We start from the raw sequence: 144,179 nt of genomic DNA, 5'->3' as shown, positions 1-144,179 counted from the left end.
AAGTATTCATGTCAACTTGAGAACTAATTTCATTATTTACAAATAGCCAGTGAACTGTTGAAAAATTTCCTGAAATAAATGCCCATTTAAACAAATGCACACATACACCACCTCCATATATCTCCCAGTTCTTGGGCCCCTGTTTAGTTCCTTCCCCTTGAATCTCAGTATCTTTATGACTTGCTTTTGACCAACAGTATACAGTTGAAATGGCACTGAATGTCTTTCAATACTAAGTAATAAGTAGCCTTGCATCTACCACCTGGGTGCCTTAGAAGGCTTACTTTGGTGTAACCCAGCAGCCATGTAAGAATTTAGCTTTGGTAGCTGTGACCCAAATACCTGACAATGAGAAAGAATTCTTTTGGCTCATGGATTCAGAGGTTTCATCTCCACTGCTTTTGGCTGCAGGCAAGGCAGAAAATCATGGTGGAAGGGTATGGCAGAGGAAAGCTTCTCAGCTCATGGTAGCCAGGAAGCAGGGGTTGGGGGAAGAGGCCCAGAACAAGATAGAGTCCCCAAGGATAACCTCCCTGAACCTGTGATCTGCTTTTCAACAATGACCCACCTGCCTACAGTTTCTACCACTGCCTAGTAATCCATTCAGCTGTCAATGAATTATTTCATTGATGATGTCAGAGCCCTAATGAATGAATCACTTTCCAAAAGATCCACTTCTGGACTATGCTGCATTCGATACCGAGACTTGAACACCTGGGCTTTTTGAGGATATTCTAAATCTTTACTATAAAAACTCCAACTACATTGAGACCACAATACTGTTAGGAAGCCCAACCTAGGCACATGGAAGAAAATATCTAGGATAGAGAAATATTCAAATAGCCCCCAGAAATTCTAGCTATCCCACCTAAAGTTCTAAACATGTGAACAAAGTAGTCACATTAAATCCAGTCTTAGCACTGATCAGATGGCAATCACAAGAAATTCCAAGTGAGAACTTCCCAGCTGAATGAACAAGTCCCCCAAAATTTTTTATATATTGAGACATTGCTCTCAAGAAAACATACTAAGTTTCTTTCCAGTATAAGTTGTTATTTACCCCATTGTTACTATTGTTGGGTAACAGTCATTTAATTGAGTAAAAATGGGTTAGATCAAAACATACTAGGGAGAGTATAAGTTAGTGTAATATTTTCTGAGTAATTCTGCAATGTATATAAAAATCCTTGAAATTTACATAGCCTTATAAAGAAATATTCAGACTTGCAAATGAAGATTATTGTTAAAGGTGTTACTGTCAGCATTATTCATAAAATAAAAAGAAATCAAGTTAATTGCTTAAGAAAAAATAACTGAAATTTGAGAACCACTGTTCTAGATCCTTGCTTCCCAAAGTATGGTCTGTGGACCAGCACAAAGGGGATCACTAGGGATATTGTTAGAAATGCAGAATTTTAGGCCCCTCCCTAGACTTAATGAATCAGAACTAATATAACAAGATTCTCAACTGATTCAGATGCACATGAAAACTGAGCAGCACTGGCTCAGATGACATTAATCCCTAATTCAGTGTCTTCCCTCCTACAACAAACTTTTTGCTTCCTCAAAAATTTCCAATTAATTACTTCATGGTGTTAAGGTGGTAAACCAATAAAATAATGCAATATGAATCTAGCCTATTACACTGTTACTGAATTATCACAAACCACAGGTTTTCAAATCTATTACATTTAAATTCTTTTTGATTATAGAAAATCACCTTAACCAATTTGGACCCTCTCCTTCCTTTGTATTACAGAAATGAATAAATATTAGGAGAGTGGGTATTATAAAACATTAAATATCCACAAAACAGAGTGTTGGATTTGTCCACATTCATGTTTATTTTCCTCCCAATTCTTATTAAAGAATTATTTTGTCTAGGAATCCAAAATTTACCATACTCATTTGTCTGCCTAATAATTATTTCTTCTTGACTCCTAATAAGGTTTTCAGCAGTCTTCTTTCAAGTATTTTCTTATTTATTTTACCTCTTTCAACCAAAGTATTCATTTATGTTGCATTTATGTCTATATCTCTGCCATAATTAACATTTTAACTGTTCATGGTTCCTATATTACCTAGTAAAGTGCTTTATTGGGACTCCAGATCAACACAACCATAATCTCATGAATGGGCTGACATCATTTTTTGTTAGAGTTCTCCCAGTGATTAATTCTTAAATATGTAGAAAAAAGTTAGAGGTCAATGAAGGTAATTGATATTTTTTGGCACTTAATAAGCATACCACTTAAATAGATGATATTTTCAATGGTTACTAACAAGTTGTAGGGTTGGATGTGCATATTAAAACAATTTAAGACAATTTAAGTTTAAAACTGAGTATGTGTAAGAACAAGAAAACCCATTTGCCGGTGCCCTCTACCCTCTTCTGGAAGACAAAGGACTTTGAACTTCTCAAAGCAAGAAGTTTACAGCAAACAATACTATCAAATTTTATACCTTATTCAAGGACAAGAAATGTCAGAAAAATGCCTGAATATTTTTTAATAGAAAAAGTAATGTTGAAGATTGGAGGGAGGTATTCCTGGAAGGAGTTGTTAGCAGGGAATTCTAGCTCATTTGCCTTTTAGACGTATCAGAAACAACCACTCTACATTTTCTAATCCCTTTGTGCTTTCTAATATAGGTTGTTCTGTTACTCATCCTCCCTGCTTCACCAGATTGTTTCCCTCTCCTGAAAAACAGAAAAACTAATGAAATGAAAATATTGTCTGTGGTTTTCATAGACAATAGAAAAGGAAAAAAAGGGACATGTGCAATGCATTTTGTAGCCAACAGAGGGAAAGAGAAACCCTCATAAATGTGAGGTGGGAGATGTTAAGTCAACAGGCAGAATTTTATCAGGTTTGGTCACTATCAAGCTCTCATATTACCTAACATGAGATAAAATGTTGCATGCCCCCATCTGCAGGGAGGGTTTCAAGTATTAATGGACAAGGAGATTTATCTGATACCTACACAGTCCTCCAAAGTCATCAGTCCTTTTAAAGCAAACAATTCCAAGTCTTCATACAGGCAGCACTTGACAGAAGAGAGTCCACAGGATTCACTCCCAATCATAGCAATTCTTTTCTTGGTCATGGCCTCCACAGATCTTCACCTGGCTATGGCAATGCCACTTGTCCTAAAGAGAGAATGACAAGAGACAGAAAGCACTAATCTGTCAACAGTTTTTAATAAAGACAGTTGTCATGACACTCAAATAATTGCTGTAACAAAAGGTAACTTTCAGAAAGGCAGATTTGATTGTCCTCTTCAGAAGGAATCTCCTGCACAGGGTAGGGCAGCCCTGTTGCCTGCAGGACCCAGAGCTGAGTAGGCCCATAGTGCTATATTACTGTTTCCAGAAGCATCTGGGGGATTCTTCAGCTGCAATCTGGAAGTTAATCTGACTTTCTACTGCAATAAAAGAAATATAAACTACAGAAGTAACAACAGCAGCAACAATTGATGGGGAGGAGCTGTTCTGTCCCACCTCCTTTCAGCCAACACCCCACTCACTCATTGGTAGCAATTCTCCCTCTCTTAATGGGAAGAAAACGTGGAGTGAAATTGCTTTGAGCAGAAAACAAAAACAAAAAAATCATCTACAACTTCTGTAGTTTTCAGCTGCTGTTATAGGCAGTGCCATTTTACTCCCTCTGGAGACAGAATGGTCCTCTAATCTCTTTTGCTCCCCTCCTCTCCTCATTCACTTTTAACTTCCTGCTTTTCCCTTAAAGTGACAAACTCTTACTAAAACAAAACTTTCAACAACTCCCAAGCAAGCTTGATAGAAATGCCAAAATACAGAACACCCGCCTTGCAGGAAATCTGTCCAAACAGGTAATCCTACCCCTTTTTCTCCCTCCTCTTCACCTCATGGACTGGATCTTCAGATCTACACTACTGGTAGAATTTACTGTAAAATCCCCATGCTTGTTTTAAACTACTTTTAGATGAACTATAGCTGTTTTCATTTCAACAACTTTTAAATATGGTTACAAATAGATCTTTGGCTTGGAGAATTATTTTATTCCATCAGGAAGATGCTTGTCTTAGACTGATATATGGTCTGAATTATGTAAAAATAAAGGAAGCACACAATGGGAAACACATAATGTCCACATCACCTAATGGGAGAATGAAAGAAAAGAGGATCAAAGGTGGAGTTGTGTGTTTGTGCATAAATATGTGTATATATATATATATATATATATGTGTGTGTGTGTGTGTGTGTGTGTGTGAGTAATAAAAAGGAATATTTTCACTTTGGTTGGAGTATGAGAGATTGAAACTGGAACACTTACCTACTGAGCCACAATCCTTTATTTTTCATTTTGAGACAGGATCTCACTAAGTTTCTTAGGGCCTCAGCAATTTTATGAAGCTGACTTTGAACTTGTAATCCTCCTGCTTCAACACCCTGAGCCACTGGGATTACAGGTGTATGCCACAGCACTGGGCAGAATGTTTTAACTTTTTGATATGGTTCTGTCAAAAGTTATTCATCAATATATACTAATCTTTCAATGGACACATCAAGATGACCTAGTCAAGTAGTTCCTATTTTAAAAGAGCTGCTATTTAATTTTGCTGTGAATCCTTGTCTCACTTTGCTCCTGCACCACTTCCACTAAAACTTTTATTTAACTAGTGTCTGTCCTCACAGATTACCACCAAAAACAGTGCCTTTTGTCATCAAGGAACTTTTCTTCTGTCGAATGCTGCTTTCTCCTAGGAAGGTAAAGCAATGTTCTTTTTTTTTTTTTTTTCAGTTACCTAAATATCCTTTGAGACTTCAGAATAATTAGTTTTCCAATCCATCCTTCCCAAGACCTATGGTAGTGGAAGTGCCAAGGGATACTTAAGAACAGGACATTTCATCTACAACCACCCAGTTTGTATTAAACCATGGTTTGTCAGGTGTTGGAGAACACAGATGGTATTCTTCTGTTAATAAATCACTGGACCACATGGAGCTACATGTGAATGAGAGAGACAACTGCATGTCACCCAGATATACAATTCAAGTTGGGTGCAATAGCCAGATGGGTTTGGGGTTGTCATCTTTGGGGTAGGAATGAGCATATCAAGAGTAGAATTAACATTGAATTTTAGTGGCTAGACAAGAAGCAGACACTGCTAGATACTCAGTAAAATGTTTTCTCCTCCTCTTACAATATAATATATCTCTTTGAAATGGGGCTGCCCAAAGAATAACTGTATTTTCCTGGTTATCCTTTAAGCTATGTGTAAATTTATGATCAAGTTATCACCAAGAAACATAATAAGAGCAAATGTGAGCAACTTCTGCCTAACCTGTGAGGATTGTACTATTTTGAAAATATTAATAGAACACAACAAACATAAAAAAATGTTCAACATCTCTAGTCATTAGAGAAATACAAATTAAAATGGTATTGAGAGTTCATCTTATTCCTGCCAGAATAATAATTATCAAGAATACAAGTAAGAATAAATGTTGGCAAGGATATGGTGAAAAATGTTCACTCATACATTGCTGGGGTGACTGCAAACTGGTGCAACCACTCTGGAAAGCAATATGGAGATTCCTCAGAAAACTTTGAATAGAACCACCATTTGACCTAGTTATCCTACTCCTAGGTTTATACCCAAAGGACTTAAAATCAATATACTACAATGACATAGCCACATCAATGTTTATAGCAGCTCAATTTACAATAGCTAAACTATGGAACCAATGTAGATGTCCTTCAACAGATGAATGGATAAAGAAATGTGGTATATATATACAATGGAATATTACTGAGCCATAGAGAAAAATGAAATTATGGCATTTGCAAATAAATGGACAGAAATGGAGACTATCATACTAAGTGAAATAAGCCAATCCCAAAAAACCAAAGGCTGAATATCTTCTCTGATATGCAGATGCTAATGCACAATAAGGTGGGGTAATAGAAGTACATTAGATAAAGGAGAATGAAGGAAAGGGGGGGAATGAGAATAGAAAGACAGTAAAATGAATTGAACATAACTTTCCTATGTTCACATATGAATTCATGACTAGTGTAACTCCATATCATTCACAAGCACAAGGATGGAAAGTTATACTCCATGTATGTATAATATGCCAAAATACATTCTAGTGTCATGTAAAATTAAACAGGACAAATAAAATATTAAATTAAAAGAATAAAGAAAATATTAATAGGAGATAGTTTCCCAGATGATAAGTGCAACTCTAGGTGGTGAGGGCCAAACACATGTGCAGGATAGCCATTGAATTAAACAACAGTTACCTTTACCTAATTAGCAGAAGACCTAAGGTGAAGAATTAACATGTAAAGGAGATATGGGACTCATAAAGAGGCATGATGAAGGAGAACGTAGGCACAACTCTGGTTCCACCTCTACAAGTGATGATATGAAGACATACACATAATATATACACATACACTTTTTGAAATGATATGAATGAATGTTTACATGGAGGTTTAGGAAAAATTTTAATCACCATGGAACTTATTTGATTTATATAGCTTTCATAGCAGGCAGTAGGAACAATCTAAGCAGGCACATTTAAAACTTCAACTCATACATCATGTTCATAAACATTCCAAAACAAAGCACATGGGTTTTGTCCATTGAGAGACACAGAAAGTCACATGACTAAGGGTCTGGATGCACAGTATTCCTATAGTGGAGAATACGGAGAGTTGGGACTAGGAATACAATCTACCAAACTTGGCTATTCATGAACTATAATTGAGTAGATAAAGCACACTCTGTGATTCTCTTTGCTTTCAGAGACCACATCTATGGGTCATGAAAATGAGGAAAACACTATGCCTGTGGACTTCACAAGCTAATGAGATTACCATGGAACCTCAACCCTGAAGGATAACTCCTGATCACTTGAGTCTTTACTGGTGAGATGCAGACAGTTGGGTGATCTCCAGATTTATTTCCAGCTACAGTATTTTGGTCTTTTACAATATCCTGGAAATTCAAATTTGGGCTTTGTTTCTTATTAAAAAAAAAAAAGGTGGGACTGGGGTTATGGCTCCCTGGTAGAGCACTTGCCTAGCATGTGTGAGGCACTGGGTTCATTTCTCAGTACTGCATAAATAAATGAATAAAATAAATGTCTATGAATATCTAAAAAATATTTTTTTAAAATGTGGTCTATTTACTGTTGTCAACAGTGATACAGGACAACTACTATTGTCCTCACTATAAATTACTATGCATCATGGGCCTTTTGGAAACACTCTCAGATTATTTAAATCCTCTGAGGTTGAAGATTATTTTACATACCATTTTTGAGCATTTTTGGGTATCAAAATGGAAAACTTCCTTGGCTAAATGTTACAACTGTACCTCAGGAATACAGATATATGTGCAACAGGTATGTTCATTTTTCAAACCTAAGACCAAGGCTTTGTGAAGTTAGGGTATAAGATGGCTTTGGGTTCTTATCAACCCAGAGGAAGAAAAGGTCACAGAGTGTTCTTAGGATTTCAGTGTAGGCTAAATCAGGAGGAACATTTGTCTTTATGCAATTTTACTGCTGAGATAATCTGCTTGTTACATAAAATCTGTCAGAAAAGTTAAACTGCAGCAGTAGTATACTCAAAGACTTCAGGGACTAGCTAGGTAGATTGCATAAATGTTTTCCTGCTGGACCAAAAAGAGTGAAATTGCTTGTAACCAATTTGAAAAAAGTATTAAATTAGAACAACAACAACAAAATAAAGCTGGGCACAATGGCACAAACTTGTCATCATAACTACTAAGGAGTCTAATACAGGAAGATCACACTTTGAGGCCAGCCTTGGCAACTTAGCCAGAATACCCATGCCCCCAATAAAAAATAAAATAAAAAGGAATGGGGATGTGGCTCAGTAGGATAGTGCTTGCCTAACATACATAAAACCTTGGGTTCAATTCCAGTAGTTTAAACAAATGAAATAGGACAACAAGAACTGCTCTGTCAAACAAAAGACACACAGACAAGTTTCAGTGCAAAGCTATCTCCAATCTCTGACCTGTGTTCTCAATAAATTTTTGATAATATTTTAGTGTGTGCCCTACCTTTGGTATTGAAAGGGAGTGACAATTCTCAGAGGTGACTGGGCAAGAGTTCTGTAAAGCACTTCCTGCTATACTTACATGCACAGTCTTGTTGGTATATCTTCTCAGGCTCTTGGGCTCTCTGGGTTTTATATTTATTATATAAATCTGATGCCCAAGATATATAGTTACATCAAAGTCAAGTGCAGTTTTTCCTTGCTTGGGAGAAAGAAACCCAAATTGCTTTCAACTCAGTGTAGGGCACTGATCTAATCCTAACCTTAGCCCAAAAGTCCAAGTTCGTGAATGCAAGAAGAGGTCTGAAACATTTTCCTCTGTGGTCACATCTTTTACTGAAGTTCAATATCTGACTCACTAGATACTGCCAAATAGTATCCTATTTTAACCCAGTAGACCAAGGACATAGTGGACAGCAAATATAACCTGTTCACTAACCTGTGCTTTAATCATTCTTGTTTTGGTTGGGGTTGATGTTAAGATCTATCAAAGGCATAATTTGGTTACTATTAATGTTACTGGGTTGTTGTTGTCAGAGGACATTCCCTTCTGTGGAGGAATAAAACAGAATTAAAACAAGCATTATTTTTATATAACCTGAGCAATGAATGAAAAAGAAATTGAGCTAGACTTCATTCTGGCAGTTAATACTGACTCACTAGAAAATAGTGAACAGGTTTCCTAAACTTTCTATGCCTTAGTTTGCCCATTTGTTAAATATTCTTTTTTCTTCAAGATTATAAAAATTATAGGTCCTATATTTTTGAACAGCTCCAAAGGCCCCTCACTCAAGCATCTAACAATACTTTCTCAGTGTTACCTATGGGCCAGACACTGTTCTAGGTACAAATCCGATACATCCTAAAGGTGAATTTATTATCTTCCCTCACTCAAACCAGGTTTTTATGTCTTATAATCCCTCAGTGGTGGGACAAACATCCATATCCCAGGGTAGACACCTGTGGGAGACTCCCTGGAATCTGTTTCTGTCACCTTTAACCTTGTGTTTATTAATGGCCAAATTCTTTCATGTGCATATTCACTAATTATTTTTTCTTTCAGTAGAGATTGAACACAGGGCCCCACATATGCTATGTAATTGTTCTACCATTGAGCTACATAGCTTTTTAATTTATATACCTTTTATTTTATTTTATAGTCATTTTTATTTTGAGACAGTGTCACTAAATTGCCCAGGGTTACCCTGAACTTTCCATCCTCCTATTTCAGCCTCTGAAGTGGCTGAGATTACAGGTATGCTCCATTGCACCCTGCTCTGTCACCAGTTTTTGAATATATTTATTATCCCTTACAGATCTTGTCTCAATGACTTTGTCTTTGTGATCCCTTTGACCTATACTTTCTTCCTCTTTTTTTGCAATGCTGGCTTCCCATCATGAAGACCTTAATTTGAATGTCATCTTTCTAGTGTTATCATCTTCAACCCACTCTACTCAGCTGCTACCAAGCCCTATTCTCAATATCATTACCTTCTTAGCACTATTCTACCTGATAATTTATTTGCACTTTCTTTTCTTTTTATATTTATTCATCACTACAACCTGAACTTCACAAGTACTGGGATCTTATCTATTGTGTTCACCTGTGTTCTAGACACTGGGGATATGACCAACTTTATTATCACTCTATTGTATTTATCTGGCAAATATCCAACCCTGGTAAGTCTCAATTCTCTAACTCTTCCCCACCTGCAGCCAACACACACCATGCTGCCTGGTCTCCTGACCATCAACTTTAAGTGGCCCTCACTTCTGCTTGGTAATAGTACCATATTCCTCTTGTCCATTCACTCTCCACTTCCTTAGACAACTATTTCACAACTTTCTGTCCTCAAACCTCCAACATTTCTCCCACACAACCTCACCACATGACATTCTTATTTCATTTAGACAGTAGAGTCAGGAGAGATCAGGTGCTGTCATCACCAAATTTGTTTTCATACTGTGCCTTCTATTGTCTAGGTCAACCTCTCTATTTGTGCATTAGATCCCACCTCCTCTCACTCAAGAACACTACCCTGCTATTATTAGATTTTATCTCCACTGGATCATTCCCATCAACATTCAATATGCTCTAACATCACCATCTTAAAACCAAATAAACTGCCCTTGACCTGGTAGTTACTGCTGCCAATTTTCTGCTTCCTTTTACACCAAAACTCTTCTAAAGGGGTGAGATGGTCTGTCTCCACCTTCTTTCCTCTCATTCTCTTTATTTAATCACTCCAGTAAGGCACTGGACCTTTTGCCAAGACGACTGAAAACAATAATGTTGTTCAATTTAGGTTTTATTGTCTATCCTACATTTACTCCACATCTTAACTGCATTCAATACAGACCATCACTCTTGTAAACCTTATTCATTTGGCCTTAGGGATATTATATGCTTAGTTCTCATACTATTTCACTGGCTGTTCCTAGTCTCTTCTGATGCCTCCTCTTCTCAATTTCTAAATATTAGTTAACCAAGGATTAAACCTTTTTTATAGTTCCAGACATTGTCTTGGGGATATTAAAACTTAAGCTCCATCCTAAAATTATGATTTCCTTATTTATGCTCAGTTCTAACTCTTTCCCTTGAACTCTAGAATAGTCTATCCAGTTAACTACTCAAAACCTGTCCTTGGATCTGTATTACTGTCTCATTATACTCTGTCCAAAATTGATTTTTTTTTCTCAACATGAATTCCTCTTGAAGAAAGCTTTTGATACACATATTTTACAAATTTTAATGGACATAATAATTCTACATATTTATGGGATACAGTAACATTTTGCTATGTGTATACAAGGTGAAATAATCAGATCAGGGTAATTGATTTATTGATCACCTCAAAAATTTATCATTACATTGGTTAGAAACATTCACTATCCTCTATACTATTTTAAAATATTCAATTAATTATCATCAACCATAAGAACCCCATTGTGCTAGGGAGCAATAGAAGTTATTACTCCTATCCAGCTGTATCTCTGTGCCCATTAACCATTCTTTTTCCATTTCCTTCTTCTTCTCATTCTTCCTAGACTCTGGTAATCATTATTCTACTCTCCACTTCTATGACATCAACTTTTTCAGTTTCCACATTTAAGTGGAAATATGCAGTGTTGTTTTTTGTGTATAATTTGTTTTACTTAATGTCACACAGGCTCATCCATGTTGCTCTAAATAATAGAATTTCATCCCTTTTTGGGCTGAAAAATATTCCACTGTATATATATGCCACATTTTCTTTATTCATTTATCCACAAAGGGGCACCTAGGTTGATTCCACATCTTGGCTATTATGAATAGTGCTGTAATAAACATGGAAGTGATATCTCTTTGACATACTGATTTCATTTCCTTTGGATATACACTCAGTAATGTAGTTGGTGGATCATATGGTAGCTCTACTTTTAGTTTTTTTTTTGTTTGTTTGTTTGTTTTCTGAGGAGCCCCATAGTGTTTTTCATAATGGCTGTACTAATTTACAGTCCCACCGTGAATGTATGAGAGTTCGCCTATGTATTCATACCTGCCCAGCACAAAAATGAACTCGTGGACCTCGCCAAACTCTTTGTTCTGTCCTTCTCCTTCTATATGGCAACACCATTCTACCACATGCTAATGCCAAATCCTTGAAATCATCTTTTATAATCCTATTTCTCCACAATTCTCAATTTGTGAATCTTCTAGGCATGATCAACTCAATATGTCTACTCACCACACCCCTATTACCATGGCCCCCAAATTATCATCTTTTGCCTAGACTATTGCAATAGTCCTCGACCTGAAGTCTCTGCTTCTCCCCTATAGGCTCATTTCATACAGCATTCAGAGTAAAACTTCTAAATGTTTTACATAACTTGCACACCTGGAGTCTCTCAGCTAGACTTTGTCAATTATATTTTAAATGCCAGGTTTATTATATCAATGGTCTACTTAATTGATAGCTAGGACACCATCTCTGAAATGTTAAAGTTAAAAATAATCAGCATCCTTTTGTTTAAGTGGCAGGTGGTTGATATCATTACTTTAGCAGATAAATTTAGTGCATGAGAATCTGGATGGGAGGAAATAAGTCAGAGAAAAGGAAGCAAAAACACTCAATAGCAGTATCATAGAACAGGATCTTCCACAGAAGACACCAAAGGATATAAATTATAAGGTTTTCAGAAAACACCCAAATAGGGGAGTAAAACAGGGACTTAGGATGCCTTTGCTAAAAAGCCCTGTCTCTACACTTGGACTTGGTGATGCCCAATGGGTAACTAAAAGCAGGATAAAGTTTGGCATCTCTGACTTCATTTAGTATTTCTCTCTTTTTTACCTTATTAAATTTTGGGTTGGATTCCTGCTCAACTCTGCATCATATGACAGTTCTACTTCTAGTTGTTGTTTTGTGGAGTCCCATAGCATTTTCATAATGGCTATACTAGTTTATATAAGCATAAGCATATTAATTATTTAAGAATTGTTCATCTAAATTTGATAATGTGCTTCATTGAAAGCTGAAGACATCAAGGTCAGAACGACTGAGGCATTTTCCACAAACTGCCTGCTTTTACTGTGTCCTGTTCCAGAGCCCTGTAGTAGTGCCTAGAAGTCTTCAGTCATTACCCTGCATTTTCCACACTGAGACTTGCAGGCAGATCAACCATGAAGAGATTGCCCTTCCTCAGCAGGAGCAGTATAGTGCCATGGGAACTATATTCTCCCCCATTCCAGGATTATAGATCTAATGGATAAATAATCCATGAAGCAAGAGGAAATTACCCCTGGAACTGCTGCAATTTCCTCAATACCAGTAGGACTTGGTATGATCATCACTATAGAAAATGATAAACCACAACACAGTTTGACCACACCTACTTATTACACATACCTCTTGTCTCTGGCCCCAGTTCTTTCTCTATTTAAGCCAAAGCTCATATCAAACCTGAAAGACAGGACTGAGACATTTGACATCACTTGTCTTTCCAATACAGCTACACTGATTAAAGTTTATTTCTTTCTTTTCTCCATTATTTTTTCCATTTGGTTTTTGGGGCATTTCAGATTCCTTAGGATGCCCAGAGTTAGGCCTCTGGTGTATAACTTGGGTAACAGGAAAGGTGCTGAACAAAATCAATGTGGCCCTATGCTGTGACAAAATTTTTCTGTCTCAGCATTGATCTTAGCCTTGATTACCACCAGATTTTTATTTATTATCTGTTTTTTTTTTTCTTTTCAAATATATGCTCCATGAGATTAGCAGCCTCTATCTCTAGTATCATAAGGAATGCTTGGCACATAAACAAGGTGTCTCGATTAGTATTCATGAAGACTCAAGACACAAAATTAGCTTCATAAAATTGTACTTGTTGGAGTTTTTATGAAAAAACCTAAATTGAACTCCTTTGTATTTAACAATATATTTATTGAAGGGGGTGCACTTCTAAAATGGAAGCACCAAGATTAATTTACATGAAAATAATATTCTTATTGTGATAGTTAGAAAATAATACAGCTTTTGAAAGTAGGTCCAAATCTTCATCATGTGAGCTTGGGACCAGACTTCCTTAACAATACTCCCAAAGTACAAGAAATAAAAACAAAAATCAGTAAATGGGATGAATTCAAACTAAAAAGCTTTTTCTCAGCAAACAATCAATAATGTGGAGTCGACAGAGTGACAGAAAATCTTTACCATACACACTTAAGATAGATCACTAATCTCCAGAATTTATAAGAAACTCAAAAAACTTAACACCAAAAAAATAAATAAATAAACAAATAACCCAATCAATAAATGGGCTAAGGAACTGAGCAGACACTTTACAGAAGAAGATGAACAATTAATCAACAAATACATGAAAGAATGTTCAAAATCTCTAGCAATTGGAGAAATGCAAACCAAAACTACTTAAAGATTCATCTCACTCTAATCAGAATGACAATTATCAAGAATACATGCAAGAACATATGTTGGTGAGAATGTGAGGAAAAAGGTACATTCATACCTTGATGGTGGGTTTGAAAACTGGTGTAGTCACTCTGGAAAGCAGTATAGAGATTCCTTTGAAAACTTGGAATGGAACTACCATTTGACCCAGTTATCCCACTCCTTGTCTATACCAAAGGTCATAAAATCAGCATGCTACAGTGACACAGCCATGACAATGTTTATAGCAGTTCAATTCACAATAGATAGATTGTGGAACCAACCTAGATGCCCTTCAATAGATAAATGAATAAAGAAATTGTGGTATATATAAACAATGGAATATTACTCAGTTATAAAGATGAATAAAATTATGGCATTTGTAGGTAAATGGATGAAGTTGGAGAATATCATGCTAACTGAGATAAGTCAATACCAAAAAACCAAAGGCCAAATGTTTGATAAGTGGATGCTGATACATGGGGGGGTAGGAAAATGGAGAAACTTTGGATTATGTAGAGGGAACTGGGGGTATGGAGGGTGCAGGAGGAAGGAAAGGTGATGGAATGAGACAAATCATTATCCTATGTACATGTATGATTATATGAAAGGTGTGAATCTACATGGTATAGAAACAGAGCAATGAAAAGTTGTACTCCATTAAGTACACAGAATCAAAATGCAGTCTGCTGTCATGTAAAACTAAATAGAACAAACAATAAAACAAGAAAATAATACAGTTTGTGGTCCCTGTTTTGCCAATTACCATTAAAAGTCATAATAAATAGGACCTATTTATAGGTTGTTGTATTAAATGAGAAAATATGTGAAAACTTCTTAGGGTAGCACCTAGAACTACATAAATAAATGCAGCCATTTTGTTATTATCATAATATTTGTATTAGTTTTATGCTTCATCATAAAATCACTCAAAACTGACCTTGAGTCACCGTTAAATTAACACTTTGGTTAAGCCTGGAGACTGCACAATGGTTTTCTTGAAATATCCTTGGTGGCATAACATATTTGGTGATTTCAATTCACTACATTCATAGGCTTTCACCTGGCCTCCAGCTAACAGGGAACAGGTCAGGAGATTTCAGAGTCTAAACTAATTTATCACTAGAGTCAACAGAATTGAGCACGCTCCTGAGACCAGAGTAGCCATTCCAACACTCTACCCAAGAAATCCCATACTGAACTTGAGGCTGACTTGCAGCTTCAGCTCCAAGGCATCCTCAGCGTGCACCTCCTGGTGGCTGCGCGGCTGGGTCCTCCCTGGCACACCAGAAAGGCCAATTTCGCAGGGCCCGTGGGCGGAGCCTCTCGCGGCCAGACGGAGGGGGACGTGCCTAGCTTCTTACTAGCCCTACAGGTGAAGGGAGAGGATAAGATAGAATGAGTAAAAGCACAAGTATATAGGAAAATTAGTGGGATATTTATCAATGGGTGTTTATAAACTGATAGTGTAGGGAAAGAAACACAAAATAAAAGTAGCTCAAGGCATAATTATTCAATGTTGTAACTTGTAATTTCTATTTGCAAAAATAAATTAATATATTTGGAAATTATTCTTTTTTTATTAAAAATCTTAAATTTACATAGTTCAATGTTGTTTGATCCATTCTGTCATTTTTCCCTCCCCCCCACCACTCCCACCCCTCTTTTCCCTCTATACAGTCCTTCTTTCTGCCATTCTTACCACCCTCCATATCCCTAACCCTAACCCTAATGCTAACCCCTCCTACACCCCATTATATGTCCTCATCCGCTTATCAGCAAGATCATTCGTCCTTTAGTTTCTTGAGATTGGCTTATCTCACTTAGCATGATATTCTCCAATTTCATCCATTTGCCTACTAATGCCATAATTTTATCATTCTTCATGGCAGAGTAATATTCCATTGTATATATATGCTACAGTTTCTTTATCCATTCATCAACTGAATGGCATATAGGTTGGTTCCACAATCTGGCTATGGTGAATTGAGCAGCTATGAACATTGATGTGGCTGTATCTCTATAGTATGCTGATTTTAAGTCCTTTGGGTATAGGCCAAGGAGTGGGATAGCTGGGTCAAATGGTGGTTCCATTCCAAGCTTTCTGAGGAATCTCCATACGGCTTTCAAGAGTAGCTGCACTAATTGGCAAACCAACCAGCAATTTATGAATGTACTTTTTTCCACACATCCTTGCCAACACCTATTGTTGCTTGTGTTCTTGATAATCACCATTCTAATTGGGGTGAGATGAAATCTTAGGGTAGTTTTGATTTGCATTTCTCTTATTACCAGAGATGTTGAACATTTTTTCATATATCTGTTGATTGCTTGTACATCTTCTTCTGTGAAGTGTCTGTTAATTTCCTTAGCCCATTTGTTGATTGGGTTATTTGTATTCTTGGTGTAGAGTTTTTTGAGTTCTTTATAGATTCTGGAAATTAGTGCTCTATCTGAAGTATGAGTGGCAAAGATATTCTCCCACTCTGTAGGCTCTCTCTTCACATTACTGAGAGTTTCTTTCACTGAGAGAAAGCTTTTTAGTTTGAATCTATCCTAGTTGTTGATTTTTGCATTTATTACTTGTGCTATGGGAGTCATGTTAAGGATGTCTGACCCTAAGCCAACAAGTTGAAGGTTTGGACCTACTTTTTCTTCTATAAGATGCAGGGTTTCTGGTCTGATTCTGAGGTCCTTGATCCATTTTAGTTGAGTTTTATGCAGGGTGAGAGATAGGGGTTTAATTTCATTCTGTTGCATATGGTTTTCCAGTTCTCCCAGCACCATTTGTTGAAGAGGCTATCTTTTCTCCATTGCATATTTTTGGCCCCTTTGTCTAATATGAGAAAATTGTATTTATTTGGGTTTGTGTCCATGCCCTCTATTCTGTACCATTGATCTACCTGTCTATTTTGATACCAATACCATGCTGTTTTTGTTACTATTGATTTGTAATAGAGTTGAAGATCTGGTATTGCGATACCCCCTGCTTCACTCTTTCTACTGAGGATTGTTTTAGCTATTCTGGGTTTCTTATTCTTCCAGATGAAATTCATAATTGTTTGCTCTATTTCTATAAGGTACATCATTGGGATTTTAATTGGAATTGCATTGAATCTGTATAGCACTTTTGGTAATATGGCCATTTTGAGAATATTAATTCTGCCTATCCAAGAACATGGGAGATTTTCCATCTTCTAAGATTTTCTTTAATTTCTTTCCTTAGTGTTCTGTAGTTTTCATTGTAGAGGTCTTTCACCTCTTTTGTGAGATTGATTCCAAAGTATTTTATTTTTTTTGATGCTGTTGTAAATGGGGTAGTTTTCCTAATTTCTCTTTCTGACGATTGATCACTTATGTATAAAAATGTGTTGGATTTGTGAGCATTGATCTTGTATCCTGCTACTTTACTGAATTCACTTATGAGTTCTAAGAGTTTTCTGGTGGAATTTGCAGGTTCCTCTAAATATATAATCATGTTATCAGCGAACAGGGATACTTTGAGTTCTTCTTTTCCAATTCATATCCCTTTAATTTCTTGGGTTTGTCTAATTGCTCTGTCTAGAGTCTCAAGGATGATGTTGAATAGAAATGGTGAAAGAGGGCATCCCTGCCCTGTTCCAGGTTTAGGGGGAATGCTTTCAGTTTTTCACCATTTAGAATGATATTGGCCAAGGGTTTAGTGTAGATGGCCTTTACCATGTTAAGGAATGATCCCACTACCTTGATTTATTCTAGTGTTTTGAGCATGAAGGGATCGTGTATTTTATCGAATACCTTTTCTGCATCTATTGAAATAATCATGTGATTCTTAACTTTTAGTCTGTTGATATGGTGAAAGACATTTTCTGATTTCTGGATGTTTGTCCAACCTTGCATCACTGGGATAAAACCCACTTGATCATGGTGCACTATCTTTTTAATATATTTTTGTATGCGATTTGCTAAAATTTTGTTGAGAATTTTTGGGTCGATGTTCATTAAGGATATTGGTCTGAAATTTTCTTTCCTCGATGTGTCTCTATCTGCTTTAGATATCAGTGTGATATTGGCTTCATAGAATGAGTTTGGGAGGGTTCCCTCCTCTTCTATTTTATGGAATACTTTGAGAAGTATTGGAATGAGCTCTTCTTTAAAGGTTTTGTAGAACTCAGCTGAGAACCCATCTATTCCCGGACTTTTCTTTGTTTGTAGGCTTTTGATGACCTCTTCTATTTCATTGCTTGAAATTGATTTTTTTAAGTTGTGTATGTCCTCCTCGTTCAGTATTGTAATTCATATGTCTCTAGAAACTTGATGTCTTCGAGGTTTTCTGTTTTGTTGGAGTATAAATTTTCAATATAGCTTCTAATTATGTTTTGTATTTCACTCGTGTCTGTTGTGATATTTCCTTGTTCATTCCGAATTTTAGTAATTTGAGTTTTCTCTCTCTTCTCTTTGTTAGTGTTCTAAGGGTTTATCAATTTTGTTTATTTTTTCAAAGTAAAAAGTATTTTTTTTTTATTTTTCCAATTATTTCTTTTGTTTCAATTTCATTGATTTCGGCTCTGATTTTAACTATTTCCTGTCTTCTACTACTTTTGGTGTTGGTCTTCTCTTCTTTTTCTAGGGCTTTGTGCTGTAATGTTAAGTCGTTTATTGATTTCTACTTCTTTTGTTGAATGCGCCCCATGAAATGAATCTTCCTCTAAGTACTGCTTTCATAGTGTCCCAGAGATTTTGATATGATGTGTTTTTGTTCTCATTTGCTTCTAAGAATTTTTTATTTCCCTCCCGATGTCTTCTGTTATCCATTCATCATATAATATTGTATTATTTAATCTCCAAGTATTGGAGAAGTTTCTGTTTTTTATTCTGTCATTTATTTCTAATTTCAATCCATTATGGTCTGATAGAGTACAAGGTAGTATCACTATCTTCTTGTATTTGCTAACAGAATCTTTTTGGCATAAAACATGGTCTATTTTAGAGAAGGATCCATGTGCTGCTGAGAAGAAAGTGTATTCGTTCTTTGTTGGATGTATATTCTATATAAGTTGGTTAAGTCTAAATTGTTGATTGTGTTATTGAGATCTATGGTTTCTTTATTCAATTTTGTTTGTATGATCTATCCAGCAGTGAGAGAGGTGTGTTGAAGTTGCCTAGTATTATTGTGCTGTGGTCTATTTGATTTCTGGAATTGAGAAGGATTTGTTTGCTGTACATGGATGAGCCAATATTCGGGGCATAGATATTTATGATTGTTATGTCTTGCTGATTTATGCTTCCCGTAAGCAGTATGTAATGTCCTTCTTTATCCCTTCTGACTAGTTTTGGCTTGAAGTCCACATTATCTGAAATGAGGATGGATACTCCAGCTTTTTTGCTGTGTCCATGTACATGGTATGTTTTTTCCCATCCTTTCACCTTTAGTCTATGGATATCTCTTTCTATGAGATGAGTCTCTTGCAGGCAGCATATTGTTGTATTTTTCTTTTCAATTTAATCTGCCAGTCTATGTCTTTTGATTGATGAGTTCAGGCCATTAATATTCAGGGTTTTTATTGTGATATGATTTGTATTCCCAGTCATTTGACTCATTTTTGTTTTTTTGACATGATTTGGTTTCTCCTTTATTTGGCTATTCCTTTACACTGGTTCCTCCCATTGCTGATTTGTATTGTTGTTTTTCATCTTTTCGTCATGGAATATTTTGCTGAGAATGTTCTGTAATGCCGGCTTTCTTTTTGTAAATTCCTTTAGCTTTTGTTTATCATGGAAGGATCTTATTTCCTCATCAAATCTGAAAGTAAGTTTTGCTGGGTATAAGATTCTTTGTTGGCATCTGTTTTCTTTCAGGGCTTGGTAAATGTTGTTCCAGGCCCTTCTACCTTTTAGGGTCTGGATTGAAAATTTTTCTGATATTCTTATTGGTTTCCCCCTGAATGTAATTTGGTTCTTTTCTCTCGTGGCCCTTAAAATTCTGTCTTTTTTTGTATGTTAGGTATTTTCATAATAATGTGCCTTGGTGTGGGTCTGTTGTAATTTTGTATATTTGGAGTTGTATAAGCCTCTTGTACTTGGTTTTCCCTTTCATTCTTCAGATTTGGAAAATTTTCTAATATTATTTCATTGAATACTTGCTCTTTCCTTTGGTTTGTTTCTCTAAGCCTTCCTCAATCCCAATAATTCTTAAATTTGGCCTTTTCATGATATCCCATAATTCTTATAGATTCTGTTCATGATTTCTTACCATCTTCTCTGTTTGGTCAACTTGTTTTCAAGATTAAGTATTTTTTCTTCAATATCCTAGGTTCTGTCTTCCAGGTGTTCTATCCTATTGGTTATGCTTTCTATGGAGTTTTTAACTTGGTTTATTTTTTCCTTCATTTCAAGGATTTCTGTTTGGTTTTTCTTTTTTTTTTGGTATCGCTAACTCTTTATTGAAATGATCTCTTGCTTCCCGTATTTGCTCTTTTAATTGTTCATTGATGTGTTCATTTAATGCCTGCAGTTGCTCTTTCATCTCTTCCTTCAATGCCTGCATTTGCTCTTTCATCTCCTCATTTACTTCCCTGATTATTTTCATTATGTACATTCTGAACTCCTTTTCTGACATTTCTTCTGCTATGCTGTCATTCAGTTTTATTGCTTTGCTTATAGTGTCCCTGTAGATTTCCAGTGTATCACCTCCCAGCCTTCAGTAGCCTGAAGTCTTGGAGTAACTTGATAATGCAGTGCTTCTGAAGATAGCTGTCCCTAGCCTGCTACTGGATTTAGTGCTGGGAGCTGGCTCTGTGTGGAAATTCTCTCACTGGGGAGCCTGCTCTGAGAAGGTGGTCATGTGGGAGGAGCCCACTGCTGGAGTGCCCAGGGCTGCCTGGAGAAGACTCTAGCTGCCATGCCCTACTCTAATAAGTCACCAGAATCCTGGCCTGCTGCCCAGGCCGAGCTTCACCGGGTGGGGAAGACTCACCCCGTGGTTGTATTTTAGTCCGAATCTCTCAGTGCCTCCCCTTCTTGAATCCTGGGTTGTGAAGTGACTGGAGATGCAGTCACTCTCTAGTCCACCATTTTTGATCCCCCCGTGGAAAAAGCCTGTGCCAGGAGTGGGTCAGGGCCTCCTGGAGAGGTTTCCGGATGCCCTGCCCTTTTCCCAGAGGCTACTTGCCTGTCGGAGTTCTCCGCTGGCTTGGTGACTTGTGGCTGGCTCTGTGTAGAAAGGCTCTCACTGGGCTGTCTGCTCCGAGAAGCTATCCTAGAAAAGTACATAGAAAGGCTGCTTGGGGAAGTCCCTGGCAGCCCTGTCCTGGTCTCTGAAGCAACCTGGAAATTATTCTTTTTGAGTTAATTTTTTTTTTATTTTCCTCATTCCAGAAGTAGTTCCTGTTCTTTGTAAAACATTTGAGGAAATAGCCTATGCTTTTGGTTGTGCCAGTGCTTTCACATTGGTTCCTGGATTTCTGGTCATGGAGGTTGATACTACCTTAATGAGCCAGTTCTATGGTAGTTATTCAGGAGTTGTACCAGGAAGCTAAACCTGGATGCTACTCTTCTAACACTTCCAAGAATTTTAATGTGACCTAATTCCCTACATTAAATTATTTTCTGCCTAAATTTCTTGGATTTTTTTTTTAATTTTGCAGTTGTCTGATATATTAAATACTGTTATCTTTGTAGATATAGTTTCATATTTTTAATTAAATGTCTTGTATGGTAATTACAGATTCACATTCTTTTTAAAAAACATAAGAGAGATCCCATGTAATCTTACTCAGTTTCTCCAGCAGTAATATCTTGCACAACTATTTAGAATATTATGGTCCAGAACTTTACTTGATATAGTCAAGAGCCTGAACATTTCTGTTACTGGAGTCCTAGAACAGAGGCCTAACTCTGGAGATCCAACAGATCATGTGTGGCCACTCTTCCAAAAATCTAAACAAAAAAGTTAATTTTAAAAAACATGCCTGGGCCTCTGTTCTTCTGTTTTAGATCCTGCAACATGCATATATTGGATACTTTTGTTGATGTAGGACAGAAGAGGCTGAACACCTGAGGAGTTTTCAGGAAGTAGGTTCATTGACTGCAGGATCCAGGGTGGATCTTTCCTAAGAAATCTTCCTCTGAACAAAGATTTTTGAAATTTTTTGAACTTTATATACAGTGGGAGGAGGGACTTGGAGGTCTTACATGACTACTGCTTTCTGATCCATCCCCTAGACCAGGTTTCATAAGTTTTTATCAAGAAAACAGAGATAATATCTTTTTGTACAATAAGCACAAAGACTAACACTGTCACACCTTTTGTGTGCAAACCTGGCATTTACAAGAAAGAGGAAGCTTCATATCCCAAGACATTCTGCTGATCTGACAAGAGGAGAAGCTTAATTATGGCAAGGGTATTTTGGGTGGGGGAACCAAGTCTGCTTCACTATAGTCACCTCCTAATCACAACCAGTAAAGGTTCCCCTTTCCTAAAGGTGTATGTGATTAGATTGGGTAGTCCAGAATAATTCAGTACAAACTTCCCATCTCAAGACCCTGAAAGTTAATTGTGTCTGTGGAGTCTTTTTTGCCAAATAAAATAACATATTCACTAATTTTGGGGTCAAACACATGAACTCTTTGAAGGACATGCTTTATCTACCACTCCAAACTTACTTTTGAAATATATGTAGATAGATGCTCATACATTTCCATTCTTATCTCTGCTTCTCTGTTGAAGCATACAGTCCTATTTTTATTTTGTCCTTTAGCATGTGCCACTCCACAGTCCAGTAGTACTAGGTTGTGGGATGGCAAGAGAATGTGCTTGAAGACAGCTTGGGAGACATGATTCATTGGGGAAAACTTATAGAAGATCAGTGGCAGCTGCAGGAAGAGTTCCATGGCAACAGACTGACTGAGAGCAACTGTATCTCTTAAGGTGCTTCTCCAAGCAGTACCTCACTTTCTGTGGTGTTTTACCTAGTGGCACTGGCCAAATGAGTGACATGTGTCATTTCCCCAGTGTTCTCAATTCTTTGCTTATCCCCATTCAGGGGGCCTTATGTGTTAGACTGAAGAATCAGTGACATCAGCATTACTTTGCTTATATGACCAGCATTCTGAGCAGCCACTGTCCCAGTTTACATGCAAGAAAGTATATTTTTACACATAACACTAACTTGCCCTAGTCCCAGTGTGCATGAGAGAAATCCAGTGTCCTTTAAGATAATATGTGTCTGAACTTCCCAGTTCTGCCTTGCTCTCATTGTTTTCTTAATTTTGGTAGGTTTTTGGGAACAGAAAGGGAGCATTCAGGGTTATGGTGTTTTACTGTTCCTCTTTTCTTTAGTAACAACATAGCACAAATGTCAAATTCAGATGGGTGCCATTAGCCAAGCATGTGAACTATCCATATATTGTTTGTTAAGTTGCATCATTACCAGGGGCACTTCATTTCCAGGAAAGGACAATGTCATGAGCTGGGTATTAGAGAACAAATCCCAAGCTGAGTTTCTCATCTATCAAGTGGATTATATAACAGCAACAGACTATTTTAGGGCTTTGATTGGTGACCCAAGTATGCACATAAAATAATTTGGAAATCAGCTTATGTTTTTATATATAGAACTTCCTAGTAAAAGATATGGGTAGTAAAGTTTGATATTAAGGGAATGTAAGCCATGTTCTTCATTCAGAGCCTTAGAACTTAGCCTACATATATGTCTACTCTCTGGTTTTGCTGTATTTTTTTATTTCTAGGAATTCATCTACAACCTTATCAACTGGAGGGAGTCAACTGACTGATCCAACCTTTCCACTGTCAGAATGGCTGCATCCTGGAAAATGAGATGGGTCTCGGTAATACTTGCCAGGTATGTTAGTGTGGAACAAGCACTGTTCAACTCCACCTAAACACCTCCTCACATTTCATTACAATCTTAGCTGTTAGCTACAAGATTATTTTTATATTAGGATGTGAAATGCCTCACTTTTATTAAGAGATCACAAACTTGGAGTTGATTTTTCCAGTTGTGGGGGTGGTTAAGAATCATGTCATTACCCTTATTTTATCTGAGCTTTGTCATGTATCTATGAGAAGAGTTAATTACTTGAGTTAGAAGTGCAGTTAATGGGTCCAGGCTTAAGTATGTACACTTTCTCTGTGTTAAGTATGTACACTTGACCAAGGATCAAATTAACTTTGACCTCCTTAATAACACTTAATAAAGTTAACTGTATTGATTCTAGTTTTAATCTCCCTTCCTCAGTGGGGGTGGTTTGCAGTGGGACTGTTTCCTATTTTTATACTGTGATAGAGAAATGAAGAGAAAGTACACTATTTTCCAAAATACAACTTATCCATAAAATGGCCTTAAAAGGGGTTGAGGTATGGGGCTAGGGTTTTAGCTCAGTGTTAGAGAACTTGCCTAGCATGTGTGAGGCACCTTGTTCAGTTCTCAGCACCACATATAAATAAATAAAATAAGGATCCATTGACAACTAAAAAAATTTTTTTAAGTGTTGCAGGTGAGGTAGAGCCTAGAAACCTGGAGAATCAGATGTGCCCCCCTTGGGCATTGATCAGTAGGTGGTGTGTTGAAATTGATGCTTCTGTCAGGATAATCAGCAATCCTGCCCTGGGTTGACATATGTGGGCTTGGATTAAAGGAAATCTTTAACACAACACAACACCCCTTGGGTTAATCACACAAGGATTACTTATGTGAAGGATACCAAAGATATCCTGGTATAAATATGATATATGTCACAGGCAGCTTGATCAAAAATTAGGAGGATAAAAGCTTCCTAATCCCAATAAATTTTCACTAGTGGTCACTGGTGAGAATGAGCAATGGTCTCATTATCATTTTAGAAGTTCACCATCTTCTCCAATGCTCAACTTACATATATAAAATTTGAGCTGGAGCAGTGCTGCATGTGTCCTTCCTATAATCTCTTTTGTCTCAGTCATTGAAATTGTCTTGCTAATTTAATTGAGAGCCAGAAAATTCCACTTGTCCTTCACCTTTCCAGCTCTAGTATAAAATCTTTAAATATATACCAACTCTCATTCTGTTTTGGTAGAAGTGTGTTTAGAATTTTTGCATCTACATTATAAAGAGTATTGGTTTGCAATTTTCCTTTCTTATAATAATTTTGTCTGGTTTTAGTATTTTGGTAAATCTGGCTTCATTGAATAAGTTGAAAAGTGTTCCTCTTAAATTTTCAGGAAGAGTTCATGTAGAATTGTTATCATTTAATTTTTAGAAGCTTGATATAATTCACTAAAGACTCCACATTAATTTTATAGACACATCTGATTTTTGGTAGTAAAAGATAAACTTTTTTTCTAAATTGTATCCTCAGGGAATGCTAAAAAGAATGATTTTAATCCAGTTAACTAACTTATTAGAGGGTTGCTCTGGGCACAGTTTGGGTTGGGATAGTAAAAACAGAAAATGATTTCCTTTATTAACGAAGACGGCTGCTGTTTGCCGATGGGCTGCTTCAAGCAGCTCCAGTTATGAAGGAAAACAGTGGCATTTTTCAATTTTTGCTTACCTAAAACTGCCGTTTCTCACATTTACAGCCCGACCAGTGGGACAGAAGACACGTACTTCAAAGGTTCATCAAGCACCTTCCCCTTTATTCAAATAACACCCTCAGTATATAAGCAGTCTCATGCATAAGCAATTGTAACCAGATATGTCCATCCAATCCTGTTAAAGGTCAAGCAATCACTCGCTTGAGCATACATGTAAAGTATATCTGTCCCCACGCTAGGCAGCTGAACTGATTATAATACAACCAATTGTAAACGCGTTCTGCTTTTCTCCATGCATAATCAGAACACCTTTTGCTCTCTGCCAGTCACCATCTTTGGATGCACGTGGCATAACCCTGGGCCCCGGGTTCCGCCCACCACAACTCCCCCTTTCTTTTTATAAAAGGGACCGTGCCTGCCTTAGGTTGTCCATGGCAAAGTAACATCCTTACCCATCATTGGACAATGAGGCTCTAACCCTCATTTCCTGTCTTAGGTTGGTATGAGCTCCCCATGAATCTTATCTGTCATTGGCTACCAGTCCAGCATAATAAAACAGATGTGGAGGGATGGGCCAGCATCAATTGTGATGAGAGCTTGGTGAATAATGGCTGTTTTTCTGCGCAGATGTATATGCATTTTGTATATGCACAGGACAGATAGAACACACAAGAGACCTCCCCTGGACAAAAACTTAAACCATTCTTTACCTCATAGAACAGCGGGCTGCAGAAATGTGGCCAAATGTTGTAAAGTTAGGAGGATATAGAATAGAGGAGTTGGTAAGGGGTACAGGATAGGGCTATATCTTCACTATCCCCCATAGTTCATGCCAAGTCACCTCCATTAATTTGGTGAGAATTTTCCAGCACCATCAGCAGGAGAAGTCTCCTCATCTTCTTCCTGTTTTTGTATCTCTGTTGAGGCCTTGACCAATCTCTCCGGCACCCAAATCAGCGATTGTGCATCCTATGGGAAAACACAAACAGACCCATGGGTCCAGATTAATACTAGATATGGGCCTTTCCATTGTCCTGATAGAATGTCCTTCCAGAGCACTTGAGGTAGATGCTTTTTATTAGGCTCTGAATGATGGTCAGCAGCTGATCGGCCCTCAGAATCAAGATTTAAAAATTTAAAATGAACAAGACAACAGACAATTTGTCTTTTGGGGATCTGAATGATGCCCCTATTCCCCCTTTTTGTTTATAAAGCATGTTTTTAAGTGTTAAATGGGCACACTCAACAATGCTTTGTCCAGTAGGATTATAGGGAATTACTGTGACATTTTGAATATCAAAGGTGGAACAAAATTGTTTAAAGGCCTGGGACATATATCCAGGATCATTATCTGTTTTAATTTGTTTGGGAACTCCTAGGATGGAGAAAGAGTGTAAACAGTGTGTTATTACATCTTTGGTTTTTATTCCAGTAAGAGCAGAGGCCATAATAAATCCTGAAAAGGTATCAATAGACACATGAATGAATTGTAGTTTTCCAAATTCTGAATAATGAGTTACATCCATTTGCCAAATATGATTGGGCTGAAGCCCTTTTGGATTTGCTCCAAATGAGGGGTTAGAGAGAAGCATAACACATTTAGCAGCAGACTTCACTATGTCCCAAGCTCTTGCCTTAGTAATTTTGTAGTGTGTGCATAGAGTGGAAGCATTTACATGAAATTTGGGATGAAAAGTTTTTGTATTTTCAAGTGTATCAAAGATGTGTGGATCTCTGGTGGCCATGTCTGTTAAATCATTGTGTAAACTTAAAGGACCTACAATGCCAATATGAGCCCGAATATGCCCAATAAAAAAAGGATTTTTTCTGTCCCAAATAAGTTTTTGTAAACTTTGCAAATATTTAGTAATAGCGGAGGTGAGGGAAATCAGACCAGTTAATTCTAAATTTTGAACAGCATTAACCACGTATTTGCTATCAAGAATAGGTTAAAAGACTCATGGTGGGTTTTGAATACTTTTATAGCTACTAATAGTTTCATTTGTTGTTGCAGATAGAGTACTAAACAAAAATATTTCTGTAACACTATCTATAGTAATAGCACACATAACATTTTTTGATCCATCAGTAAATATAAGGGTAGCTCCTGTAATAGGTCCTTTTCAGATGACTTTAGGAAAAATTATAGGATGTTGACTTCAAAATTAGAGAAGACAATCAGATGACAAATGATTGTCAAACACAGCAGAAGTACTAGTAAAGACTACAGCCCATGAATTTGAATGATTAATAAAATATTGTGTCTGATCAGTAGTATAAGGAGTAGTGATAGTTGAGGGATGTGATCCAAAGGTGGAAAGGGATACTTTTAATGCCTTAAGGATTAATTCTGCCACTGATTCAGTAAACAAGGCTAAGACCTTGTTAGAGGCATAATTCATGTGAACCCATAGAATAGGACCCTTTTGCCAAAACACTCCTGTGGGTAACTTATTTGTGGCCAAGACAATGAATGATAAAGGCTTAGTTAGGTCAGTACAATCAAGATGAGACTTTTCCATAGCTGTTTCAACAAGCTTGAGAGCTGCTCAAACTTTAGGGGTAAGCACTTGCTTAGAAAGAGGGTCAGAATCACCTTTAAGAATATCAAACATGGGGCCCAAACTTGAGGTGGGTAAATGAAGGTATGGTCTAATCAAATTAATATCACCCAAGTTTTTGAAAATCATTTAAAGTTCTAAGCTCGTCCACCTGAATGGTAATTTTTATAGGCTTACCCATAGTTTGATTTATGATAGATCCCAGGAAGTTTTTGGTGTCTGTGATTTGTATTTTATCCATAGCAATATGTAAGCCCCATCTTTCAAGTGACTTTAGTAAGGAATTATAACATTCCTCTAAGACACATTTTTCCTATGAGCTAGCAAAATATTGTCCATATAAGGAAAGATCAAAAGTTCAGGGTTAATTCGATGATGCACACCAGGGTGGAAATTAATCTGATTACCTTGCCCTTCATACAGTCCTTGGCCTGTCAGCATGTTTAGATTCCATTGAGGATTGCCTGCAACTGCATTACATCGGGCAGTATCAGAACATAACTCCTGGTTAGCCACCTTCCATTTTAATATGGATGCACTTTTGTTAGGATTGGAAGTCATATCCAATCCCCTTAAAATCTGATCTGCCTGTTGAAGTGGCCAGGCTTTGGGCCATTCTGTAATTTTGATACTTTTGTCAGCCCCTGTATCTAATAAGACCTCAAAACTTTTGCCTTCTATCACTAACTTTGCCATAGGCCTATCTTTTAAACCCATGTAAACTTGACCATATTTTGGCCAGTATAACCTAATCCTTTATTTCCCCTAATAATATTTTTTGATGGATATTGATCATAGCAACTGGGTAAGACCAACAATTATGCTATGCGATCACCCTGAGCTATTATTGCTACACCTCTTGGTAAAGAAGCAAGGATTTTTATTTCTCCTGTAAAATCAGGGTCTATAACTCCAGGGACAATATTTGATCCTTTTAAAGCAGATGGACTCTTCCCCCGAACTAGTCCCACACTTCCTTTAGGTAATGGGCTGACAACCGAAGTTGGTATTTCCTGTACTCCCATCTCTGGAGTTAATACTGCTCTGGCGGAGGCACAGAGATCTGAACATCTACTTTCTCTTTCAGAAAATTGAATTGATTGTTTTGTTTCTACAACTTCTAATATCTTTTTCCCTTCTCTTAACTGTTTTAGAGATTTTGGTTTTTTGGAAGTCAGACAAAAATGAACTAATGTCACAACAACAACAGCAATAACAACAAACAGAAACCAAACAAGAAAAGGTAACACAAACATTAATTTACACATATTTGTTGTGGGATGTCCTTTGCTGTCTCTTGGGACAGCCTTTCAATATATTCTCTCTCTACGAGAATTTTCAGTTAATATTCCCTCTCTAGGGGAAACTTCTGTTAAAACCTTAAGGCCACCATTTCCTCAAATAGGGAAACCTTTTTGTTAATTACACTAGCGAACTCTTTTTTATATACCTGAGTGCTCAACCATTTCCCAGTTAAATCCTTGTTTGATCCCAGTTCGGGCCACCAATTACCACGAACTGCTGCTATTTGCTGATGGGCTGCTTCAAGTGGCTCTGGTTACAAAGGAAAGTCACAGCACCAGGGCTACTTCAAGCAGCTCCAGTTATGGAGGAAAACCACGGCTTTTTTCTCTTTTTGCTTATCTAAAACTTCCGGTTCTCGCGCTTACAGCCCAAACAGCGGGACAGAAGACATGTACTTCAAAGGTTCATCAAGCAGCTTCCCCTCTATTCAAATAACACCCTCAATATATACGCAGTCTCATGCATAAGCAATTGTAACCAGATATGTCCATCCAATCCTGTTAAAGGTCAAGCAATCACTCGCTTGAGCATACATGTAAAGTATATCTGTCCACAAGCTAGGCAGCTGAACTGATTATAATACAGCCAATTGTAAACACGTTCTGCCTTTCTCCATGCATAATCAGAACACCTTTTGCTCTCTGCCAGTCGCCATCTTTGGATACATGTGGTGTAACCCTGGGCCCCACGTTCTGCCCACCACACTTTATAAAATTAATATGATCATGTCTGAACTGCCACTCTATCATCACAGCATTCTAACCACCTGCAAGCAGCAAGCTGTTTTATATAAAGGAAATTATAGTACACATGCAGCTCATATGATTTCTGTTTGTTAATGTATCACTGCCACTGTAATGTTGCATTTTATTATATCACAATCATTTTCAACTGGCTGCATAAAATGCCATCAAGAGAATTTATAATTCACTTAAATGTTCTATTGAGAGGAGTCATGAGTCCCCCTTTTTTGGGTTACTTAAGTTAATCTTGATATGAACATCTTTGAGCATATAGTTTTCACAGGATTTTGAATTTGAGACTTGGGGCCTATTTTTTCCTCAGAAATATCACTGTATTTGAGGATTCAAGCTCTTCACATGTTTTCATTTGTCAAGAGTATTCTTTTTCCTTGCATATCACTGCAATTTTAGAGTCATAAGTGCCTTAAGGCATCTCCTGAAGTATACCCATTTCGCTTTACAAAGTTTCATTTTATACCCATATTTCCTATAAGAATGATTTATTGTCTATTTTCCCCATTTGAATGTGTGTTCTAGATATGAGCATATACAAACATGGCATAACAAATCCCACAATTCAGTATAATCATAATGCACCAACTTAAAAAGAACAAGGGCCTTTATAGGTTTTGTTCACAAAGAACTTGAGCCAATAGAAGTCACTCTATAAATTTGTACAGAAGGAAGAAAAACACTGAAGGCAGGAGATAGTTGGGAAGGAATGAAAGCACTCTCACCTGGGCACCTGGGTCAGCAGCAGAGGCCACAATGTGTAAGTCCTGTTTATAGTCAGGTCTTAGCATTTCTGGCTAGATATTTTCAAGTAAGCCTGCTCTTCTCCATCAGTTGTGTTGGTTCCATTGATTTCTATATTTTCCTGACTTTTTTTTTGCTTCTGTTAGAAGTTCAATTACACAAATATTGAGCCTTATTGCTTTTTAACTCCTGAAGTAATTGAACACCATCAATTCCCTCAGCAAGCTTACTGAGGCTTACCTAATTTTTCTCTAATAATGTACTAGTGTCCTAATGTGTGAAAGATTGTACATAATTTCTTTATGAAGCAAGTCATATATACAGTTTGTGTTTTCAACCTACAGTTGTGGGAACTTTGGTGTTTCTTATGGGAAAATGTGATCAAAACTGCCTTCTTGCTTTGTTTCAGATGATTGCTCTCATAATTTACTTGGCAGGAAGGTTAAATGACTAAGGACCATTTCTGATTCTTTGTCCCCTGTCTGTTTTGAACAACTGGAAAGAAGAGATGGAAAGGTACAGAGTAGATGTAGCTGGACTTCTATTATTTATGTTGATATTTTTCTAGATGATGTGTAAAATATCATAAATCAAAACCTTATCATATTCAATGATTTTATTTCAGAATGCTTGAACCAAAACACTGTAGGTTAAGACACAGGATCTGATTGGGGAGGATCCAATGGGTGTTACTGTTATCATCCTGCAATTTCAAGGCTAGTACTCTGTTTTTTCTTCCTGCATATATTCATTACTGACTGATTTTGTGATAGATATCCTCTAGCATACCAATTGATGTCTTTGTTTCCTTTCTTTATATATTTTTGAAAAATTTTCTTAATGATTGCCCTAGTGATTATAATAAACATCTTCACTTAAAATAATTTTGAACAGATTGATACCAAAAATTTCAATAGTATACAAAGCATTATTTCAATATAGTTTTCTCTCTCCCTTCTTATTAATCTTATTGTCATGTAAATTGCATCTTTTGGTATCATAAATAAAATTTACTTATCAAAGGGAGAAACTATCCTTCCCACAGAAACATAAGAAATAATTAAAATGAGACACATCATTGCATTTTCAGTTAGCACAAGACCCTCTTAGACCTGATCTTTCTCCCTGCTTACCACAGACCTTCCCCTGAGGTTTAACCTTATTCTATATAACAATTCAGACTTCCAGTATTCTTTCTATATCAGCACCTAATGAATGGTGTCTGCACATTGCAGTCCTTTCATGACATGCACACACCATCTCATGGCTCTAGCATTTGTGTTCATCTGCCTCTTTTCTTGGATTTAGATTTTCTCCAGGTCTTTCCTGTATAATGTATGAAGGGGACAAGGAGAAAAAAGCACATCTTCAGCAAGATCTAAAACAGGAGTCATTTTCATGTGCTGCTGACTACCTATGAGGTATTCATTTGTTTCTCTGAAGCAAGAATTCCTTACCTGGGTCCTTAGAAGTTGTAAAATCCACTGAAATTATATTTAAAGTTTTTTGATAGCACACATTTTTCTAGGAGGACAGCCTACCTTCATCACGTTCTAAAAGAGGGACCATGACCAAATGAAGTGAAGGATCACTGTGCTTCAAGTTAGCTAGATATATTTTCTTCTTTTTTCTGGTGGATCAAGGGGGAATGCATCCCTGGAAATTGACACTTTAGCTTCCTCTTTTGACAACTAACAGGAGGCTGGCAGGCAGGTGAGAGGGTTTTGTATACAGAGGTATCATGTCTGATAATGGAATTATAGGAATGGGGGATGCTTAATTTCAGTATTATTTTATAACCTTCTTTAAACTAAGACTGGGTAACTGAAAGACCTTCCACTTAACCATACCTCCCTTCTGTTCATATGATAGTGCTAGTTTAGAAATTGGGCTTACATGTTTTTTTTACAGAGATAACAGGTTGAAAGACTTAGAGCCTGTGGTTTAAGAGAGTTAAGAAGAAATAAGAAACTAGCTTATTAATATCAGAATTTATCAATTGCAGTGTTTTTATTTTTTTAACTACTTATTTTTTTAGTATCTAGGATTGAGCCCAAGGGTGTTTAACCACTGAGCCACATTTCCAGCCCTTTTTATTTTTCATTTAGGGCCAGGTCTCACCAAGTTTCTTAGGACCTCATTTAAGTTGTTGAGGTTTGCTTTGTACTGGTCATTCTCTTGCCTCAGTTTCCCAAAGTAATTGGGATTGCAGGTATGTGCCACCACCCCCAACAATACCAGTCTTTTTAATGTGTCTTCCTTAATTTTTTATATTTGCTTAAAATATGGACTGTTTCTAAAATCGTGAGTATATGGTACTCTGTCAGAAACTATTGCATGTGTGGAAGACTTATCTCTTCTTACATTGTTTGGTACTTTGCCACTTTCCTGATATGTCTGGTCTGTCTAATTTGGGTCATGTTAACTCTTAGGCAGTCATAGTGGGAGTCTTGTGTTATAATCTCTACTCATTAGCAATGTGTCCTTGAGTTAGCTATTTAATTTTCTTGAACTTCAGTGTCCTCAATGGTAAAGAGGGGATAATGGTCTTTCTTTGGATGTCTGTTTTGAAAACTGAGATTACATCTACATGGTTGGTGTTTAGTAGATTCCTAGTTTTTTTTTTTTTGTTTGTTTGTTTCTTTGTTTTTGTTTTGGTACTGGGGATTGAACCCAGGAGTTCTCTACCACTGAGCTACATCTTTAGTCCTATTTCTTTTATTTTAACATGTTGAGACAGGGTTTCTGTGAGTTGCCAAGGATGGCCTTGAATTTATAATCCTCCTGCCTCAACTCCCAGAATCTCCAGCATGACAGGTGGGTGCCACAGCATCCTGCCTAGACACTAGACTTGTTACCTTGTAACTTGCATAGACATCTTTCAGGACAGCTATTTGGTGATTTTACTGTAATATAGGAAGCTTTTCCTGGAAATAACAAAGTTCTGTGGTATATATACACAATGGAATATTATAAAGCTATAAAGAAGAATAAAATTATGGCATTTGCAGGCAAGTGAATGGAATTGGAGAATATCAGACTAAGTAAAATAAGCCAATCCCAAAAAACCAAAGGTCAAATTTTTTTCCTGATCAGTGGATGATAATACAAAATAGGGGTGGGGGCATTGGGGGATAAGAGAAGAATGGAGGAACTTTAGATTATGTAGAGGGAAATGACAGGGGGGAAGATGTGGAAAGATGTAAAAGATAGAATGAGAGAGACATAATTACCTTGTGTACATGTATGATTACACTAATGGTGTGAATCTACATCATGTGCAACCATATAAACAAAAAGTTGTACCCATTTGTTTGTGTACAATGAATTAAAATGAAGTCTAGAAAAATAAAAAAGTCCTTAAAAAAGAAATAACAAAGTAGCAATCAGTGCTGTAAAATTAACATTTTAGAATGGATGTTTGAAGTATACTTCTAATTTGTCATTTTAAATTACATTTTGGTAGTATGGATTGAACCCAAGAACAATTTACCACTGAGCTGCATGCCTGGCCCTTTTCATTGTTTAGTCTGAGATAGTCTCACTAAGTTGTTGAGACTGGCCTCAACTTTGCAATTCTCCAGCTTCCCAAGTAGTTGTCATTATAGATGTGCACCATCCTGCACTGTGTGCTGCTTTGCCATTCAGAAGGTTTTGTTTTCAGAGTGCCTTATCAATATTTTAAATATTTTTTTGCTCATCCAGGTTTTTGTGCATGAGTTTCTGTTTTAATCTTATTTTGAACTACTAAAGACTAAGTCATAGATTTTATGATTATGCAGTATTTTGTTTAATTTACATCTAAATGAGTATATTATCTTTTTTCAGAAAGTTCTTGTATGCTTATATACTTTTCCTCTTTTTTCATTCTTTTACTTTATTTCTTTAATGTCATGTCATGTTAATTTTATGTCATTTCATTTTATGGTGTTGGGCATTGAATCTCAGGCCTCCCACATGGTAGGCAACTGCTCTACCACTAGTTATTTCCCCATCTCTTCTTTATATTCTTAATATCCAGCTTAACTTTTTGGAAGTCTCTCCATGGAAAGGAACTGTTGAGAGTTCCTGTTAAAAACCAGGAAAATAAATCATTGAGCTGCCTCATGAACCAATAGAGGGATAAGCAGTATAGAGGTATCCATAATACAAGTTAATATATGGCAAGTCTCAAAAGATAATAAAATCAGTACACAAATGTTCTTGCATACTTTATATAAATTGTCTCATTTAGGTTTCATGAAAACCCTAGTAGGCAGGTATTATCATTCTTTTTGCTAATGATTAAATTAACAGATCAGTTATCCCAGTAAGGCAGAGCAGACATTTGAGCAAACATTCAAACCCAGCACTTGGTGCCATGACTCTTCTTTCTAAGAGAGCTTCTCTAAGTATCTAGAAGCACTGGAGTGTCACATTATTCTGCAGAAATACATTTTCATATCTCAGTCTGTTCTGAATGCACTTCTGAGTGGAGTAAAGAACCTTAGTAACAAAGGGATATTTATAATGTTGACTTATAATAAGAATCCCAAACATTAGATATATTCTTTAAGTATATTTGTTAAGGTTATATTTCTCCATTACTGTATTGTACATTTAGAAAATAATTTTCTTTGCTGAGTTATTGAGCCCATCTTCATTCATTGAACCAAATCCACCTCAATTGGCCTTCTGCATCGAATAAGCATTTTTAGATGTTCATGTTTATACAAACCTGTGTCTAGTCCTTCCAAAGGAAAAGAATCTAATCTATTTTGAATGGTACTATAGTATGGACACTCAGCACCTATCTCATAACCACTGTCCAACCTCACTGGGACCCTATCTACTTTTAATACTTAATTGCATCCCCTGCTTCCACTGCCCAGTGCTCTCCTTGGACTTCCTGCCCTCTCTTTTGACCCCCAGATCACTATTCACCTGCACCACTCTCATTAGGTAAATGGCAGTAGGAATCTCTGTTCCTCTGAATTTTTTCTATAGCCTTGGAGGAAGAAGCCTTCCTTTTTGTAGGCCAACCTCTACACTGATCTTTATTTGAATTTTTCAGGAATTGTTCTTCTTTATCCACTGTTTTGCTTGACCTACTTTTACAAGTAAAAACACAATGCAGTGGGATTCCACAGAGTTACACACAAAATTAGAAGTTAAAAATTGGATAATTTATACTTTATTGTCTTTTGCATGGTTTTCACATTTTATAAAGGATATTCAATATTTATATCTTGTAGTTATGATACAAGTATTTTTTCAGCATAGTATTTATCACTTTATCATGTATTATTGGATATTTAGTTTATTTTTTAGTTTTTTGCTACATTATAATTATTATATCTTAGAATACCATCTAGTCCTTTTCCATATTTTGGATTTTTTAACAACTTTCCACCAATAGCATTTCTTTAAAATATGATTTTATGATTGATCTTCTTGATAAATTGCTGTCATAACCTACTATACTATAAAACATACTCTGGCAGTAGCCAGGAATGACCTCTATGCTAACAAGTCCAGTGGTAGCATCTTCCTGAACATATCTGTAATTCTGTTCACCACCCCTCCATTTTAAAGTCTCTTGATTTTTCTTATGGGTTTGAATCTCAGCTGTACCTTTATGATCTCAACCTATTTACCTAACCTTTTTGAATTTTGATCTCCTTTTTGGCACAATTATGGTTGCTTATCTTATACTTTTGGATTAAATAACACGTCAAGCCACAAGCACTATGTTTGGTACATAGTACAAGATTATAAATGTATCCTTTTATTTTCTGTCTCTGGCCCCTTACTTACTGCATAGATTTTTCTCATCTTGGAAAAAGAAAGAAAAAGCACTTGGTAACTTCTGAGACAGGAAGATAATGATTCCAGGTATATTTCTAACACAGTAGGATTACTGTTAGTCTTTCTAACAAGTCACAATTTTGTAGTAAAATATTGTTGTGAGAAATGTGTTTGAGCTACCAAAAAATGAATGTTTGAATTTTCTCTCACAGCTTCAAATGTAGTATTCTTGTTGTGGATGAAGCTCACAGATTGAAAAACCAAAGTTCTCTGCTGCATAAGACACTTTCAGAGGTAAACTCAAAGGATAGTCTTAGTTTTTATATAACCCTCCTTCATTTTTAATTAACTTTATTTTTAGAGTAAGTTAGGTTCCCAACAACACTGAGTAGAAGGTATAGTTTCCATATGTCCCTGCCCCTTTACAAACATGCTTCCCCCATTCTCAACATCTCCCTGAAGAGAGATGTTAACACTAATGAACCTGCATTGACACATCAGAGTCCATAATTTATGGAATTACTTTTGCTATTGCACATAATTTGAGTTTGGAAAAACCAGTATTAACATGTATTCACCATTATAGTATCACACAGAATGATTTTACAGGCTTAAAAATCTTATATCCCATGTATTCATTGTTCTTTCTCTCCTCTAACTCCCCTTTGAAAACATGTAGATTAGGTTTGTACATAGTCAACTAAATTGATATGTTTTTAGACAAATTTCTTCAGGGCTAAATGAACCTATTTTGGGGGATTAGAGGTACTGACAAAAGTAGTATTGAATATGGCTAATTACTTTTTCTTTCTCTTTTATATAGGACATAATATTTACTAAAATTCAGTTATCAAATGAGCAAGACGCTACTCCAATAAAATACATTTTTTTTTTTGGAGATGTTTCAACTCTTTTTTGAGTGTCTTTAATTTTCTGGCAAAAGTGATCTTATAGTTCTGCCTGCAGTCCCAGATGTATTGGACATATCTTACCATCCCCCATTAACCTAGTCAAAAATTTTGACCATTCACATGGACTCATGAAAAGACCAATTTTTTATAGAACATTGCCTCCAATCTCTCATCTGTCATATTTTTTGTTATGATACCCTTGATTTCATTCCCTTCTCTCAATCTCTTGTATCATTCTGGCAAAGTAGGTGAGAAACATCATTGTAACCTAGTGCTGCCCTTTTTTGCTAAGAAGCCAGTGGAATGTGAACTACATTATCCTTGGCTACCTGGTGAATGTTTGCTCACTCATGAGAACATACTTGGTAATTTCTGAGATGATAATTGAAATTTGGTCCTCATTCTATAATAAATCACTTAACTTTGAGTTCATTTAGTGGAAAATCTTAGACCCAAATTTATATTTAATGGCCTAGAAGTTGCAGTTTTTAGAGTCTTATTGAAGTTGTAATCAGTTTTTATTAGTTTCAAACATTTTTATCCTCTTCTGGTAGGAAATTCTCTCTCTCTGGTGTCCTCTTTTCCTCCTTTGTAGGGACCCTTGATTGTGTCTTTTGCCATAGTTTGTACTTTAATATTTAAAATAATATATATAAATAATATATGACTTTTCAACTTTGCTGTATTATTTAATTCTCCTCATATAAGCTCTTGTGTCAGTTCAGAGGTTGACCTTACTTGGTCTAATAATTTTACTGTTGTTTTTCTTCCTTCATTTGTCTCTCCTGTTATTGGTGTTTTTATCTGTTTCTCAAAGTTTTTTCTTTCTTTTTTTTTTTTTTTTGGTGATACTGGTGATTGACTTAGAGCTTCATGCATGGTAGGCAAGTGATCTACCAGTGAGTCAGAAACCTGCCCTGTTTCTCAAAAAATTAAAGAAGTCCTTTCTTTATTGGATTTCTTATGGCAGAATGTCAAGAAACATCCAGAAATCTTGATGTCTTGCATCTGATGTACTGCAAAGTTTTATAAACAGATATTTAGTTAGCCTACATCTTGTTCTTTGCTTGTAGCAGAGAGTCCTGAAGCTGTAACTCTGGCTTTTCAAACTCCTTGGGTGTATGTGTTTACTCAGATGCCCAAGTTAACTCCTCTTGTGGGTCATAACATTTTTTAATTCTTACATAGATTGAATAATAATAACCATAGTGAATAATTGTGTAATGCTCAGAGTTCACAAAATAATATTACTTACATTCCTATGACAGTGTCTTCTTTACAGATTATTATCCCCTTCTTTTAGTTGAAACTGAAGAGATATTATTTCCTACATTAAACAGAGTACCACTTTAACTTGAGCCTCCTGATTTCATGTGCCTTAACTCATTCCATTAAATCATGCCACTCTGCATTTCAATAATTGTTGCCATGAGTAACGCAGCTTTGCTTCCCAATGTTAGAGAATTTTAATTGCCTTTATTTACACATTCTAGTTCTCACTGGTTTTCAGTATCCTGTTGACTGGAACTCCTATCCAAAACAGCCTCCTAGAGCTCCACTCTCTCATCTGTTTTGTGGAACTTGAGCTTTTTTCCAAGGAATAGGTGGAAGATTTTCTTCATTATTACCAGGATATTCAAAAAGAGTCCAATCAGTTTAATTCCCATTCAACAAATCATCCCCAAGAGATCTTGACACACAAACTTCCCTAATGCATAACAGTTATAGATAGAAAAGAAAGGGAATGGATAACCACAGGATTCATGCAGTTCTTCAGATAAAGAACCACAAACATAAGACAGGCGTTGGGTCCCTCATGTTGTGTCCAGTTATCTGCTATTCATGACTCTTATTTGTTTGTTACAAATAAACACTGGGGCTTATTTGGTTCATTTTTGGAGAAGGTAGACTGTACCCACTGATCTGCATACTTTTTTTTTTTAAACCAACTTGTAATTTTCTTTTTACTTATTTATTTATTTATTTATTTATTTATTTATTTATTTATTTATTTTTTGTGGTATTGGATATTGAAGCCAGGGGCGCTTTACCACTGAGATATATTCCCAGTGCTTTTGTAAAAATTTGGAAACAGCATCTTGCTAAGTTTCTTAGGCTGTCCTTCAATTTGTCATCCTCCTTTCTCAAATATATGTTACCATGCCTGGCTTCAAATTGTAAATTTTTATAAAGACTTTACTTGCCATGCCACTTCCCAGTGCAGAAAAGTAAGTGCATGCTGTAGTCCTAAACTGTCCTTAAGAATTCTGCAATACTGGTATTTTCTTTTTAGCACTTTGCAGAAAAAAAAATCTGAGATGAGTGGGATGTGGAAGTGAAAAGAAAAGCCTTCATCCATATAACCAGGAACTTTGTCTTGTAACTTTGCCCCTCTGTCTTCTGAAATTATCTGAATATTCCTATAATATCTGAATATCCTAGGTTGATTATCCAAAACAAATTTCAGGAGGCCAACTACTGATTATGTATGTACAGGTTAAATATGAGTTGCAAGACTTTTTATAGCACAAATTCCCATACCACATGATAAAGATTACCTCATGCACTTGCTCTGATTGATTTCTCCCACATTTAGAGTTGCCAGATAAAATATAGAACATTCAATTACAAGTGACATGGGACAAACTTGTATTGAAAAACTATTAATTGTTCATCTGAATTTCAGATTTACGTGGTTGCTTGTATTTTTATATTCTTTTTCTGATAATCCTATGTAAAGTATAATTCTAATTTAGCATTATTTTTGAAGTTCAGGATACCTGGTCAACACACAAGGCATTAGAAGTCAAAAACTCAAGTTTGAATGCTGGCAATATTCACATTCACCTGTGTGTCCTTGGATAATTTGCTTAATTCCTCAGAGATTCACTTAACTGTTGTAAAAATAGTGACAGTATTACTTACCATACATTTCTAGTCTGTTATGATGCTCAGTAAGATTAAAGGCAAGAATACCCTGGAAAACAATTTTTCAAAACTCAGATTATTAATAAGAAGAACCAAGCTCTTCGAATGTTTGTATTTTGGGGTTTAAAAGCCAGGAACAAGTCCAGAAGGAATAGGGAAGAACCAAGTAAAGGCAGAAATCAGATGGTCCTCAAATTATGTGTGTTCAGCTTACAATTTTTTGACTTTATCATTTTACAAAACCATTACACATTCAATGGAAACAGTGCTTTGAATTTTGAATTTTTATAGACATAAATATTTGAGCTTAATTTTTAATTTTTTTTCTTTTTATTGTAAACAAATGGGACACATGTTGTTTTGTTTGTACATGGAGTAACAGCATACCATTTGTGTAATCATGCATTTACATAGGGTAATCGTGTTTGATTAATTCTGTTATTTTTCCTCCCCCCCAACACTGCCACCCTCTTTTTCCTCTATACAATCCCTCCTTTCTCCATTCTTGCCCCTCCCAACCCCTATTATATGTCATCATCTGCTTATCATCGAGATCATTTGTCCTTTGGTTTTTTGAGAATCTTACTCAGCTGAGTGGCTTATCTCACTCAGCATGATATTCTCCAATTTCATCCATTTTCCTGCAAATGCCATAATTATAATATTCTTTATAGCTGAGTAATATTCCATTATATATATATATATATATATATATATATATATATATATATATATATATATATCACAGTTTCTTTATCCATTCACCAATTGAAGGACATCCAAGTTGGTTCCACAGTCTGGCTATTGTGAATTGACCAGCTATGAACATTGATGTGGCTGTATCTCTCTAGTATGCTGATTTCAAGTCCTTTGGGTATAGGCCAAGTAGTGGGATAGCTAGGTCAAATGGGGGTTCCATTCCAACTTTTCTAAGGAATCTCCACACTGCTTTCCAGAGTAGTTGCACTAATTTGCAGCCTCACCAGCAATGCATGAGTGTACCTTTTTCCCCACATCCTCTCCAACACCTGTTGTTGCTTGTATTCTTGATAATCGCAATTTCTATTTGGGGTGAGATGGAATCTTAGTGTAGTTTTGATTTGCATTTCTCTTATTACTAAAGATGGTGAACATTTTTTCATATGTTTGTTGATTGCTTATAGATCTTCTTCTGTGAAGTGTCTGTTCATATCCTTAGCTCATTTGTTGATTGGGTTATTTGAATTCTTTGTGAAGAGTATTTTGAGTTCTTTATATATTCTGGAAATTAGTGCTCTATCTGAAGTATGAGTGGCAAAGATATTCTCCCACTCTGTAGGCTCTCTCTTCACATTGCTGATAGTTTCCTTTGCTGAGAGAAAGTTATTTAGTTTGAATCTATCCCAGTTATTAATTCTTGCTTTTATTTCTTGTGCTATGGGAGTCCTGTTAAGGAAGTCTGATCCTAAGCCAACAAGGTGAAGATTTGGACCTACATTTTCTTCTATAAGATGCAGGGTCTCTGGTCTGATTTCAAGGTCCTTGATCCATTGTGAGGTGATTTTTGTGCAGGGTGAGGGATAGGGGTTTCCTTTTATTCTGTTGCATATGGATTTCCAGTTTTCCCAGCACCATTTTTTGAAAAGGCTATCTTTTCTCCATTGTATATTTTTGGCAACTTTGCCTAGTGTGAGAAAATTGTATTTATTTGGGTTTGTATCTGTGTCCTTTATTCTATACCTTTGATCTACCTGTCTATTTTGGTACCAATACCATGCCATTTTTGTTACTATTGCTTTGTAGTATAGTTGAAGTTCGGGTATTGCGATACCCCCTGTTTCATTCTTCCTGCTAAGGATTGCTTTAGCTATTCTGGGTTTCTTATTCTTCCAGATGAATTTCATAATTGCTTGCTCTATTTCTGTAAGGTACATCATTGGGATTTTAATTGAAATTGCATTGAATCTGTAAAGCACTTTTGGTAGTATGGCCATTTTGACAATATTAATTCTGCCTATTTAAAAATGTGGGAGATCTTTACATCTTCTAACATCTTCCTCAATTTCTTTCTTCAGTGTTTTGTTGTTTTCTTTGTAGAGATCTTCTACCTCTCTGGTTAGATTGATTCTCATGTATTTTATTTTTGGGGGCTATTGCAAATAGAGTAGTTTTCCTCATTTCCCTTCACATGTTTTGTTGCTTGCATATAAAAATGCTTAGATATATGCATTTTGATTTTTAGTCTGCTATTTTGCTGAATTCATTTATGAGGTCTAGAAGTTTTCTGGAATTTTTTTGGTTCCTCTAAATATAGACTCATGTCATCAGCAAATAGTGACAGCTTAAGTTCTGTTATGGGATGCAACTTAAGAACAGACTGATCACCACTGAAAAGTACAAATTTGAGAGTCTTTATTAAGGTGACCAGTTGACTGTCTCACACAATGCCCCAAAAAATGGCTATTGGGAGAACATCCCCGACCACAGTGTTCTTATACCAAAAATCACATTAATCATAAGCATCTGTTGCTACGATTTGAAATTACACATTAACATAATGAAATCATCAACAGAGGGGGAAGTGGGTCAAAATGACCCTTACCTAGTAACAAACTAAAGAATGGTTACTAACATTCACACAATCACCATTCATATAGTACATTGTTTAGGAGCAATAGGGAACAAAAGAGAGCAATGTTTCTTTACATAGGAATTATCATTCTGTAGTGTTAATCATGTCACACTAAGTAACTGCGATGGGCACATAAGCGGGGTGTTCCCATGGGAGAATCTTATTTCCTACATAATATTTTGCTCTGAGAATCCAGAGTCTGTTTAGTCATTTACCTTAGAGTCTGGTCTGTAACATTCTCATGGAGACAGATCTGTCAGCCCATTACATTCCCCAGTGGTTTTTTGTACTTAATCAAATCATTGATTCATTAGTAGTGTAAGATAAAAAACATGATTAATATTTTTTCAGTCTTATGTTAGACAGTGGTTGGGGTCTCTGAGGTCTGTCCATTTTTCTGTTGTCTTAACTCAGATGTGATTAATTCATGTTATGAGTAAGGTCCCTTCCATTTCAGCTGGGTGTTAGTCCTTTATGGATCAATTTGATGTAAACATAGTCCTCTGACTGAAATGGGTGTTGGAAATTAGTTGTCTCTTGGGGATGGTTCTCTCATAAGTTGAACAAGTTAGAGAGACTAACAACAGGTTAGAACAGGAACAGGTTCTACGTAAGGGTGGAGGAAGGGCTCTGAAACATTACCATTTTAATTTCTCAGAGGTCATTTGCCTCCAACTTTCTGGACCCAAACTTGCCTTTATTTTTGTGTTTTAACCCAACTTACCTATCTATATTGACTGTCTTTTAAAAATTTTTATTATTACTTCTCTAATTTTAGGGACTTTTTACTGCTGTGAGATAAAGGGTGATGACTGCCTTTGCTGCTTAAAACTGAGAGGGGGGACATGGGGTGGGGTAAAGCAGTAAAATTTCCTTTTATAAATTGGGTCTTTCTAGGGGTCAAAGTCTTGATTTATGAAAGAAACAAAAAACCATGAGTACAAAATATATAGCATTTGGAACATGTCAATGAATATCATGAAGCTAATAGAAATTAATAATCTCTTACCAGGAAATGGAAGAGCTGAGATATTGTTTACATAAAAAGGCCCAACAAAGTCTAAGAAGGCTGGGGAAGATACGGCCTTAATTGTAAACCTTAACACTGTTGGAGTTATCAAGAATATAAACACAACATTTAGTTAAGTTACTTACTGTTATCTGATTTTTGTAAAATATCATGTGATATTTTGTTTAGTATGGCATGTGATTTTTGTTTAGTAGATATCCTTTTATTTTTGTTACTCAGGGTTAGAGAATTGTACTAGCAAATATTGATTAAGTCTACCTGTATCAGCAGTTAGAAATATCTGTAGGCCTTAAACTGACTAAAAATATAATTGAGAGTTTCTTTTGATAATTATCAGGCATTTTTGTCTAAGAATTTTTTTTTGTTACCTTTAGTTCTACTTATTTTGGGGGAGCTAACACAAGTGTACATCCCAAGTTACATTAAAATAACTATTGTTTAGTTTTTAAAATGTCCAGGAATGACTGTGTTTTGGTTTTAACTGTTTTGCTAGGTGTTTAAGATCAAGCTGGTCAAATTGGTCTTCTTCCTATCTGCTGTTAAGAGACAGTTGATTTCCCACAGGGGTCACTCTTGGGGAACTTGAGAGCAGCTTCTTAGCTCCTTTAGTGCCATTCACCTGGTAGGGTCTCCTTGATGAGATGGCTTCCTTTGGAAGCATTAGGGATGTCTCCCTTTCCCAAGGACCCTCCTCTGCAGCAAGTGCACTGATTGGCTTCTTATTCTCTAGTGGTCTCATCAATGTTCCTGATCAGAAGTATGTGTGGCCCAGAGTTGCAAAGCTTCTTAGAGAAGTTCTCTTGTTCCCTGGGTTTAGGCTGACTCTGATGGCAAGAGCCAAATATTGATCTCTTGACCCCATTATTTCAATCTCAATCTTTAACTTTTGATCTTAAACATCCAGCATGTCAGTTTCATCAGTCATAGAGTAAGAGTACTGGGTTTTAATTTTAATGTCTATGACTTTACTGGGGTCTATATTATCTGTCCTATAGGTGATGACTTATTATCTCAATTTAGATTTTTCTTGAAGCAGTACCTCTGTAAAACATTAATCAATCAACAATTACAGAGTTTACAAGGAAAATACAAAATGGAATTAACAACAGTAAAAACCTATTTAGTTGCATAATAGCTATCTTAAATTTTGACTGAGCTATATATTACATCCCATGTTTGAGATTACAGTAATTTTACAATAAAAAACCAATCTTTTGAATATAACTTTAAATGAACTGAAGTCTGACTTATTTTGGAACCTCTGTAACATGTAGTAAGGTAGGAGGCAGAACCTTATCTCAGGTAAGGCAGGGCTCTTCATAAATATATGAATGTTAGTTAACATACTATGATATTACACCTAAAGTATGAATCAAAGAAAGCTGAGAGAGCTTTCAATTTTCCTTTTGTGTAGTGAAGTGGCAAAATATTTTTTCTGTTCCATGATATTAACCTTTAAACATATCAGACTCTTATTATCTTTTAGAAATACATTTACATTTTTATCCCAGTGCAGAAGAAAACATAAGGTTCAGGTCTGGTTATAGAACACTAAATGGTATAAATAAAATCCCAATTAAATTTCTTATTCTGGTAAGTTTAAAATTACCATTACAACTTTAGGTTGAAGAACACCAGCTTGATAAAATGTTCTTTTAAGCCTTTTAAAGACTTGTACACCTGCAAGATATGAACACATTTAATATATAAATAAGAGTAATAGAATCATAATTACATTGATGTTTTTATGTTAACCATGTTTAGCTTTTAAAGAAAATTTAGACCTTGTAATGTAGTACAATACTGTAAAATAACAGTTGCTGTTTAACCAGAATTGTACAAACCCTTAATTTTTAAGACTAATTCCTGTATAAAATAAAACTTAACAAATACAATGTTAAGAGTAAATTAATATTTTAAGAATTATTGGTCATTGTAGCAAATATACTGAAATTTGGTTTATATCAGTACATTAATATTTGACCTTAGGAAAAAACCTTGAATAATTTTAACAGCTGTGTTACTTCTATATACACATAAACCTTTCAAAATTTACCCTTAATTAACACTTTTTAATTATTTAATTAGACACTCTAGTTGTTTACTTAGATGTATTACAGCTTTATTTTATCACATAAAGACTTTTTTATCTAGAAACATTTTTAGGAAATATATTTTTATATTTAAAACCTTATAATATTTTAATCTGTTGACCTCCTTTTTAAAATTTATATTCTGAAACAACTATTATGAAGTTTTGAATTTAGATAAATTACTCCATTTTCATCTAATGAAATACTTTGTTACTTACAGAATTCTATTTAAATACAGTTTAAACTTTTGGACCCTTTATATAGAATAATACCTGTTAAGATTTTTAGTAATCTTGTTTTCAGTGATAACATGAAGTAAACTTAAATTCTTTTTTTATTTACCAATTTATGAAAACACTAAAAATGTTTTAAGTATATTTAAGTGGAATTTTAGAAGTTAAGACTACTTGATGTTATATTTAACAGCATTTTAATTCTTTAAACCAATAGGATATCTCTAACAAACACACCCATGAACAATCCTATATATGTTAAACCTAATTTAGTTATTTTTTTAAGAATGAAGATATCAGAAAACTATATTGAGCTGTATTATTCATTTCTTTCCTGTTGAAGAAAAACCTAGAAACAATGGATATTAGACATTTTATAAAATTAACATTTTATTTACTTTTTTACCACCTGGAAACAAAACTGTGTTAGTAACTTGAAAACCATACTTTTGTTTACCCAATTTAATAACATTTTAAATCATCTAAATAAAAACATTTGGATCCATTTTTTTTTTTTATTTTTAATTTATGAGCTCATATGTCAATTTTGGTACCAAATATATGTAGACATAATAATACACTGGTTTACATATACATAAAATAAACAGATGGACAAAGGCCTTATAGCTTATTTTTAAAACCCATTAAATTGAGAGTTAAGCCTTATAAACTGGCCTCTGAATGAAACAGAGCATTAAAAAAACTTTATATTTGGATAAAATAGGTCTGATAAAAAAATTAACTTAAGCACACCAGATCAAAATTATGTACTGAAAAAAATAGAATTTTAAAGTTTTTTGGACTCTATCCTGATGTGGTCCCTCTCATTGGAGATAAAAAGAAATTAAGAGAATAAGCCAAATGTTATGCCCTGTCCTTCCCTGAAGGAGTTTGAAAAAGAGACAGCAAGGGAGCTGCTTCCATTGGTCTCCTGGGAGAGCTATCTCAGTTTGGGGTCTTGTTCTAAACCAGTTTTTCTGGTCTTTTGGAGAGCAGCCAGCAAAATTTTAGCCTGGCATTTTGGTGGACCAACTCCTTATAGTTAGAAGTTCCTATTGGCAGCAGTTTACATGCTTCAGCGAACATGGCTAAAAACATTCATAACCATTTTTTTTACCCAAATTTGACTATAAAACATTTGATCAGGATGTTCAGGATGCCCAAAGACAATTTGGTGAACCCCTGAGAGGGCCATCTGACCTCAAAAGTTGGTCATTATCTCTCACAGAATTTAGAGAGAGAAAAGACATTGCAGTGGGTTTCATAATCACTGGCTCTCTTCTGGAATTCCTGGAAATTAGTTAACTTGCACTGGAGGGGAGTACATGACTGATATGAGAGAGACTGACCCGTGCTTATGCTTAAAGGCAACAAAAAACAGAAAAGAACAAACAAACACAGAACAGATAAAATACCATACCAAAGACACAGACAAGTGGCCACTCCAGATTCCAGACCAGAGGAACTGAGCAATGTCTTGCCAGTCCCTGACTCAGGAAGTAATGCTGCGTCCAGCCTTCTTCAGAGTCGCCAGATGTAGATCTGCCAGAAACAAACTTACCAGTCCCCCAGGGGGTGCAGAAAATGGTGACTCTCAGAGAATTTATTTCACTCCTGGGGTGGGGCTTTACAGACCATGCACCCTGGGGCTGAGGAATGTCTCTCAGAGGTGTTCCCCTAGGAGCAATGTTCTGGCCTCTCCCCTCCACAGGAATTTCCAGGTCAGTGTTGAGAGGTGATTGCTCACCAGGCAGTGAGGATCTCGCTGGGGCCTCCAAATGTTTTGGGGCACAACTTAAAAACAGACTGATCACCACTGAGAAGTCCAAATTTGAGAGTCTTTATTAAGCTGGCCAGCTGACTGCCCCACACAATGCCACAAAACATGGCTATTGGGAGAACAGCCTCAAACAGAGGGTTGTAGGGATTCTTATACCCAAAATCACATTAATCATAAGTGTCTGTTGCTATGATTCAAAATTACACACTAACATAATGAGATCATAACAGAGGGGGAAGTGGGTCAAAATAACCTTACCTAGGAACAAACTAAAAAAAGGTTACTAACATCCACACAATCACCATTCACATGGTTCTTGTTTAGGAGCAATAGGGATGAAAATAGCAATGTTTCTTTACATAGGAATTATCACTCTGTGTTTTTAAACATGCCACACTAAGTAACTGATAATGGGCTCAGGGGCTGGATGTTTCCATGGAAGAAGTTTTTTCCCTATATAACATGGATTCTCAGAGCAAAATGGAGTCTGTTAGTCATTTCCCTTAGAGTCTAGCCAATAACATTTTCATGGAGACAGATCTGTCAGCCCATCACAGTTCCTCTTTTCATATTTTTATCCCTTTAATGTCTTTAGTCCGCCTAATTGTTCTGGCTAGAGTTTCTAGGACAATGTTGAATAGAAGTGGTGAAAGAGGACATCCCTGTCTTGTTCCCATTTTTAAAGGGAATGCTTTCAGTTTTTCTCCATGAAGAATGACGTTGGCCATGGGGTTAGCATAAATAGCCTTTAAAATGTTCAGGTATGTTCCCACTATCCTTATTTTTTCTAGTGTTTTGAGCATGAAGGGGGGTTGTATTTTGTCAAATGCTTTCTCTGTATCAATTGAAATAACCATATTATTCTTATACTTAAGTCTATTGACATGATGGATTACGTTTATTGATGTACAGATGTTAAACCATCCTTGCATTCCAGGGATGAAACTCACTTGATCATGGTTCACGATATTCTTAATATGTTTTTGGATATGGTTTGTCAATATTTTTTTAAGGATATTTGCATCTATATTCATCAACTCCTTTTCCTGGTTTGGATATGAGGGTGATATTAGCTTCATAGAATGAGTTCGGTAGGGTACCCTTCTTTCTAGTTCCTGGAATACTTTGAGAAGTATTGGAATGAGTTCTTTGAAGGTCTTGTAGAACTCGGTTGAGAATCTGTCTGGTCGTGTGCTTTTCTTGGATGGTAGATTTTTATTGGCTTCTTTTGTTTCATTGCTTGATATTTCATCTGTCTAAATTGTGTATGTCCTCCTTATTCAGTTTGGGAGGAGCATATGTCTCTAGAAATTTGTCAATATCTTCGGTAGTTTCTATTTTGTTGGAATACAGATTTTCAAAATAGCTCCTCATTATGTTATGTATCTCAGAGGCATCTGCCATGATATTTCCTTCATCAGAACTTTTAGAAATTTGAGTTTTCTCTCTCTTTCTCTTTGTTAGTGTGGCTATGTGTTTGTCTATTTTGTTTACTTTTTCAAAAAACCAACATTTTGTTTTGTCAATTTTTTGAATTGTTTCTTTTGTTTCAATTTCATTAATTTCAGCTCTGATTTTAATTATTTCCTGTCTTCTACTACTTTTGCTGTTATTCTGTTCTTCTTTTTCTAGGACTTTGAGCTGTAATGTTAGGTCATTTAGTTGTTGAATTTTCATTCTTTTCTGGAATTCGCTCCATGCAATGAATTTTCCTCTTAGTACCACTTTCATAGTGTTCCAGAAATTTTGATATGCAGTATCATTGTTCTCATTGACCTCTCAGAATTTTTTTTTATCTCAACACTGATTTTTTTTCTGTCATCCATGTTTTATTTAATAGCATATTAGTCTCCAGGTGTTGGAGTAATTTCTCTTTTTTATTTTGTCATTGATTTCTACTCTTAGTCCATTATGATCTGATAGAACAGAAGGCAGTATCTCTATTTTTTTGCATTTCCTAAGCATTGCTTTGTGGCATAACATATGGTCTATTTTCGAGAAGGTTCCATGTGCTGCTGAGAAGAAAGTGTATCCACTCACTGATGGATGGAATATTCTATATATATCTATTAAGTCTATGTTATTGATTGTGTTTTTGAGTTCTATGGTTCTTTTGTTGGTTTTTGTTTGGAAGATCTATCCAGTGGTGACAGCACTGTGTTAAAATCACCCAGAATTATTGTTTTGTGGTCTATGTGATTCCTAAAATTGAGAAGGATTTGTTTGATGTACAGGGATGCACCATTGTTTGGGACATAAATATTTACTATTATTATGTCTTCTTTATTTATGGTTCCCTTAAGCTGTATGAAATATATATCTTTATCCCTTCTGACTAACTTTGGCTTGAAGTCCACTTTACCTGATATAAGTCCATGTGCATGGTAGGTTTTATTCCATCCTTTCATCTTTAGTCTGTGGATGTCTTTTTCTATGAGATGAGTCTCTTGCAGGCAGCATATTGTTGGATCTTTCTTTTTAATCCTTTCTGCCAGTCTATGTCTTTTGATGGATGTTTTTAGGCCATTTACATTCAGGGTTATTATTGAGATATGATTCATATTCCCAGTCATTTGGACTTATTTTTGGTTTTTAAGTTGGCTTTGTTTCTCCTTTGAGTGGTTTTTCTCTAAAGTAGTTCCTCCCTTTGCTGACCTCCATTGTTCATTTCCTCCTCATGGACTATTTTGTTGAGAACATTATGTAGCGCAGACTCTCTATTTGCAAATTCTTTTAACTTTTGTTTATCATGGAAGAATTTTATTTCATCTTCAAATCTGAAGGTAGTTTTTCTGGGTATATGATTTTGATTGGTAACCATGTTCTTTCAGGTATTGAAATATTTTGTTTCAGGGCCTTCTAGCTTTTAGAATCTGGGTTGATAAGTCAGCTGCTATCAACATTGGTCTCCCCCTATATGTAAACTGATGCTTTTCTCTCGTGACCTTCAAAATGCTATCTTTATTTTAAATGTTAGGCATTTTCATTATAATGTGACTTGGGGTGGATCTGTTGTGATTTTGTGCATTTGGTGTTCTATAAGCCTCTTGTATCTGATTTTCCACTTTATTCTTCAGGTTTGAGAAATTTTCTGATATTATTTCATTGAATAGTTTGTTCATTCCTTTGGTTTGTATCTCTGTGCCTTCCTCAATCCCAATAATTCTTAAATTTGGTCTTTTCATAATGTCCCATAGTTCCTGGAGATTCTGTTCATGACTTCTTACCACATTCTCTGTTTGGGTAACTTTATTTTCAAGATTAAATATTTTGTCTTCATTGTTTGTGGTTCTGCCTTCCAAGTAGTCTAGTCTGTTGGTGATGATTTCAATTGAGTTTTTTATTTGGTTTATTGTTTCCTTCATTTCAAAGATTTCCATTTTTTTTTTTTTTGGAGACTATCTCTTTGTTGAAATGATCTTTTACTTCCTGCAGTAGCTCTTTAAACTGCTTATTGGTATTATCATTCATTGCCTGCATTTGCTCTCTTTTCTCATCCTTTGCTTTGTGAAACATCTTAATCATGTATAATCTGAAGTCCTTTTCTGACATTTCTTCTACCATACTGTCATTGAATTATATTAATATAGAATCTAGATTTGTTTGGAGCATTTTCTTCCTTTGTTTTTTCATGTTGTTCATGTACCTTCCCCTCTAGCAGTGCAGATCTGGGGAATTGCAGATTTCATCCTATAGGCTTATATTGGCTCTATAGGTTTCCAGAAACTTTTCTTTAAGGGGAGATCATTATTAGTAGTGCCCAATTCAGACACTATGCAGTCCTAGACCAAATAGCCCCTATGAGGACAATAACAAAATTGTCATAATAAACAGAATGAGTTCAAATATTATCTTCAGTAAAACAAACAGATTTGCAATAAGGTATGCAGTTTCTAATGGACGACAAAGAGGATGCAGGGGGATGTAGAATGTGGCTGTTAATGGTATATGAATAGAATATACAGAATTTCTATATAATAGAATGAGTGAAAGTGTTATCAAAAGAAATTGAATGTTAGCAGACAAAAAAGGGAGAAGGAGACTCTGAGGAAACAGGTAAACAAATGGAAAAGAGAGCAAGGAAAGTAAAGAAATAAAAACTTAAAAATTTTCAATAAGAAAAAAATAAAAATCTACAATATAACAGACATACGGTAATGAAACCTCCCAGTGTTCATTAGCCTGATGCATGAGAGGTACCTGACATTGAGCTTCAAGTCTCCAGCAGTCGTCTCAGGATGGGACGTGCCCCACCTAAACATCGGAGCTCCAGCTTCCAGAATTTTCCAAGATAGCTCCTCTGGCTTCCAAATATTTTGGCAAATGGGGAGCTGCAGCTCAGGGTGTGGACATGGACAGCTGGAGGTCCTGGAGTTTGGGTGTGGTTGTTCAGGCAGGGGTCCTGGAGTTTGGGTGTGTTTGGTGTGGTTGTGGGATCCTGGAGGCCAGGTCCAGTCGGTCTGGAGTCCTGGTGATAGGGTTCAGCCAGTTGGTCTGGTGGTCCTGGTGGCAGGGAGCAATAAGTCGATGTGAGGGTCCCAGAGGTATGAAGTCATTGGTCAAGCTGAGTGCTCCTGGAGATGGGGCTCAGTCAGTCTGTCCAGGGGTCCTATGGGGCCTGGCTCTTTTCTCAATATGGCATCAGCCACATGTAATCAAACCTGCAGGTACTGTAACAGTGAACTTCTATGCAAGAGCAGGCAGCTGGCACTCCACTGGGAGTCGGTGATCAGTTTACTGACTGTTGTTGGACAATCAGGTGGTGAACCTCGTGTGTTGTGTGATGGATAGGTGTAAGGCAGGTGAGAGGCAGGCAAATGGTGGATGATAGGCACCTGACAGTGAGCACTCTGCACCCAAAAAGGCGTCAATATGCTGGCAGATTGCAGGTTGTCACAGCAGACAAATGGGGTAAACAGCAGGGGATTGATAAGCAGCAAAAACTGCCTCATCAAGAAACAGATATCCTCTGCTTGAAACCAGAGTTACAGTGTGACAAGGAATGTAGCCTCCCTATAGTCTGCCATCTTGGATCTCCCTTGTGCTTATTTTTGAGGTATGTGGTATTGGAGTATTGATTCATGTACACATTGAGTAGTGATCAATTTAGACAATTAGCATATCATGTACTCAAACTTCTTTATGTTGAGTATATTCAAAATTGTGTCTGAATTCTAATTGGTTTGACATATATAATGCATTATTTTTAGTTATATTAAAATGTTCAATGTCATTAATCATCAGGAAAATGCAAATCATAACCACAATGAGAAACTACTTCACCCTGTGAGAACAGATATTAGAAAAAGACAAAAAAACTAACAAATGTTAGCAAGGATGTGGTGAAAGGGGAATTCTGATATACTGCTGGCAGGAGTAAATTGGTCCAAACATAATGGAAAACAGGATGGAGTTTCCTCAAAACACAAAGCTAGAACTGCTGTACAATTCAGCAATCCCATTAAATGAAGGGACATCAACATGTCACAGAGATATCCCTACTCCTGTGTTTATTGCAGCACCATTCACAGTACCCAAAATTTGGAACTAACCTAAATGTCCATTAGCAGATGAAAAAAGAAAGTGTGTTGTATGTGCACAATGGGATACTATTCAGTCATAAGACAACATGAGTAAGCATTAGAAATATACAGAAGTCAGTAAGATGAAGGGGAAGCAGCAAGTGATTCTAAGAAGCATGTGAACACTGTAGAGTATTAGATATTTACACTTATGTTCGCCTGGGGAACTGGGGAGTTGTGACTTGCTGCTGCCACCCACCCTCAGAGGACAGTACCTTACAACATATCTCTAGCCTGGAAAAGGCTAGAAAGCATTTCTTCATGATTAGATTTTCTCTAGTCTTGAACCTACTCAGCCACTATGCCAAGTTTACCAGTGATCTCTGTGATGCCCAGAGATTGTCAATTCACATTTTAGTTAACCAGTCAGAAATCCTTGACACAGTAGATCACTTTTTCCTTGAAATACTCTTCACTCAGCTTCTGAAGTAGCACTTTCACTTGCTTTTCCTCCTGCTCACATGCTTCTTAGAATCACTTGCTGCTTCCCTTTCATCTTACTGACTTCTGTATGTTTCTAAGCACTGCTTTAGTGCCTTTCTACAAAACTGATGTATTGCGTTCTCATTTTCATTCAAATAATGGTTTTTTTTTTTTTTTTTTTTAAACACACTCTGATAGGCAATTCTCTGGCCATGGAGGCTCCAGTTTAGAAAGAATGCAAAAGGTTTGCTGTACTTGTGTTAAAAACTTTTTGCCAAGCAGCACTGTGAACTATAAAAGTTTAACAGTATCTTAAGCAGATGCACATTAGAATATTATTTTTAGGGAAGAAGAGACATTAGGAATGTAGATTTTGAAGGAAAACTTCAAGAATATTCTTTAAGTTTTTAAAATTTGTTCTAATTAGTTGTACATGATGGTAGAATGTATTCATACATTTTGATAGCTAATACATAAATAAAGTATAATTTCTGATTTTTCTGATGATACATGTAGGATCACATTGTTCATGCAGTCATGTGTGTACACGAGGTAAAAATATCTGTTTTACTCAACTGTCCTTCTTACCCCCATACCCCTTCCCTTCCATTCACTCCCTCTACCTAATGTAAAGTAACTCTATTCTTCCTCTACCCCACCTTATTGTGAATAAACAACTGCATATCAGAGAAAACATTTGGCCTTTAATTTTGGGTGTTTGACTTATTTCACTTAATATGACATTCTCTAACTCCATCCATGTACCAGCAAATGCCATAATTTCATTCTTTTTTAAAAACTGAGTAGTATTACATCATATATACATACCATATTTTCTTTATCCATTCATCTGTTGAAGGGCATCTAGGTTGGTTTTATAGTTTAGCTATTGTGAATTGAGCTGCTATACACATTGACGTGACTGCATCACTATAGTATGCTGATTTTAAGTCCTTTAGGTATAAACCAATGAGTGGGATACCTGAGTCAAATGGTGGTTCTATTCAAAGTTTTCTGAGGAATCATCATACTGCTATCCATAATGGTTGCACCAATTTTCATTCCCAGCAGAAATGTATGAGTGTACCTTTTTCCTCATATCCTTGTCAACATTTATTGTTGTTTGTGTTCTTGACAATTACTATTCTAATTGGAGTGAGAAGAAATCCTAGAGTAGTTTTGATTTGCATTTCTCTAATTGCTTGAAATGTTGAACATTTTTTCATGTGTTTGTTGATCGATTGTATAACTTCTGTGACATGTCTGTTAGCCCATTTATTCATTGGGTTATTTGCTTTTGGTGTTAAGTTTTTTGAGTTCTTTATATATCCTAGAGATTAATGCTTTATCTGAGGTGCATGTGGTAAAAATTTTCTCCCACCCTGCAGGCTCTCTCTTCACATTAATGATTGTTTCTTTCCTGAGAAGCTTTTTAGTTTGAATCCATTTCATTTACTGATTCTTGATTGAACATATTGCACTTTAGGGGTCTTGTTAAGGAAATCAGATTCTAGGCTGACATGGTATGGATTTGGGCCTAGTTTTTCTTCTATTAGGCCTGAGTCTTTGATCTTCTTTGAGTTGAGTTTCATGCAGGGTGAGAGATAAAGATGTAATTTTATTTTGTTACATGTTCTTTTCATTATTCCCAGCACCATTTGTTAAATAGGCTGTCTTTTCTCCAGTGAATATTTTTGGCACACTTGACTAGTATGAGATAACTGTTTTATGTGGGTTTGTCTCCATGTCTTCTAGTCTGTACTATTGGTTTATGTGTCTGTTTTGGCACCAAACTATCCTGTTTTTATTACTATACCTCTGTAGTATAGTTTAACATCTGGTAATGTGATGTCTCCTCCTTCACTATCCTTGCTAAGGATTGCTTTGGCTATTCTGGATCTCTAATTTTTCCAGATGAATTTCATGATTGTTTTTTTCTAGTTCTATGAAGAATGTTATTGGGATTTTAATAGGAATTGCATTAAATTTGTATAACACTTTTGGTAGTATGGCCATTTTGACAATATTAATTCTGCCTTTCCAGGAGCATGGGAGGTCTTTCCATCCTCTAATGTCATCTTCAGTTTCTTTCTTTAGTGTTCTATAGTTTACATTGTAGCATTCTTTCACCTCTTTTGTTAGATTGATACCTATTTTTTTTTAGGCTACTGTGAATGGAATAGTTTAGTCTCTTTTTGGGGGAGTGGGATAATATTCTTTATCTCTCTTTTATTGAATTCATTTCTAATGTATAGGAAGGCATTTAATTTATGGGTATTGATTTTATATCCTGCTACTTTGCTGAATTTATTTATTAGTTCTAGAAGTTTTCTCATGGAATTTCTTAGATCTTCTAAATAAAGAATCACGTTATTGGCAAATAGTGATAGTTTGAGTTCATCTTTATCTATTTGTATACCTTTAATTTCTTTCTCTTTCCTAATTGCTCTGGCTAAAGTTTCAAGGATATTTTTGCATAAAAGTGATGATAGGGCATCCTTATTTTGTTACAGATTTTAGAGGGAATGCTTTCCAATTTTTCTCCATTTAGAATTATGTTGGCCTTGGGGTTAGCATATATGGCTTTTATGATGTTGAGGTATGTTCCTATTATACCTAAGTTTTTCTAGTTTTTCAAACATGATGGGGTCCTGTATTTTGTCAAATTCTTTTCCTGCATCTATTGAGATAATGATTCTTGTTTTTAAGTCTATTGATATGATGAATTACATTTATTGTTTTCCATATGTTGAACCAATTCTGCATCCCTGGGATTAACCACACTTGATAGTGGTACACTACCTTTTTAATATTTTTGGTAGAAATTTTCCAGGGTTTTATTGAGAATTTTTGCATCTCTTATTATTAGGGATATTGGTCTGAAGTTTTCTCTCCTTAATGTGTCTTTGTCTGATTTTGGTATCAAGGTGATATTAATCTCATAGAATGAGTTTGGAAAGGTCCATCCTTCCATTTTATGGAATAATTTGAGGAGTATTGGTATTAATTCTTCTTTGAAGATCTTCTATAACTCAGCTGAGAATCCATCTGGTTCTGGAATTTTCTTAATTGGTAGATTTTGATGGCATTTCCTATTTTATTACTTAAAATTATTCTGTATAGATCATGTATGATTTCCAGATTCAGATTAGATAGGTCATATGTCTCTAGAAATTTGTTGATGTCTGCAGTATTTTCTTTTGTTGGAGTATGAATTTTCAGAATAGTTTCTAATTATTCTGTATTTCAGTTGGGTCTGTTGTGATATTTCCTTTTTAATCTTGTATTTTGATAATTCAGGTTTTCTCTCTCTTTCTCTTCATTTGTGTGGCTAGGGATTTATCAATTTTATTGATTTTTCAAAGAACCAAGTTTTGTTTTGTCAATTTTTTTCAGTTGTTTCTTTTTCAATTTCATTGATTTCAGTTCTGATTTTAATTATTTCCTATTTTCTCCTGTTTTTGGTGTTGATTTGTTCTTCTTTCTCTAGGGTTTTGAGATATAATGTTAGGTCATTTATTTGTTGACTTTTTGTTCTTTTAATAAATGAGCTCAATGCAGTGAACTTTTCTCTTAGTACTGCCTTCATTGTGTCCCAGAGATTTTGGTTTGTTGTATCTGTATTTTCATTTACTCTAGGTAATTTTTTTATGTCATCCTTGATTTCTTCTACTATCCATTTGTCATTCAATAGTGTATTAGTCTCCATATGTTAGAGTAGCTTCTATTTTTAATCTTATCATTGATTTCTAATTTCAGTCCATTATGATCTGATAGACTGTGGGATATTATCTTATTTTGTGTTTACTAAGAGTTACTTTGTGGCATAAGATGTGGTTTGTTTTAGAGAAGGATCCATGTACTGCTGAGAAAAAAGTGTATCACTCATTTATATATGAAATATTGTATATATGTCTGTTAAGTCTGTTTAATTGTATTATTGAGTTCTATAATTTCTTTATTTAGATTTTATTTAGATCTGTCCTGTAGTGAGAGAGATATGTTAAAGTCACCCAGTATTATTGTGCTGTAGTCTGTTTGATTCTTGAAATCATGAAGAGTTTGATGTACATAGATGCTCCATTGTTTGGGGCACAAGTATTTATAATTATATGTCTTGCTGATGTATAATTCCCTTCAGTAGAATGAAATGACATTCTTTGTTCCTTCTGATTAACTTTGGCTAAAAGTCCACCTTTTCTGATATGAGGATGGAAACCCCTGATTGTTTCCACAATTCATATGAGTGATATGTTTTTTCCCATCCTTTCACCTTCAGTCTGTGGATATCTTTGCCTATGAAGTGAGTCTATTGGAGACACCATATTGTTGGATTTTGTTTTTTACTCAAATCTGCAAGTCTATATCTTTTGCTTGATGAATTGGGACCAGTAACATTCAAGGTTATTACTGAGATATGATTTGTATTCATGATCATTTGGTTTATTTCTGGCTTTTAATTTGATGTAGTTTCTTCTTTGACTATTCCAATAGTGTAGTTTCTCCCTTTGCTTGTTTTCACTTTTTTTTTTTTCCTCTTCATCCTCATGGAATATTTTGTTGAGAATGTTGCATACTGGAGACTTTCTGATTGTGAATTTTTTTAACTTCTGTTTTTCATGGAAGGTTTTTATTTCATCTTCAAATCTGAAACTTAATTTTGCTGATTATAAACTTCTTGGTTGGCATCGATTTTCTTTCCAAGCTTGAAATATTTTGTTCCATGATCTCCTAGCTTTGTGTGTCTGGGTTGAGAAATCACTTGAGATCTGAATTGATTTTCTCCTATATGTAATTTCCTTTTTTTCTCACAGCCTTTAAGAATTTACCCTTATTCTCTATTTTAGTCATCCTCATTTTAATGTGTCTTGGTGTGGGTCTGTTGTAATTTTGTACATTTGGAGTCCTGTAAGCCTCCTGTATTTGATTTCCCATTTTATTTTTTAGGTTTGGGAAATTTTCTGATATTATGTCATTGAAAAGATTGTGCATTCCCTTGGTTTATACCTCTGCTCCTTCATCTATCCAAGTAACTCCTAAATTTGGTCTTTTTGTGTTTTCCCATAACTCTTGGAAGGTCTGTTCATGGATTTTGCTCATCTCCTCTGAATGATGAACTTTATTTTCAATAGTAAATAATATTGCCTTCATTGCCTGAGGCTCTGTATTCTAAATAGTTTAGTCTATTGGTGATGCTTTCCATTAGAAGTTAATTTGGTTTATGGATAACTTCATTTCAAGGATTTCTGCTTGTTTTTTTTCCCCCACAATCTCTAACTCTTTATTGAAGTGATCCTTCACATCCTGTATTTTCTCTTTGATTTCACTCTTTACACCATCATTTAATCATAGATCAGTTTAACTATGTACATTATAAACCCCTTTGTGGACATTTCTTCCACTGTTATATCAGTGGATTCTAATATTGGGGCATCCTGATTTCTTTGGGGCACTTTTTTTCCATAATTTTTCATGTTGCTTGTGTGTTTTCCCATCTAGTTGTATGAATCTGAGGTACTACAGATGCTACCCTGTAGAACTATATTGTCCCTGAATTTTTCTCATATACCACCATTAAGAGGGAGACCAACATCAACAGTACCCAGTACAAACAATACACAGCCTCAAATATAATACCTTCCACCAAGGTGTCCACTGCCCTCTACCTATAAACAGCAATGATGAGTTCAATCACGGTCCAAAATATAAACAGAAAATTTGCCAAAAGGATTTGCAATCTCACATATTGGACACTGAGAAATCAGAAATAGTGCAGGACATGATGTTCATGAAGGAGAAAGAGAGAAACCACAAGCAAAAATCCACAGGAAGAGTGGAAGAAGAACCAACAGAGATTGACTATTAGGGAGAGAAAAGTTAGAAATGGAATCCAGATAAACAGACTAGAAAGAGGAAGAATACATATATATAAAGAGAAAAATAGTTAAAAATATAAGAATATACTGCTGAACTGCAAAAAATCATGCATATATCTCCATCCTCAACAAATTGGTACATGAAAAACACCATGCTCCAAATACAGTGGAGAGAGATGCCAGGGAAAAAAAAATAAAATAAAATAAATCTCAGGAGAAAATTGAAAAACTGTTTCTGCTAGCATCCAAAAGCTTCTCAGCCCTACCCTGCCGGTGTCCAGCCCTAACAGGGGTCGTAGTGGTCACAGGTAATGGAGTAGGCATCGGCGAGGTGGAGAACAAAGCAACACAAACTCAAGGAATGGATGCTAAGTTCTAAATTTTATTTTTCCCAGCCAGATTTTTATACATTAAAAGGTCGACAGTTACACATGTATTTCCAGAACAGAAAAAGATCACAAGGAAAAATAACAAAAATATCTTGAATAATCATTACTAGATCAGGCAATGAAGTATTCTAATTATTTTTAGTAATTGCTTTCTCATGATAACCTATAACTAAACAATAAGACATATTAATTTTTTTTTGCGGTGCTGGGGATCGAACCCAGAGCCTTGTGCTTGCAAGGCAAGCACTCTGAGCTATCTCCCCAGTCCAAGACATATTAATATCGCTTAATTAATCATAAAGGTTAAAGCAAGTTCTGCAGGGTTGAGTATTTACTCAATCCTGTGAGTATTTACTCAACCCTGTTGAGTATTTACTCAACCCTGTGAGTTGTGTGGCTACTGCTGTGGTTAATAAGTGCTAGACAGTTTAAATTAACAATAATATGACATCATCTTCTACTGTGTGAACTTAACATTGAGGAACTTTTTCTCCGGGGGATAGGTGGCCAATAATATTTACAGCAGTCTGTAAATCCTAAACTTTAAGAAATAGAATATCTTGTACTCTTGTATGTATACTTTCTAACAAGATTATAACATGTCCTGATTTTACATCTAAATATACTGTGGGAGATAAAGGAGGGTCTAAATCCAGGGGCTTAAGAGGCATCCCTCTGTAAGGATGTTATGGCTTTCCATTAATTAAATAAACATTATCATAAGGTGTTTTAACTGTAGAAACTCTATTTTCTTTATTTCTTCTGTTCCTGTTAATCATTCCTGATGGGGTTTGAGTTATTTGCCTACATACTTCAGGTCATCTGAGAGTAGTCAACAGGAGATCGCCAGCTAGAATCTATTTCTGTATTTTCTCATAATATTCTTGGTTATTCAAAGTTTTATTACAAATGACTAAATCTGAAATCACTGTTCCATTAGAAGTCTTGTTTTTATATTTTAACCCTGGTGTTGTTAAGACCCCTGTTTTCAGGGAGAACACATAAAATATTAATAGTAAACCTACTCATATTAAGCAATCAAGGAAGGAAAGTCTGCAACCAAATTCCCAATATGATGAGATTTTGCAAACACCTTTATTACTCAGCAGAATCCTTGTCAAGCACTGAGGGGAATTGCAGGTGGCATAACACTACCCTGACTTTCCACAAGACTTCCTGGCCCAGAGAGGCCCTGACAGACCCAGTCACTATTCCACCAATCTGGGCCTCAGATGTCTTAGGTTTGACCATGTTTCAGTCCCAAGATCTCAACGATACTGGAATTTGGAAATACACCACCAGGGATGAGCAATACTGAGAGACAATAACTAGATGGCAGCAACCAATCCCCCAGGAGGAAGACTCCAGGTACAGCCAAACCCACAGGCACCTGACACTCAACCCCCAGGTCCTGTTGGGTGTCCCCAGACAGGTGCATTTTGACTCCCCAAGATGGCAATAGCAGGAAACCCGCCAGAATCTCATACCTCAGGCTCTGACTGGTGTCTCAAAATGGATGCAATCATGTGCAACCAAACCTGGATTCTCCCTGGCAGCAAACCCCTGGGCAGTGGTAGAAGTAGTAAGTGGCAGGGGTTGGTGACAGTAGGCACGTGCTCAGCAGCACCTTAGTCATCTGTGTTGCTGGCAGTGGTGGGGGATCAGCAGCCACAGTGGTGGCAGCTGTGGCTGTAACTGTAGTGGCAACCAGAGGTCCAAGTGACCTCCAGGGAGCAGCAGCATCTTTGTCAGGGGCAGCAATGTCAGTGGCAGCAGTGTAGACAGCATGAATGCCCAGAGAAAAGACCTCTGGTGTGCAGCAGCAGTGTGGGCAGCAGGAGCACCCAAAGAAAACACCTCCAGGTATCTGGGGCAGTGGTCTCAGGGGCACTTGTGCCCCAACTAAGAGAAGACCTCCAGGCAGTGACCCCTTCCAGAATATTCTGACTGCCACTCCATACCTTGAGAATCATTTATATACACCTAAGCCTGTTTCTTGATTCCTTTTATAGAGTGAGAGCCTTAGCATTTTATTTATGGATATCCTTGACCTTTGGCATCTCCCTTTGCCTCAGTTTCCTAAAGAGTGGGTTTGATTCCTAGGCAAGTTTATATTAGGATTTTTGGATGTGCCAGACTCTGCAATTGGTGTTAAGCTGCACTGAGATAGTAATGTAAGCAAATAGTTATAAAATGCCTCAAATAGATGTGACTAAGGGACATAATGGATTAAAAAGAGAATGGGTTCTCTTGCTGTTGCCTATCTATTGATTTTTCTATTCAAGAAGTTTGCCCTGAGTCAGGGCATGTGATTGGAAATGGGCACTTTCTTTTCCAGGTGTAGAGCCAGAGCCTTTTGAAGTTGGAGACCACCTGATTGAGGCTAGTGGGAAATGTCACCTGCTGGAGGAGCTTCTGGACTTTCTGCATTCCAAGTACAGGTATATGTACTGCTCTCGGCTGGTGACTCTTTAAAACCTAATTAATGAGGAACTTACTTATTTCATGAGCCTGATTCAAGTTTTCCTCTTTTATAAGATCCTAATTCAGGGTCAACTTTCACTGAAATTAAACACTCACACCATTTTATCTCATACCACCCCACTCTTCCCCACTATGATTCTTTCTTTCCTGAATTCCTATACCATTTGGCAAGCCCTACCTTAATCTACTGCCCAGTTGATCAGTGTATGTTCGCCTCATCCATCCAGCTATATTGTTTAGAGCCACAGGGACAGAGTCAGCATTGAGCATTTCTTTTATAATTGCCTGCTGGTACTTTGTACTAAATTGACACATAATAAAGGTTCAGTAAGCATTTATTCTTGTTAACCTGTGGGGTTTGATTTAAACTCAAGGGGTAATTGGAATAGTCTTTCCCAGAAATGTGAGCTGAGTATCAGAAGACCAGAATTTCAAAATTGTCTCTTTAGGATGACTGTCCCAGGTGTGGCCTGAACTAACCTAAAACTTCAGATTTGGCAAAATTTTCCAATCTTTTGCAAGTTAAATAATTGCATGTATTAGTGTGCTTAATTTTCTTTGACATATCAATTATAGGTGTGTTAGAGATGGAGAAGAGCCCATAAATACCTTCCATCCAAGTTTTTTTATGTCTCAGACCCAGAAATGTCTTCTCCAAAGTCATATAGCTAGCCAATGTCAGAGATGAGATAAGAATTGAAGTACTCACCTTTATTTAAGTTCAATGCTTTCCCCCAAATTTGGGCTAGAATCTGGCAGGAGTTCTTCCTAACTCTTGATCTTATCTTTGTGGTAAGCTTAAATTAAGTTCATTTTCTTAAAAAAGAATATTGTTTTATCAACACTGTACTTTTTTGTTCAGGAAAATTTTAAAACAGTGTCTGATAACAAGAAATTCTTAGCTTAATTTTGCTCTTAATGCATTATTTTGAATTTTTTCCTCTTTTCACTGTCTGTGTGCAAGTTTCCTCATGTATCACGGGGGATTTCTCCTCTAAAGTGATGCTTCTCAGACTTTCCTAGATGATAATGACTTACACCCCCTAGTGGGGAATAGCAGTAAATAGCTGATCACAGATCTTTAGGATCATGGGGAAGGGGTACACACATAAGAGAATCTTGCTGTTTACTCTTCATGTGTTTATTTATTTCACTATTAAAGTGAAAGTTTATATTTATTTTCAATGTGTGAAGTGACATTCCTGAAATAGGATCCTTGGTTGCTCTAGGGTTTCCATAGTTCCTGGTGAATTGACATGTGCTCTGAGAATCTCTCTGCTGTAGCTTTATAACTGCTCTAAAGGATGCAGCTACATCTAGAGACACTTTGTATTCTTATGTAAACTATGTAGAGTTTCTGAGAAAGTTATATGACATTTATATTTCTACTTTAGCATTTGACTTACTTATAAAATTGTATTGTTTGATAAATTTTGTGTGAGGGTAACTCACCTTAAATACTACTACAGTTTCTCCTTTTCTTTTCCTTGTCAGAGGACAAGGAGGAGTTTTACTTTTCTCCCAAATGACCCAGATGTTGGATATTCTCTAAGACTATATGGATTACAGAGGTGACACCCCTGGGCCACTATATTACTGAAGACTTTTTTAGATTTAACGATCAAATAGGTCCATGATGAGTATTAAGGGGTGTGGGAATGTTACAGAGGAAGAAAGTGCAAAAACATTATTCAGAAACAAAAGAAGATGAGGAGAGGAGACAGCACTATGTTGCAGGCGTGTCCAGAGTTCCATCCAGTGCTTGACAAAGATTCTCTGGAGAATGATTGCAAAGGCTCATTCTAAAGGGAATTGCCGAATGTTTTGCTCCAGAGCATGGTGTTTTTCCTGCTGTGTTTTTCTGATAATATATTACTCATTTCAGTCTGAACATATTGCTTAAGGGGATGAGGGGAATACAACAAAAATTCCAGAAAATATTACCTACAATCTGAAAAACAATGGGTCTTTACCACTAACAAAGTCAAAAATAATTTTGCAACCATGCAATGAGTCCCTGAAAGCCTCTGGAGAAAATAGTTATAGATTTGCCTTTGTCTCCAACAGGGTGGTTAAATTCTAATGATGGTTTTGTTTATGTGTGGTGGTGAGGTAAGAGAATAAAATTTCACAACATTCCTTCCTTCCTACAAAGAATAGGTCACCCCTATAAGACGTATTGGTACACAATAACCACTGTGACTGCTGCCCTCCTGTAGCCCTTAACTCAGCAATTTAGATATTAACCAGATGGACCCAGTAGAAATTGTCACGTGAGATTACTTGTCTATCACTTTAACCATGAGAGTAATAAGAATGTCTTAGGTCACATAGAGTTTAGATATTAAGGAAATAAATATTGTATTAGCTCATTGATGTAGTTAGATATTCTTAAAACAATTGTGATTAGGTAAGGATAATTTGTAAGGTTACTGTTTTCTCATAATCTTTCTGTTCCTTGTTAAAACAATTACTGCCTATACTTTGGAAATTTCTTTAATCTTAACCACAAGACTGCGATTATAGCCTGAGGAAAAATGTATATAAGCCCAGCCTTCCCCAGATTAAAGTGGGATTGATTGCACCAGAACTAGAGTCTGTGTCTTTCATTCTCCATCCATCGCCGATGCTGTCTCCCTGCACCCGTTTACCTGTGTGGAACCCATGGACTCCTGCTAGGGCTGGACCCCGGCACTATGTGAAGCAGATGTGAAAATGTTGAGTATCTTCAAAAATATGATAAGTTGTGTTTCAGTGACAGAAACTTTCAGTGTCTTGCAACATTCAACTCAACACTTGTGTACTTATTCAGGATTAGTAAGAAAATGAATATTGATAGTACAGAGATCCCACGAATCATGCAGGGGAAGGTAAAACCAATTATTTCTATAAGCAATAGGGAATGTAGGCAATTACCTAAGAACTCTGTTTTATATGTAATAAAATTGATGTGAGATAATGGGAAAAAGCTTAAACAGTGAATGATTTTTGAGCCTTTGGTAGATTATGAGCTGCAGAAATAAGAGTTTTAAAATTTAGTTCAGAGTGGTTTCTCATATCCACTTGATGCCCTCCAAGTACTGCAGTAACCTGGAAACTTGCAGAAATGCCATTGGCACATTGAGGAATCTCCACTGTCAAAACATGATGAATTTATAATTCCCCTTCCTGACCTGATGCATGGTGGTAACTGGAGACCCTGAAAGCTTCATTGGAAACCAGATGCTGGGTAATCAATCAGGCAGGCTCCTAAGTGCTTGTATTACTTGCTTGACTAAGTAAGGATTGTATCTCAGCAAATAGAAACTGCCATAGAGGGTGGATTTTTAGGGTTGCCTAGGAATAATCAAAACTGAATATTAACAGTTTTAAGTGCCAAAACTTTGGCTGAATGTGTTTTAAAAACCCAGGATAGTGTGTTATGGTGAGGTTTTCTTTGAAAAGTGATGTATTGTCCCCCTAAATTTAGATTTTTCCCATGGGATTTATTTAAAGTAGGGTCATGCCTGGATATGGAAAAGACAATATAGGTATTTGGTTTAGGAATGACTTGACTTTTTTATTTCCTGAAGAGTCCTTGAAAAGAGTTAAACTCTGTTGTTGTTCTTGTCTATTAAAGGCTACGGCTATGAGCATGTGGATGGTTCCATGAGAAGAGAAGACAGACACCTGGCTATAAAGAACTTTGGACAGCATCCCATTTTTATTTTTCTCCTAAGTACTAGGGTAGAAAAGCCACATAAGTATTGATGAAAGCAGACAAAAAAGGAGTTGTGTAGTACTTTTACATCCCAAACATTGGTACATTTTTTTATAATTCTCTGAAAGATGAGGTTATTACCAAAGAGTATACTAAAAGGAGAGAATCAAGGCAGTTGACATAGCATAGTACTGGACTTCTACTTTGGAGCTCTTTTCTGTCCAACCTATGTAAGCTGTGATTTCCCAAAGAAGTGAGGCTAGAACATGAGCTTATTAGAAAATAATTCTAATCTGCTTTGACCTCTGACCTGGGAAAGTCCTGGATTTTTTTTTTTTCATAATTTTGAGGAAGTTTTATTTATGTTCAGTGGAGGCAGCTCTCCTTCCCAGCTGTGAATTTGGAAAATAAGATAATCTTGTTGCTAGTTGCCCCTCCTGCATGAGTACCCCTGGAATAGTGTTGTAAAATTTAACAAACATTTTGTTATTTAAAATGTGATCATAGTGACACTGCCAGATATTTGTAATTATTATGGAATTGTCCATATGACTTAAATCATAAATATCATATGACATCTGAGGTGCTTTGTCAGTTAAGGGGTGCTCTCATATACTATTAAATAATTTGAAATCAGTTATGGGAGATGGAATTTTCCTTACATCCTGAATCAAAAATACCTTAAATCAATTTTGAATTCATAATCTGAGTCTCATTATCCTATTTTTATAGGCCTTAATTCATATGGAATACATATAGGAATACAAAAAGTATGTGTGTCCTTGATGAAAGAGAGATTAATATATTTATAAAAAGAAAGTTCAGACTTATTTTGAAAGCATTTATTAAGTGCTTTGTACTATATGGGTATGTAAAAGAAGTGTTAGATATAATCCTTGAGTATAAGAAGATTATTTCTCCAGTGTATGTCTTTCTGTCTAATAAACTCAATACTAAGATATTGTCAGACTCCTTTGGCCTCAGTCTCTTCCAAAGTCACATGCCACACCCTGCATCAGAGCCATTCATTCAGTTGTCTCACGGTTAGTCTTAGAGGAAACTTCAAGGATCTGGTCAAATGCATCATCAGGTTGGGAGAGGAATTCCATTTGTGTTTTAAAGATTTTATTATTCATATTTAGAGAGCAGATATTTGAATCATCTAAAATTAGAAAGAAAGAAACATCTGCTTTTCCATTAATCTCCCTGGAAGCCTTAGTAGATTATCTAGGATCTGAAGCAGTCCTGGATGTTAACATTTCCAAACACTGATTGTCATATTTGCTATCAAGTTTTTGCTATAGTTCTGCAGCATTTTCATTTAATGGGTTTCTTTCCAACTTTCAAGAGGTGAGTTTATTACCACATATTGCCAGCAGGTGGCAGTGATAGCTTACAACTATGTCCCAAAAAACTAAATACGGTTTAAAATGTTCCCTTTAGTGAAGAAGGGCTGCACTAGCCATCTTGAACCCAAGTGGAAGATAATTTTTATGGTATACATTTTTAAATAAAATGATTGCCTAGGTAGTAGTAGGATATAGTGTATAAAAAGTTTCTGGAGCCAAGTGCAGTAGTGCATGCCTACAGTCCCAGTTACTCAGGAGGTTGAGGCAGAAGAATTGTGTGAGCCCAGGAGTTTAGGGCCAGTGAGGGCAGCACAGCAGAATCCTGTCTCAAACCCAGGAGTAATAACCACAGATTCTTAAATATGGGCTGGAGTCCTGACTCTCACCTTCTAGTGGTGCAACTTCAAATAAGTCCCTTAATCTAGCTGTGTTTCCATTTCAGCATCTGCAAAATGAGAATTATACTGGAAAGGATGCAGAGGTGTGAGGGTTAAAAGTTAATTTATGTGAACCTTTTTGAACAATGCTTGGTCAATAGTAAAGTAGAAGTATAATGTCATTATTAGATATAATTTAGCATCTCTCAGTAATCAGTCATTATTATTTCTTTTTTCCAACTTTAATTTCATATGAAGGCTTTAATGAGAATGTTCCTGCCTGACTTGTCTTGAGATCCAGCTGGGAGTCAGTAGTCCTTATGAAGAGGAACCCTTCATTCAACTCTTGGAACAAGTCCTTTTACACTTGTTTCAGCCATGAGCTGTAACAACCCTGGGAAGAATAGTCTGCTCTATACTTGTTTTCACATTAATCAAAGAGAATGCTGCAATTTGCCTTGATAGTAGTCTAAATTCCTGTAACCCAAGGTACTTCCTTGACCCTTTTTCTGCACCACTGAATAAAGACCAGAGTAGTTGCATTGAGTGTTCTTGTCTTGAATTGATTTTACGACTTTGTCTTTGATTAATATGGAAAACAATTCAGGAAGACACATTCAAGTTTTCTCTAATCAGAGGCATGTAGCATCCCATCTTCTCATTAACTGGTTTCAGGGTCTTCCAATCTTGTAGCTTGCAAGTGTGTTTAAGTGCTTTTCTTAATGTACGTTGCAGACCTCTCCTTTTTTTAAATACATATTTTAGTTGTATATAGACACTGTATTATTCAGCTTTTTTACCAATGTGACTAAAAGACCTGACCTGAACAACTATAGAGGAGATAAGTTTATTTGATGGCTCATGGTTTCAGAGGTCTTAGTCCATATAAGGCTGACTTCATTCCTTGGGGCTCAAGGTGTGGCTGAATATCATGATGAGATAGTGTAGCAGAGGGAAGCAGCACATATCATGATCAGAAAGCAGAGAGAGACTCCACTTTCCATATATAAACTATATACCCCATATCTATGCCCTCAATGAGCAAGTTCCTTCAGCCACACCATACCTGCCTCTAATTACCATTCAGTTAATCCTATTAGGGGTTTATTAAGGTTTTAGGTCAAGGCTATAATCCAATCATTTCTCCTCCAAACCTTCTTGCATTGTCTCATATGTGAGCATTTGGGGGACACCACATCTAAACCATAAGAGACAATATCTTTATTTTGTTTATTTTCATGTGGTGCTGAGGATTGATCCCAGTGCCTCACACATGCTAGGTGAGCACACTCTCACTGAGCTACAATGGCACACCCAAGACCTCTCATTTTTGGAGCTGTTTTCTGAAAGAGCATGTGTCCTTATTCACAGATTTTTCTAAGCAAAATCCAATCAAAGTTTTCAAACATGGCTTCATAGCATTAAATTAAGCATCCTTTTCTGTCCCTTACATCTCATTCTGTTATATTTGGTAATTAAATTTTCCCAGGTCAGACAACATAAGGTGAGTTGGCACTTTTGACCACTCCAGGGCTCTGGAGTTGGGGGCAGAGATGTCAGCCTGAAGGAGGAAACCACTCAGTTGGACTGATTTCAGGTGTTCAGTATGACCGAGTCTAGCCTTGTGTCTGTTTTCCAGTTCCTTATTTGTATGTTGCTGATCATACATCTTTTTGTGCATGGTTTTCAGGTGAAATTGGCATGAACTTAACAGCAGCAGATACTGTTATTTTTGTCGACAGTGATTTTAATCCTCAAAATGACTTATAAGCAGCTGCCAGAGCTCAACAAATTGGCCAGAACAAGTGAATGTGTTAAACATCTTCATTTTCCTGTTCTGTTGGCTTGTAGTTCTGGATTGGGGAGGAAGGTGAAGAATGTAGTCCTGAAAACAGTGTCATACTGGGAGTTGAGAACCACTGGGTTTTAACCCCATTTTGGCACTGACTTTCAGAGTCATGTTCAGTGGATCACATGATCAATTCAGTCTCATTTTGTTAAAAAGAACAGTTAAATTACAAATGATTAGAATAAAATATTAGGCACTAGTTAGAACCTAACTCACTTTAAAAATGGAGTTAAAGCTGGTATGGTAGTACATACCTGTAATCATAGCAACTTGGGAGGCTGAGGTAGGAGGATCACAAGTTCAAGGCCAGCCTTGGCAACTTACTAAAACCCTGTCTCAAAATAAAATATTTGGGGGCTGGGGTTGTGGCTCACTGGTAGACCACTTGCCTAACATATGTGAGGCAGTGGGTTGAATTCTTAGCACTGCATATAAATAAATGAATAAAATAAAGGTCCATCAACATCTACAAAAAATTTAAGTAAATAAATAAAAATAAAGCATTTTTTTTATAAAATGCTAGGGATATAACTCATTGGTAATGCTCCCCTGGATTTGCTTCTCAGTACCAGGAGAAGGAAAAAAAAATGGGTTAAGAGGTTGTGGAACTACCCTTTGACCTCAGGATAACATGCCTGCCAAGGGTTGTCCTTGGCTATAAATTAAGTCCCAATTGTGGTCACTTCATCATTCTTTCCCTGACTCTTTTGGAAAGGGTTCAGAGATAAGTTGGGGCCAGATCTCTCTAACAAAGGCTCAGGTCCAAATGAGCAATGTCCTTTGAATTGTTCTCTTAATATGGTCTTTGGTTCTGCTTCCTTTTTGGTGAATTTTTTTGGCATTCTATTCCCCCAGGCTTTGCAGACTCATAACACTTGACTTACATACAGGGCTGTGAAAGTCATTTGACTGATTGGCCGAGACACTGTGAAAGAATTAGTTTATAGGAAAGCAGCCTCCAAACTGCAGCTCACCAACATGATCATAGGAGGCCATTTTACTCTTGGAGCCCAGAAACCTCTGACTGATGCTGAACTCCAAGTAAAATATGTTGTTCTTTTATTTAAAGTCCCATGATTTATAATCAGCACTCTCTGTGGATGTGAATGCAAATAAAAAGTACCAATATTAACTACCCTTTTTCTCCAGTTACATATTAGTTTGTTAGCCTAATTCATACCCACTCAGTACCTACTACATGCAAGGTGCTATAGAAGCTAAATGAGTGTGTCACTTAAAGGCAGAGAAAATAGAATAAAGAGAATGAGCTTTAAACATTCAAATTTGGATTCAGATTTACACTTTATCACTTACTGGATGTATGACTTTGAGCAGGTAACTTAACATCATGGGTATAATCTCTCTGGGCTTTCCAAAAATGAGTATGCCACTAGTTATCTCAGAATTTGTTTGGGTTTTTTTTTTTTTTTTTTTGGTTGTTGTTGGTTTTTAAAGAAGAATTTGACTTAATCAGTGATGACTAATTCCATACCTCCTCTTTAATCCCAGACCTTTATGCAGTGAATTACAGTACTCATTCTATACCCAGAGGAGGATGAACAAGACTGGGAATTCAAAATTATACCATAGGATATATGGATAAAAGACTAGAGTTAATTTGCTTGAGGAAACAAAAATTAGATAGGAGTCAAATGCTGACTTGGAAGATTCTGGAGAGATCTCTCTTTTGGAAAAAGCTTAGAGTTATTCCATAGTAGCAGCTTCTGAGCTAAAATTAGAACCCATATTATAATGTACCCTAGGTCCTTTTGAGGAATTAGATACACAGAGATCAACCCCTAGGATCCTGGAATGATTCAGGCATGAAGTGAGTAAGAAATGGCTGACAAGGGCAGTAGCTATGGGAAGATCTGCTGTAGGAAATGTTGCAGAGAAGAAATGACAGGAGTTGACTGTTTTTTTTTTTTTTTTTTTTTTTGAGACAGGAAGTGAGAGAGATAACAAATACAAAGATGACTTTAAGGCTTTAAGCCTGAATGATGAGAATAGAAATTAGGAAGATAGGTGGTAAAGTGTTAGGAAGGTGAAAATAATGTAAGCTTTAGTCAACAGGGTTTGTAGTAAAAATCAATGTAAATTATCATTAGAGGGAGACTCAGAAAAGGAAGGGATTTCATTTCGAAAAGTTCACTACAAAAAACAGACTTTAAAAGACCAGCTATCAAAAAATTCGAGAGGTATGCAAAAGGGGAAAAATTACACAGTATTTTAAGCAGAATTATCAAGTTTACAATTAGTCCAAGTGTGGGTTAAAAAATAGCAGTTTTCTCTCACACACACCTGTATCTTTGCACATCAGTATTGCAGACAGGGATCGGTGCTGTTTTTTTAGGGAGTCATTGACATGCATGAAAAGTTCACAGTTTTTTGGGTACTAGAACCTGAAAGAGGAACCCTAGGTTTTGTTTGCTTGGTTTTTGTTTAGCATAGGGAGTAACTGTGGAGTCTGGCTTTTTCTATATTTTTAGTGTTCTGCATACTTATCTGTCATGGTGGTAGGGCAACTGTGCATTTTATTTTCACACTATTGAAGAGGCAATTACAAACGTAAGGTGAAAGCTTGAGAGGTAGGTACATACTGTAGATGTCTAAATACATTTCTTCACAGAACCTTGAGAGATGAGATCATTGTGGGCTGTAGTGAAGGTGAACATATTGGGAGTTAGAGGAAATGAGGTCTCAAATGCTCAAACTCTTCCCCAGTGGAGGGAACTCCAGGCATTCAATTAGGGGTTTCCCTGTGATGTGGTCTACCAGAACATCATTGTGAAGTGCACAGGCACAACTTCCTGCTGTGGGCCAATGTAGACTGCTGGCTGTTGGAGGGGACCTTGGTGGGACTTCATGCCCAGGCCAGGGGCAAAAAAATCTCATTCTGGTTCTGTATGATTTTTTTCCTCTGCATCCAGAAAATGAAGTATTTATGGTTTCCAAGGGCAAGGGTAATAACTCACTGACTTGTCTCAAAAGAAAGCAGAGCATTTTTAAAAAAAATTATTAAAGAATCTAATAGTAAAAGACATGGTTTTGGTTTGATAAATCTAAGAAGTGTAGAGTTGAGAAATCCTGAAAAAGGACAGCAGGTTCTTTATCCTGCAAGGAGAATACAACAGAGAGAGAGGGACAGATATAGATACAGTGAACATTTATTGAATGCTTACTGTGTGCTAAGCATTGTCTGAGGTGTACTTCTTCCAGTTGTTTTATGAAGAGTAACAGAAGAATGACGTAGACAATGTCTTTAAAATTTTTAAGAAATTTTCTAAACATCATTCAGAGCCACTCTAATCCAAGCACTCTGTAACTTCCAAATCCATGCCCTTAATTACTATAATATACTGTTTTTCATTTTTGAAAAAAGGTAGTTCCTTAAAAACACATTGTGAGTGCTCAGTAACAAGGGAAGCCAGGAGATTTAAATCCAAGGGAGTGGAAGGGAGGGTCCCAGTATGAACTGAGCTTCATCATAAATATTGACTTTCTTCTATTTTGATTACTAAATGCCAAAGCTGTAATATATATATATATATATATTATATGTATTTAATATATATATGTAATATATATGTAATATATATATGTATTTTTATATATTATGTTTATATATATAAATATATATGTATATATATTAATGTAAGTAATTTATATACATATTTATGTATATGTCTCTGTGTGTGTGTGTATACACACACACAGAGACATATACATAAATATGTATATGTAAATATATCCAGGTATGTTCTTGCTTAGTTTTTATCTCAAGTGTTTTTAAGCTACAGAATACCTTTAAGTTTCCAAGTTACAAAATAGACACTCTAGAGATAACCAACCAAAACTAAAAGGGCAAAATGCAAATGAGGGTCCATCATGTGGATTCCAATTGTTTCAGAACTCTTAAGTGATAGTTCTTAGGAAGGTGTAAAGTTGCATTAGCAAGTGAAAACCAGGTAATACTATCTAAGCTTTCTGTGGTTCCTGTGGCCTTAGGAAATAGACAGAGTATCCCCTAGACAGGATTGAGAGGAAAGGGCAGGATTGGGAGTGCACAGGACTCTTCAGGGAGATTGAAATTAAGAAAAGGCCTTTAGGCTTTGGTGATCAGGATTGTTATTGTTTTTCCAAGGTGTTCCATAAAGTAATGAGGTAGGAAAGCAATTTGGCAAAGGAAAGGAGTCAGCTTATTTTGAAGTGAGGTACTGAGTGGCATCTTCTCTTTCTAAGAAGTTTGACAGTGGGAGAGGTAGGAAGGTAGCTAACAGGGTGTCTGACTTCTCTCAGGACTGCTGGAAGTACCTGTAAAAAATAGCTGGTGAGAGGTGCTATAGAAGATGCAGGAAATCATTTTATTCTTACCATTCCCCCAAAATAAAAGAAATTGGTGGCTAATAAATTTTTGTTGCAGTTTTAGATAGTTATCAAGGTCATCATTTATCACCTTTATGCTTATTTCTCATCTAACCCAACAATAGCCTGGTTCAAGTCATCTGCCATGGGTGAGAAGAAAGTTCACAAGGGAAGGAATGTGCTTAGTATCACTTAGACACTCAGCAGATTACCACACCTGATCTTTGTTTTACTGAGAACTAACTGGACTTTTTGTTTTCTCCATTCAAGTTGAGTGAAATACTCAAATTTGGCTTTGATTAACTGCTGTCTTCTAAGGGGAGCACCATGGATGAGATAGACCTGGATTCCACCCTGGGAGAGATGGCCAGCAGATCTCTGATGCCTTGCCTGCAGCTGGAAGAGGGAGCAGAGAGCAATAGGAAGGAAGTGATTTGGGGGTTAGGGTGAGCAAATGGCACAGTCACCTCAAACTAGGGCATGAGTGTTATGCATCTCCATAGGAAGTCCTGTATCCTACACCCTGGGACCTCCTTTTCCTACCCAGCCCTATTGTCATCTTGAGCACATTCTTTAGGTTTCTTGATCCAAGAAACTGAAAATATATATGGCTGTTCCCATGTGGTTGAACTTTGAATTCAAGTCATGATATTAATGTTTATGGTCCTGTCATCAAGGGTTCAGTTTGTAGCTTTTCTCACTTGATGCAAACATCTTATCTGGTGTTTAGTGGAGAAGCATGCTGTCTTTATGATGATGCTATGCACAGTGATTTCTCTTCTCAATAGTAGACTTTTTTAATTGTAGCTAATATTTATGGGCATTTATTGTGGGTTCATCAATAGTGCTGCCAACTATGTCATGTGCTTTATATCTTTTTCCATTTAACCTTCATAAGAGCCATGAGGTGTAGATCATTTTGTCTTCCTTTTTCTTTTTTCTTCAAATTTTGTTAAAATATGTATTTTAAAGCATTTTTTGTAGATGTAGATGGACAGCATGCCTTTGTTTTGTTTATTTACTTTTTGAATGCAGTGCTAAGGATCAAACCCAATGCCTCACACATGCTAGGCAAATGCTTGGATACTAAGCAATAGCCCTAGCCCCAATATTTTTCTTTTTATCCTTTTCTATTCTGAAATTTTTGAAATTCAGATTTGAAGGGATTTTAGGGTTTTGTTTTTGTCTTTTCTTTTCACATAATGGCTTTGTATCATGTTCCCTAATATTGCATAACTTTTAAAATGACTATTTTACTGTATCAGCAGCTATAGGGACTCAATATGGCCAGGAGTGAGAGGGTTCTTACTGAGCTTCTTAATTCAAGAGTTCCTTCTAGCTGAGCATGGTGGTGCATATCTTTAATCTCAGTGGCTCAGAAGCAGAGGCAGGAGGATCCTGAGTAAAAAGCCAGCCTCAGCAAAAGCAAGGCACTAAACAACTCAGTGACACCCTGTCTCTAAGTAAAATACAAAATAGGGCTGGGGATCTGACTAGGAGGCTGAGTGCTCCTGAATTCAATCCCAGAACTGAGAACCTCACAAAAAAGAGTTTCTTCTACAACCAATACAGAGAAGCACCATGGTTCAGTAGGTGGTGCTTCATTTACTGGTAGGGAGTGGGCTGGGAAAGGCTTTTGGTTTGGTAATTCTCAATTTTTACTACTTGCTTCATTCTTTCTCTTTGCCATAAAATTGTCAAAGGATGCCTCCCTTTTTAAATTACCTCTTTCTTATCTAAAAACAGTTCTTTCTCAAATTTTTAACTGCATTTACTTTCTGGCCTTTCCCTATTGATTATTATGTAACCACTGCTGTGATCTACCAGGACTCAGACCCATGCTCATTGTTTTCCCACTTGGACTGTGATTCTCATTTTGGAGAATAAATTTCCTCTGGCACTACTAGAAACCCACTGTCCTTTCTTCTATGCAATCTCTGACTGCCCCTACCCAGACAAGTGAGCACTTCAGAGCTGGCTCACCTAGTTTGGGATGTTCATTTCTCTACTTACCTACAAATGGAAGTTTAGAGTAGTTTCTGATTCCTAATTTTGTAGTAGGCTTTGATTAGGGGTGGTTTCATTATCCTTGTTGATTGGTGCAATTTTTATAGGATATATGAAGAATTCAAAATTCAGGTGACTGTCATTATTTTACAGAACACTTTTTTTTTTTACTTTTCTTGTGTTTTATCTTTAAAAATGTTTACAATTGTATCACATTTATATTCAAGAACTCTTTCTTGTTTTCTATTTATTGTTTGTATCCTGTTCTCATTTCAAGGATATAATATCCTCACTGAGGACATTTATTATAGTTTTTTAAAATATATCCCAGGGAGAATATTTATTATGTCTTTTCAAAAATGTTGCCCTGCCCACTATATTGTCTCTTTTTCTCCATTTGCTTACCCTCCTTCCTCTATTTGCTCCTCCTTCTTCCTCTTCTTTTTTCAAAAAGAATCCCTTGTTCTTACTAGCAGTTTTCCTGAAACATCTGGTGTCCTGTGACTATCTGATCAGGGTGCTGGTGAAATGCCCCAAAGCTGACAGATAGCTCTGTTGTGAGCATGTGGACAGCTTTTGGGCCTCATGCCAGCAGCACTGGTTGGCAATTTATATTTTGCAGTGGGTGAGTCTTTCCAGACACCCAGATTTGAAGACATCACTAGACAACTCATTTTATCCTTAGACGAGTCCTCTTTTATCATCCTTGGAAGATAAACCATTACAGAAAAAATTGTTTAAATTGAAAATACAGGGATCCAAGAGCTCATGGTGCTCCCATTATTTGGTGTGTGGATCCCTTCAGTTCCCCCATGTTGTGGTGCCCTGTAAGGACCATGAGTCCTAAGTTTTTAGAGTATTGAAAGGGTTTCTATTCCTCTTGTTAGTCCCAGCTGGATACCTGTGTTTTCTTTCCACAGCTCTTCTTAAACTGTTTTCATTTTCCAAAGAGTTTGTGAAAATTTTAACATACCATTGCCTCATACTGCTTTTTAGTAATCCATTTATTGTCATTTAGCTGTTTCAGGTGAGAGGAAAAATAAATGTGTGTGGTCATAATTTTAAGTTATATTTGATGACCTTAGTATCAAGTTTACTCCCTTTTCTGTAATCATCTATATTAATTTAATTTTATTTGCTAGAACAAAATAAAATTGCAGTGTTTTTAGAAAGATGATTGTATATCTTCACCTGCCTAAAAAGAGGTATTTTTCCAGACAATCTAACTGCCCCAAAATTCTCCAGTTTGATTAAAATCTGGAATGTTGTCTTCAATGACCATGTCTTGATTCTCTTTGTGATAAATTGTTCCTCTGGCAGGATACAGATGAGGGTCTAGACCTGTGGGCTCCAGTTGCCTATTAGAAACAGACTAAAGAAATGGAGCATCATTAAAAATAATGTAAATAAACATTAAAGAATAGTAATTAGAGCAGCCCAATCAAATTTAAGTAAAAAGTAAGGTTGCTTTACCTTTAATGCTAAAGTTTTTATAAGAACATTCACATGGTAAATTGAGAATTTTATGCAGTTTGATGCTATATATGTTGATCATATTTGACACATCTCAGCTCTTTATTTTTTCCACTTGTTGATAGAGTGCCTCACTGAAAGACCCCTGCTGATTTAAGTAGCAAATGCTAATTAGTATTACAGCTAGTTAGATTTGGGTACAAGTGTGAAGAAATTGATCTCTTGAAAATGAAAATATTTTGTTTTCATACTCTCTAGGGAAAACAGAGTTGATTTCATATGGCTGTGAAAATACATTATTTGATAACGTGCTATTAAATACACTTCACTTTTGAATCATTATCTTACCTATCTGTAGTTACTGGTCTTGGTTGTTTATCACTTGATTCATGATCTTGGCAGATCACCCAACATCATTGGGCTTTTGTGTCTTCATCTGTAAAATAGTGCTATTAATGTCTTCTTTACTCCTTTACTGCAAAAATCAAATGTGGTAATAGATGTGAAATTGCTCTGATAGCATAAAGTGCTACTTAAGAATACTATATCAGCTGGCGGTGTCACTCAGAGCTCTTACCTAGCAAGTGTGAGTCCCTGGGTTTGATCCCAAGTACTGCAAAAATTAAGAAAAAAATCATACTATTTTCCTTGCTGTTTTTGCCATATTTATTTGCAAGCATGTTTTCTCTCTAATTTTCTATACACACTAATCTACTGAAAAGAACATACTGATCTTATAATCAGAAAAACCTACCTTTTTCATTTTGTAGCAGAGAGAATTAATGAACCCTTTAATCCCTGGTGAATCTCAGTTTCCTCTTTCATAAGTGGGGTTAGTTATACCAGGATTGAGGTAGGAAACATGAAGATTCTTTGTGAGATCTACAGAGAATATTATAAATCTAAGGAACTATTTTTGTGATTTTTTAAAATTTTCTAATAGATTTGTCCCATTATTTCTTTTAATATTATAGAAAAAGGAAAAAAGAGTTGAGTATTAAAAGTGTGTTTGGACTAAAAAATGTTGAGATTTTATTAGGGGATCTTAATAGTCAGTGAGATTTGCACTGGGAATATATGTGGAATGAATGAATGATTTGAGACTCGGAAGCATAGAGGGATTCAGCAGAGATTACCACATAATGTAGGGTAGGCCAAAGGGGTTTAAGCTAATGCTCTGTCCTTTGAAAAGTGAACATGTATAGAACCCAAACTCATCAGTATTGGTGCAACAGGAAATGAAATGCCTTCCTCACAAGCTGGTCTTCACCCATTTAGAGTATGGGCTATTCTCTTATTCACCTAGTTATTGCTTTGAATAGCATTAACCTATTTTTCAATGTCTTAACATTTCTCACACTTTCTGTTTTATATTCTTAGAGAAACATATGTATTTATTTGATGGTAAAGATTATTCTAAAGAGCCTAGTAATGAAGACAGAAAATCCTTTAAACCACTGGTGAATCTTCAGAAAAATCTTTTGGGGAAAAAAAAAAGTCAAGAGGGTCGGTTACTCCATAATAAATGCAGTGTAAGTGCTGTTAATTTGTGTGAGATCATAAGTTCTTCCAAACTTTCTTTCTATAAAAGAACCAAAAATGATCCAGTATCATTTTTTTTTTGTTCTCTTAGGATGATTTAAGAAATAAGTGTCTCTTGAAATGTAACAAATTAACTGAACCCTAGTATAAAAACTATGTAATAATCTAGCATAAAAAACATTAGTAAGGTGAGTATATTGTACAATTTAGTGTAGGTAAAAGCAGCCCTGTCCCTCTTCTAAACCACCCCTAAAGGGATCACCATATTAAATCAAAATACCATATCCTGTTGTCAATCATCATGATTCTGATTATTTATTTTCTCTGCATTATTACTTAAATACTCTTGTCATGAAGATATAGAAATACAAAAAATTAAACTCAATCTCATAAAACACATTACAAGTGTTAAGACTGGCACAACCATAATGCCAAGGGAAGTACAGGCAACCTCTACCTTCAAAAGAGATTGAATTGAGCTAAACATTGAATAATGATGGATTTAAGAGGACAGTCTCAGAGAGCAATTTAGGTAAGGGCAAGACCTGATACAAATATACTTAGAGTCATACTGGAAAATATCTATACAGGAGTAGTAGGAGAAAAGATTAGAAATTTGAACTAGAGTATTATTATAAAACACTGATACCAGTCTTAAAAGTTTGTACTTCATTCTGAGAAACAGTGGTTTCTGGGTTTCAGTGTATGCAAGAAATGCCTAGGAGGTGGGATATTGGTGACTAAATTCATTTTGACTCTTGAGATTCTTCCTATCTTCTACCATGCACTACTGGAGATTGAATCCAGGTGTGCTTTACCACTGAGCTACATCCCCAGCCCCCCCATTTGTTTTTGAGACATAGTCTTGTTAAGTTGCCAAGGTGGTTTTGAACTTATGATTTTCCTTCCTCAGTTTCCTGAGTTGCTTTGTGTTATGGTTTGGGTGTGAGGTGTTCCCCCAAAGGCTCATGTGTGAAACAATGCAAGAACATTCAGAGGTGAAACGAACCCACTGACTCCCATGTACTTGGTGGGCACTCTATCACTGACCCACAACCTCAGCCTACATCCAGCAAGTTTTTAATCATGGTTTTTCAATTGCATACCTGTTTGAGTGAAGATCACAGCTGAAAAAAGCAGGTCCCAGGTAGACTTCAGAGCAGCCAAGCCTCAGCTAACTTCTCCTATCCCAGTGGGCTACATGGGACTTCCATAACCACAACTTCCTTCCTGTGCTCAGCTCTGCCCTTCACTTCTTTCTCTTTCAGAAATAACTTCTTTGAAAATGCACAAAAAGTATTCGTCATGAAGAGAGACATGGCCACCCAGCAGGTTGCCCAGGTTGATGGACTCTGTGTCTGCTGGATCCGTGGTCAAGTCCAAGGCCTCTGTATCCTGTACAATCCACACTGGTACAGCCCAGGGTCCAGACATCTTAGCTGTACCTTCCCACATCATATGGCCACCAAGAACAAACCCATAAGCTCTGAGACACTGTGAGAATTCATCCATCTTCAAGTCACCCAAGAAAACAACACTCTTTACCTTCCTGATCCCTGAGACTTCCACGATGGATAAAATCCAAGCACTGTAGCAGTAGCCACTCCAAGGAATAGGGCAATGGCCAACCAGTGCCATCCCCACAAACCAAGCCAGGTAGAAATATCTCAACATATCTGCCCTTCCCATTACCCTGTGGTTAGGAAGAAGAATAGATCTGTCTCTTTTGCCATTACCATGCCCAGATGCAGAGACTTCCTTTCAGTTGACAGCAGCCACCTTTACCAAGGTCAATTTTAACCCCATCTAAGTTCAGGGGAAAGGAAGGTAGCATAGAGTACTCACAGTTGGCAGGCCCATATCATCCAGGCCAAGGAAGACTTTCAACGACTGATAGCCACTAACATTTGGGATGCAGACCTCCTCTGCTACCCCAGGTGGTTCTTGAAGTCCCTGCTCACTGAGGGAGATGGACTCTCATGAGTAACAACAGTACAATCTATCTCAGGCTTCACTGTGTGGCTCAAACCATAGCATTTAATTCACTTAAACAACCAAAGCCAAAAAAGGAAATATAACTCATTCCAAATTGCAGCCAAACAGACTCTAAAACAAAATACTAAACAGACTACTGAAATCAAATGAGAAATTAAGAATATTTTCTAAGTCACACTTGCATCTCTGTGGTTGAAGTCTGAAGTTCCATTTGAGGTCCTTCCTTCCATTGTATCTGGTTTTCCCTGAGTTAATTCCAGCTCTGTGGGCACCTCATCTGCTTGATGCAGGAACAGTCTCAGTCCCATTGGCACCCTACCCCAAAACCTGCACAGCATTCTTTCCTTCTTTCATCCATCCTGCTGCTTAGGTGAGGTGGGCAGGACAGAGCTGCACCTATCTTTTATATGAAGCCTGAAGTTAGGAGACATATTCGTCATCTTCAGAGGCAGAGATGATTCTGCCCCAGGTCCTGGCATCTGGATTGAAGTTCTAAGTTTATCCCCTCACCTAGAACTGATGCAAAGTTTTTTGAAAACATGCTCCTGCCCTCCAGAGCTCACCTCCAGGTGGGAAGATAAAAACCATATATATATAAACCAGTGCCCATGTTTTCAGTTTGACTTGTGTGGGCTGCATAGGCCTAGAGCTGACATTGCCCACTGTGCTGGTCAGGCTTGGTGAGCAGTGTTGTAGTGTAAAAAGGGAGCTTCTTGCAGGTAGGCATAAGTCATGGAGGCACTGTAAATGCCACCTTGCAATCCCTGTGCCTAGAAGTGACTTCCAACCTCTGTGCTGGAGCAGGATATGTCAGAAGGGACCTTGTGCTGCAGGATCAGGGCTTTTGTCCACTGGAGTACTACTAAGACACAGAGTGACTGTGGAGGGCATGGAGAATGTTCATGCAGAACCAGCTTGGGACCACAAGGGTTTGAGTTCCTCTGTCACAGATACCTTCCCTGAGGCCTGCAAGCATTCTCCTCTGGGAAAAGGGAGTGCAGGGCCATCCACTCTGTCCAGAATCCTTGGAGCCATCTTTCACCAGGTGAGTGGGTTTTAGTTGAACCTACTGAATTTTTGGACATATGTAAAGTCACACTGATGAGCCATCAGCACATCCCCAGTGATGCTAAGTCCCTGGATCTAACCAGGGCTCTTACCTCAGTTCAGGGCCCTGGGTCAGTGCAGAGTCCCTCTTCTAGAAGAAATGAATGTGGTGAGGTGGAATGGTGCACAGGTTCTTTGAATCAGCTCATGAGCAGAGAGGGAAAGCCTGGGTGGTGGTCTTCCCTCCAGCAGCCTCATTCACAGTCTCACCTCAAAGAGGAATGGTTCAGCATGGGTTGAGTCAGGTGTGAGAGCATGGGGGATCAAAAGCAAATATCCAAGCTTCGTGAAAGTCTATGATGGCTATCAAGGTGACAGCAAACCGATTGATGCTCTGAGTACTTTGAAATGCAACTGAGAAATATCTCAGCATTGTTCCTGGCTGTGGGCCCAGGGATGAGCAAGCAACAGAACTGTTCACCTCCACTACATCTTGTGACCCAAGATGAAAGCTTCTGAGCATGCAACATGGCCCCAGGCCCATTTTATAGCCCCAGGACTGCCCACATGATACTTCCCCTGATCAGCTCTGATAGAATGAACTTGCATGGTGAGGCTGGAGGCATATCCAGTCCATGTAGTCTACAGTCAGGGTGGTCTCTGCCCATCAGACCTCTGGGTTGAGTCCACCCAGAAACCAGGAAGCATTTTATACAAGACTTAACCCAGATAATATTGGATCCCAGGAAATTTTGAAGAGGCCCACACACTTGATCTCTTCACATTCCCACTTTGCGTGCCTTCCTGGTCTCTGTAGCCTCCACAGTCACAGCGTGCCCAACACAGTGGTGCCTAACATGACTTGAATACAGATTTTTCCCCTTTCATATTTCTTCTGGTCAGTGATGGCTGTTTCCTTCATTTTTCTCTATTTAGGCAGAATAAAGAGATACTAGCCATGTGGATGAAGCTGGTTCTGGAGATAAATATGTGCCCACTTCTCTCCATCCTGCTGGCCATGGAGAGAATGGGTGAGAATGTCCAGAGGAGCCATAACCCCAGGAACCCAGGGAGCCCTCACTTTTTCTCTCCTAGCTGCTCACCTGCAGCCCTTCCTTCACACGAACACATTGTCAGAGGAAGTGAGATCCAGCCTCCTGCTGTTGATTGCAGCCTCAAGTCAGACTGTAAATGTAGGTACAATCTTTCTCTGTCCCATCTCTGGACAATATCTAGACTCTCTTTGCTTTTTCAGGTATCAGATGGATCCTCAACTTGGGGTTAAGTCATTGGATAAATGAAGCTCAATCTTATTTCTTATCTGTGAAATGGGGGAAGTGTCTCCCCCTAGGTTGTGCAAGTACAGCCCCCAGGATAAGAACTGGGCACTGCAGGTGTTTACTGCAGTCAGTTCTGGCCCCTGCATGGACCAAAAGAAAGGGATCTGAGGCCCAGGTCTACTCTGCCTGGCTCTGCAGGCCAAGGCCCAGTGACAGGGCTGCAGGGGAGGAACAGAAGCAAGAGCACCAGCAGGCTAATGGGCTGTCTAACAGGGATTCAGTCCCAGTGCTTGGAGCTCAAGCTGCAGGGACTGTGTAGCCACATCCATTCACAGTGTCCTGCAAGCCTGCACAGGACCAGTGGGTAATGGGACCAGTGACCCAACTCCACTTCAGATGTAGCCTCTTGATGTATATTACAAAATTATAAGCCTGGGTAGAAAAACCTATGGCTAGACCATTTGTACCATTTTGGATGCTGGACATGTGATTACTGTAGATAAAGTAGGAAAAACAGATTTGGGAACATGAAGAACAACATGAGACTGTGCCTTAGTTTCACCATGTGAGACTGAAGTGCCATGAATTTCCTCCATGAACATGCTGTGTGTCTGCACTTGTGTTTTGTTGCTGTGTCTGCTCACCAAGTTCTTACTTCTGTTCCAGTAAAGCCAGCAGCCCTGGATCCATGTGGCAACATCTCTGTCCAGCCTTCCTCCCAGTTTCCGGGGCCCATGTGAGTATCTGTGTTTGGAGGATCATCATTGCCATGAGCTCCCTAGGACCCAAACCCTGCTCCCTGTTCCTCTGCTCCCTTGATTTTGCCCACGATTCCCACCCACCTTGGGGTAGAGTCTGGCTGAATGTCCTTCCTGAGCACAGGGCCCCATCATTACCTGTGGGTCACCCCACAATCAGGGCCACAGGGTTCTGATCCCAGGGCCAGTGTTTGACCCACACCTTAGTGATTGACCACCATCTCCCACCCAGCAGAACCAGGCCCTCAAGTGTGAGGCATGTTCTGAGCTGAGTGGGATAAAGGGATACATGTCTGTGTTCATTGACATGTCACTCACCCCCAAAATACAATTAACAACAAGTTCTCAAAACTGGAAACAACTGAAAATGCTTTTGTGTCCATTTTTTTAATTTAGATGTCTCATAAACCACTTTGTCTAACTTACTCTTTAGAGCATGAAGCGGAGGATCTTATATGCAATTAATACTGAAACTGATTTAAGGATGAATTTTGCTTCAAGATTGTCTTTGTTATCTCCATTTCTTCTGTTTTTGCTTCATGATTTTATAAGTAGTTTCAATTTTACTGTTGGTACATATGCTTATTAAAATGATGTATTTTCAAGTAGTATGACTGAAAGTCTTAAAATGTAAGAAACTGGAAACTAGCAGTGTTGTATAAAACAATATTAGATGATGTGTACAGAATCTTTTAAATGTTAATATTAGGAGCATCTCATTGGTTCCTGTAATACAAAGCTTCTCCCCTGCCCTTACCATTGCATTACAACCTAGTTTGTCAGTCTGAAAGCTGCTCTCCTGCCCTTCCCATTTCAGCCATTTTCCAACCTCCCAACTTCTTGTCAGTCTGTGAACATCCTAGCTAGCTATTGGTTCATCAGTCAGCTTGCAATATCCTTCTCCGTTATTGGTTTCCTGTTAGCCTGGCAGAATTCAACTGCTTGAGCATAGCTTCCTTGCCATCTTTTCTCTTGCTTTCTCTCTCCTACTCAATTGCTTTCTCTCTCCTCCTCACTTTTCCACTCTCTCTAGCATGCCTTTTATCTTTTCCTCTAATTTTCTCTCTTATCCTGAAGGGAGACACTCTGTTTGCTTAATAAACTCCCTTATGTGATTTCCCATGCCTGGTGTGTTTTTTGTGTTTTATTACAGTTTTCTACCTAGGATGCACACAGTGCTGGGTCCAGTCCCAAGAAAAAACATGTAAAATGACTCATGCAGTGTGAATACTACTAGCATTACATTTAGTATAAAACTTACCAATATCAGTAACAGAGTCGTGAAAGGTAATGACTAGTTTCAACATTATTTTCTGTAATTTGCCCTTCCAAGTTTAGTTTTCCTTCACAATTTAAAAAAAATGAATGGTGGGATTTTAATCTTCAAAAGATTTGAATTATTTATATAATATTTAGATGATGTTAGATTTTTGTACTTTTTTCAAATAAAATACTGCTTATTGTTAAAAGGCAATATCTTCAAAATCATCTTATACTTGAAAAACCCTCTGATAAGCAAGTTTTATTTTAAAAATTAACCATTTCTTAAGCATGTAAATAGGTTATAAACATAAAAGATATATCACTGACCACTAATCATATTGAAATTAATATACAGTTTAGATCCCAAAGTCACTTTATGTGAAGAACCTTTGACAAGTTAAATAAAGCATTTAATTTTAAAAGTTTTTTATTAAAATAATGATTCACAATCCAGGAGCACAAGAGCAGAAGAGTAGGGCCACAGGTTCAGGCAGTATTGAGAAACAGAAAAGAGATGCAAGCTCTAAAAAGCTCAATTGGTTACAAAGTCAGCTTGAAGGTTGCAAGTTGTGTTGTCTCCTTTGGTCAGCTGAGACCTCCCTGCTGTGACTGGCTGGGACTCTCACTTACAATAGAATTATCTTAGCTTTCTCTTAGCTAGGCTTTGAGCACTAAAACTGATTGCAAATGGATCTTAAATTCACAGTAACTTCAGGGGTGGGAGAGCCAGAGAAGGAGGAGTGTACACAGATAACATGGAGCCACACTATCCACTCAAGACTGTTTCCACATGGAATGGAAAACAACAACCCAGGGCATTTTGCTTAAGGGATTAGTACCCTAAGGAGCTTCTGGCTGAAGGTGACCTACCTCCATCTAACTGCAAGTCTTCTCGAGTTGCAAAAAATGTTCATGGTAGGCAGAAGACCATCCTCTGTGTAAAAGATATGCTGGGATAACCTGACTTTATCACACACCTCAGCTGCAGTTAGACTGTGCAGATGTGTCAGGGGCTGCAACCATGGGACTCAGCTCCAGCACTGGATTGTGAGGGAAGTCAACACCATATGCTGGGGTCACACTTCCTGAATTTTCTGAGTTTAAATGTTTAGATATTTATGTATCTCAGGGGCTTAGGTTGCAGCTGGTCCTCCATATTTGCAGATTCCACATCCTCATATTCAACCAACCTTAGCTGCAAAATATTTAGAAACAATTCCATCTGCACTATATAAATAGGTACTTCTCCCTTGTTATTACTGCCTAACTTGTTACATAGTGCTTATGTTCTACTGAGTATTCTATGGAATGTACTGATGGTTTAGAACATGCAGGAGAGTGTGCATGCGAATGCTATGTCATTTGCTATGAATGACTTAAGCATCCAAGGATTTTGATATCTATGGGGCTCCTGGAACCCATCCAAGCCAGCAGTTAAAATTTTCTGTTGATTTTGCCTGTGCAAAATTTAGTTGATCTCTGGCATTTTGTCTTTAGCCACACACTGGATATGTAAGGAAGTCAGCCAAGGGAGAACCTGGAATTCTCCCCATGTGCCTGGGAGAGGCAGGCATGGGATGGAGATCTGATTTGACCACTTGTTATAATGCATGAACTTCCCTTTATTGCAGTGCGACACTGACCTGATGGAACACAAAATTCTGGATACAGACATGTAACCACACAGTCCTCTGAACCTACCTGTTTACTTTCAATGAAAACTCTATGGGCCATAAAGAGGTGTGACCCCTCTCCTTCATTCTGCCCCACCCCTTGTGACTCAGCAGGGCTTCAGCACCCTCCCACCTCCTTCTCAGAGGCACAGGGTCATTTCCACCGTGGCCCAGGTGTCTACCCATGTGGATGTGTGCAAGGGATTGCTGGCTTGGGAGTCACGGTAGGGGCCATGCCCACATGCTCACTGGTACTCAGGTGTGCACGTGCCTCTACCCCCAGGCTCTGTCCTCAACTCTGTGTGTAAGGCAATCTAGGCTGGCTGCATGGACAGTGGCAGGGTGACGCACACTGGCTTGCTGAGGAACTCGCCCCCCCAGAGAAGAAGTTGTGACTCAGTGTGAGTGCAGGCAGGTGTGGGTGCTGGAGATCTAGGGGGCTGTGGGTGGTATGTAGTGAAGGGGCACCTTCTTTACAGACACTCCCAGCCAGTCTCTCAGGAAATTCATCTAGTTTTAAGGTTTATGGTGAGGGTTTGAGAGAAAAAGTGTGGATTTCCAGGACTGGGGGCCATAGTGAATATGGAAGTTCCTGCTGAGGGCCAAGCAGCACCGGACCTTACTGCTGCTGCCTTTGAGTCATTTTCAGTGGTCCACAGCTGCTGTCGGTCAGCAGTGGTGGCTGTGCCTATGGGTTCTGCTAATTTAAAGCTGTAGTGAAAGGAAGATGAACAGCACCTTTCCAGGTATCTAATCTGAAGCAGTTGATTGTTGGTTATAATAGACAACTGCATTAAGGGAATAGTTACTGCTTAAGTAAAATAAATAAACTTATTCCCACTTATTCCCTGTGTCCTGGGTACTGGGTTAAGTGCCAGGCTTAAATTAGTCCTAGTGGATATGGCCCTACTTCCTTAGCAGATCTTCTTGCCTTCTCCTTCTCAAGGAATACTGAACAGAGCAAAAACAGTCACCTGCATCACCGTACCAGAGATTCAAATCCAGGAACCCTGTGTGACTCCGTCCCATTTCCCTCATGTTGGCCAACTTGCACCTGGCTCTCCAGCTGCTGTTGCTCCTTGTACAAAGACATTAGAAGGTGGAACTCTACTTCCTCATCCACCCTGATTGCTCTATGGCTAGGAACCTTCTGCCTCCTCTTCTTTCTGCTCCTCCAAGTTCCTCTTCACAGACCCCTCAGCCTCAGACCCTCTGTACTTGTGCTGTCTTCTCTGCTCCCATTATCCTCATCATTCATGTTCACTCTGTCTTCTATGACCTCTTGGGCTGAAACTCACCTTGACCACTCACCAGATCAGCCTTTACCATGTCACCAGCAACACCCCAGTCATGAAATCCAGAGGCTGGAATTACATCCTTGTTTCTTTTTTGCTGTGAGGTGACTAGGATCCACTGGCTTTTTCTTCCAATGACTTCTTTTTTTGAGAAATATCCTTTGCATGCTGATTTTTCCCCCTCTGAGCCTTCTGGATGAGACTGACTGCTTTGCTCCAACCATGAGGCTGAAGCTCTATTGAATTTCTATCTCAGAGTTGATTTCTGAACTCCAGCCCTGCATACACAGCTGAGATATGATGACTCCAGTGTCTCCCAGTGAGCACAAATTCACCATATCCAGAAATAAGACCTCTTCATCCCTCTGCCCTGCACCCCACACCTGTTAAGCAAATGGTGCCAACAGCAATCTACTTGCCTGGTGAGAAACATGGGAAGTATCTTTGAGCTCCTGTTATCCATTAACCCATGTCTGACCCTCAAGGGACCTAAATACCCTGGCTATGCATGCCCCACCCACCTTGAGGCTGAGCATTGCTCATCTCTCACAGACAACTGGGAGTTCACCTCTGTGCCAGTCTCTGTGCTTGGACTATTCACCTCTTATTTATTCAATATTTTCACCCTGTGAGCAGGGTCATCTAATTTTGCCCCAAAGCCTGAGCTCTTTCAATGAAGTAAATACTTTATACAGAGGTAATTGAAGGTGCTCACTGAGACAGAAATGGTAAAGAGATACCTTGTGCCCTCTACCCTGCCTTCCCATGTAACCTCATCTTGAAACCCTGTGTTGTGGCCTCATCAGGTGCTGATATCAGCATAGTCAGGATGCAGAAGGCCTCCAGTGCTAAGATGAGTGGGCAGATGGTCAGGCCTCCTGTCTCCTTACTCTCTAACTGTGCTCCTCTCCAGCCCTGAATATCTTTCATCCCTGACAACCTTGAGCTGTCTGCTGTGTCTGTGAGCTGGTCATCTTACCAGTGTTGCTTCACTGGAATCAGATGGTGTGTTATCTTTTGAATGGTTTCAGCATGAGTCTCTGGGAACTCATCACAGCTGCTGTGTGTCAACAGTTCACATTCTCTTTGTTAAGTGGTGTCCTGGTCCATGGCTGTACCAGCGTGCTGGCTTGACCATTGTCCCACTTACCTTAGTTTAGGAATCCTTAATGGTAGGGACATTGTATTATATTCTCTTTGAGCAAAGTCCCCTCAAGTCTTTTGCTTGTTTCTTTAAGGTTTGTTTTACTTAATGTTGAGTTTTGACAAAACCTTATACATTCAAGATAGTAGACATTTGTTCAATATGTGGATTGTACTTTTTTTTCTATTTTGGTTGTGGATATTTGAGTTCAAATACTGGGACACTTTACAAATGACCAACATACCCAATCCTTTTTATTTATTTTTTTTATGTTTGTGATGGGGTGTTACTGAGTTTCTGAGACTGATCTCAAATTGAGAGTAAGGTGATCCCCCTGTCTAAGCCTCCCTTGTTTTTGGAATGATAGGTATGACCACCACACTCAGCTTGCATTTTCACTCAGTCTTTTTTCTCTTATTTTCATTTTATGTTGAGTTCTCAAAATACCTTACACTAAAAATAGTAGTCCCTTTCTCAAGGTGTGACTTGCATTTTCTTTTCCTGTCTTTTTTTTTTTTTTTTTTCTGGATAGAAATATGGATTGAACACTTTGGCACATTACAAATGATCTATATTGCCAGTCCTCATTTTTTTTTTTTTAATTTTAAGTTGGTGTCTCACTAAGTGCTGGCTGACCTTGAATTGAAGCTAAGGTGATCCTGTTGTCTCACCCTCCCAGCTTTTGAGGATGACAGGCATGTCCACCCAGCTTGCATTTTCATTCACTGTGTTACTTTTATTTTTATCCACTGAACCAGGGATTTAATTGAGCAGAAGTTTATCAATTTAGTAACCTTTGTTTTCCTAGATTGCACTTTAGTGACAAATCTGGGAATGCTTTGCTTAACACTAGGTTCCCAGGATTTCCCCGTTTTGCTTAGCTATATTTTTATAAATGGTATGGTTTAGATCTATAGTATCCCCCAAACCTCAGGTGTCTGTGCTGCAGTGTTAAGAGGTGAAAAAAACTAGATTACAGGGATTCTAATCTCCTCATTCGATTAACCCACATAATGGGTTAATAGTTTGGATGGCGCAGGCTGGGTTACAGCTCAGTGTTATAGCATCTGCATAGCATAAGCGAGGTCTTGGAGTCCAGTCCCACTGTGGGCAAAAATCTATAAATTATGACTTGAATGGACTTGCTGGGAGGTGTTGGAAATGAGAAGCAAGTTGTGTTTGGCTAGGGGAATTGGGTCACAGTGTGTGGCTTGGGGGAACTGTAAGGCCCGGACCGCCTGTCTGTATATCCCTGCCTTCTGGTTGCAAGCCTGAGCACCATTTCTCTTTCCTGCCCATTCTGTATGAGGTTTCTTCAGCAGAGTTGGCCAACCACACTGTGACATCATGAGTCCAATAAACCCTGGCTTCTCAGAGGTGCCCTAGGCAGGTGTGGTGGTCACAGTGGGGAAGGGCTGACCAACACACTGTGCATCTCACAAGGCTGTGCTTTCCCCCAGGTCCATGGCCCACTTTAATTTTTGTATAAGTTTGAAGCATAGAGCATTTCCTCTTTCCAGTGATGTTACCTGATTTCCTATTCTACTGTGCACCAAGCTGCCCTTCTTCCACTGAATTGCTCCCTTGGCCTTGTGCAGACTCAGCTGGGCCCATTTCTATGGCCCCCTCCTGGGGCTCTGTTCCAGTCTGTTGAATGTGTGTCCCTCCCTCTGTCCACCCTCACCATTGTTCTTTCTGACTGTGGTCATGCAATGGGTCTGGAAGTCTAATGGACAAGCTCCTCCAGCTCATTCTTGTTTCAAACTCTTTCAGCTGTTGGTGTTCTGCCTTTCAATACAAGTTGAGAGTGACCTTATTTGTGTCTAAGAAAGACTTGATGTGATATTGACAGAAATTTCCTTGCTTGGGGTTTCCTGGTTCTAAAATTTTGTCTACATCAGATGGTGATGTGGGTTTTCCCTCATTCATCAAATGAATAAACTGAAGGGGAGGACAGCCTGTTGTCTGAACAAGCACTTGTGTTTACTGGGTGTTTTCTTCCTGCTGATATACCCTAGTCCCTTCTCACATAATTCTCCAAGTGGCAACACCTTTCAGAATGAAGTGGTAAGGAGACTTTCCAGTGAAGGTGAACAGAGGATAGACCAACAGCAACCTGCCCTGTGGAGGGGCCAGAAGAAGTCTGTGTTTAGAAAGCAGTGTTGAGAGGAGGGGCTGGGGGCCTTCATCTTTTTAACAATAATATCATTGTCATTCAGAAGACTGGTAGAGAAGGAAACTCTGAGATTTGGCTGTGAAGATGAATAGGAAACTGGGCCATAGCTGGAGAGGACCCACTACATCAAGTCAAGCCTCTTGTTGTTTACTCCAAAATAGGAGAGTTTTGGTGCCCTGGGCATCCTGAAGGTTCCACACTCACCAGCATTAATTTCTTTACCCATGAGAAACTTTTAAATGCCTGGAATGGTGGCCACAACTATCATCCCAACAATTCAGAAGGCTGAGGCAGAAGGATCACAAACTCCAGGCCAGCCTGTGCAACTTAGTGAGACCTTGTCTCAAAATAAAATTATGGAGAAAAATCTTTAAAATAATAAGTAAATTTCTTACCTATTCTTACATCTTCTGGTGGGACTCAGTCCCAGAGGAAACACTGGTTCATCCTGCAAAGTTGCCAAGAAGGCAGTGAGCCAGGTGTCCTGGAATACTACAAGCATGACCATTCTAAGAAGCCCTTGCAGATCATCAGCCTGGATCTCTGTGAGCAGGTGCAGGGAAACATGACCTTTCACAAGAAGGGGCTGCAATGTGGCTTCATGTTCAAAATCAAGATCAAAAAGTGCACTTTCTACCTGGTGGCTGAGACAAAGGAGGATACGTATAAGTGGGTGCAGAACATCTGACAGGTCTGTAGCTTCCAGCATGAGGTGGAGAGCACAGGTACACAGACACCCATCTTCCCTGGAGGCTGATATGACCTCAGGTCCCTTTTGTAGGTAGAGCAGGTGCCAGCCATGGCCAGGTGTCAGGAGGACCCCTGGCCCTCCTTGTGCTCAAATGGGAATCCAAGAAATAAGGGTAATAATGAAGCAGAATGTGCTGCGTAACCTGTCCTCAGACCCCTGAACCCACCCCTATCTGCCAATGTGCCACCTTCTCCCTCTCTCAGCTCACACATGGTGATTGTCTGCCATCCTGAGGGGGAGACCTCCTGGGTCCTCCTCCATCCAGCCTGTGCAGTTAGGCTTGGCCTCAGTCCTCTGTGATTAGGTTGATGAACAATCCAGGGCTCCTCCACATTCACGCAGGAGAAGACAGGTCGGGGAGGTACTAATTGACTTTGGTTTTTGACTCAGCTTTCATTTGGAGTGGTCAGCCAATCTGGATTTTATTATGAAATTTAGAAAACTGTGCAAATGTACCAAAATAAAAGGAATTTTACATTTTGAAATGGTGACAATAAAGGCACATAAATTATTAACAATTTTTTAAAAAAGATGTTATTTGGGTAATAAGTATCCCACCAGGTTTACGTACCCAGGACTTGGGACTGGTTGGTGAGCTGTGCCATTTGGTGCCACACCAGCCCCTGCTGCTTGCACTCCTTAGGTACTGTAAGTTCTGAATAGAGGGCACCGTGTTTTCACATTACACCAGGCCCTGGAATGTTTGTAGCCAGGTGGGTCTTGGGTGAAGTACTGCTTTGCAACTATGATTTTTGTCTTCTTGCGGGAATATTATGAGCCCATTTCTCTCATGCTTTGGGAAGAGTTGCTTAGCTTTTCAAAGTGAGTTTTAACTTGCCTTGTGTGCGCTCTCTGGTGTGAAGCTCCTTGGTTCTCCACGCATGTCTTCCAGCATGCTGTATATGATGATGCTGCAGATCTGAGCAGCTGATTCCAGAGTCTTTTTTTTTTTTCTGGGCCCAGCATTGTGGGGGGACAGGCAGCAAGCCATACTGTCTTGTGGAGTTCATCAACATGCCAGGGACACTGACTTGGGTACCAAGTGCTGAGTGAGGCGAGGTTTAACACAATCAGGAAAATTGTTACTTGTTGGGGGCTGTGCCATGTTGGCGGTGCCGGGATGGCACCTGATCACATCGGCAGCGAGGAGGTTAATTGACATAAGCACACTCAGGTTATTTTCTCATCTACGCATACAATGTATGCGCATGTGTTCTCCAGCACTAATTGCCTGCTCGGAGCGTCTCGCTTAATCTTTGCATAAGAGGTGTGGCCCTGCTCTCTGCGTCCTGGAGGTGATATAAGCATAGGCGGAGAAAGACAGAGAGACAGCAGCCATTAGAAGCAGCCAGAGGGAAAAACATGCGGCAGTAGCTAGTAGGGACATACGCAACAGCAGCCATTAGCAGAGAAGCAGTAGCAGAAGACACGTGGCACAGCAGTAGCCAGAGAAGACATGCCACAGCAGCCATTGGCAAAAAAGCCAGAAGAAAGAACACAGCAGCGAGTAGGGGCAGCGGTGGAAGGCAGATCGTGGAATGGAGAACTGAGACGCATCACTAGGGTACCTTAGGTAGACGTACCCTTAGTTCACAGGATGCAGGACTTTAAGGTGTAGCAAGCCTCTTCTTCTAAGCTCTAAGAAAAGCCTGTCCTTCTTTCAAAATCTCTCTTAAGCAAAGTCTCTTTCTCTCTGATAAGCAAAGTCTCTCTCTCTCTCCTCTCAAAGCAAGTAAACCTCATTTCCTCTATCCTCTATAAACAAGCAACAAAGCAGTGCACTAAAGAGAAAGATGGAAGTGCCTCAGTTTCCACTCCACCACCCATAAGACCCGTGCAAGTTGTTGCTGCAGGTGGTAACAAATATTCATGGATTTTGGAACCGCAAAGAGCCAGCGACAGTTAGTGGAATAATTGAATAGTTTCTCAATATCTTTGTCTTCTGAAGAATGTGTTTCCTTAGGCCCTTGGATTCCTGTACATGAGGGATGTTCTCTTAGCTGTCTGGAGGTTCAGTTACTAGGTGGAGGACATTAGTTGCATGCGAGAGCTTCAGTACTGTGAGGTCATTCTGAAAAAAGATGCTTGCCTTCCTTCTCAGAGAGGAATATAGTATATTTCAAGTTAACAGCTTTCATACAAAGTGAACAGTTGCTACAAAAATCCTCCAGAAGGGCCAAAGTTTAGGGACTGGTGTTGTGGCTCAGTGGTGGAGAACTTTCATCTCCTGTAAGAGGCTCAGGGATTGATTCTCAGCACCACATATAAATTAATATAAAAATAAATAAATACACAAGTAAAATAAAGGTTCATTTACATCTACTACAATATTTTTGTAAAGAGTCAGAGGTTATTCATTAGTCAGGGTCCACAGGTGAGCTGGGAGATATGAGAGAGCAAAGCGTCAGCATCTGTCAAATTTTCATGAAAGAGCCTGTTGCAGTAATGGATCTGTGGATTGTTTGTTTTTCTCATAAGGAAACAGCACTTCTTTTCTACCTAATACTGACACTTTGCAGAAGTGAAGATCTTTCTTTTGGCCTGGGCTGTGTTGGCACAGGCTCTCAGCTTTCATTGCCTAAAACTCCCTGAAGGCAATGCCTTTCTGATGTCAGGCTGCTTGAGAGCCTTTGCGCACCTTAGCTCAGGATCCAGCCCTGTCATAGGAGAGGAGATGCCTGTGTTCACAGCAGCCCTCCACAGCCACAGAAGGATGTGGCAGCAACTCTGCTTTGAGCTTCTGCCCTGAAAGCAGAGACATATTATAAATCCAACTAGCAAGTGACAATAGCTCAGAGCTAGCCAGCACTGACCCCAGGTAACACAGCTGGGTGAAGGCAGGATTCTGACTCATTCAGTTCTGATTTCTTGTTGTGATGCATAACCTCTTGGTCAAAGTTTCTGATTACTTCTCTAAATTGAATCAAATGCTTTCTGCTCTCACTCAGGGATTCATGGGTGAATCATGGAGTCTTTAAATTTGGTATCCCTGAATGATGGTTCTGTGGAGGGGAGACCCTGAATCTCTCAATCTCATGAGACACAGCCTGCCAGGCTCCCAGTAGGCATGACCTCTTACCTTTCTTTTATTAAGGGATTCATGGGACCCATCATAACACTTGTGTCTTTTTTTCAGTAAAAGAAATTTTGTGGAAGACATATATGGTTTTCTTCACAAAAATTCTGTGTTTTCTATTTTTGAGATGGACTTTCCAGGTTTTACCCAGGCTGGCCTGAGAATCTGGGCTCCAGCCCTTCTTTCACTTCAACCTCTCGAGTGCTGAGAAAAGAGGATATGCTGCCACATCCAGCTGACTCTCTTTTTAGCCTTTCTGTCCACCCTGGGTTTTTATTTCCTTTGGTACCTTTCAATTTCTCACCTAATCCACACAAACACACTCAGGTTAAAGCCTGCAGGATAAACACAAGACTGGGAGGTACACAGTTGGAATATTGACTTCAGGTTGCTCAAAACACCTTCCTGACTGACAGCTCTTCCCTAAAGGGACTCATGGGTGATGCTGGCAAAGGGGAAGACATTCCCAGAATAAATATGATGATTCTGTATCACTTATGAAATTTGTTTCTGGGATTGCTTTTGGAGGCTGCTTTGCTGTCCCTGGGGACTTGCAGTGGGTGGCAGGAGGAAACTAGGCCACATACATAACAGGGCACATTACATGGCCTGGCTGATGAGGCCTATTCAGCAAAGTTGGCAGCAGAATGGGGGTCATCTATGCAAAAGGTCTGACTACAAACTACAGGAAGCCACATGTCCTGGGGCTACTTGAGAGCAGCAAGAGATAGATAACCAGAGAGCCACACTGCTTTTCTAGAGGGCAAAGAAAAAGCAGGGGCATGTGAGGAGGGAATTTGCCATTGAGTGTGACCTCAGTGCTTAATATATGTCCATCCTCTGTTGACCCACTTCAGTACAGGAACATTTCCCACCTCTCTTTACTTTCCACCCACAAGTTCCATGAGATATATTTTAACAGCCAGTCAGGAACCCTGCTCCTCCAGAGCTGAACTGAACCTCTCACATCAGCAGCATTCCAAAAATAAAGATGCTCCACCCTGCCACACCACAGTCAGCTTGCACTGCTGACAGGCAACCCCCCTAAGTGGGAGGAGGCACAGCCCACTTGGTCCTCCAGAGCACCACAGCAGCACCTCCACCTGTGTCCACATTTGGACCAGTGCATGAGCCATGGAGCACAGAGTGTAAGGTAGGCATGACCATTGTGCTGTGATCACACCAAGCAAGGGAATCCTTGGACCCTTTGTAGAGCGGTAAGATTGGATAAGCATGGTCTCATGACCACACCATGCCAGGTGCCACTGTGCCCCTAATATAGATTTTTAAGATGAAACAAGCATAGTCTTGTAACCAGCCCTGCCCAGGGGCTCTTGTTTCCCTGCTTTACAGTTGTAAAGATGGCAGTGAGGAGGACCTTTCTTCAGGTAAGCAAACAACAGAAGGTGATCTAATGTAACCCCCACAGTCCTTGGCAGTAGCAAGTGATGATCAGGTTCCAGAGAAACTTCCCTTGTAAAAAAATCACAAACAGGCATCAGGCCTGGTGTTTCAGAACTGAACACAGACCTGCTGACTGGCCCTGTGTGCTGTGGAACCATGCTTGCCTTGCTTCTATTACAGAGCTGTGCCATTCCATGTGCTGACTGCTGTCCATGTGCTGTTCAGATGGGACTTGGTTAAAATTAAATGATATTTAAAATCCAGGGTCTCTCCAGGCACAATAGCATGTGTCTGATTTCCCAAAGGCTTAGGAGCTTGAAGTAGGGGGATGGCAGTTTGAAGTCAGCCTCAGCAACTTAGCAAGGCCTTAAGCAACTTAGTGAGACAATGTCTCAAAATAAAACACAAACACGGCTGGGAATTGTAGCTCTATTGTTATGCATCACTGGGCACAATCCATGTATTAATAAATAAAATACCATAACATAAAATGACATAATATACCAACAAATAAAATAAAATCTAGAGCCTCAGCTGACCAGTCACACTTGAAGCACTCAGGGCCACATGAGGCTCGTCTCATCTTCATAGACACTCTGGGGCAGGGACTCAACCTGGAGCAGGCATCTGTTTTCCAGTCCCACCTGCCCCTCACAGGACTGTGCCTGTAGCCTGCACATCCTTACATTGCCTTTTATTCTCATTGTTTGGTCAATCAAAAGCATGCGGCTGCTTGACCCTGCCCATGCTGGTTCTGCTTTATTCCCAGAGCCAGCAAATCACAAGTTATGCTCCTTATTAGTTATGATGGAAATACATAATCATGTTACAAAGATTATGGCAAATAGAGGTGACTGTCTTCATAATGTGTATGGGAATATTTTCAAACACAATCTCACTTTTGCCAGCCAAACCCTGGACCTTGGTCTCACATTACACATAGCAGTGGCCAGGGTGGGACAGGATTTGCTACAGCTTGGGCTTTATTTGGGATTGCTGGCTTTCACAGCAGGGACTACAGCTCATATTAGGTCTCACTTTACTAATTTCTTATAATACAGGGGCTCACTGTTGCCAAGGCTGACCTGGGCTTTGCAGTTCTCCATCTCAGAGAGTGCAAAGGTAAGCATGACCATTGCCCTGTAATCACACAAAGCAAAGGGATCCTAGGCCCCACTTTTAGAGCTATAAGATTATATAAGCAATGTCCCATGACCACACCATTCCAGGTGCCATTGTGCTCCTACTATAGGCTTTAAGATGAAACAAGAATTGTCTTGCAGCCAGACCAGCCCAGGGGCTCCTGTGCCCCTGCTTTACAGTAGTAAAGATGGCAGTAAGGAAGACCTCTCTTCAGGTAAACAAACAGAAGGTGATCTAATGTAACCTTCACAGTCTTTGACAGTAGCAAGTAATAATCAGGTTCCAGAGAAACTTCCCTTGTGAAAAAGTAAGTGAATTATGAGCACAAATCACTGAGTCTGGCTCAGACCATATCCTTAAAGGCTTCCTGATTCAACAGAACAGCCCAACACCTTTATTCTGAGGTGCACACATCATCCTCTACCACTTACACAGAGAGGAACTGAGTCCAGGAAGAGAGGACCAGCAAGTCAATGCTGCTGGGCTAGGTTGCTGCAGGATTAAAGTCAGCTCCCTGATTCTTTGCAGTGGGTCAGTGGAGCTTCTGGTCAGACACAGTGGGATCCATTCAGGGTCTCCCATTGCCTGCCATCTTGTTCACTTTGGTAACTCCTTGACCTCCTGTCTACTCATTTTCAGAATGGGAACAGCTAATGCAAGACTTGCCAAGGAGCATCAATAGGTTCAGGACAGATCAGTCCTGTTTCCTGCTGTTTTCCTCAGGCTGTATCCCCTGCCCCTAGAGAATGTCAGGTCTTAAAATCACATTTCTCTACAAGGTACTTAACATTTATGCCTGGAAACTAATGTACACAATGTGCTCCTAATATTTTATGGCATGCTTCTTCTCACAGAGGCAGCTGGGAATCCTGAGATCCCATCTTCCCTGGGAGCTGCAGACACCACTCTTCATCATGCTGCAGATCACACCTGGCACAGAAGTCCCAGTACAGTGTTGGCACTGCACCACCTCACTCCTGAGACACTGCTCATGAGTCATAGAAGGGATGTTTTAGTGAACCTGCTGGATCCACTGCATCTGCTTCTTCTGTAAAACACTGTTCATCTTCCCAGCTGGAATTCATCTCCTCTCTGGATTACCACAGCCAGATTTCTTGAGAAAATAGGGATCAATCTCAAGGTCTTGTGAATACTATTCTAGCAGTCTCCTGTTGAGCCACACCACAGGTCCTTTTTTTTTATTTCAGTAGAAAAGATGGTCTTTCTATGTTGCTGAAGCTGGCCTTGAACTGGAGATTCTCCTAACCCACCCCTTCAGGAGCTGAGAAAATAGTGTGAGTACCACTCTAGTCAATTGATATAATCTTTCTCCCTGGTATTATGGGTCTTGTTACAGTTGGTTCTGTGGGAAGATAGGACCCAGAACACATGATAAATAAATGATAGGTGGACAGGCCATGCCCTACAGAAAGTGTGGCAGAAGACCTGGAGCTACCTACAGTTGGGGTAAAATTGTGGGTCCACATTCTCAGTCTACAGGGTTAATGGATACACCAATGAGCTAGGAGATAAACAGGTAGTCTGCAAGGCTGTAAATTAAGAAAACACACCAGGAGATGAGTGGTTGGGAAGTTACTTTGGCTTTGAAAACCATATGTTGAGTGAAGACACAATGAAGCCCAGAGCCAGAAAAAGCAAGACCTTGGAAAGCAAACTCTCTGAGTCAGTGCAGTAGTTCATACTGCTCCAGAACCCAGCGAGGAAACTTCCCTGATGGCAGGGGCAGATTCCAGGTATTGAAGAACAGGCACATGTGCAGGAGAGACACTAAATGTAGGCACCTCTATTTCATAAGTAAAATGTCACATCCCGAGGGGCATATTTTGGTGGTGAGCCATGTGTCACAGCGGGAGGCCCATGAAGAGTGCAGTGTGACCACAACCCACCTGTGTGTGTTAGGAACAGCAGGAGGCTGATCCCTGCCTGTCCCACAGATGTTTCTGTTGTGTTGTCCTGGGGCCTGTGACCTGGTGCTGCCTCCCTTACACTCATGTATGATCATGAAGAGTCTTGTTCTTGACATAGTGTGTTTTCTCTGATTCTGCTTTTTGAGAGCTGAAGAGCCCCCAGGTTCAGTAACCAAGCCACAAAGGAAAGTCTGTGACACAGATTAACTGCCACACACAGGGAAGAAGGAACAGGACATTTTCTTGCAGAAACAAAACTGTCCATTCTCCAAAGAATTGTGAAAATACAGAGTCCATACAACATGCCAGCCACAGCATTCAGGAGACAATCCACATTTTCTCAACATACAGAGAACAAGAGACTTATGCAAGGAACAGAGACCCACCTGAACTCAAAACACACTTTGGAGTTATCAGATACTGACTCTAAAGCCTTGTATAACAACACTTCACAGTGGAAAGGAAAACACTCATGAAATTAATGCAAAGTTGGAGAAACCCTCTGAAGTCTGCCTGTGTGAGGACCCTTCATAAATGTGAAAACAAAAACATTCTCAGGAGAAAGCAGAGGAGAATTTCCAGGATATATTCCTTGAAGGTATGGCCAGGGCATTCTTCAGGCAGAAGTAGGAGACCAGAAGGAAAGGTGAACCCCAGAAGTGTGCTTGTCACTAGAGTGAGAGCACCTGGTTCCCCCAGGTCATGCAACATATGTGGCCCATTATTCTGCATACAGGACCCCTGTAAAACTGAAAAGCATACACACCTTTTCTGTACCTCTTGAAGTAAATGCTGCATTCTTAGTATTCTTTTCTTTTCATAAAAGTAATAGGTGAAAGGTTGGAACATATGAAAAATCCATGTATATTTTATTATATCTGGAAGGTACATATAAATGATGTTTACCTCTAGAGCCTGAATGTAATGCACCTGTGTCAATTTTGTTGAAATATTCACAAGTTTGAAAATCTAGGACTTAATGTATTAAAAGGTGTAGAAAAGGAAAATTTAAAAATTGTGTAGTGAGTCTTTCTCTGATTTCATTTCTCCTTAGCTCTCTTACCTTCCCTGCAAGGTGAGGTCCCTGTGACACATTGCTCATGTATCTCAGGTATATTTGTGTCAGTTCATTTTTTCAGTGCTGGGGAGTGAACATAAGGGTACTCTCCCATCAAGGCACACCCTAATCCTTCTTTTATCATTTTTTTTACCCTAGTATTCACTCTCACTGTTGTATACTGTATGAGTTTAAGCAAATTTAAAATGACTGTATCCACCATTGTGATATTACAGAATAGTTTTTTAATTAGGTTTTAAATTTGTTCTAATTAGTTGTACATGAGAGTAGAATGGAGTATTATTGACCAAAAACTTTGTACTTCACTTTTTCATTTTTTTCTTCTCTCTACCCACTGGCAACAACTGTTCTTTGTACTGTCTCCATAGCTTTCCTTTTCCATGATGTCACTTAGTTCCAATCATACAGCACATAGCCTATTCAGATTAGCTTCTTTCAATTTATCTGGTAATATGCATAATGCATGGAAGTTTTCTCTATTTAGGACTAACACCACACTGTATGCATATTCCATATAGTAGTTCCCTTTATCTGCAGTCTTGCTTCCCATGATTTCAGTTACTTATATGGATAATTGCCTTCCAAAAATATGAAATGGAAATTTCCACAAATAAACTATTCACAAGTGTAAATTGTTTCTTACAGCAGAATGTCATAATAGTTTGTAATTAACTTGTTAATATCTTACTTTGCTTATGCTTTTGTTTGCTTCTGATACTTGTAATTTATTTTGATAGTCAAAATCTTTTACATAAAAGGAACTGCTATAAATAGACCATCACTAAATGTGTGGATGGTGCTAAGGAAAGGAACCATTCTACCTATGATTATCAGCTTATTTTAATAGGATGCCTGTGGATTGTGAACTCACAAGTGATTGTCAGTCTCCTTCTCACCTTTAGGTACATTGGTATAGTTACAGAGGAATGGCGTTGAGTGTTTACACTCCCCAAGTCAGTTAGGCCCTGGTAAGACCCCCGAAACTTAACTTCTGGTTAGTCTCTCCCACAGAAAGACTTTATTAAGAAGAAAAGAATGCTTTAGTATATTTCATGAAGGTCATTTTTTGCCACAGTCTGCCAGAACATGAGGATTTTTTCAAATGTTCACTACAGAAACCCGATTGAGTTCCTGGGGGTAAAACTTACAAAAATATTTCCATCTCCCATGACTATGACTCTTAGTGAGTTTTTATTTCTCATATGTGTACACATAGAGCCTCCAGATATACATCAATTACAGCTTAGATATTTCCTACCCAGGCATTACTTTCCATGAAGATTTCTCATTGTGGTTTTATGCCCTGGTAGGTTGTGATCTTCCTGTTCAACAATTTCTCCAATTTGGGGGGCTGTAGTTGGCCCTGTGACTTTCCTTTTCTTCTAAGACATATTCTTGATTTTTTAGAAGTGTGAGTAGAATTATTAGATACTTTATTATTACCTATATATTTTCAACATGCATAAATCTACAGCATTTTTATACACAAGTGATGAAACAGCTGAAAAAGAAATGAGGAAAACAACTCCATTTGCAATAGCCTCAAAAAATAAAATAAAATACTTGGGTATAAGTCTAACCAAAGAGGTAAAAGATCTCTACAATAAAAACTACAAAACACTGAAGAAAGAAATTAAGGAAGACCTTAGAAGATGGAAAGATCTCCCATGTTCTTGGATAGGAAGAATTAATATTGTCAAAATGGCCATACTACCAAAAGTGCTATACAGATTCAATGCAATTCCAATTAAAATCCCAATGACATACCTCACAGAAATAGAGCAAGCAATCATGAAATTCATCTGGAAGAATAAGAAACCCTGAATAGCTAAAGCAATCCTTAGCAGGAAGAATGAAACAGGGGGTATCGCAATACCAGAACGTCAACTATACTACAAAGCAATAGTAACAAAACCAGTATGGTATTGGCACCAAAATACACAGGTAGATTAACGGTACAGAATAGAGGACATGGACACAAACCCAAATAAATAAAATTTTCTCATACTAGACAAAGGTGCCAAAAATATGCAATGGAGAAAAGGTAGCCTCTTCAACAAATGGTGCTGGGAAAACTGGAAATCCATACGCAACTGAATGAAATTAAACCCCTATCTCTCACCCTGTACATAACTCAACTCACAATGGATCAAGGACCTTGAAATCAGACTAGAGACCCTGCATCTCATAGAAGAAAAAGTAGGTCCAAATCTTCACCTTGTTGGCTTAGGATCAGAATTCCTTAACATGACTCCCATAGCACAAGAAATAAAAACAAGAATAAATAACTGGGATAGATTCAAACTAAAAAGCTTTCTCTCAGCAGAGGAAACTATCAGCAATGCGAAGAGAGAGCCTACAGAGTGGGAGAATATCTTTGCCTCTTATACTTCAGATAGAGCACTAATTTTCAGAATATATAAAGAACTCAAAAAACTCTACACCAAGAATACAAATAACCCAGTCAACAAATGGGCTAAGAAAATGAACAGACACTTCACAGAAGATGTACAAGCAATCAACAGATATATGAAAAAATGTTCAATATCTTTAGTAATAAGATATTGCAAATATCTTATAATGCAAATCAAAACTACACTAAGGTTCCATCTCACCCCAATTAGAATGGCGATTATCAAGAACACAAGCAACAATAGGTGTTGGAGAGGATATGGGGAAAAAGGTACACTCATACATTGCTGGTGGGACTGAAAATTAGTGCAGCCACTCTGAAAAGCAGTGTGGAGATTCCTTAGAAAACTTGGAATGGACCTACAATTTGACCCAGCTATCCCACTCCTCGGCGTATACCCAAAGGACTTAAAATCAGCACACTACAGTGGTACAGCCACATCAATGTGCATAGCAGCTCAATTCACAATAGCCAGACTATGGAACCAGCCTAGATGCCCTTCAATTGATGAATAGATAAAGAAACTGTCATATATACAATGGAATATTACTCAGCTATGAAGAATAATAAAATTATGGCATTTGCAGGCAAATGGATGAAATTGGAGAATATCATGTTAAGTGAGATAAGCCAAACTCAAAAATGCAAAAGAGGGATCATCTCACTGATAAGCGGATGATGACACTTAATGGCGGGTGGAAGTGAGACAAGAATGGAGGAAAGAGGGACTGGATAGAGGGAAAAGAGTGGTGGGAGGGCTGGGGGGAAGGAAAAATATAATGGAATGAATCAAACATCATTACTCTATGTAAATTTATGAATATGCAAATGGTATGTTGTTACTCCATGTACAAACTGAAACAACATGTATCCCATTTGTTTACAATAAAAATAAATTTAAAAGAAGAAATAAAAATAAATTAAAAAAAAGAAATAAAAATAAATAAATCTGGCAGGTAACAAGTTCAAGAGTCACAGCTCCATCTTAACAATAGTAAAATTTTGAGCAAACTGAAAAATGGAGATCAATGATTTGAGGTTGAGAATGTAGTTCAGTGTCAGTGTTTGCCTGGCATGTACAATATCCTGGTTTCCATCATTTTTAATTTGATCTTATTAGTTGTACATGATAAAATGAATTTCAGCATACTATATATATGTGAAATAGAACTCATTCTTGTGGTTGTACATGATGTAGAATTACATTGGTTACATAATCATATATGCAAATATAAGAGCCCTTCTTTTTAAATTTTGACATAGAATCTCTAAGTTGCAGAAGCTGAACATGAGCTTGCAATCCCCCTGTCTTATCCTCCTGAATCCCTGGGGTTACAGGTATGGCCACCATGCCATGGGATTCTCATTTTGAGAGAGATTTCAGTGGCTTTCAATTTCTAAGCCACAGTTTTCTTTCAGCATGTAAATGTGGCACTCTATAGCCTCCTGACACCAGTTGATTCTGAGAGGCCATCAGTTTAAGTTTATTCTTCTTCCTCCTCCTGAATGTCTTTTACTTCTTTATAAAAAATAATCTGTGAAGGACACAACATAAATTTACCATTATAACCACCCACATCTGTTGATCTGGTGCCTGGGACAGTTGGAATTCAGAGGCCTAGGAACGCTAGTGACTCCTTGGGATAGACATGGAGCTCCCAACCATCAGGCTCATGTTGAAAGAAGATGGAGTTGGTCTGCACACCTACATGTCTTCCTTCTAGCAAGCTGCTGGCTTCTTCTCAATATGAGTTCCTGAGGTCTGAGGAGCTTCCACAGGGCAGATGTCCCATGGGTGGGCCTGAGCCTCATGGCACTCTAGTAACAACTGTCCACTTGTTATGCATTTGAGATCTCCTCAAATGCATCAAGACTCTGAGGCCTCCAGAAGCTGAGACTTTCTGCTGTGAATATTGTCTCCCTTTCTCCCAGATACAATCCTATAAGGAATCCTAACATAAAGGATGAAAAATAAGACCTTGGTCTTCAAACCTCACCCTCCAGTTCCTCAGAACACCAACACAGAACAGAATCCCTTGTGAAGCATAAGATGTCATTCTGGGGAGCCATGTGGACCCTAGCAATAGATAATTAGTGGTACTGACCAGGAGAGTGCACTTGGGAGGAACCTGACACAGACCCATCTCTTGGTTCCTCTTTACCACTTGACTGACTTTAAAAAATAATGATGAATACCTTTTCTATCCTGAATACTGTTCCAAAATGGGAATCTTGCTATAGATGTTTCCATTTTACATAAAGTTATTTCTCTGAATGCCTTTTGATAAGCTGTAACACATGGTAAAAAATAGATCTGTGGCTTGATTCAGATGTCTCCGCCTAGCTTACAGAACCCTAGCCCATGAACTGGCTCCTGTGAACAACTTAGAGTGGTAGTAGGGCTTGCTGGCTGCTATCTGACCCCACAGGATGCTGACAAATTTCTAGATTTGCTTTCCAATGTGTTTCTCCCTGGGGCCTTGGAATGAGAACAAGCAGACAGTGTGAGGGTCTAGCATACACCTACTGGAGTGCAGGAAAAATTGACCCCACTGAGCAAGAAGTCATGTTGGGGTATAGGGCAACCTGCTTTAGGGTATAGGGCAATCTGCAGGGGTGCAGGGAAGTCTGACTCACATACAGCATGCAGGCAGTGTGAGGGGCAGGGACAATCCTGCTAAGGTGCAGGGAATACTGACCAACAATGAAAGCAGGCAGTGAGTGGGTTTGGGCAAGAAAGCCAAGGTGCATGGAAGATGGACACTGCTGAGCAAGCAGGTACTGTAAGAGGCATGCAGACACCTGCTGGCGTGCAGGGAAGACTGACCCAGATGAGCAAACCACATGGGGTGGTGGGGACTGAAGCAAATACTGGGTGAGTGTACACCTTACAGATGCACTGGAGTCCAGTTCAGGAGAAACGTCCAGCATTTTTTTTTTTAATATTTTTGAGTCATAGATGAACACAACCTTTATTTTATTGATTTATTTTATGTGGTGCTGATGATTAAACCCACTGCCTGTCACATGCTAGGTAAGCACTGAGCCCCAACCCTAGCTTATGTTCATCAGGTATTTAATCAGGTTTTGAGTTGTATACTAGGTTTAGTGAAAGTCACATCTAGAAAATGCAGGTCCCAAGTTGCCAAGACTCGGCTAGCTTCTTCCACCCCAGCAGTGCATGGGGCTTCCACAACCCCAGCTTCCTTCCTGGGCTCAGCCCTGCCTTTTGTTTCTTCCTATTTCAGGAGTGACAACTTCTCTCAGGACTCAAGTGTCTTGTTCCTTTTGAGGAGCAAGATGTATACACAGAAGGTTGCAAAGAGTGGTGGGCTCTGTGTCTGCAAGATCTGGGGTTGAGAACAAGACCTCAGTATCCTGTCCCAGCCACACTAGCACAGCCCAGTGTTCAGAGGCCACAGCTACAACTTCCCACAGCACATGACCTCTAGGAGCCACACCACAGGCAGTCCCACAGACTCTGAGACAGGCAGGGAGGATCCATTCATCTTCATGCCCCACATAAAAACTCCACTCTCAGCCTTCAAGATCCCTAAGACATCAATGATGGATGAAAGCCACAGAACTGGGGCAACAGCAGCTCCAGGGAACAAAGCCATGATAACCCCATGCCATCTCCACAAGCCAAGCCGGGCAGAAACGCCTCAACAGAGCTGCACTTCCCAGGACCCTGTGGTCAGGAAGGATAGATTAATCTCTTTTGCTGCCATGATGCCCTGCCACAGAGACTACCAAGCAGTGGACAGCAGCCACCATCACCAAGATCAGTGTCAAGGCCAGGGGAGAGGGAGGTAGCACAGAGACCTTACGGTTTGTTGGCCCTCATCACCCAGGCCCAAGCCAGATGTTAAGCCACTTTTGGTCACTGACCTTTGGGATGCAGGCATCTTCTGACACTACAGCTGTTTCTTGGAGAAGTTTGTGCTCACTGAGAGAGATGGACCCTCCTGGTTAACCATAGTACACTGTGTCAGAGGCTTTATTTTGGCCTAAACCATAGCATTTTGTTCACTTACAAATCAAACCAAATACTTAAAAGGAAATCTGCTTCAGTCCAAATTGCAGCCAAATCTAGAGGTACGAACACACTACTGAAAAAAAATGAAATTAAGGCAATTTTCTAAGGCACATTGGCATCTCTGCTGTTGACGCCTGAAATGCCATTTGATGTCCTTCATTCCACTGTCCCTGAGTATATTCCAGCTCTGTGGGCCCCTCAACTGATTGAAGCAGGAAGTCTTAGTCCTTCCCATTGATACTACACCCCAGAACCTTCACAACCTTCTTTCATCCATTCTGCTGCTTAGGAAGTTGGGCAGGACAGAGCTGCATCTCCCTTTCATGTGATATCCAATATTAGGAGACATAAACAGCATACTCTGAGGCAGAGATGACTCAGCTGCATGGTCCTGGCATCTGTTTTGGAGCACTATGCTCATCTCCCTGTCCTTGAACTGAAGCATTTTCTTGAACTTGTTCCTGCCTTCCAGAACTTTCTTCCGATTGGGAATATAAAACTCACATATGTAAACCAGTGTCCACATTTTCATTGTGGCTTGTGGGGGCTGCTCAGTCCTCAAGTTGGCATTGCCCACTGTGCTGGTCAGGCTGGGTGACCAGGAAGGTAAGTTGAAAGGGAGGTGAATGAGAAAAGACTGAAGTCAAGGGGGCTCTGTAGACAATATATGGGGTAATCCCTGTGCCTAGGAGGGAATTCCAAGCTCTCTTTGAGCTGGGAAGTATTTGCCAGAATTAAACCCTGTGCTGGGGAACCAGAGCATATTTTCTGGAGGACTCATAAGACCCAGAGTGACTGTGGAGGGCATGGGAAATGTCCATGCAGTACCAGCTTATGTCATGTGGGACTGACATCCTTAGTCACAGGTTTCTTCCCTGAAGTCTGCAAGTACCCCCCCCAAGGGACACACTGAATGCAGGAACATCTGCTGAGTTTAGGAGCCTGGAAGCCAGCTTTCACCAGGTGAGTGGATTTTGACTGCCTCTGTGGACACTTTGGACTGGTGTAGGGCACCACCCCATGAGCTATCAGTGAATCTTCAGTGACGGCAGCTCCTTTGAAGGATCCTTCCTTGTCTCTTACCTTAATTCAGGACCCCAGGTCAATGCAGGATCCCTAGTCTGGAAGAAATGAATGTGCTGAGGTGGAATGGTGCACAAGTTCCATTACTCACCTGATCGGCAGATCTGGGAAGCCTGGGTGGTGGTGTTCCCTGCAGCAGCCTCACCCACACAGTCTCACCAAGAAGAATGGTGCAGCATGGGCTGATCAGGTGCTAGCAGATGGGGGGTCAGAATAAGCGCCCAGGCTATGTGTCAGGAGTCTGACCGGTAAACTGAGGACTGTGAAATGCAGCTTAGAAAACTTTCAGCTGTGTGCCTGACTGTGGAGCCAGGGATGAGCAGGCAGCTGAGGTATTTGCCTCCATTGTAAATTCTGACCTGAACTGAAAGCTTCTGGACATGCATCATGGACCCAGGCCCACATTCCAGGTTTAGAACTTCCCACAAGATACTTCTGTTCAGGTCTGAAATACTGACCTGGCAGTTAGGCTGGAGGCACATCCAACCCATGCAGTCTGCAGTCAGGACTGTCCTTACCCATTACAAAAATGGGTGGGGATGACCCAGCCACCATGAGCATTTTACACTAGACTTACCCCTGAGATAGTGGATTCCTGAAAATCTGGAAGAGGCCCACACACCTCTTTTCCATTGCCTTCCTGCCTGGTTTCTGCAGGCTCCATAGTCACAGTCTGGCCCACACAGTGGTGCCTAACTTGACTTGAATACAGATATATACACACTTCTTATTTCATCTGATCATTGATGGCTCTTTCCTTCATTGTCCTCTTTTTAGCCAGAGGAAACAGGTGCTGGCCATCTGAATGAGGCTGGTCCTGATGATAACTACAGGCCCATGAGTACACCTCCCTCCAACCTGCTGGCTATGGAGAGAGCAGGTGGGAATACCCAGAATATCCATAACCCTGGGAGCTCAGGGAGCCCTCACTTTGTCCCTCCTACCTCCTCACCTGCAGCCCTTTCTTTACACAAATACCTTGTCAGAGGAGGTGAGATCCAGCCTCCTGCTGTGGACCACAGCCTCAAGCCTGGTCACAAAGGTAAGTTCTCTCTTTACCTGTCCTTTCTCCGGACAATATCCAGGCTCTGTTTGCTTTATTAGGTATCAGATAGATCCTGAGCTCTGAGTAAAGATATTGGGTATGTCTTCTTTCTTATCTGGGAAATGGGGAACTCCCTGCCCCTAGATGTTGGAAGGAGAGTCCCAGGGCAGAAACTGGGGCACTTCAGGTGTTTACTGCTGTCATATCTGGCCCTGTGTGGGCCAAGAGGAAGGGCTCCGAGGCCCAAGTCTGCACTGCTTGGTTCTGTAAACCAAGACCCATGTCAGGGCTCCAGGAGAGGAACAGTGATAGAAAGAGCATTGGGTCTGGCTAACAGAGACTAAATCCCAGTGTGTGAAACTCAAGCTGCAGAGTCTGTGTAGCCACATCCCTCCACAGTGTCCTACCAGACTGCCCAGGAGTAGTGGGGAGTGTTACCAGTGATGAGCCCCAGATCAGAGGCAGCCTCTTGATTTACTTCATAATATCTTAAGCATGGGAAGAAAAACCTGTGCACAGAACATCTGTCCCATTTTGTATCCATGACATGGTTACAATTGAAGTAGGAAAAACATATTTGTGAACATGAATAACAGTGTGAAATGGTGCCTCAGTTTCCCCATGTGAAGCTGAGGAGGCCATGAATTTCTTCCATGATCATGCTGTGTGTCTGCACTTGTGTGTTTGCTCTTTGTCATCACTGAGTTCCTTCTGTTCAAGCAAAGTCAGTCCCCCTGGGTCCAAGTGACAGTGTCCTTGGCCAGCCATCCTCCCAGTTGCCCAGGGCCATGTGAGCATCCATGTTTGGAGGGTTGGGGTAAGAGAGAGATGACTGGACTCTTTCTGATCTGGGGGTCAGGAGGGTTGGACAGGAACCACTGTTGCTTTTGGCTCATAGGCCTCCTGAGGCTGGGTACCATGGTTGGTGAAAGGGGACATTTGCATCCTGGATTAGATCTTACTCTGGGGATGGCATAAAGCTAAGGCACGCTGGAGGTCAGAGCATGCACCTAAGATTCCTCATTCTTTCACATCAGCTGCACTGAAGTCTCCATCTCCTCTCAAAACCCGTGCCCCACCACACAGAGCACCACCAGCCGGCACCCAGGACACAGCAAGGGAATTCTCATCCTTGCTGTGAGCTTCCTATGGCCCACTACCTGCTCCCAGTGGTTCTGTTGCCTTGCCTTTACCCAGGCTTCCTCCCTCCCTTGGGATAGACTCCGGCTGAAATTTTATCCTGAGCACAGGGCCCCATCATTAGCTGTGGGGCAGGCATGCTTCCAAGGGAAGTCTCAAAGACTCCTGACTGTGGGGCAGGTGGCAGAACCACTGCCTTTCCAGGGTGGTGTTGGAAGCAGGGAGGCACAGGGTGCAGTCCACAGTATATGGTGAACACAGGCAGGGCATGTCCTGAAATCCTGGCTTACAGGGCACAGCTACTCAGCACCTGGTTACAGAATATGGGCTCCATCTGTATCATTCCATGGGACTGCAGAATACTAGGGGGTCATTAGAGGAGTCCAGGCTGCTCCATTGTGACCACTAACTCCATCCACAGATAGGACTGTCTAGAGATCTGCTTTAGAACTGCCACACAAACCCTAGAGACAATGCCCACAGACAACATGCTGCCTTTCTGTCTTTAAGACAGCAGGCAAGAAGCAGATGTGGGACCTCAGTTACATACCTTTGTCACCATGGGTAGGTCACTCCACCTCTCTGAACCAGGCTATCCATGTTTTAAACTGTAGATACTGCTCTTGCAGAGCCACACTGGGAGCCTTGTGGATGGGCAGTGCTTGTACCACTGTGTTCGCTGACTGCATTTTTTCTTGTGAGAGCAGAACCCAGGGACAGCAGCCTAACATTAACTCTAATGCTAACTCTCCTCTCTGTGGCACCAGCAGCCCAGTCCATGAGAAGAGTCATGTTAGTGTTTATTGTGTGGCTCTGGATTTTCAGCTAAGCTCCCAGAGTTCCCTCCACAAAGTGCCTGGGGGGAAACGGCTTCAGGAAAATCAGCTTTCTGCCTCACTCCCTGCAACTCAGCAGTGGAAACTTAACCCTGCTTTAGCTGGTGAACCCCTCATCGCACAGGGTGCCTCTCTCTGCACAGCCTGACATGACTGGAGAAGCCCAACTAGTTCAGGGTTATGGAGTCAGGAACAATTGGAGCCCAAGTCTTCTACATCTTGGTCTGAGGAACATCTACTGTGGGGCAGGTTTTCAGATACAAGGGCCTACAGAAGAGTCCAGCCAGCCTCAACTGGAGGATGGAGCTGTGTCTTTCAGAGTTGAGGGCTCTCCAGGGAACCCACATAAAGCCTGTGGCCCACACTCCTTGTCTCCTCCCTGAGGATGAGTTGTGGAGAGACAGGCTTGGGCTCATGTTCACATCTTCAGAGTACAAACAGTTCCTACACCCTGAACTTCCTACCAGTGGATGATAGGGGTATACATGGAGGTAGGGCTCATCCAAACACCCAGGAAATAGGCTGGGTTGCTATAGCAGGGACCTCAGGTGACTCAAAGGGCCTGTCACCTCCAAGATGGGGACAGTGTGCTGGAAGTCAGGCTCAATCCCATTCTCAGAAGAGGGCTCCAGGGAGAGTTAGGCCACCTCCTGTCCCTTTCAGCGGGGACTGCCTTGTTTCTCCCCTCCCTAACTGGCTAGTGACTCAGCCACTTTGTCCTCAGACATCCAGGTAATCTGTTGCCTCTGAAGAGGACAACTATGTTGAGGTAGACTGAGAGAAGACGCAGGCCTTGAAGTGCACCATGCAGGAGTGAGCAGCCATGGGACAGTACCCAGCCTCTGCCAAGGGCAGCAAGCCATGACACAGTCCCAGAGTTACTACTCCCACCTGCTCCTTTGCCTTCCACTCACCTCCTGCCCACTCAGCATCAACTTCAGGGACTTGAGCCCTTGACTGTGAGGTGAGGGCTGATTCAGGTGCTTCCTTGATCACCCAGGACCCCTGTGACACAGTTCTTCCTTGGCCTCTCAAGACAGTTGTGATTTCTATCAGCAAAACCAAACATCTACCATAATAAGGACAAGTGTTTACCAAAGTGCAACTACCATCCTCCTGACCTGAGTATTGAGAAAGAACAAGTCTCAGTCTTTTCTGTCAAACCAGAGAAATCTCCATGTTAACCCCTCACTTCCTGACTTCCCTTTTCCTACAGTAGATGCCTTTCTACATCTGCACTTCCTCAACCTTCCCTTCTTCAGTATGTGTTAATGAACAAAAATGTGTGGTCACTCTGACCAGAGGGCAGCAGACAAGTATTACTTGCATCAGGGATCAAGAGACCAGCAGATGACCTTCTCAGTATGCTTGCTTTCAGTTTTGATTGCCATGTACCCTTCTGCATGAAAAAGTAAAGTTCTTATCCTGCTGACTTAGCTGATTAGTCTGAGTGTTTTTTTTTTTTTTTTTTTTCACCTTCTTTGGTGACCAGGAACCACATGTCAGATATTTCCAACATGGTTCTAGGCTCTGGGCCAGGCTATACACCCAATTTCTCTCTCTGCATCGGCCCTCTTTTCTCAGTCTTCAGTACGAATAGGACAAATTTTTCCTCTGGCTTTCAAGCAAGGACCTGCAAACCACATCAGTATGAAATTTTCATCCCAGTTGTTAGTGAGGACATTCAGGGCTGCCCATGCATGGAACAGTTTACAATGGAGCAGGAGGGAAAAGGACAGTATCCCAGAATGGCAGGAGTAGCTGACACCAACAAAGTTTCTTTCAATCCAAAGCCATGGCAGGGTAGTAGCATCACAAGTCAACAGGAGGACAGTCAGGAGGTAAGAACAGCCATGGCACATAGCTCAGAGCAAAGCTCCAGACATAGGTTAGTCCAGACCTTTGGAATTGCCTATCTTCTGGTCCTGGTAGGCTGTTCTTTTCCCAACCCTTTGGGGCCCCAACCCATCTGTAGCATCAAATTGCCAGCATCGTGGTCTGTGGGAGGGAGCATGTGGATGGAGCTGATGCAGTACTGGGGACCAGGGACAGCAGAGCATGTAGGGCAAGCAGTGCAGCAAAGGCCTCCTGCTGGGCTGTGAGACAGGTGAGGCTACATAGCAGATGCAGGCACACTGCCTCAGGGTTGGTAGAAGCTGAGTATGGTGCAGGGTGGAGCAGAGGGAAGGAGTGACAAGTACAGGGAACCATGTGTGTGCGGCAGTGGGACCAGAGATCAGGCACAGCTGTTGTCAGGAATTGGGTTCACCCCAGGGTGTGGACCAGTGCTTCTCATCTCATCTCACCTCCATTGAGCCCATCATTCCTGGTGCCACACTGGACTTGGTCCACCTCTCCTTCTTGCAAAGTCATTCAACTTCAGGCCTCATCTGAGGCTCTTCCTCTCAACTTATGAGGGAATCTTCTTTGTTCTCATTGAGTTTCTGACTAGTATGCTGCAAATGTGTCCAGATATTGATGCCCTCTATCCCCTACTGATACTTCTGGTCCCAAGGTGCCATGAATATCCACCTGTTCTCAGCACATCAGGAAGGGAAAAAAACTAGTCTCAGCTCCTGAATGGAATCAAGTGGATCATGTTTTTCTGGTGACTTATCACATTGGCCAGGAGCATTCAGGGAATGGAAGACCATTACAAATGCTACCCAGAAAGTTCTGCTGACCTTATCAGGGGGACTGAAAGTGGCATCCACACTCACTGGTTACCATTGTGGGTGAGGCTGAGTGGTGATGGTGCCATATGTGGCTCACAAATGCTCAAAAGGGTATTACTTCAGTGAAGGGACTCAATTGAACCAAACCAACTCCACCGTAAGAAAGAGCCTCCATCTCAGTCAGGCCCCCAACCTCCCAAAAGAACAAAACAGCCTACTCCCAAACCAATCATAGTGCAAGAGGAAAATCCCTACAAGCTCAAAAGTTCCTGTTCTGAGATCATGCCCACCCCCTAACCTATCCCCTACCCCAGACCAATTATAGTGCAAGAGAATAGTCCCTATGAGCTCAGAAGTTCCTGTTCTGAGATCATGCTCCCTCCCTGACCTATCCCCAACAAGGAGAGGTATACCCTACATATGCTTATCCAATCCTGAAATGCTAAGAATGAAACCCCCTGCCTGTGGTCCCCAACTTTCTGCTTGTGGTTTTTTTCCTATAAAAAAGGAACCCTTGTAGGGGTCAGGGCTGCTCCTCCTCTGCCTGCTGAGTCAGTGCATTGGATGATGGTCCAAACTCGAGTCTGCTAATAAATGTTCTTTTTGTGCTTGCATTGGACTCTGGCTCCCTGGTGGTCTTTGTGGGACTCATCAACTTGGGCATTTCATGTGGGGGCTCTTCTGGAATCCCCCTCGACCCCACAGACCCTAGCCCAGAGGATTCTCAAGCAGTCAGTAAGTGTTTTATGAGTATTCCTTTACTTTTATTTCCTGGGCGCCCATCTCTGATCTGTAATCTGTGTGAGTGTAAATGGTTAGAGTGGACACGCTGAACAACCATGGTCACAGGGGATTGGAAGACATTCCAGTCCCCAGTGGTGAGGATTTAGGGCCTCACATTTGTTTGAGTGAGGACAAAGGGCTTCACATCTGTTTGAGTGAGGATGGAGGGCCTCACATTTGTTTAAATGAGTACAGTGAGTCTCAACTTTGGTCTTTTCTGTCATACTGCGGGTTGCTCCCATGTGGTGGCCCCAAGCCATCATTTTGGTTTTTGTTCATTTTTACATCTAAGAGAGGCAAATTTGCTGCCTGTGTTCTAAGTGTCGCCTGTTGTCTTTGTTATTAGTATCTGTGTGTGTGACCATGATGGACACTATGGGACAGTCAGCCTCTTCTCCAATGGACTGAATAATATCTCTTTATAAGGATGTGGAAACCAGAGCGTGAAACCTTTCTCTTGTGGTAAAAAGTCTAAACTCATTACCTTTTGCAGGACAGAATGGCCAACTTTTAATGTTGGGTGGCCTCCAGAAGGCATCTTAGACCTGACCATCATCAAGGACACTGAAGACATCATTTTCAAGCCTCACACGGGTCACCTGAATCAAGTGACTTACATTGTGGTTTGGCAGAACCTCATTGAAAACTCTCCTTCCTGGCTTAAACCTTTCTTACCTCAACAGGTTAGGGTCCTGGCAGTCACCAAGACAGACCCCTCTGCCAGAACCCCTTCTGCTCCTAAGCCTGAAATTTTCCAAGAAGAAACTCCTGAGGAAGACATCTTCACCTTTCCCCCTTGTGCTCCTAGACACTGCCACCAGAAGCCCCCTTGGCCCCCCTAAAACACTCTCCTGAAGTTCCACCAACCAATACCAGAGGTAGATCAGTCCTCAGGACCCACAGTCATAGGGGAGAAACTCCCAAGACAGGGCCAACAATCTTCCCTCTCCAGGCAGTAGGACCAACCAACCAAAATTGTAACCAACCATACCACTATTGGCCCTTTGCCACTAGTGATCTTTATAATTGGAAGGCTCAAAATGTGCTATTTTCTGAAGACCCAAAACAGTTGATTAACCTTTTTGAAACTGTCCTTTGTACCCATCAGTTCACCTGGGATGATTGTGAGCAACTCTTACAGGTTCTCTTCACCACAGAAGAAAGAGACCACATCTAAAGGAAGGCCTGAAAACTAGTCCCGGGACCTACTGGAGAGCCAACTACCAAATGGGCTCTCATCAATGCAGCTTTCTCTTTGACCAAACCCAACTGGGATTATAATACAGCAGAAGATAAGAAGAGCCTCCTGGTGTATTGCCGGACAATGTTGGTGGATCTCAAGGTGGCTACACATCAGCCCACAAATTTGAGTAAGGTTTATGATATAGAGCAGGGAACTGAAGAAAGCCCAGCCATCTTTCTAAAAAGATTGCAGGAAGCTTTTAGAAGATAAACTCATTTTGAACCAGATTCACCGGACAGCGAAGTGGCAGTAACCTTAGCTTTCATTAATCAGTCAGTTCCAGACATTAAAAAGAAGCTGCAGAAACTGGAACATTTGGGAGAAAAGAGTATAAGGAATCTGATTGTAGTGGCACAAAAAGTGTTTAATGAAATGGACAGTGCAAAGGAAAAAGAAATCAAAAAGGAGTGGTGGAGGAATCAACACCTCGCCAGCATCCTGCTAGCTGCAACCGTGGAGCCAGATGAATGCTGGCAGCAGCTATAACACCTGGTGTCCAAAGAAGAAGATGACAAGCAAATTAAAGGTAATAAAGAAAGACCCCAGTTGGGGAAGAATCAATGTGCTTACTGTAAAGAGGAAGGTCATTGGGCTAAAGAGTGTCCCCAGAAGGCAGGACGTAGAGGGACCAAAGTACTCAGTACCCAAGATATGGACAGTGACTAGGGGGGATGGGGTTCAGTCCTTCTCCTCAAGCCCAAGGTGACCTTAAAAATGGAGGGGAAACCAATTGACTTTATGATTGACACTGGAGCCTAAAACTTGGTTCTACTTCAGGCTAATGGAACTATAATGAGCAGAACAACTTGGATCCAAGAAGCCACGTGAGTCAAGCCTTATTCATGGACTACCCAAACGATTGTGGACCTAGGAACATGACAAGTGGCCCATTCATTTCTAGTGATCCCAGACTGCCCACCCCTTGTTGGGACGAGATTTGCTAACAAAAATGAAAGATCAAATTTGCTTCTCAGAGGGGGACACAACTGCTCGATGGCAAAGGGGAACCCCTGCACATACTTGTAACTAGCAGTCTTACTGAAGAGTATAGGATGCACCAAACAGGTCTGGAACTAGACCCCTAATTGGAAAATTGGCTCCAAAAGTTTCCCTCAGCATGGGCCAAAACAGGGGGCATGGGTCTGGCTAAAAACCTTACCCTGGTATTTGTGGAACTCAAATTAGGGGCAAACCCATTTAAGGATCATCAGTATCCCATTCCCCTTGAAGCAAAAGAGGGGATCACATCCCATATCCAGAGGTTTCTGATTTGGGTGTCCTCAGGCCCACACAATTGGCCTGGAACACTCCCCTACTCCCAATCAAAAAGCTGCATACCCAGGGCTATCACCCAGTAAAGATTTATGGGAAGTTAACAAAAGAGTAATGGACATACACCCTACAGTGCCAAATCCATATACCCTGCTTAACACACTTCCCCCCATCACAAGTGGTACACAGTACTAGATCTAAAGGATGATTTCTTCAATCTGCCACTAGCCCCAAAAAGCCAGGACTACTTTGCCTTTAAATGGTATGACACAGAGATAGGGGTCAGTGGACATTGACCTGGACGTGGCTCCTGCAAGTTTTCAAAAATTCATCCACCATCTTTGGTGAAACCCTCCATGAAGACCTGGGTGAGTACTGTACCATAACCCAGAAATAAGCTTGTTACAGTATATTGATGACCTTTTAATTACAGTAACAAGTCAAGATGCCTGTCAGGAAGGGACCGAACAACTCCTAAAACTCCTGAAAGATTTGGGATACTGTGCCTCCGCTAAGAAGTCCCAGCTGTGCAAGCTACAGGTAACATATCTTGGATACATCTTAAAGGAGGGGAAGTGCTGGTTCTCTGATGCACAAAAAGAGACAGTCTTAAAGATTTCTACTCCTACTAACACCAGACAGGTGAGAGAATTTCTAGGGTCAATAGGTTTTTGTAGAGTATGGATCCCAGTGTGTTCATGGAAATTGCTAAACTCCTATATAAAGCCACCAAGGAAGGTCAGTTCCAGTGAACACTAGACCATCAATAGACCTTTGAGGGGCTCAAACAGAGTTTGCTATCAGCTCTTGCCCTAGGGCTCCCAGACATAACTAAACCCTTCTGTCTGTATGTGGATGAAAGCTGGAGCATTGGAAAGGGAGTCCTAACTCAAACAATAGGTCCCTGGTGATGGCCAGTGGCCTATTTATCAAAAAAATTGGATCCCATTGTGGCCGGCTGGCTGCCCTTTCTCTGGATCATAGTGGCAGTAGCACTGTTGGTCAAAGATGCCAACAAACTGACACTAAGACAGAATCTAACCATAATAACCCCATATGCCCTTGAAGTTGTGCTCAAACAACCACCCGACCTATGGCTGAGCAATGCCAGAATGACTCATTATCAGGCTTTGTAATTAAACCTTCCTAAAGTCACATTTGAAGTACCAACAGCTCTGAATCCTGCCAATCTGCTGCCCGACCTGGTTTTAGAGGCACCACTACACAACTGTGCCAAGATCCTGGCACATGCCCACAGTGTACAGTCGGACCTACAGGACACCCTGTTGCCCAGCACTGATCAACCTGGTATACTGATGGCAGCAGCTTCATTCGGGATGGAAACAGGTATGTGGGAGCTGCCGTAACAACAGAGACAGAGGTAATATGGGAAGAACCCCTATGATCCAGGACTTCTGCACAAAAGGCAGAATTAATTGCCCTGACTAAAGCCCTAGAACTGGGCCAAGGACAAAATGTCAATGTATATATGGACAGTTGCTACACCTTCACTACTGTTCATGTGCATGGAGACATCTAACAGGGAGTGAGGCTTATTGACTGCTGAGGGGAAAACAATAAAAATAAAGATAAAGTCTTAGGTTTACTGAAAGCTCTATGGATGCCCACAAAACTGGCTATTTTCCACTGCTCTGGACATCAAAAAGGAACTGGGCCCATCCCCAGGGGCAACAACCTGGCAGACCAAACTGCCTGGTGAGTAGCTCTTCAAACTGACTCAGTATTGCTGGCCCAAGCACTAGTAGATCCAGAAGCACCTAGTGTGCCTGAACATCCAGATTACTTTCAAGAGGACTTAGCCTGGATCAAAGCCTTTCCTATGGCTCAGAACCTCAATGGATGGTGGAGATCAGGTGATCACAAATTAATTTTACCGGAAAGATATGAAATAGACTTAAAAAAATGCACTGCTCCTCTCACATGGGAGTGAGGAGGATGCAAGACTTAATTAGACATTCCAAATTAAGGACAGCCAAGAGATAATCAATAATATCATCTCCAACTGTAAGGCATGCCAGCTTACTAATGCAGTAACAAATCTGAAAAACCCTGGAGCACAGTTCAGTGACAAAATTCTGGGACCTATTGGGAAGTGGATTTCACTGAGGTAACACCTGGCAGTTATTGTTATAAGTATTTAGTAGTGTTTATAGATACGTTTTCAGGATGGACTGAAGCATTCCCCACCAAGCACGAGATCACATAGGTGGTGGCCAAGAAGCTTCTAGAAGACATCTTACCCAGGTATGGTTTCCCCACTATGATAGGGTCAGACAACAAATCAACATTCATATCACAGGTGAGTCAGAACCTAGCCAAGTTCCTGGGGTGTGATTGAAAACTGCATTGTGCCTATAGACCCCAGAGTTCAAGATAAGTAGAAAGGATGAACAGAACCCTTAAAGAAACCTTAACTAAATTAACCATAGAGACTGGTGCAAACTGGGTGACTCTCCTTCCCTTTGCTTTATATAGAGTAAGAAACTCCCCATACCAGATGGGATTGACCCTTTATAAAATCATGTTTGGGACATCCCCTCCCATTATTCCCAACTTGCAGTCTAATCTAATTGCAGAAATAGATGACTGAGATCTTCTGGACACCATGCAAAGTGTTGAATGGTTACACAAAGAAATTTGGCCTACCTAAACTCAGGGCACTCTATGTGTCTAGAAATACTCCTGAACACCATAGGTTTTTCCCAGGTGATTGGGTCTACATCAAGAGACACTGACAAGGATCCCTGGAATCCAGGTGGAAGAAACCCTATTTTATCCTGCTTGTCACACCCACCACCATCAAGGTGGATGTAATAGCCACCTGGATCCATTATACCCATGCCAGGTTTGCAGACCCCTTTGCACTTGAGGAAAGCCACGAAGGTGAAAAATGGATGGTATCCAGAAACCCCGAGAATCCTCTCAAGCTGCACTTAAAATGCTTCAGGCAGTAACCCTTTGCTTCCTAAATGTAAGTACTGTGCTGCCTCAAGACCAACTGCAACTTGCAGCTGTATGCTGATCTTGCTCCTCTTCAGATTTTCTAAGCTTTCTCCATAAAACATATCCACCAATCTTTATGTAGAGTACACAAAGTACATCAGGAAGACAGCTCATGAAGCTACAAGCTCTAACACCTGGGATGTAATTTTTATCATGCAGAGGATGTGCTCCACTCCTAGAGAACACAGTGAGTATCTTGTTTTGAAGGGAAATGTTGGAACTCTTTCTCCTCAGCCCTTCTAATCTGTTTAGAGACAGTATATTCAGACCACAGTTCCCTGCTACTACACAAATGGGTAAACAGAAAATTCTGGTAGAGACAGAAACCATTCTCTGAGATGAAATTCTGACTCAAACAATGAGCAAATATACAGATATCTTTGAAATCCATTTTTGAACACTTTTTGAGAAACTCTTTTTTTGAGAAACTCTTTTTTTGACAAACTCAGAAAACCAGTTTTCTACTGAGAATTATTTCCAAATTTAAATGAATCACTTTTAAATGAAGAATTTCTTCTATTGCTAAAAATACCTATGAGGTAAAGTGGGAACATATATAGGATATGTTCCCCAAAGAGTCATTTGAATCCAGTACTAAAATATTTTCAGCAATCAGGCTTGAACTTCAATTGACCTTTTGAAATGCATTCCGCTTACCACTGGAACAAAGGGAGTGACTGAATACCTTTCATTTCCATTATGTTTCTCACTTTTACTTTGTGATGAGTCATCCAAATACAACAATTGTATACTCCTAGAGAACACAGTGAGTATGTGTACATTGAAGGAAATTGCTGGAACATCTTCACCTCAGCATGTGTATGCTAATTTAACACATCACTTTAAAACAATATTTCCATGATAATCAAAAACTGGAATAACAAAAAAGCTAACATAGATTGGAGGGGCATCTTCTTACATAGATGTGTGACAATTCATCCATATAGAAAATGTAAGCTTGGGAGCAGGACTAGTGGCCAAATAAAATTGGAGAGAAAACTGCCAAAGCAAGCTTTATTGGAATTTGGCTCTTGAGCAAAATTCCCAGACCCCTGCAGTACAGGTCAGTGTAGAGAGGCTGATAAAATAGCACACGGTTCTGGGTGCCTGGGGATTTTACAGGCTGGAATTGGTGGGGGACTATGCTGTGTGATAGGTTGAGTTAAGGGTCAGTGGATATTTCCTGCCTCTGATTTGTTGCCATGTGGTGCACTGCCTTTTGCCTCAGTGGCTCCTCTCTTCCTCATATAGTCACTCAAATTCAACCTAACAGAAATTATCATGAACTCGTAAAGAACCCTTTGAGGGTGTAAGTTGAAGCAACATGCTAGAGCTGCTTCTCCTCAGGACTTCTATACTATTTTAGACAGCACCATCTTACCAAAGTTCCAGGCAAATGCACAATCTTGACTAACAAGAAATCTCCCCTTGATAGGAACCCCAATATCTGGAAGAAATGAGGGACTGTAAGGAAGATCAAATCCAAAAGACTTTGAAATCCATTACTCATGGTAATCCATTTGTGAAATATTTTAAGAAAATACTTCCACTCTAGTTTTCAGCTGGAAGTGATCTCCAGAATTCATTGTTAAAGTGGAACTTTAAGAATTTTTTTCTGTAGCTGTATAGCAGTCACACTTCCTGCTAATTCATTTAAGTGCAAAGGAATAACTTTTCATTGAGAACAGAGTGAGTAGGGACCTGTAGTTTGAAATTTGGCTGAGCTTGCTCCTCTGCACACCTCAAGGATTTTAGAATACTCATTTAAATGTCTGTTCTTCACAATACACAAGGTGGTAAAAAAAAATAAATCTTTTGAAAATTCAAACATCAGCCATTGGGATCAACGTTGGGTGGGAAAGAGTAACTTTTTTCTGAAGAAACGACTGAAATCCTTTAGAAAAATTATTTCAGGGCTGGGGATGTAGCTCAGTTAGTAGAGTGCTTGCCTTGCAAGCACAAGGCCCTGGGTTCAAACCCCAGCACTGCAAAAAAAAAGAAAAAAAAATTTCAGCCATCGCTATGCAACTGCAATTGCTCATTTGAGAAGTATGTCCAGTTACTAATGGTACCAAAATTTTAAATAAGAACCTTTTTCTCCTTGTTGTAAAGCACTTATGGTTTGTGACAATTCATACATAGACAAACTATCATGTACTCATAAGGAACGCTTTGAGGGTGTACATTGAAGCCATGAGCTAAAGCCACTCCTCCTCAGGAATTCTGTACTAATTTGAGAAAGCACTTTCAAACCAAAGTTAAATGAAAATACACAAACTGGACTAATCAGAAATCTGCCCTTGACAGGATCCCCATTATCTGGAGGGAAAGAAGGACTATAGGGATGATCAAATACAATGGATCTCTTGAAGTCCATTTGACAAAACTTTTTACAAAATTCTCTAATAATACTTGTCTACTGGGAATGAACTCCAGGTTTCAAAAGATACACTTGGAAAAATTTTTTGGTAGCTTGAAATCATATGTTTAACTGTTAAGATACATAGGAACTGTTCCCCAAAGAGTCTTTGAAATCCAGTAGTCATCCATTCTTAGCAATCACTCTTCAAGTGCAGTTTCCTTTTGGAATACAATGATGGCTAACAAATTTAGGATGACTTTGAAAAGGAACAATTTTAACTTTCTGGTAAGCAATGAAGCTTTGTGTTAATTGACCCAAATGGAAAACACAAGTTACTCATTGAATATGATGAGTTTCTCTACCTTCAATCTCTGCTTCATTTGTTAGCTCTTTTTAGCCAGCACATTCAAAATTTAGTTCATTTCTATTACACAAAGTAGTGAAACATGAGAACACTGGTAGATAAGAGAACTTACACGTGGGCTTCAAGTGGGTCTGTAAGGATGATGAATTTCACAGAGTCACATTGAAATCCATTTGTGAAACATTTTAGGAAACTCTTCTACTGCACTTTTCTACTGGGAATGTGCTTCCGATTTCAGTGAAACTGATTGAATTTAAACTGTTTATTCTGTTACTGGAAAGTACTTACATTTCCTCATTATTCTTTCAAATTCAAACTAACTTATTCTCAATGAGAAAAGAGTAAGCAACTGCAACTTGTAGCTGTTCGATAATTTTGCTCTTCTGCATACTTTCTAAGCTGTCTTCAGCCTAGAAACCTTCATGCAGAGTACACAAACTAAATCAAGATGACAACTCATGGAGCTACAAGCACTAATACCTGGGATAAAATCGGTATCATGCAGAGGATATGTTTCACAAAGAGTCATTGGAATCCATTAGTGTATCATTTTCAGAATGCACACTTCCATGGCAGTGGCCATCTTGTAATGTACTCCTCCTTACTACAGGTTCAAAGGCAGTCATTGGATACCTTTAAATATCTTTGTGTTAATCACGTTATCTTTGTTCTCCTTCATCCTAATACAAACTATCATATAATCCTAGAGAACACAGTGAGTAGTTGTGTTGAAGAAAAATGTTGGAACACCTCTTCCTCAACCCTTTAATCTATTTAGAGACATTACACTGAAACCATTATTTCCTGCTAGTACACAAACTGGGGTAAAAAGAATGCTCTGGTAGAGAGAAGCCACATTCTCTGGGCTAAAATTCTGACTCAATGATCAAATATACAGATTTCTTTGAAATGTATTTCTGAACTCTTTTTGAGAAACTCTTTAATGAAAGTTGCCTGCTGGGAATTACCTCCCAATTTCAAATGATTCACTTTGAATGGAAAGCTTTCTTCTATTGCTAAAAGTACCTATGAGGTAAAGTGGGAACATGCATAGGATATGTTCCCCAAATAGTCATTTGAATCCAGTACTAAAAATATTTTCAGCAGTCAGGCTTGAACTGCAATTGCCCTTTTGAAATGCATTTCACTTAACACTGAAACAAAGGTAGTGATTGGATACCATTCATTTCCTTGCTGTTAGGTAATTTACTTTAAGTCATCCGAATACAACAATTATATACTCCTAGAGAACACAGTGAATATGTGTACATTGAAGGATCTTGCTGGAACTACTCCACCTCAGCACATCTATTTGACACATCACTTTAAAACAATATTTCCATAACAATCAACAAAGTGTACTAACTAAAAAGCTAACATAGATTGGAGGGGCATATTCTTACATCAATATCTGACCCTAAAGATGATTAAATCCACCAGATCTCCATGAAAACCCTTTTTGAAACATTGGTTAAGAAACTTTTTAGCAGCACTTATCTGCTTGGGATCATCATGGAATTACAAATGATACCCTTGGAATTTAAAGGATACTTCAATTGGTGAAAAGCATCTAAGGGGTAACCTAAGGGAAAACTCAGAGGATATGTTACCCAAAGAGTCATTGATTCAGTACTCAAATATGTTCAGCAGTAAAACTCCAACTTTAGTTGCTTTTTTGAAATCAACTGCTGGTAAACAGTGGTATTGTGGCTTTGAAAAGAAACCATTTCTTACCTTGCTGGGAGGCAAAGAAACTTTGAGCAAATTGATCAAATGCAAATAAACACATTGTACTCATTGAGAACAATGAATGTATCTACACTGAATTATTGGGGTTCAATATCGACCTGTTCCCAGAGAGTCAAAGTGCACACATGATAATGCAAGACACACAACCAGGTTTTATTGCAAGCTCCAGCTTGGACCGCAACAAGCCTCTCAGTCCACTACAATAACTGAGTGGGGAGCGGCCCCAAGGGTTGAAAAAGCACTCTATTTAAGGGATTTTCAAGTATTCACACAAAAAGACCTGTACATAATTGGTTAACATTTGAACAGTTAAACATTTGTCCTCTTTGGTTGGGTCCTACCAATCTATTTGATTTTCATTGTGTCCTGACAGAACTGAATGGTCCTGGAGGAAGAAAGGAAGAACGAAGGGGTGAACTATTCAGGAGATGAGTTGGGACTAGGCCCCCTTGTCCTTGATAGATAAGATTCCCAGACAGCTGGTCTTTTCTCTAACAGATATATCTTAACAGTCTTGAACCCTGGGGACCCAGTATGTCCTGTTTGTCCTGTACCTGCACGCCCTTTCCAGGGGGCGGGGTTTATGGGTCAGTTCCCAAAGTGGCCTGTTCATACAACATGGTTGCACAGATGTCACCTTGTTCTCAACAGAATCAACTTGCTAGATATGCTCCTCCTCAGTACATTTAAGCTCTTTTCATTCAGCACATTCAAACCTATTTTCAGTTGTATTACCCCAACTAGTTTGAGATTACATATACATGGAAGCAATGATATCAGGGAGCCACTTGAGACTGTAAGGATGATTAAAATCACAGTCTCATGGTAATCCATCCGTGAAGCATTTTAAGAAAATACTTCCACAGCAGTTTTCTGCTGGAAATGGTCTCCAGAATTCAATATTAAAGTAAAACTTTAAGCATTTTTTCTGTACCTGGACAGCAGTTATACTTCCTGCTTATTTATTCAAATGCAAATGAACAGTCTCATTGAGATCAGAGTGAGTATGGACCTCTAGGTTAAATTTTTTGGTGACCTTGCTCCTCTACACGCCTCAAGCACTTTTAGACTACTCATTTAATTCCCCATTTCTGACAATATACCAAGTGGTGAAAAACTAAAACTCTTGAAACTTCAAGTATCAGCCACTGGGATCAACAATGGGTGAGGGAGAGGAACTTTTTTTGAAGGAATTATTGAAATCCTCTAGAAAATATTTTCAACCATCGCTATTCAACTGCAGTGGCATGTTTGAAATATATCTCCAGTGACTAGTGGTGAGCAAAACTTTGAATAAGAACCTTTTCTCTCCTTGGTGGAAAACACTTATGCTTTGTAACAATTCATCCAAACAGAAACTGTTATGTACTTGGAAAGAACACTTTGAGGGTGTAGATTGAAGCAACATGCCACAGGTGCTCCATCTCAAGACTTCTGTGGTCTTTTGAGACAGCACATTCAAACCAAAGTTCCATGCAAATACACAAACTGGACTAAAAGAAAATTTTCCCTTGAAAGGAATCCATTTCCTGGGAGGAAAGAAGGACTGTAAGGATTATCAAATTCTCTTCCTAAAATCATTTTGAGAATCCTTTTTAAGGAATTCTATAACAGCAGTTGTGTGCTGGGAATGAACTCCTGGTTTCAAATGATACCTTTGAAAGCTTTTTTTTTTTTTTTTTCCAGCTGGAAATATGTAAATGTTCAACTGGGAAGATGCAAAGGATCTGTTCCCAAAGAGTCTTTGAAATCCAGTAGTGATATATTTTCAGCAATCACTCTTCAACTGCAGTTGCCCTTCTGGAATACAATGACGGTTAAAAATCTAGGATGTCTTCAAAAGGAAACAGTTTTTAACTTCCTGGTGAGCAATAAAGATTTTATTCATTGATTCAAGTGGAAAATACAAGGTACTCATTAGATACCGTGAGGTTCTCTACCTTGTGGCACCCCAACATTTGTAATCTCTTTTCAGGTAGTACTTTCAACTATGAGTTCAGTTCTACTACATACAATAGTCAAACAAGAGAGCACTGGTATTTAGGAGCACTTACATGTGGGCTCCAAGTGGGACTGGAAGGATGTTCAAATTCACAAAGTCACTTTGAAATCCATTTGTGAAACATTTTAGGAAAACTTCTCCATGACACTTTTCTGCTGGGAATGTGCTTCCGGTTACAGTGAAAATCTTTGAATATAAACTGTGAATTCTGTTGCTGGAAAGCACTTACATTTCCTCCTTATTCATCCAAATTCAAAATGACTTGTTCTCATTCAGAACAGAATGCACAACTGCAACTTGCTGTGTTTGCTGACCTTGCTCCTCCTCAGCCTTTCTAAACTCTCTTCAGCCTACATACCCACCAATCTTCATGAAGAGTACACAAAATACATCAAGAAGACAGCTCATGAATCTACAAGCACTAACACCTGGGATAAAATTGGTATCAGGCAGAGCATATGCTTCACAAAGAGTCTTTGGAATCTATAATTGTATCGTTCTCAGAATTCACTATTCAATGGCAGTGTCCATTTTGGAATGTACTGCTTCCTACTACTTGTTCCAAGGCAGTGATTGGATATCTTTCAATACTTTAGTGTTAAGCAGGTTTTCATTGTTTTTCTTCATGCAAATTCAAACTATCATATACTTCTAGAGAACACAGTAAGTGTGTTGCTTTGAAGGAAAATGTTGGAACTCCACCTCCTCAGTCTTTCTAATTTGCTTAGGGACAAACCAGAGTTCCCTTCTACTGCACAAGCTGGAGTAACAGTAAAGCTCTGGTAGAGTGTGGCCCCATTCTCTGGGAAGAAATTCTAACTGAAATGTTGGTAAAATATACAGATTTCTTTGAAATCCTTTTTTGAACTCTTTTTAAGAAACTTTTGACAGCAGTTGTTTGCTGGGAGTTATCTTCCAATTTCAAATGATTCACTTTGAATTGAAATGTTTCTTCAATTACCAGAAAGGAACTATGAGAGAAAGTGAGAACATGCATAGGATCTGTTCCCCAAAGAGTCATTTGAATCCAGTACTAAAATATTTTATGCAATCACACTTAAAGTGCAGTTGCTCTTTTGGAATGCATTCTGTTTATCAGTGGAACAAAGGCACTGTTTGGATATCTTTCATTTTCTTGTTGTTAGGCACTTTTGCTTTGTGATGATTCATCCAAATACAGTTAAATATGTAATCTTAGCAAACACAGTGAGTGTGTGTACATTGAAGAATCTTGTTGGACCTCCTCAACCTCAGCATGTCTACACTAATTTGACACATCTTATTAACACCACATTTCCATGCTAATAAACAAACTGAACTAATAAGGAAGCTAACATAGATTGGAGTTGCATTTCCTAACATCAATGTGTGAACCTAGCGATGATATAATCCTCAAGATCTCCTTGAAAACCCTTTTTGAAATATTATTTAAGAAGCTCGGAGGTTTCAAGATGGCGGCCTAGAGGGTGGCTGCATTTCATGTTGCTCCAGGACTCAGGATTCAAAAGAGGAGATATTGAGACACTTGGGTCCAACTCAAAGCAGCCGGGTGAGTCTCTCCCATTGGGGAGGCGTCCCGGATGGGACAGTGGTCCCGGGACTCAGGAAACTTTGTGAAGTAGAACTGCCGGCGAGACGCCCCTCCCCCCGCTGGAGCAGTGAACTCGGACAGCTGGGAGCGCCGTAAAGGAGGCCGCTCGGCACAGTGCTGGGACTCGGAGCAACCACTGGGGCTCTGGCGGCTGCTCAGGGGAGGAGTGGTGAGGAGAGCTGTGTGGACTCAGGACACCGGGGCCTGCCCTGAGGAGGAGGAGGAGGAGCGTGGCCACTTGGATTCGGAGTGACTGCACCAGAGCTACTGGCGGTTGCCAGAGGAGAAGCTCCGCGGCGAGCTGTTTGGACTCAGAACGACGCTTCTGAACCCCGGGGCCTGCCCTGAGAACGAGGAGGAGGAAGAGGAACGCGGCCGCTTGGATTCGGGGTGACTACACCAGAGCTTCAGGTGGTTGCCAGAGGAGGGGCTGCGTGGCGAGCTGTTTGGACTCAGACCACTTCTGAACCCCGGGGCCTGCCCAGAGGAGTAGGAGGAGGAGGAGGAGGAGCGTGGTGGGTCCTTTGGACTCGCAGTGACTGCATTAGCGCTCCAGGTGGCTGCTCAGAGGAGAAGGCGAGTGGTGAGTTGTTTGGACTTAAAGTGACAGCGCCTGAATACAGGGGGGCTGCATGGAGGGGAAGCGTGGTGGGTCGCTTGGTCTTGAGTGGCCGCACCAGAGCTCCGGGCGGTTGCCCAGAGGACCCGTGCAGCGGGTCACGTGGATTCAGAGCCACTCAGACTGACCACTCCTGAACACCCGGGGGGTTATCTGGAGAAGGAGGAGGAATGGGGAGGGTCACTTCGACTCGGAGTGATTGATTGCCCAGGGATACGGGTGGTTGGTGGGAGGTGGAGGCACGCAGTGAGTTTCTTGGACTCCTAGTGACCGCACCGGAATACTGGGCGGCTGTCTGGAGGAAGAGGCGTGTGGCGGGTCTCTGGGACTCAGAGAGATTGTACGGGGCCCCAGGTGGCTGCTCAGAGGAGGGGCCGCATAGCCAGGCAATTAGGGGCAGAGCAGGGTCCCAGGATCTAGGAGGCTTCTGGGTGGAAGAGCCGCACAGAGACAGGCTTAGGGCGGAGCGAAGGTTCCAGGCCTGCAGGCAGATTCTCTGAGGAGGGGCAGCTTAAGGAGATTCATCTGCGAAGGGTGAGGCTCCCAGGCCCAGGAGGTAGGGCCGGGCCCCTGAGAACTTTGCAGAGGAAGGCAGCCCAGCCCAGGCGGTAGCTGTAATTGAGGGGAACCTCTAGGAGGGTACTGACCAGCGAGACCTCCCCACCGGCTGAGTCTTCGCTGCCGGGTGAGGTTTCCCCACAAGGACGGTAAAACTAGAGACTCAGGCCCAAACAGGCCTTGCCTCAGCCCACAGCCTAGGTCCCCTTTGGATGACCATTGGTCAACAAGTGGAGGCACCTCTGCCCACTAGCAGGGACTATACCCCACCTGAAGGCCACCACTCCTAGAGAGGCAGCTTCCTTGTGGAGAACTGCATTATCAACTTCCTCCAAGACTTCAGCCTACTGAAGTCTAAGGGGGGATATATATAGAAATCTTCAAGGACATTGTAAGTCAATAGAGGAAATCTGCAATATCTCAGCGGTCCACTGATACTTGAACAATATGAGAAAACAAGGAAAGAAAATGCTGCAAACAAATCTAGATGTTACATCAATAAAACCCAGTGATAGCATGGCAGAAGAAATGACAGAAAAGGAGTTCAGAATGTACATAATTAAAATGATCAGAGAAGCAAATGATGAGATGAAAGAGCAAATGCAAGCATTGAATGATCGCACCAATCGACAGTTAAAAGAGCAAATACAGGAAGCAAAAGATCATTTCAATAAAGAGTTAGAGATATTGAAAAAAAAACAAACAGAAATCCTTGACATGAAGGAAAAAATGAACCAAATTAAGAACTCCATAGAAAGCATATCCAATAGGATAGAACACCTGGAAGACAGAACCTCAGACATTGAAGACAAAATATTTAACCTTGAAAACAAAGTTGAACAAACAGAGAAGATGGTAAGAAATCATGAACAGAATCTACAAGAACTGTGGGATATCATGAAAAGGCCAAATTTAAGAATTATTGGGATTGAGGAAGGCCTAGAGAAACAAGCCAAAGGAATGAACAATTTATTCAATGAAATAATATCAGAAAATTTCCCAAATCTGAAGAATGAAATGGAAAATCAAGTTCAAGAGGCTTATAGGACTCCAAATACACAAAGTTACAACAGGCCCACACCAAGGCACATTATAATGAAAATACCGAACATACAAAATAAAGACAGAATTTTAAAGGCTGTGAGAGAAAAGAACCAAATTACATTCAGGGGGAAACCAATACGGATATCAGCAGACTTTTCAATCCAGACCCTAAAAGCTAGAAGGGCCTGGAACAACATTTTCAAGCCCTGAAAGAAAATGGATGCCAACCAAGAATCTTATACCCAGCAAAACTTACCTTCAAATTTGACGATGAAATAAAATCCTTCCATGATAAACAAAAGCTAAAAGAATTTACAAAAAGAAAGCCAGCATTACAAAACATTCTCAGCAAAATATTCCATGAGGAAGAGATGAAAAACAAAGCAGCAAATCAGCAAAGGGAGGAATTATCCTAAAGGAATTGTCAAATAAAGGAGGAAACAAGTTGTGTCAAACAAATAAATAAATAAAATTTAAAATATGAACCAAATGACCGGGAAACCAAATCATATCTCTATAATAACCCTGAATGTTAATGGCCTGAATTCATCAATCAAAAGACATAGACTGGCAGATTGGATTAAAAAGAAAGATCCAACAATATGTTGCCTGCAAGAGACTCACCTCATAGAAAAAGATACCCATAGACTAAAGGTGAAAGGATGGGGAAATCATACCATGCGCATGGACTCAGCAAAAAAGCTGGAGTATCCATCCTCATTTCCGATAGTGTGGACTTCAAGCCAAAGTTAGTCAGAAGGGATAAAGAAGGTCATTTCATACTGCTTAAGGGAAGCATGAATCAGCAAGATATAACAATCATAAACATCTATGACCCAAACAGTGGCTCATCCACGTATGTCAAACAAATCCTTCTCAATTTCAGAAACCAAATAGACCATAACACAATAATACTAGGTGATTTTAACAGGCCTCTCTCACCACTGGACAGATCTTCCAGACAAAAATTGAACAAAGAAACCATAGATCTCAATAACACAATCAATAATTTAGACTTAACGGACATTTATAGAATATACCATCCAACCAAGAGTGAATACACTTTCTTCTCAGCAGCACATGGAACCTTCTCTAAAATAGACCATATATTATGCCACAAAGCTAATGTTAGCAAATACAAGAAGATAGAGACACTACCATGTATTCTATTAGATCATAATGGATTGAAGTTAGAAATAAACGAAAGAGTAAAACACAGAAACTATTCCAACAACTGGAGATTAAACAATATGCTATTATATGATGAATGGATAACAGAAGATATTAGGAAGGAAATTAAAAAATTCTTAGAGGTAAATGAGAACAAAGAAACATCATATCAAAATCTCTGGGACACTATGAAAGCAGTACTTAGAGGGAAATTTATTTCCTGGAGCGCATTTAATAAAAGAAGTAAAACTCAACAAATAAACGACCTAACACTACAGCTCAAAGCCCTAGAAAAAGAAGAACAGAACAGCACCAAAAGTAGTAGAAGACAGGAAATAGTTAAACTCAGAGCTGAAATCAATGAAATTAACACAAAAGAAACAATACAAAAAATTGACAAAATAAATAGTTGGTTCTTTGAAAAAATAAACAAAATTGATAAACCTTTAGCCACACTAACAAAGAGAAGACGAGAGAAAACCCAACTCACTAAAATTCGGAATGAACAAGGAAATATCACAACAGACAGGATTGAAATACAAAACATAATTAGAAGCTATTTTGAAAATCTATACTCCAACAAAATAGAAAATTTCAAAGACATCAACAGGTTTCTAGAGACATATGAATTGCCTAAACTGAACGAGGAGGACATAAACAATTTAAATAGACCAATTTCAAGTACTGAAATAGAAGAAGTCATCAAAAGCCTACCAACAAAGAAAAGTCCGGGACCAGATGGGTTCTCAGCAGAGTTCTACAAAACCTTTAAAGAAGAGCTCATTCCAATACTTCTCAAAGTATTCCATAAAATAGAAGAGGAGGGAACCCTCCCAAACTCATTCTATGAAGCCAATATCACACTGATACCTAAACCAGACAGAGACTCATCAAGGAAAGAAAATTTCAGACCAATATCCTTAATGAACATCGACGCAAAAATTCTAAACAAAATTTTAGCAAATCGCATACAAAAACATATTAAAAAGATAGTGCACCATGATCAAGTGGGCTTCATCCCAGGGATGCAAGGTTGGTTCAACATCAGGAAATCAATAAACGTAATTCACCATATTAATAGACTTAAAGTCAAGAATCACATGATTATTTCAATAGATGCAGAAAAAGCATTTGATAAAATACAGCACCCCTTCATGCTCAAAACACTAGAAAAAATAGGGATACTGGGAACATTCCTTAAAATTGTAAAGGCCATTTATGCTAAGCCCATGGCTAATATCATTCTAAATGGTGAAAAACTGAAAGCATTCCCCCTAAAAACTGGAACAAGGCAGGGATGCCCTCTTTCACCACTTCTATTCAACATTGTTCTTGAGACTCTGGCCAGAGCAATTAGACAAACCAAAGAAATTAAAGGGATACGAATTGGAAAAGAAGAACTCAAACTATCCCTGTTCGCTGATGACATGATTATATATTTAGAGGAACCTGGAAATTCCACCAGAAAACTCTTAGAACTCATAAGTGAATTCAGTAAAGTAGCAGGATACAAGATCAATGCCCATAAATCCAACGCATTTTTATACATAAGTGATGAATCTTCGGAAAGAGAAATTAGGAAAACTACCCCATTCACTATAGCCTCAAAAAAAATAAAATACTTGGGAATCAATCTCACAAAAGAGGTGAAAGACCTCTACAATGAGAACTATACAACACTAAAGAAAGAAATTAAAGAACACCTTAGAAGATGGAAAGATCTTCCATGTTCTTGGATAGGAAGAATTAATATTGTCAAAATGGCCATACTACCTAAAGTGCTATACAAATTCAATGCAATTCCAATTAAAATCCCAATGACGTACCTTACAGTAATAGAGCAAGCAATTATGAAATTCATCTGGAAGAATAAGAAACCCAGAATAGCTAAAGCAATCCTTAACAGGAAAAGTGAAACAGGGGGTATTGCAATACCAGATCTTCAACTCTACTACAAAGCAATAGTAACAAAAACGGCATGGTATTGGTACCAAAATAGAAAGGTTGATCAATGGTACAGAATAGAGGACACGGACACAAACCCAAATAAATACAACTTTCTCATACTAGACAAAGGTGCCAAAAATATGCAATGGAGAAAAGATAGCCTCTTCAACAAATGGTGCTGGGAGAATTGGAAATCCATATGCAACAGAATGAAACTAAACCCATATCTCTCACCAAGCACGAAACTAAACTCAAAATGGATTAAGGACCTCTGAATCAGACCAGAGACCCTGCAGATTATAGAAGAAAACGTAGGTCCAAATCTTCACCTTGTTGGTCTAGGATCAGACTTCCTTAACAGGACTCCCATAGCACAAGAAATAAAAGCTAGAATCAACCACTGGGATAGATTCAAACTAAAAAGCTTTCTGTCAGCGAAGGAAACTATCAACAATGCGAAGAAAGAGCCTACAGAGTGCGAGAATATCTTTGCCAATCATACTTCAGATAGAGCACTAATCTCCAGAATCTATAAAGAACTCAAAAAACTCTACACGAAGAATACAAATAACCCAGTCAACAAATAGGCTAAGGAAATGAATAGACACTTCACAGAAGAAGATCTACAGCAATCAACAAACATATGGAAAAATGTTCAACATCTCTAGTAATAAGAGAAATGCAAATCAAAACTACCCTAAGATTCCATCTCACCCCAATTAGAATGGCGATTATCAAGAATACAAGCAACAACAGGTGTTGGCGAGGATGTGGGGAGAAAGGTACACTCATACATTGCTGGTGGGGCTGCAAATTAGTGCAGCCACTCTGGAAAGCAGTGTGGAGATTCCTTAGAAAACTCGGAATGGAACCTCCATTTGACCCAGCTATCCCACTCCTTGGCCTATACCCAAAGGACTTAAAATCAGCATACTACAGAGACACAGCCACATCAATGTTCATAGCTGCTCAATTCACAATAGCCAGACTGTGGAACCAACCTAGATGCCCTTCAATTGATGAGTGGATAAAGAAACTGTGGTGTATATATACAATGGAATATTACTCAGCCATAAAGAATGATAAAATTATGGCATTTGCAGGCAAATGGATGAAATTGGAGAATATCATGCTAAGTGAGATAAGCCAATCTCAAAAAGCAAAGGACGAATGATATCGCTAATAAGTGGAGGATGACACATAATGGGGGGGAGGGAAGGGTTAGTGTTAGGGTTAGAGTTAGGGTTAGGGAGGGGGGCAAGTATGGAGGAAGGAAGCACTGCATAGAGGGAAAAGAGGGGTGGGAGGGGTGGGGGGAAGGGAAAAAAAAGAAGCTCTACAGTAGCACTTGTCTGCTTGGGATTAACTTGGGGTTTCAAATAATACCCTTGCAATTGAAAGGTCTCTTCTGTTGGTGAAAAGTGCATATGGGGTAACCTGCGAAAACATGGAGGATATGTTCCCCAAAGGGTAAATGATTCAGTACTGAAATAGGGTCAACAATAACTCTTCAACTGCATTTACTTTTGTGGAATCAGTTTCTTGTTAACAGTGGTTGGTGGCATTGGAAGGAAACCATTTTTTAACTTGCTGAGAAGAAAGAGAACTTTGAACTAATAGATTAAATGCAAATAAACACAGGTTGCCCATTGAGAACAAAGATTGCCTCTACATTAACTTAATTTACTGGATCTTCTCCTCCTCACCACTTTTAAGCTCTTATCATTCAGCACATTCAAAACAATTTTCAGTTGTATTAAACACACTAAGAAGAGTGCTGTTGTAGATGGAAGCAATAATATCTGGAGTCACCTGGAACTGTATGGATGATCAAAATCACAAAGTCTCATGGTGATTCATTTGTGATACTATCTAACGTAATAATTATACTGCAATATTCTGCTGGAAATGGGCTCCAGAATTCAATGTTGAAGTTGAATTGTAAATATTTTTTCTGTTGCTGAATAGCAGTTATATTTCCTGCTTATACATGCAAATGCAAGCAAACAAGTTCTCATTGAGAACAGAGTAGGGGTTTTGAGAACAAGGTGACATCTGTGCAGCCATGTTGTATGAACAAGCCATTTTGGGAACTGGCCTGTAAAACACCTGCAGGATAGAGTGTACAGGTGCTACACTCAAGAGCTAATACAGGACATACAGCACATACTGGGCCCCGGCGTTTATCAAGGCTGTTAAGAGATATCTGTCCAAGAAATGGGCAGCTGCCCAGAAACCTTATCTATCAAGGATGGGGGGGCTAGCCCCAACTCATCTCCTGTATAGTTCACCCCGTTCCTGCTCCCTTCTTCCTCAAAGACCATTCAGTTTTGGCAGGACCCAATGAAATTCAAATAAATTGGTGGGGCCCAACCAAAAGAGAACAAATGTTTAGCTGTTCAAATGTTAAACAATAATGTACATGAATATTCTTTGTATATGAATGATTGGAAATTTCTTAAGTAGAGTTCTTTCTCATCCCTTGGGGCTGCTCCCCACTCAGCCATGGTAGTGGTCTTAGAGGCTGGTTGCACTCCAGGCTCAAGCTTGCAATAAAACTTTGTTGTGTGATTTGCATTACTGTGTGTGCACTTTGACTCTCTGCGGATTGGTCAATATTGAACCCCAATAGGGGCCTCTATGTTGAAGTTTTTGCTGACCTTACTCTTCTGCAGACCTCAAGCACTTTTAGACCACTCATTTAAAGCACTGCTCATGACAATACACAAAGTGATGAAAAAATAAAACTCTTGAAATTTCAAGCATCAGCCACTGTGATCAAGTTTGTATTAGTTAGAGAAATTTGTTTCCAAAGGAATGACTGAAATCCATTAGCAAAATTATTTCAGTCATCGCTATTCCACTGCAGTAGCCCATTTGAAATTTATCTCCAGTGCCTACTGGTACCAAACCTTTGAATTGAAACCTTTACTTTCCTTGCTGGAAAGTACCTATACTTTGTGGCAATTCATGCAAACAGAAACTCTCATGTACTCTTAAAGAACACTTTGAGGGTGTAGGTTGAAGCAACATGCAAGAGCTGCTCCTCCTCAGGGTTTCTATGCTCTTCTGAGAGCATATTCAAACCAAATTTCCTTGCAAATATGCAAACTAGACTAACAAGAAATTTCCCCTTGATAGAAAACCCATTATCTGGGAGAAAAGAGGGAATGAATGGATGATCATATCCAGAAGATCTTCTTGAAATCCAATTGAGAATCCTTTTTAAGGAATTCTATAACAGCAGTTGTCTGCTGGGAATGAACTCCTGGTTTCAAATGATACGGTTTGAAAAGTTTTTTTTTTTTTTTTTTTTTTTTTTTTTTTTTTTTTTTTGTAGCTGAAAAGCTTGGAAGTGTTTAACTGTGAAGATGCATAGCACCTGTTCCCCAAAGAGTGTTTGAAATCCAGTAGTGGTACATTTTCAGCAGTCACTTCTCAACTGCCATTTCTTTTTTAGGACTATATACAAATTTCATATGGTTTTGAATGGAAACAATTTTAAACCTCCTGGTGACCAATGAAGCTTTTTGTTATTTGATCTAAATGGAAAACACAAGGTATTCATTAGGTACAGTGATGTTCTCTACCTTGGAGCACCACAGAATTTGTGAACTATTTTCAGCCAGCACCTTCAAATATCTGTTCAGTCTTATTACATAAAATCATCAAACAAGAGAGCACCTGTAGATAGGAGCACTTATATGTGGGCTCCAAGTGGGACTTAAAGAATGATAAAATTCACAATGTCACATTGTAATACATTTGTGAAACATTTTAAGAAAACTCTTCCAGTGCACTTTTCTGCTGGGAATGTGCTTCCTATTACAGTAATAATCATTGAATTTAACTGTTTATTCTATTGTGGGAAAGAACTTACATTTTCTACTTATTCATCCAATTTCATACCAACTTGTTCTCATTGAGAACAGAGTAAAGAACTGCAACTTGCAGCTGTTTGCTGTCCTTGCTCCTCTTCAGATTTTCTAAGCTCACTTCAGTCTACACATCCACCAATCTTCATAAAGAGTACACATCAAGAAGTCAGCTCATGAAGTTATAGTCACTAACACTGGGATGAAATTGGTATTATGCAGAGGATGTGTTCCACAAAAAGTCATTGGAATCCATTAGTGTATCATTTTCAGAGTTCACTCTTCAGTGGCAGTGGCCATTTAGGAATAACTGCTTCTTACTATTGATTCAAAGTCAGTGATTATATACCTTTCAATACTTTTGTGTAAAGCATGTTTTTATTATTTTCCTTGATCCAAATACAAACTATCATGTACTCTTAGAGAACACAGTGACTATATTGTGCTGAAGGAATATGTTGAAACTCCTCCTCCTCAGCCTTCTAATCTATTTAGAGCCAGTACATTCAAACCACCACACTTCCCTGCTACTGCACAAACTGGGGTAACAAGAAGGTTCTGGTAGAGTGGGGCCCCATTTTCTGGGTAAAAGTTCTGGCTGAAATAATGATCAAATATACAGATTTCTTTGAAATCCATTTTTGATCTCTGTTTAAAAAACTCTTTAACATCAGTTGTCTGCTGGAAATTTCCTCCCAATTTCAAGGTATTTGCCGTTTGCCGCTGATCAACAACACGTACACTTCAGAAGTTCATGAAGCAGCTTCCCCTTTATTCGGATAACACCCTCAATATATAAGCAGTCTCATACATAAGCAATTGTAATCAGATATGTCCATCCAATCCTATTAAAGGTCAAACGATCATGAGCTCAAGCATACATGTAAGATATATCTGTCCACACGCTAAGCAGTTGAACTAATTATCATACAGCCAATGGTAAATGCTTCCTGTTTTTCTCAAGGTGCATTTATCACACCCTTTGGCTCTCTGCCAGTTGCCATCTTGGATGCATGTGGCATAACCCTGGGCCCCGGGTCTCACCCACCACAGTATTCAGTTCGAAATAAAATATTTCTTCTATTGTTGGAAACTACATCTGAGGAAAAGTTGGAACATACATAGGGTCTGTTCCCCAAAGAATCATTGGCATCCAGTACTAAAATATTTTTAGCAATCACACTCCAACTGCTGTTGCTCTTTTGGATTGTATTCCACTTACCTCTAGAAAAAAAGGCAGTTATTGGATACCTTTCCTTCCGTTGTTAATAGGCACTTTTTCTTTGTGATAAGTCATCCAAAAAGAGACAATTTGGTAGCCCTCGAGAACACAGTGAGTATGTGCACATTGAAGCATCTTGATGGACCTCCTCTACCTCAGCATATCTATGCTCATTTGACACATCATATTAACACCACGATTCCAAGGAAATAAACAAAGTAGACTAACAAGAAAGCTAACTTTGATTGGAACCGCACCTTGAAACATCAATGTGCAAACAGAAAGATGAAAAAATCCAAACCATCCTCCTGAAATATCTTTTTCAAACATTGTTTAAGAAACTCCTTAGTAGCACTTGTCTGCTTGGGTTAACTCAGGGTTTCAAATGATACCCTTGCAATTGAAAGGTTACTTCTGTTCATGAAAGCACCTATGGGGTATCCTGGGAAAACACATCGGTTATTTGCCCAAAGGAGAATTGATTCCATAATGAAATATGTCCAGGAAAAACTCTTCAACCTCAGGTGCTTTTTGGAATCAAATGCTGGTTAACAGTGGTAGGGTGACTTTGAGAGAAAACCATTTCTTAAATTGCTGGGAGGCAAAGGAACTTTGAGCTAATTGATCAAATGCAAATAAACATATGGTATTCATTGAAACTTTGAAAGCCTCTATATTGAATCAACTTGGTGGATCTGCTTCTCCTCAACACATTTAATCTCTTATCATTTAGCACCTTCAAAATTATATTTAGTTGTATTACACACACTAGTTTAAGAAGGGAGCACTTGAATCTAGAAGCAATGACATCTGGAGCCACCTGGATCTGTAAGGATGATCAAACTCACAAAGTCTCAGGATAATCCATTTCTGAAACATTTTAAGAAAATAATTCTGCTGCACTTTTCAGCTGGAAGTGAGCTCCAGAAACAAATCTTAATATTGGATTTTAAACTGATTTTCTATTGCTGGTCAGCAGTTACACTTCCAGCTTATTCATTCAAATGCAAATGAACACCTTGTCATTGAGAATAGAGTGAGTAGGGGCCTCTAGGTTGAAACATTTGGCTAACCTTGTGCCTCTGCAGGCCTCAAGCAATTTAGAATACTCATTTAAAACACTGCTCATAAGAATACCCAAAGTCATAGAAAAATAAAGCTCTTGAAAAAACAAGCATCAGCCACTTGGATCAAAGTTGGGTTAGGGAGAGGAACTGGTTTTCTAAGGAGTGATTGAAATTCATTAGAAAAATTGTTTCAGCCATCACTATTCAACTGCAATTGCCCATTTGAAATGTATCTCCAGGGACAACTGGTTCTTAGGCTTTGAATGGAAATCTTTTCTTAAGTCACTGGAAAGCACTTGCGGTTTGTGAAAATACATCCTTATACTGTTGAGAACAGGCTGATATCTGTGCAGCTAACTGTCTTAGTCACCAGGATGCAGGCAGTTGCGACTGCACCCTCAAGAGCCAATACAGAACAAACAGGACTGCTGGGTATCTGTGCTTATCAAGGTTGTTGAGATATTTGTCTGAGGAATATACAGCTGCCTAGAAACCTTATCTATCAAGGACAGGGGGGCCTAACCCTGACTCATCTCCTGCACAGTTCACCTCTCCCCTCCTCCCTTCTTCCTCTAGGACCATTCAGTTCTGGCAGGACCCAATGAGAATCAAACAGATTGGCAGAACCCAACCAGAGGAGGACTGATGTTTAGCTGTTCAAATGTTAACCAATAGCGTACAGGTCTTTATGTGTGAATGTTGGAAATCTCTTAAATAGAGGGCTTTCTTGCCCCTCAGGGCCACTCCCCACTCAGCCATTGCAATGGGCTGAGAGGCTGGTTGTGGTCCAGGCTCGAGCTTGCAATAAAACCTTGTGTGTCTTGCATTACTCTGTGTGCACTTTGACTCTCTGGGTATCAGTCGATATTGGACCCTAACATTTGGGGGCTCGTCCGGGATAGACTGGTCTGACTCCAGCCCAGGAGAGACAAATGGCCCATGGTACCGAGGTTTCTAAGGAAATTTTCCACGGAAGGAGGATTGGCCACCTCCTGGTAGGACGCAAGTCCTGGTAGGACGTAAGTCCTGGTTAGAGTTTGGGTGAGAATTCTTATTTGGTGGAAGGAAAGCATTGCAAGAGAACCTCGAGGTTCCACTGTTGAAAGTCATGGGAGACATCCCCGATGACCAGGAGTCATGCTGACATCCCCAGTGGATGCCGTTGGGGTGGCTATCTGGTAAGGATCCTTGGTCTGATTCTGGTAGTGTGAATGAGAAGGGCATTGCATCTGTGAGAGTGGTGTGGTTGAGAAGCTGGTGGATGTTGGAGAGTCCTGTGAAAATTTGTTTTACTGTGTGTATTGCCTCACTTGTTCTTTTCAGTCTGCTTGGTCCTTTTCTCCTCATATGGGACAGGCTCAGGTGACTCCTAAGACTTTCCTCCTAAGTCACTTCTCAGAGTCCTGTGCCAGAGGATGGAACTTTGGTGTGGATCACCTAAAGGAGGGTGAGTTTGCTACACTCTGCCCCACGGACTAGCCAATCTTCACCAAGATCTATGCTGAGCGAGGTAAGTAAGCTTCTATCTCCATGCACCCCACATCTGTTTGAGGTGCGACTTTCTGTCTCTTCATTTTTGGAGGGTAAAATGGGCTACACAACACTCCCACACATCCACTCCCTCCTGGATGCTCCCATTCCCTTGCTGGTCAGACATAGGAATTCAAACTGTATGATTAAGACCTGGGACATTTAATATGGAAATGCCCAAGTTCCCTTTGTTCCCATAGTTAGCAGTCACTAGTCTCCCTCTTTCTGTTCTTGCACTTAGATGTGCTCACTGTATTTTCTTTAAGCTGCATGAGGGAAGCATTTAAAATCAACCCCTGCCATGAGACCCTCCAAGAAAAGGCACAAGAGCTGGCCTGAGTTATGTGCCCCCCCAGGTCTCCCTCTGTGGAAATTTTTACCGGAGACACCATGCGGGACACATGGCTGTGATGCAATGACTCATAGAAAATACCTGCAAAGCACCAAAATATATGGGATCCTAAACACCTCTTTGTTTGTTGGAAGATAGGCTCCCTTTGTCCTCCCTCAGGTCCCCTATTTTAGGCTTAGGGATACTCATTGAAGGCTACTTTACAGTCCTTCTCCTTGTTCCCAAGAGATTTGTTTACTCCAGTCCCCCTAGGCAGAGAGCTCAGCAGCTCCCAGTTTGCAGAGCATGCTTAAGGAGAAACCAAAAGACAAGAAAATGACCCCCTAGGCCTTCACTTCAAACATTGTAACTCCTGAGGAGGAGGAGACAGACACTAATAATAACAAAGGCCTCCTGCCATCTGCCCCTCCCCCTCTGTACCCTTGGAGTACCCATGGAAGTAAGGAGTATGATATAGCAGCTGCATTCCTCAAAAGTAGTGGGAAATAATGTTTCATGATTTTCTGCATTCAAACCTAACCTGATTTCTCAACCAGAAAAAAAAGGTTAAAGGTCATAGGCAATTTCCCCAGCCTGACCTTGCTGAAGCCTGCATTGGGATGTAAACTGCAGCAGTCTCAGCAGGAGGGGGGGGTGACCTGAGACAAAAAAAAAAAAAAAAATAGTTGTCCGTTTTAAACTCCTGAGCTGCTACACAGAAATAACTCATTTTCTAGGATGCTTGTTTTGATTTGTGTTTCTTTAATGCTGTATTTTTGAGCTCATAATTTTGATCCTACATACCTAGATTAATGATTTTTTTATAAGTTCTATTTTTAATCCAACTCTAGAGTTATTTTTAAACATCTGCTACATTGCAATGGAGATAAACATTACAAGGACTTCACTTTTGTGTTATGTGTATATGTTATTGTTTAAGGTCATATTTCTATGTATGTATCTGACAAAGTTGACATAGATAATAAGCATGCATAAAATTAAAATTTAAAAAATGGATCCAAATACTTTTATTCACGTGATTTAAAAGGGTTCAATTTAAATTTGGTAAACTAATAAAAGTGAAATGTCTTTAGAAATAACTCGCAAGTCTCTAGGTGGTCAAACTAATGAAATGCTGATGTTAAAAAATGTCTAATATCAATTGTTTCTAGGACTTTTCTTCAACAGGAAAGAGATGGCAAATACTGTTCAGGTCACTTGTCTGATATCTTTTTGGTTTTTTTTTTCAAAATAAGTTAATTAAATTTAACATGTATGGGTCTACACAAATGTATGGGTCTACACAAATGTGTAGTTAAAATGCTAATTGTTAAATAGCATTAAGTATTCTTAAGTCCTTAAATTCCATGGAGTAACATACTTAAACATTATTGATGTTTTCATAGGTTGGTAAATTAAAAAGTGTTTAAAATTGCTTTGTGTCATTACTAAAAACAAGGTTATAATAGTTATGTCCTAACAGGTGAAACCCCAACACAGGGTGAGC

General features: G+C 39.2%; 1 pseudogene across 1 annotated transcript; it reads left to right on the top strand.

Annotated features, from left to right (window-relative positions):
• Window positions 1-23,742: 23,742 nt before the first annotated feature.
• LOC306652864 (chromodomain-helicase-DNA-binding protein 1-like) lies at window positions 23,743-99,736 on the top strand (annotated as a pseudogene). The gene is made up of 17 exons: window positions 23,743-23,850; window positions 31,298-31,404; window positions 32,197-32,349; window positions 36,888-36,969; window positions 39,080-39,240; window positions 62,835-62,966; window positions 64,510-64,586; window positions 66,635-66,741; window positions 70,128-70,246; window positions 71,181-71,331; window positions 74,926-75,084; window positions 79,516-79,684; window positions 80,946-81,089; window positions 82,477-82,717; window positions 98,601-98,661; window positions 98,792-98,896; window positions 99,537-99,736. The product of its transcript is annotated as a chromodomain-helicase-DNA-binding protein 1-like (transcript).
• The last annotated feature ends 44,443 nt before the right edge of the window (window positions 99,737-144,179 follow it).

The sequence above is a fragment of the Sciurus vulgaris genome (genome assembly GCF_902686455.1).
Source record: "Sciurus vulgaris genome assembly, contig: HiC_scaffold_624_arrow_ctg1, whole genome shotgun sequence".
NCBI lineage: Eukaryota > Metazoa > Chordata > Mammalia > Rodentia > Sciuridae > Sciurus > Sciurus vulgaris.
The sequence above is the reverse complement of the archived record's forward strand: the minus strand, read 5'-3'. Positions and strand labels throughout refer to the sequence as shown.